The sequence below is a fragment of the Rhinolophus hipposideros genome, assembly GCF_964194185.1.
Source record: "Rhinolophus hipposideros genome assembly, chromosome: 4".
Classification (NCBI taxonomy): Eukaryota; Metazoa; Chordata; class Mammalia; order Chiroptera; family Rhinolophidae; genus Rhinolophus; species Rhinolophus hipposideros.
In genome coordinates, this window is record NC_138050.1 from 23,322,170 (window position 1) to 23,466,348 (window position 144,179).

At 36.6% G+C, this 144,179-nt stretch overlaps 1 protein-coding gene across 3 annotated transcripts; it reads left to right on the forward strand.

Moving 5' to 3' along the window:
- The first annotated feature begins 1,437 nt into the window (after window positions 1-1,437).
- SPCS3 (signal peptidase complex subunit 3) lies at window positions 1,438-88,053 on the forward strand. Of its 3 annotated transcripts, XR_013993255.1 has the most exons (8): window positions 1,438-1,760; window positions 3,325-3,398; window positions 5,319-5,395; window positions 8,616-8,731; window positions 9,661-11,033; window positions 85,534-85,598; window positions 85,709-85,818; window positions 87,544-88,053. XR_013993255.1 is itself a non-coding variant. In XM_081047063.1 (5 exons), the coding sequence occupies exons 1-5, from the start codon at window positions 1,618-1,620 to the stop codon at window positions 9,791-9,793; spliced, it is 543 nt and encodes a 180-aa protein (XP_080903189.1). In that variant the 5' UTR covers window positions 1,438-1,617; the 3' UTR covers window positions 9,794-13,301. The 3 variants fall into 3 exon arrangements, 1 of the variants encoding a protein (XP_080903189.1); XR_013993256.1 differs by lacking the exons at window positions 85,534-85,598; window positions 85,709-85,818; window positions 87,544-88,053 and adding an exon at window positions 16,765-17,611; XM_081047063.1 differs by lacking the exons at window positions 85,534-85,598; window positions 85,709-85,818; window positions 87,544-88,053 and having other exon boundaries at window positions 9,661-13,301.
- Window positions 88,054-144,179: the final 56,126 nt, after the last annotated feature.

The following is a 144,179-nucleotide window of genomic DNA, read 5'->3' on the forward strand; positions in this document are numbered from 1 at the left end:
AGGCATTGTGTTAAATACTATTTTACAGACACTACTTTACCCCACATCATCACAGATGTGAATTCTTGCTCCTTTGAAGTCCACAACACTCTCTAACTTCCTTGGTATTTATGTTTTATGCTTCAGATTTGTTTTTATTTTATTGACTCTACTAGATTATAAGATTCACGAGGTTATAAAGTGATTAGTATACATCTCTGTATTATTTGCAACACAGTAGGCATTCAATAAATAATTGCTTTATTGAATAAACTGTGGCTGCCTGGGAGATAAAAGTTTAGGTTTTGAACTCAACTGAGGATCTCTCCATTTTCATTAATTGGCTCTATTCCAATTTAGCAGGGACGTTCCCTTATTAGTGCTGTACTCTCAAAGCTGAAACTGGCGCACAGTAGGCACTCAGTAATAATCCTACTGTGTGACTGTACAAAAATTAATTGATGTTAATGAATAAAGCAAAGAAGAAAAAGCTCAACAATGGACAATATAAGCCAGCATCAGGGTCAGACCATCATTTCTGGTTTGCACCTATCATATTCTAGGGCAGGTGTAAACCTCTTTTGGTTTATGGATGCAAAATATAAAAAATATTTAATTTGAGCAGGTTATGCACCCTTTGAATCCCATGTTTATAATTACGAAATCTCTAGCTGTGAAAGGACAAAAGTGTTGGCAGATGGTATATTTAGTCAGGGACTGGCACAATCTGAACCCTAAAGCCCCTCAGGACCCTTATGTATTGATGGCTTGCTAATTTTAAATTCTTATACATTGTGTTGTATAGCAATTCCATAGCCATTTGTCGCCTTTGATCATAAGAACCCAAAAGGTCATCCTGTTGCTTATAGGAAATACCATGTTAAAATATTAGAACTGATAGCATCAACCCTTAACGTCTGAAACAGCTTTAGGACGCTGTTTTAGCTTTTTGCCTTTAGCTGTTTGCCTCCCCTGCTGTGGGAAGGCAAAGCATTAATAGGAAGTGGACTCAGGTTGGACGTGGAAAGTAAAGCGGAATGCTTTTTAGGGACGCGGGAGGCCTCTCCCCACAGCCTCCCCAAAAGCTTAAGTTCTAACTTTGACCAATCTGATAAAGGGGAAGACCCGGCGTTTTGCAAAGTGCTGCTTCCAAATGCGATACGTCAGAACACACTCCAAACTACCTTGCTTTGCTGCTGGTTTTAACTTCAAATTAATGAAACAAGCAATAACGGAGCTGCAGTCCAAGAAGGACCACCTAACGCGTAGACCGAGAAAGGAGGGTAAGCGAGCCAAGCAGCCTGAGGACGGGAAGAGAGGACAGAGGAGACCGGTCTTCCGTGGCGAAACTCCGCTCCTCCTCTGCTCGTCGCTGATTGGTGGTGGAAGGAGGGGCGGGCCCGCGAGCGACTCAGTCTTCGCCTTTCGGCGCGTTCCCGCCGCCTGGTGGGTGTGTCCGGGAGGCGGGTGCGCGCGCGCTCGCCCGCGTCGGAGGACCGGAAAGGAGGCGGGGCCGCGGCGGCGCGCGCCCCCCGGAACGCGCGCAGCGCAGGCGGCGCGGATCGCCAGGAGCGGGGCCGTGGCCGGAAAGGGGCTCTCGGTTTGCGTGTGGAACAGGGCTCGAGGGTCACGGCCGCGATGAACACGGTGTTGTCTCGGGCGAACTCGCTGTTCGCCTTCTCGTTGAGCGTGATGGCGGCGCTCACCTTCGGCTGCTTCATCACGACTGCCTTCAAAGACAGGAGCGTCCCGGTGCGGCTGCACGTCTCGCGGATCATGCTGTGAGTGTGGCCCAGGCCCGGCCGGTGGGGCAGGGCACATGGACCGCGCCGGGCCGGGCCGGGGTGGGGGCGGAGCGCGGGCCGCCGCGCCCGGCAGCTGCGCGCGGGTCTTCGGTCCCGGGCAGCTTCTGTGCTCCCGGGCAGACGTCCGGGTGAACCTCGTGGGTTTTCCGGGCTTCCCGTCCCACCGCCACCCCTCCGCCGCGAATTCCCGGGCTTGCTCTTAAATTTTAATTTTGAGTGTTCCCAGGTCGGTGCCTCTGCTTCCTTCCTGTTCCTCACTTCCCTCGGCCCACGCCCGGCCAATGAGGGAGCCACACAACAGCACGCCCGCGCCGCCGCCGCGCCTGGCCGGGCCCCCGGGTCCCCGGGTCCCAGCCCCCGGCCGCGCGGACGCCCCGCGCCGCGTCCTCCTCCTGGCGGAGGTGCCGCCGGTTTTCTCGGCCGCGCGGTGGGGCCGTTCGGAACCCGAGTTTGCCCTGCTTGCCCTCCCCGTTCTGTCTTTCCTCCTTCAATAGGCTGTCCGTGCAGTACTGGGAGCGGCTTTGAAGTTGGCGGAGCCGTTAGGATGCGCGGAGAGATTCGGCGTGGTTCTGTTTTTTTAAGAGCCAACCGCTGGAATCAAGCTGCGAAAATGCCCAAGATAGAATTTCCGAAGTGAACACGGGCAATTCGCTGTTGCCTATTTTTTTTTTTTTTTTTTGCCTTGATACTTTTTATTCCCTGGCACTTTTTTCTTTGATACATAGCGTTTTGTTTTTCTTGTTCTCCTATCTTGATTCTGTCCTCCCAACAAATTGCTCTTTTCTTCAACCTTAGTTTTATTCTTTGTCAGAATCTCAACAAGCCGGTCATAATAGCTCAGGCCCACCCCCACCCCCACCCTCCCCTCCTTTTTTTTTTTTTTTTGCTCTGTTGACGTTAGGTTAGGGTGTTTCAGATTAAAAAAAGAAAAACCATAGACCCGGAGTGGAAACGAGCACTGCCTCTGTCAACTCGGAGGGTTTAGCCGGGTTGGCGCGTAGTAAACACCAACCAGCTGTTAGCTTTTGTAAATTTTGAGCAAGCTTCTTACCATTCTGAGCCTGAATTTCCTTTTGTTTGAAATGGAAGTACCACCCAACTTGTAGGCTTGTTGTGAGGATTGAGAACATTGTGAAAAATATAGAGTGGACCTGACAGAGACACACAGTAAGCACTCAATAAATAGCTAGCAGTTGGCACTATTTTAGTGTTGCACACCACTTTGCAGTCATCTGTAACTTGCTTCTACCCATTCTACCAAATGGCTTGATACCAAATATTTAGCTATTGCAGTTTTTAATCTGCTGGTAGGTTTTGTTAGCGATTCTTTTAACGTATATGAGGATAGCTGCAGACCTACTTTTATATTAAAGTGTTTATTCTATTTACACACAGGTTTCTCTGATTTTCACTTGTTTGTGGGATTGCTGTTTCCCCGGTGCATACAACCAGATCCTGTCTTGCACTTCATCTAGGGAGTTATGTGAATTTTGTATGCTGTTATGTTTGCAGGATGGTAAAACCTTTATTTTACTTCTAGAAAAAATGTAGAAGACTTCACTGGACCTAGAGAAAGAAGTGATCTGGGATTCATTACATTTGATATAACTGCAGATATCCTTTAAGAAAATATTTTATTGCTTTTTCTATAGTTTCGTAATGATACACATGTTGATTATTGATTTAGGGGACAATGAATATGACTGTCAACCAAACCTTGGAAATTTCTAGACCTGTGTTTTCATCAGTAAAATTAATAACCCTCATTCACACTTGGAGAAAGCTTCCATGTAAATTCAGGAGCTATTGTGTGAACACACTCCAAAGTTCTTCGCAGAAACATTATATAGATCAAAAACTTCAAGATAGTTTGAATCTGTTTCAGTAAGAATTAGATTCTTTGGATTAAAGAAGGAAGAACATTGCCAGTGTTCAGCATACCTTGATAGAATATTTCATGTACTATCCCAAAGAATATGTTCATGTTTTATGATAGCAGACAGAAACATATGTTAAAAAGAATTTGCATCTGTTACGGTTTGGAAGGTCATTATCAAAATGATATTGGTAAGCCATATTAGCATTATAGTTCTTTTTATACGTACTTTTGTAGTAAGAGAAAATGTAACATTTAAGAGTTACTTTAAAATGGGAATTACTTAAATATTTTCTCTTTATCTTGAATTTCCAACTTTGACAACTTTTTGGCCAGTTTAATCATCATCATTTTGGTTAGTTTAATCTTTTAGAGTCTTAGACTAATATGTTCGCAGCATTGTTCCTTGCCATTTCTAGCCACATCTCACTGCCTTTTTAAAACCCCAGGATTAAAATTGGTTATGAAGATTGAACTTTCTGAACTTGTGTAAAGCAACTTTCTGAACACTTGAAGAAAATCATATACCTTGGGCATTTACCTGATATGTCTCTTTATTACCATGGAATTACTTCTAACTTGATTTTTTAGAAATAAATTACTGGGTTTAGAAGTCGATTAGTTTTATAGGCACTTTTTTAGGAAACAGAGTACACCATCAGAAAAGTTCTATGCTAAATTTTGTGCCTGCATTTAAGTCCTCAATGTCATTTTAAATTTTAATTTGAATCTAGTGTGAAAGTAATAACTTTGTCTGGAGAATTACAGTGAAAATTTCTGATACCTTAGCTACTGTATTTATGTATAATCAGTTTCATTTGTAGTTTAGTCAGGTTTTCTTAATGTTGCAGCTAAAACTTGAAATTGTACCTGTTTTTATAAAGAGCTATCCTAGACCTCTCAATCGTAAAGTGGTGATTCTTAGTAGATACACGTCTAAAAGTGGAATGTCTTGAATGTGTTTCTATTGTATGTGTAAACACATACAATAAAATGACTTAACCGTTTACATATAACTCTTAATAAAATCCAAATGTTAACTCAGTTCATTTCTCAGTGACACCAGTCTTGTAATTAATCCTGATTTTTTTTTCACTCTGGTAAACTGATGAAATCAAATTGGTGTTCAGCTGCATATTCGACCAAAGTATTTCATGGATCGAGATATTTTTGTCTCTACAGGCATGTGTTCAATAGCAACATGTACAATTTATTATACTTGGTTTGATACTTGAGCCTAGTTCACGTTTGCATGTCATTACATTAAATTGTGGTGATTGGTTATACTTTAAAACTCCAGTGGAATCATGTGCTTGAAATATTAAATCCTCTCGTAGATTTAGTGAGTTGATGTTACACAGAAAATGAAATTTTTGTATTTCTTTGTTCTTGTTAATCAAAGTATCTCAGCTGCAAGTACTTATATGATCGGGGAGGATGCTGATAATTCTGACAGGTATTTTTTGACTTTGGAATGAGCTAGATTTAAAAATATATTTATCTTACATGTTATTATTAAATTACTGTCTCAAAATGTTTTTGGGCCACCTCCTTTTTTTTTATTTGTTTTAGTATTGCTGTGTATAATTAAGAATGACTAAGATGTGTTTTAAAGTTGTGTACTGCTTTGTCATTTATATATTCCTTAATTTGTTTACATTTAGAGAATATATTTGATTGGAATGTTAAGCAGTTGTTTCTTTATTTATCAGCAGAATATTCAACAAAAAATAATGTAAGTATATACATATATAGGAATATTTCAGTAGATATGTAAAATGACATTCTTTGTGGAAAAAGAAATTTTATGTATTCAAAATATCTGACCTGAATAGTAAAAATCACAAGCCTGTGGAGTGGTGACTCTACTAAGAAAACATTATCTCCTTTCGTAGCCTCTGTCTTTCTTTTTTTTCTGTCTGTTTCTGTAACATTGTGGTCTCTTGAATGGGATATTCGAGGTAATACTCCATACTCCACCGCAAGGAGTATTCGAGGAGTATTACCCCATGCAAGGTAATCCATAGGTATATAAGGAAAACAGTTAAGAGCTACTATTTATTCTGTTATGGATCCAAGAAGAGTTGTACTTTTTGAGTTTGTTTAACTTTTTACTTGATGTTAGGATGGAGTGGCAACTTCCAAGCTCCTACCTGCTATACTGGAAACCATGAGTCTATTTGTATATTTCTCAATTTACAATAAAAAGGGAAAGAAGTTAACTTGACTAATACTTGCTATATGGACTGACATGAATATTCAGTCCGTAAGTCAATGGTCACATGCTTCCAAAACATACAGATACTCTGGAGGAAGAAGAGGAATTCTGTAGGACAAAAGGTTGGTCGTGCTGCTGCTATTACTACTACTACTACTACTACTACTACTACTACACACACACACACACACACACACACACACATTTATTCGTTTATTCACATTCAGCATTTTACAAAGCTTTGCAGTGTATGCCCAATTAAGTGGGTTATATTGTCTAGTTTTAATAAATTAATCCTCACAAGGTGGAAAAATGACTTTAGGAGATTCCTGCAAAGAAACAGATTGAAGATAATGCTAATGGTCCAAGTACATGTAAACAACAGGAAAGTGGAAGAGCTGATATGTTTGGTCCTCCTTTGAGCTGCTGAGCCACAGTAAAGAATTATAAAAACAGAGAACCTAGACAGATCTAGTAAGTTGGCTGAGAAAATTCAACATTAGTCAAGAAGACTGCTTGAAATGCCCGTTTACGTTCAGTATCGATTATATTACTGAATGATAATAGTATTGTGTATTATGTACATAATTTGTGAATAAAGGTACATATTTTGGGGCTTGTAATGAAAATAATTCGTGATTGAAAACCTTTGGAGACCACTTCCAGTGATAAAATCAGAAAGGATGTTGCTGAACTTCAAGTGTACCAGGAGATGGGAGATAGTATTGCTGCCCAACTGGTACACTTTAAGCTAAAATATTCTCTCTCTACAGCTGTAATTACAGAGATAGACAGCAAGACATTTGAATCAACAAAACTTGTGACCTGTGCTTGTAATTCTTGTTACTCAGATACGTAATCAAAAGCTGTAAAGATAACTTATTTTTGAATCATCTCTGAGATCATTTTAAAATCCATGTAAATATTTATATTTTAATGTATTATGAGCTTTTTTGATAGTCTTATTAAGCCATACATATAAATTAATATCTTATTGAGAAATATTTTGCTTTGTTTTGGAGTTGTATGGGAATCACCAATTTGAGTAGCCTTTTTAATTATAAATTAGAGTTTATTAGAAGTTTTATAATTAGAAGTTTTATATTAGATTAAAATGTTAAAACACCATTAGTTTGTGATAGAAATTTATTAGTCCAGTCTGATTTAGAGCTTTTGTTGCAGTTAAAGAGTTGGGATATTTGTATTAGATTATTGCTAAAACAGAAACCTTAAGTCCTAAAAGTGTAAAGTGAATGATTCTGAGATGTGAATTAAAATACAAAGGTGAAAACTGGAGTTAAAATGTGCTTCTGTGTTGTTTTACCTTAGTTACCCTTATGTTTGCTATCAGCATACACTGGAGGTAATTTATAGTTAGAGATTAATCAACTGTATTTTATTTGAACAGTATTCATTTTCAAGGGATGACAGATTAGTAATCAACTTTATCTGTTGATTGGCTTTTTTTCACTGGAATTTTTAGCACTTCAGTTCATTATATAGTACCTTTATTTTGAGCATGTCTTTTATGCCAGATACTTTGTTAGGCCCTGGAAATATTGGGTTGAATAAGTCTTGCTCCCTGCCCTCAAGAATGAAGTGTTAAGTGTAACAGTTAGAAAAAGCTGTGCTGAAGATAAGAGTAACAACTGTAAACACATACATTATTCTACGAGTCTCAACAAATCATCCAAATAAATATTTGTCACCTTGTTGACATATATCTAAATTATATTCATAATTCTGGTTTACCCCAGCATGACTAGTAAGTTAATACAGTTTGGAATGACAGACTATTTATTGCTTTGGTAGATGAATAAATATACATAAAAAGTCATTTCACTTTGGCATATCTTTGATTCTGTGTTGCTCTGTTGTGTTTCTGTTTGTTAGAAAGATTCTTTAAGGTGATGATTTGAACACTCTCTTAGAAATAACTGTTCCACATTTCTTTTTAGTCACTCCAGTCACCACATGCTGAGCAATTGACTTCACAATCTAATGGATGATAGCTTAATAAGAACATAGTTCTTGGGATTTATTAGTGATCACAAATGTGTTTTGTCTCCATTTCATGTCCCCAAATTTCCAAATAGAATTATGATATGTCAAAATAGTGGCTTAAAAGAGTTGTCTGGCTTGTAGAATTTTGCCATAATAAAACAATGATGTGCCTATGTTATATTTTAATGTAAAGAAAAAAATATTTAAAGGCTTCATTTCTTTAGTGATTCCTTGGTTATTTAAAAACGTTGGTGATATGTAAATTGTGACATAATTTGGCAGCAGTGACCTTCGTTAACAGTGTGCTGGCACTGTGTCCCTGGCTCCATACAGGGTCCTTACTGAGTTAAGAGGGTCTCAACTTTACAGGGAAAAGTGATTTAAAAGAATGCTTCCTTTCCAGGGATTCTAGTCCCTTGTGTTTCTCCAGGGACCTCATTCTGGAGAGCACATGGATCTAAACCTCCTATTAAGCTTTGAGAACTCTGAATAAACAGTTGCCATAGCAAAATGAATGGTTTCCTTTAGGGAAATGCCTTTAGTCCAAGAAAGGTTTGACCCCTTCTTATATTTATCCACTTGTTACGTTTTGTATGCTTGAAGATATTAGCAGTCCCTTCAAAGTTGGCTTCATTGATATAAATTAAACTATTTGCTTACCAATACTTCTAATTTGAAGTGACAAAGTTGCTATTTCTGATTAGTTAATCTGATTAATTTTTATTTTATGTAGGCTCTGAACCAAGTTGTCCTTTGGGACAAGATTGTTCTGAGAGGTGATAATCCGAAGCTGCTGTTGAAAGATATGAAAACAAAATATTTTTTCTTTGACGATGGAAATGGTCTCAAGTGAGCAATTCTTTGTTATTTTTTACATTTAATGAAATGTGAAGAGGAAAAAAAATATATTTTTAAAGAAAAATATTAGAGGGTAAAAAGGCAAGTTGAGAGAGAAGCAAAATGTATATATAGCGATCTGAACTGGGAAATGGGGTGGAAATACTGCCATACAAACTGGGATCTAAGATAAATGTTAAGTTCTTGTACTATGTGAAATGTAATAGCCAAACGCTTAAAGCCTCTGCTCTTAAGTACACAGGGAGTCTGGGCTTGCCCAGATGGAAGCAGGACTGTGATTTTTAAGGGCTCCCTTTGAGACGGAAGAGCAACTTGCCAGGGAAACCTTTATGAGGAAATAGTGCATTGACCTAGTTGATACTGAGGTTTCTAGATTCAGTTCTCTTAACTTCTCTGAACCTCAGTTTCCGTTTTATACAACATGAAGGAATTAGAGTACTTGATATTTTGGGTCATTTTTAGATGTTCTGCTCTGAGTAAGCATTGGGAAGGATTTTGGGGGAGAGTTATTTTAACCAAATCTCTGGTTTTACAGATGAAAAATTTCAGACCATGAGAAGTTTTGATTTGTCCAGGTTTGCTCATCTAGATAATTATAGAATTAGGGTTCAAATAATTGTCTTCTGATTTCCAGCTCAAATCTCTTTTTATATTCACCGTGTTTTACTCATTTAAGCTTTTGGATGATAGCTCTAATAACTGTGAGTGAGCTTAGGTATGTCATTAGGGGGTGCCTGCAGATACAATGCTGGTGTTTTCCAGCCTTGTTTTGGGTTTTAAAAGACTTGAGAAAACTTTTGTTTCTAAATTAGATTAGCTGATTATAAATAAAGTGTTTGACGACCCCAATGCTTTAATTAAAATGTTTTTATTGAACCACAAATGTTTCTGCTGACATCTGTTTTTATATCTTTTTATAGGGGAAACAGGAATGTCACTTTAACCCTATCTTGGAATGTTGTACCAAATGCTGGAATTCTACCTCTTGTGACAGGATCAGGACATGTATCTGTTCCATTTCCAGATACATATGAAATAACGAAGAGTTATTAAATTATTCTGAATTTGAAACAGCATATTTTTATACGTAATCATATCTCATCTCTTCCCTTGCGTCTTCATTTGTTTTTGGTTAACTTAATTTTTTTTTTTTTTGTATACAAACTAACATCCAAAGGCATATTTGAAGAGAAAGGTTAATGTGCTACTTCAGCTTAATTTTGCAATCAAACAAAAAAGGCCACCAGAGTGGAGTATTATAACAATAAGAAAACTACATAATAACGATTTGTAAAATATTTAAATTTAAAGTATTCCCTATATTTCCATTATTCTTAATGGAATATGAAGTGAGCATGAGGGGCATCTAACATGTTTAGGTGCCAGTGGAATTAAAAGAACTTTGTCGTATGCCTTGCATTCACGCAGGTTCTCAGTGGATGTGACTTACAGGTAGACATTCTCTTTTATCTCTTTTAGGGTGTGTCTGATTATTGGAAACATTACTGTAGTTATTTGTGAGAAAACTGGATTACACAACAGCCAAAAGTGATGGAATTTTATTCCATTTGTCTTAGGAATGCCCGTAATGCTTGTTTTTCTTACAGGTGACTAGCAGCTTTCTCCACTTAAAGACTAAATACCTCTTTATATGCTGTAAATCATTCTAACTCATTTTAAAGTTCTTAAGTCAACCAAATGTGTCTTTCAGTGCTTTCTCTAAAAACGTTCCTTTGTGTTACATATTTGTGTGATTTTTTTTTTTTTTTTTTTAGCATTGCCATTGATAGCTGAAATGTTGCATGGTTTCCCCTCTGAGTTGTTTGTTCTAGTGAGCATGCCTAGTGCCACTGAGTGGTAATTATTTAAAATTTTCAGTAGGTCCACATTTTAGTAATTGGGATAATAATCTATTTGTTGGTGTGCTTTTCCATTTACAAGCACTCATGTGTTTTACTGTACGTTATCTTCAATAATCTAATGAGGTAAGTAGTGCAAATGTTAGCTCTTTGCAGATGAAGAATGTTAGCTCTTTTTGATGAACAAACTGAAACCCAGAAGTTTACTGAATTGCTTGAAAGTTACATAGCTAGCAAGGAAGGGAGTCTGAACTCAGATCTGATTCTCTAAGCTTATCTTTTCTTCTATACCCCAGATTACAGACTAATCAAAATTCACATATAATTTTCATCATATTTTTTGTTACCTTGGACACTCTTTCTACCACTCCTAGAAGAGGATTCCATCCTGCACGGAAGTGACTAATTCCCAAGCTACCAATACCTTTATAGAGGTAATACCTCACTTCGTTCTCTGCATAAATTTTACTTAACGTTAAAAGTACAAGAATCTGATGGAAAAATAATTTAGAGATTAAATAGGTTGACCATATGGTAATATTTAACATGATCTTTTCCTAGATGGGCAAATAAACACTCTCAAAGTAAACAACAATGAATCAATTACCCTCAAAAGCAATACCAAACACTGTAGTTACACTATGAGCATAACAAAAGGGCTAATGTTTTCCAAGAACAGTTTAAATTAATAGCTAATAGTTATTTGTTACATTTATCTCATATGAAATACATCATCATTTAATTTCATTAGTTTTAACGGTTATTGTATGTAGGAACGTGTTCATAGAAAAGGTTAGAGGTGTCATGAATAGTAGACGGGTTTGGCTCCCAGCTTTTTCATTAAACTTTTCAGGGTCTCAGTTCCTTTATCTGTAAAAGGACAGAGTGGGACTAGTTAAATAGTGGTTCTTTGACACCACACAAGTCTATACAATTTGTTGTATTCAGCAGAGCGATTGAAGAGAAAAGCCCCTCAGTAATGACAGGAAGATGATTGAATGGCTAACATGTAATTCATATTGATCTGACTTTACTTCTGTTAGGTTTTATACCCAAAAATTACTTTATGTGGTTTGTACAAATAGATCTGCAAACTTAAAATTTGTAGGTGTGAAAGCTTAAAAACTGGGTGTGCTCTCATTAAGGAAGGCAGGCATGCACAGTAGTCCTGCAGTCTGAACTGGACCTGGTACTGGTTGAATAGTGCATTATACCTCTGTGATGAGGGGAGCTGTTGATTTGGTGGACATGAATATTGACATTTACTTAAATTACAGTTTATTTGACAAGCCCGCCCAGTTTTGGGGGGTTTGGTGAGGACATGGATTCTACTAGGCCCAACTAGCACAATGAATAGTTTTTTTGTTTCTCATTAACCAAGGCAGACTGCTCAGGACAAGAATGCTCCAGCATGGGAATAAGAAACCTGCATCACGGGAACTCATTTTTGGGTGTGCATAGCTTTGTTAGTTTTCCATGATCCTTCATTTAAAAAAAAAAAAAAAGGAGTTGTGTTCCGTTTGCTAACCATATCATCCACCTTAGCGTCACTATTTTAAAGAAGTCTTATAAAGTCTCTGCCAAGACCCAGGGCTTCAGAGTTATAAAAACCTAAGTATGATTAGAAACGTGTGAGCCCAGAGGTGATACTGGGAAAAGAGAACAATTGCAGGACACTTACCTAAAGTCATTATGGTTAAGAGAGGAGTTAATTTTGACATGTAATGCTTACATAACCCCCTTTACTCTAGCAGTTTTATCTAAACAAGTAGCTATATCAGTGTTTTTTATTCCCCCAGTTGATTACATTTGGTTTCTTTATGCTTAAAGGAAAATAATAGAAAACTTCAGAAATTCTTTGGGCTGTAAGACAAAAACGGGTTACTTTGAATTTCCTTTCTTGGAATTATTTTATGGTTCTTTGGTGGCTCTGGCCAGCCTAGTAATAGCATTAAGAGATGGGCTTTAAGATTATAATGAACTCTTTTTTTTTCCACTGTTCTATCTGAAGCTTAGCGCTCTAAAGCTTCGGATCTTTGGGGTATAGGTTAATGGAGGTATTATTTTATAATACTTTGAATTTGACATGAAAGGGGTTAATTATGGGGGAACCATAAGCTATGAACTTTGGTAGCAAAGAAACATCTGTCCATTTCAGAACGTTTCCTTGCTTTTAGCAGAGCCTGTGTATATTTATGTGACTGCCAGTGGTTTAAGGAGATCTGTTTCAAAAAGTGGTTGCATGTTTTGATGCAATTTGGAAAATTGTTTACTTGGAAATACAGATTCATGAGAAAAATTCATGAAAACACTGAAGATATGTTTGAAGATTTTCTTAATTGCAATAAATAGCATTTTTCTAAAGAAAATGAATTTTGTTCATGAGTAAAATTATGCATTTTTGAAGATTTCCAGATTTATGCTTTTTGTGTGAAGCTGCTGAACTAAAAGGGATGAAACCAAGTCTAGTAAACTTCAGTTTTTTTTCTTTTGTTCCTTTTACTTTTCTTTCTCTTTTTTTTCTGTGGGGTTGGTGGAGGGAGCTTAATTACATCTAAATTCTCTCTCCAGAGACGGTACGCTCCAATAGTAGACTGTAAGCTCTCTGAGGGCAGTCTTGTGGGATTTCTCTTTGTATCTTCCCCAGCGTCTAGATAGTGCCTTGCACACCTGGTTGGCGCCCAATAAATATTGATGATGAATGAAGTCATTGTCTTTCTAATGTGACCAAACCACGGGGTCAGTTACCATTCTCTTCATAATGCTGCCATTTTCATTCTTGAGCTCCTGGTGACATTAGATCTGACTCTTTCAAGCCTGATTGTTCTGCCCATCCAGGCAAGTGCTGTGCCCGCACTGCTCACTGTGTCCAGTGTTCTCCCAGTCCCATGCTTTTGGCAAGAGAGCCAAAAGGGATAGTGACTAGTTGGGAAGGAAGATTGATGTATAAATTGCTTTACTTGAACATAACATTAGAAAACCATTACATAGACCTGACTTAAAAAAATCTCAAGATGCCTGTGCAGTTTATGAAGAAATGGGTCAGATCATGCAGCTGGATTCCATGTAACGTCTGGTTGATTTGCTGGGCACATCCGCTGGTCTGGCTCAACTGCTGTCACATACCTGGCTCGCTGGCCTGCACTGAACTTAGAGTTACGGAAATTCTACTTTTGATTTTTACTTGGAAGAGATGGGAGTTTCGGTGAACTCAGACAAAACAACAGAAATAGTCCTTCAAAAGAACATAATCAGTTGAGTTTAGAGGGTAAGTTATTTTTTTAATCCTGACTGTGTTGTGTCTGGGACAATACAAAAGGTCAGCTAGATTATGCTTTGTTTTTATTTTCTCCAAATCTGGTTAACCCTGTCAGAACTTTAGTCCTTGGACGTTTGTGCCCGTGTCCCTTTATTCTCTCCAAATGATATGTTACAACAAGAATTCTGGGTTCACTAGGTCTACTGGTTAATGAGTTACCCCACAGAATGAACATGTATCACTTCAATCAGTGCTTTATCAGTTTAGGCTTCAAAGCTTGAAGTAGCTTCTCAGCTGGGCCTTTCCTTTGCACTTGAGAATAACAGAGAGGCATTTCCTTTTTGGAATACATATAATTTATACATATCCCACTGGTGTATCTGTTGAGTATAGTTGGCAATAGGCATCCAGGAATTGAAAAGTAAAGGTGCTGATTAGTAGTAGATAATGGGGCAAAAAAGCCTCTCTTCTGATGCTGCCTCTTTGGTGCCCCTGGCCCCACTCTTCTGCTGGTCAGGGGCTTGGAAGGGCTGGGACCTGCCTGATAAATGAGTGAGTACAGAGGGTGGAAAGAAGCAAATGGCTGTGAGTGGGGCGCAGGGGGGTTATGAGATGCTCTGAGGGATCTGACAGAGACATCCTGAACTTGAAATTGGATTCTGTTAGGAACTTCAAGTTGTGTGAGCATCTCCCAGATTTATTTTGGGAAGTCGGGCATGTCCTGTTGCTTAGCCTCTGCTGCTGCTTCTAAGACTCCACTACGAGTAATGCTCTGTGCATGCAGAGACAAGCAGGGACTACTACCACTCTGAGTCTCGTTCACTTGTTACTAAAAGTTTGCAAATGCCATTAGAGCCCTGCTTTAACATGCACCCCTGAGACTGCACATGTCTCGGGGGATTCATACCATCATCTTCACAACGTACTGCTGAGCGTCCCCAGGTAGTTTGTTTGCTACCTGACCATTGGCTGTCAGCTCAGCACTTGTTAGCCCAATTAAATACTCTGTGTATTAATTAAAGTAACAATAACTGCTGTAATAGATAACATCAAAATTTCAGGAGCTCAACAAAAGTAAGAGTTCATGTCTTGCTCTTGCAAGGAACCAGTGTGGTGTTCAGGCAGCTTTTTACGTGACTGAAGGACCCAGGTGCCTCCCATCTTAGGATTACTACCCCAGGGCTCACAGTCCTTCATGCTGGCTGACCAGGGGAGGGGTGGAAAGTGAAGTCAACCTGCTGAATTAGCTTGGCCCAGAGGTGTCACATGTCACCAAGTCAGAGTCCAGGGTGAGAACAAATTGCACTGCCCTGCATATATGCAGGGACATCTGGGAAATAGACTTCAGTTGGGTAGTCACTCTTCAAACAACTGTGACAGGTGAGAAGCATTTCTTGTGTAGCTCGTTACCTTTGTCACTACTTAATGCTGATCACCAGCTTTGCCTGACGAGCCCCATGCTGTATCCCGGTAGTGGACGACACTCAATTTTTGTGAACATTTTGCTTTTTTTTTTTTTTTTTTTTTTTTTTACTGTGTTGTGTAGTGTGCAGGCATTAAGGATTTTATGAAGGTGAGCATATTAGGTTTTAAGTTAGGTTTTTAAGCGCTTCTCAGACATTACTCAGGCATTAGAGTTACCTGACAAATTTCTAGCCTAGTAGTCCCTCCAGCACTTAGAGTAATTTTTTCTAAGTTTCACTGAAGGGACACCCAGTTTACCTCTTGATTTTCTTTTTTCCCCCTGGTTGCTGCTCTTAATGCAGCTCAGATATGCAAAAGTTCTTGGTGAATGCTGCTCAAAGCTGTTGTTGCCCAACTTTGATGTAGAGTTGTCTGTGCTGTTTGGGCTGGGAAGAGATACCTGGGTGTCAGTCATTATTAAGGGCAGGTAATTTTAAACACTTGAGGGCCCATCAAGACTGCTGGGACCCCATAGCTTCCATGTAAGGAGCATAAGCAATCAATATTTGTTTCACTAAAAGCACTCGTGTAAGACATACACAGCTGAGTCACACTGACTAGCTCCCTCATCCTCAAACTTGCCAAGCAACTTCATATTGCAGGATCAATGTGCCATTTATTTCCTCTTCCTGGAACATTATTTCCTCAGATATTCTCTCATTCTTTCTCATACATGAGCTCATCAGAGGGCTTCCCCAATGGCTTGAAAATCATGCTCCTGTCATTCTTTATCCTTTGACTTTGCAGCATTATTCTCCATAGCTCTTGTTACCAGATGAGACTTTTATATCTCATATATAGATTGTCAGTTCATGACGAGTGAGCTGTATTTTGTTTTACCCATACCTCTACATACAGGACACTTAGTATATATATATTTATTGAAGGAATTCATGAAAAAATAAGTGACTAAAATTTTAGTTATATTAGTTTACACAGGTATTTTGTCCAAGAGCATTTCAGTACATTCCATTGAAAAAATTTTTTCAAGGATAAACACTAAAAATTGGTCTCATCTTGATAATGTTTAATTTTAAATAATGGAAAAAGGATGGGAATATGGAATCATTCGAAATGAATTAGGCAAAGGAGAATGATCAATCATTTTAAGTTTATGTCCTCCCTTTTTTACATTTTTAATGGGGAAAAGGAAGCAGAAAAGTGCAAAAATATTTGTATGTAGCTTATTAAGTAATTATATAGCAGCCACCTCTGTAACCACTACGATCAACAGAACAGGCCCGGCAGCCCAAGCCTCCCTCCTCTTCCTCTTGTGGGTCACAGCCTCGTCCCTCTCCACTGTTTTCATTTTCGTGTTAGCTATTTTCTTGCTTTTCTTGGAAATTTTACCACCTATGCTGCCTCCTGTTCATTTTGCTGCCATTGTAAACAATAGCAACATCTCAGTGGCTTACAAAAACAAACGTATTTCTTGCATCCAGGAGGGCTTACGGTTGGCTCGGGATATGCTTCCCACATCTCTGCATTCCGGAATCCAAGTTGAAAGAACAGTTCCTTTTGGGACCTGGGAGAGCTGTACAGCAGGCACAAACTCTTGAGCCTCTTGGAACTTCTGATTGAACGTGACAGGAATCATGTCTGCTGCTTAATTGGCTCAAGCATGTCACATGGCAGAGACAAGTCAAAATTGTGGGGATACAGATTCAATAGGGAAGTAGTGGGAGGCGCGGGGCACTGCGTAATCCTCTTACAGGGGAGAGGGAGGGAATTCTTGGGAGTAATACGATTTGTCACGTATCCTAAAGCAGTATCCTTTAGTTTTGGTTGGTTATGGGGATAAGTGAATCTTAGCGTAGGAAGTTTTTGTATCTTGCTGCTTCACCTCAGCATTAAGTTTCAGAGATTCATTTAGGTTTTCATGTGAAGATACAGTTTATTCATTTTCATTTTTGTGTAGCAATCCATTGTTTTATAGTAATCCATAGCAATCCGTATTCTGCATAATTTATTTGCCTATTCTGTTGATGGACATAACTGAATATTCTGGCACAGGTCGCCTGGTGGATACAGTTTGTCTTTCTCTAGGAAAGAGATGTTCAAACATTTTTGCTTGCATAGCACATGTAAGATTTATGGAAAAAAGGAATCTCTAACATTATTAAACATCTAAAATTTTTCATATTATAAAGGATGTAATTTTTAACGTAAATATTGACATTTGAAAGTACAAACTTAATTTAAAAGTGTATCAATGTATCAGATGAATCTAAATATAATGATTTGATAGTCGCAACCGTTCTTTTTCTAATGAATAAATTCCTTAATGTTAAAAATATTATAATTTCTTTTTCTCGTTAAAATCATATTTACATTTCTTCTCTCCCCCCCCCCCCAGTTTTTCTAATGGGTAATAGTACAGATAGTTCTATTTTCAAAAGTCTTTTTTTGATAACTCTACCACACTTCTTTGCAATAAAAATATCTACATAACTTAGAATTGATCTTTAAACATTTTCTGCGACCCCAATGCTCTAAGTGTTTAAAAGTCATTCTGGAGTAAGTTAATTGTATAATTATGAATTGTTCAAAATTGATGGAAATATGTCTTAGAAATTTTGGTAAATGCTAAATAATTGTAACTTTATGAGATGGGATCAGACATGGAGGGATACTTGCTGGTGCTTTTATTAAAGGGATTGTCAAATTACCTGTGTCCAAGGTCTTACACCTTGCACACCCCAGTAAGACAGACAAGGTGGGCCTTTCCTCTTGTTGGGAAGATGAGAAGGAGGCCCTCAAGCTGGGACATATTGTTGCCTGATGGATTTAGAAGAGCTCAGAGCTGATTTCCATGGAGCAGTCTGTCTCCATGTACAGAGCTTCACGTTCCTTCTAAATGAAGACCCCTGCTCTAACATACACACCCGAGACTATCACATGTCTTGGGGAATTCACGCCATCATCTTCACTACGTACTGCCAAACTTCCCTAAAGTGTTTGTATTTTGCCAACATTTGGTTTTGCAGATTTTAGTTTCTGCCAGGTTGGTGGATATCCAATGGTGTCTTATCTTGCTTCAATTTAACATTTTCCTGGATTACTAAAATGTTCGACTTTTCAGATGTTTATCACTCTTGGATTTCTTTTGTAAATCGTGTGTTTAAATCTTGCCTCTTTTCTATGGTCTGTCTTAATTGTAGAGTTCTTTAGGTATTCTCAATTCAAGGCTTTTGTTAATTGCATACATTACACCCTGGCTTAGGTGCCCTTTCATGAATCGAAGTTCTAAATATAATCAAATTTATTCGTTTTTCTTTTCTTTTATTAGGGTTCTTTTAATGAGGTGCTATGTAAGAGAAAGGATCAGCTTTGAAGTCAGAAATATCTGGGTTGGGATTCTGGTTCTGTTACTTCCTAACTGTGTGAATTTGAGTTTCCTAACAGTAACTTGCACACATATAATGTCTGATACTGATTGAGTTGTGTGTGCCTGGCATTGTGTGCTTTGCCATACGTGACTTGGTAAATGAACTCACAACCACCCTATGAGGGAGATACTGTGTTATCATTCCCATTTGAAGGAGAAGAAAACATAAAAATAGGTGAGCAACTTGCCCAAGGTTAAGAAATCTCTTACCATTGATGCTCTGAGGGAGCTAACTTTAAGGGACCACCTCCCCACACATTCCCAGAACTCGGGGCTTGCCCCCTACCTCATGAGTCCCTGCTCATCTGCCTCTAAACAACCCCATTCTTCTGCAGAAATGAACATTCTCCCTATTGCAAAAGACAGAATACAATCATCTCATCTGGTGCATTTTATCTTCACACCAACTTCCAGCCCAAATTTTATTTCTTTTTTCCTGCCCAAGGTCACGAGAGTACTTAGTGGTGACACCGATATTCAGACCCACTTCTGTGCCAGAGCTCTGTTCCACACAGGCTGTGCATTTCCTCAGAAACATGGGAATTGACTGTAACTTTCTTTCAGGATTGCTGTGAGAAGTAAATGTGTGTGAGAAAAGGGCCTTCTAGCATTTCTGGCACGTAGCCGGTTTTTATTTATTTCTGTGAAATGTAGGGCATCTGGGGGAGGTGAGGAAACAGCTGAACAGTTCACAGGCTGTAAAGTCTCTTAGCAAAGACATAGTTTTTTTTCTTTTGCAAATAATTGTAGAATAAGTTATGTAGTTATGTCATTTCATGCAAAAACCGTTAGTGTCGCTCCAGTGTTTTTTCTAGTACAAATGAGAAGAAATCAGTCTGACCTCAATCATGTAGATTAAATTATTAACGGACTTGAAAAGTATGGAAAAACTTACCCTCGTTTTAACTATCTGGAATAAGAAGAGCCAGGAAAAAAGAAATAAAATTTGGGCTGGAAGTTGGTGTGAAGACAAAATGCACCAGATGAGATGATTGTATTCTGTCTTTTGCAATAGGGAGAATGTTCATTTCTGCAGAAGAATGGGGTTGTTTAGAGGCAGATGAGCAGGGACTCATGAGGTAGGGGGCAAGCCCCGAGTTCTGGGAATGTGTGGGGAGGTGGTCCCTTAAAGGTAGCTCCCTCAGAGCATCAGTGGTAAGAGATTTCTTACCCATTGCTTCTCTCTGGGACTACAGGACTCAGAAAAAATATTGTCGGTATTAGGAGAGCTAAGAGATGCAGAATCCTCTAGTGCAACGCCAGCGGTGGGTCAGTATCCAGGAAGTTGCAGTGCTCAAGGTAACATGTCAGAGACCTAGTGGGGAGACAAAGCCCTCCACAGAGAAGAGGAACTGGAAGCAGTTCTATCTCACAGGATTTAACACTTTTTAGAGATTGATAGTTCATGGATCACCGTCTCTTTACATTTGATTATACCACCACAATCAAGAAATTCAATTAAACAAGTATTTACTCAGTATCTTTTCTGCCGAGTTTTAATGTATATATATTTTTAAATCATTATTATTTATCTTCATTGGTCTTGTCTACTTAAGACTCCTTGAAAACCTTTCTGATAATGAAATATTTCTGTAAAACTTAACAGGTTCTACAAGTTTTCCTTTGCCCATTCCTACTAATTAGAAATACATTTCTAGTAAGTGAACTAACAGTAATTTCAGTTTTGAAAAGCATGGTGGGTGGGAAGGAAACAATATATTGTTTAAAGGTGTTTATTGATCCTTTAAAAAATCATTATACTTCACTGGAAGTTGCAAAAATCACACAGATGTCCTCTGTAAACTTCCCGTTTCCCCCCATGGTATCATCTCATAGATCTATAGTTTACTATCAAAATCTGGAAATTGACATTGGTACAATCCATAAACTTTATTCAGATTTCACCAGCTTTAGTTTACTCATTTGTGTGTGTTATTCAGCCATCTTTAATGGATCAGACATGGTACTTATACCCTGATGAGGTGGTGTGGGGACAGAGTCCCAGAGAGCAGTCCCACAGCACTTGTGTGCTGTGTTGGGCTTAGCCCAGCTGGTTGTAGTGGAATGCTATTGACCTTTGTGTGACCTGGGAATGGGCAAGTTGCTCAGACTCCAAGGGAAGACAGAGCTGTCTTCCCAGCTTTGCTGGGAAAGCTGGTGATCTCATCCAACAAAGGATCTTACCTGTCATTCTGCAACGTATGCTTTGAGCTGCATTAAGTGTTAAGCTGGGTGATTTCAGTGAAGGGCTTATAAAACAGGTGAGCTCTCTACATTGTGATTACTAAAGGGAAATTATCCTTACAAATCTCAGTCACCCTGAGTGGGTCAGTTCCCTTCCCACAAGGAAGATGCGTTTGGTGAGAGGTGAAAGGTCTCCAGGCTAACCAGTGAAAACTACTGGATCTGTACCAGTATTGATTGTACTTTTATGACATGCTCATACTGTACACATAAAACTGCAATTAAAGTTTCACAAAATAATTCACAAAGTTTTACAAAACTAGAAGGATATGCCCATTCACCATATCGTTAAAAAAAAATGGTGGCCATTACCTAGTAAATCAATTTCAAGGCCTCTTGTTTAGAGTCAGTTCATGTTGCAAGCCTGAGAGGCCAGCTGGCCCTTCCCATCCCACGGGCACTACAGGGGTCTGGACATCCCTGGCACCCCTGTGCATGCAGCACACTTCCTGCCAGTGCCACCCAAGTCCTTCCTTCCTGGCCATCAGCTTGTCCTGCCTGACCCCCAGCCTCACAAGGGCTGACCTTTTGAGACTCACCAGCCACAGCCTGATCTGGGGTCTCCTAGGGCTGCATCCTGCCCTGTTGTCACGCGGGGTGTCATGAGGGGTCTCTGGTCCCGTTCCCCACATAAGAATGCAGGACATGGTGAGGCCAAAAAGGAAAATCCACGGATTCATAGGTAGGGGAGTCATACCTCTATATTCTCGCTGGCGGCTGGGTTGGAGACATGAAGCAGGAACCACACGATCCATAGCCTGCCGTCTGCTTCTCTGCCAACCAACCCCACTTGCTAACTGCAATCCTCTGTGCTAACTGCAATCCGCGCTTTCTAGCTCAGTCATGGCAGTTAAATCAGTGGCTAATGGCTAACTGGTTATAGCTGATGGCCAACTAGTCACAGCTGATGGCCATCTACCACCCGAGCCAGCACCTTTCCTTATGAGGCCGAGAGCCTAGAAACTGCTCTCTGGGATTCTGTCCCCATACCTGTCCTTGGAGCACTAGCTGGGTACTGCCTCCCCTTCATCCTCTCTGACTTTCTGCTTGACCTGTGCCCTGACCCTGCTCTCAGCCCCTTGCCAGCTCCTCAGTCCTGTTCCCCAGTCCTGGACTGGCCAGATGCTCTCACTTGCTAGGCCCTCTCCCTGGTCAAAGCCCCTGAAACTCAGCTCCCCAGATCCCCTAGCCCACCACTCAGAGAACCTCCCTGATATGCCAGCAGCCTTGTCCTTTGTCCAAGCCTTTCCCCCAACCACCTGCTTCCAGCCTAACCCTCACTATGGGCCCAAGAACCTGGTTCTCCTTGGCTCCATGTGTGGTTCCCCTAATTCTACAGCTGCCAAGCTAAACTTGGTAGGCTGTCACTGGTAGGCTGTCCGCATGACCCTCACCCCACTGCATTCCCTTCCTGAGTCTCTCATGACACCTAATGGCATCTTTTGCACAAGACCCCTGACCACTGGCTCCCAGGCCCTTTGCACCCCAGTACCAGCACCCTTCTCCACACACCCTCAGTCCTGGTACTGCTTCAAAGCTGGAGGTTCTCCACTTGCAAGGCTGGATGCTTCATGGGTGCCCAGTGCCCCCTCCATGGTCCCTCCTGTGTTTCCCCTCCCCCCAATTAAAGCTCTGGCATGGAAAAAGTCAGTTCAAACCATGATAAGAATTAAGAAATTAAGAGTCTTAACAAAAATTCATTGTAACAGCTCCCATTTAGTACTATGTGCTAGGTGATTGATTTATAAACATTATGATCAGTCATAACATTCTTGGGATTCATTTATTGTTCCACAAGCATTTACTGTGCTCCTGTTTGCCAGGCACTGTTCTAGTTGCTAAAGACAGAAGAGTGACCAAAGCTAAAAAACAAAAACAAACACAATTTCTGCTTTCATGGAGCTTACTGTCCACTGGGGAGACTCTCTAAAAAGCACATGAGAAGGCAAGATATATTTTATGTCATAATGTTATAAGTACTAAGGAAAGGGGCATAAGGAGTTTTTGGGTGCACAGTGATACTCCAAGGAGGTAAGAGAGTGAGTTGAATGGATATCAAGGGGAAGAGAAATCCTGGCACAGGAAGTAGTAAGAGCCGGACCCTTAGACAAGGGAATAATTGGAGCATCCCAAGAACAGGACTGAAGTGTGATACAGATGAGGGCAACCAGGATCAGGAAGTTGAGTTCAGGGTCAAACTAGTGGCTCCAAAGTCAGTGCACTCTCCATTATGAGGACATATACTACTAGTCCTTGTAATAGTAATAGCTCACCTGCTATGTGTCATCTATCCTCTTACTCAATTTTAAATATGTGATAGCTGCCTAACATATTTCCTGGTGAACTAGAGGAGTCAAGGATCCCTGCCTAGAAATCATATAATAAAGGAACTTGTCAGGAGAAGAAAGACTCAGGTCTAACAAACTTTACAAGGATTGATAGGAGAAAGAGGCAAATATATCCAGAGCATTGTTGTTTCAATTAATTATTTAGTGAGAAGTCACAGGAGAATAACTTTCTATATAAGTGGAGTATTTTTAATTCACTGTAACCTGTAAAATCACTAGAGAGGGAAGAAATTTCACCAGTACAGAATTTTTAGTTTCTTGAGTATAACATTTATTTCATTACAATAAGAAGTTATAGTGCCAAACAAATTCACCAGAGCCTTCACTCTGGCCAGATGTGTTCTGGTAAATGTCTGTGGAAGAAACAAGATCATTATGGTGGTCTTTTTCTCAAATTCTTTATCTTTTTCTGATTACTAGTACTTTGGTGCCCTCTGGTGATACAATTGGGGAAAAACAAGTAATTGTATTTCACGCTATAGGGTATTGCTGTCTAATGTGTACAATTTAAAACGCTGAAAAGCATAAAGAAAAATTACCCGCAAGATGTGCTCTTATTGGTTCACTTACTTTTGCCTCATGTAAAAATTTATACAAACTTTGAGAGTGTTAAGAGCAAATGATACCTAATTTTATAAACTGAGAGTAGGCTCGAAATCATTATCATGGAAAAATGATCATAAATCTTTTAAGAATGAGACTAACAAAAACGTCAGTCTTATCATATCTGTGTGCACATCGCCAATAAACCCCTCTCACTGAAACACGATAAGTAAAATCTAAAAAGTCACTGAAAATCACATAAAAAACAAACCCATCAACACTATGAAAAAATGATATTTTCTGGGCAATCTGAACCACAAACTGACAACAGTAGATGGTATGGCTCTACAGTATGTAGTTTTCCATGATTTTATCCTATCTATGTCCTTATGTTTTATGAATCTCTTTTAAATAGCATAAAGCTAGATTTTAAAAATCCAATCTGATCTCTATCTTAATTGGTGGTGATCATGAATATCAATTTATTTAAACTTATTCTCTCTCTTTGTGTGTTACATACAATCTTCTATTTCTGTGCTTATTTTTCTTCTTTGCTTTATTTTGAATCGATTGATTCTTTTTATTTTTTGTTATTTTTAATTCATTGATTTAAAAATAATGTAAACCTTGAAATATTAACATGAATATATAACAAATTTTTTAAGTTAATCATTCTCAAATTAATTCTTAAGACTGTAAAGTGTTAAGAATGTAAGCTCTACGAGAGCTGGGATTTTTGTCTTTGTCTCCTGCTGAGTTTCCAGCATCTAGAAGACTTCCAGGCAATACATGGACCTTAGAATATGTTCACCATATACACCTGATTGGTGACCTACAGGCTACTGTTGTCCATTATTTGAGTTTTTTTAAAAAAATTAATAACAAATTTGACAGGTGGGTCATCATCATCACTACAAATATCTTTGTTTATATTTACTTATATATTTACCATTTACTTAGCTCACCATTACTTCTTGCTTTTCCCATCTTTCTGACGTCCATCTGTTAGATGTTCCTTTGATGACAGTAGTGAGCTCTTAGTTTTTGTTTATCCAAAAATATATAGTTTAGTTCCTGTTGCAAATTTCCTCTCAACACTTTGAAGATATTTGCTATAGGCTGAATGTTTCTGCTCCTGACCGCAATTCATATATTGGAATCCTAACGCCCAATGGGATGGCATTAGGAGGTGGGGCCGTTGGGAGGCAAATAGGTCATCAGGGCTACGTCCTGATATTAGTGTCCTTATAAGAGGCCTAAGTGAGAGCTCCCTTGCTCCTTCTGCTATGTGAGGACACAGGAGAAGTCTGCTACCTGGAAGAGGGCCCCACCTGACTAGCTGGCACACTCATCTCAGACTTCTGGCCTCCAGAACTGTGAGAAATAAATTTTTGTTCTAAGTTACCCAGTCTGTGGTATTCTGTTGTCACAGCCAGAGTGAACTAAGACATACTATTCCTCTATCTTCTGCCTGATCTTTTAGCTTTTGAGACTATATCTGACAGTTGAATCATTTTATCTTATTCTGCATTTTCTCTATGGCTGCTTATAAATTATATTCTTTCCTATTTGAAGTAAGTTATATTTTCTGTGTCTGTGATTTTTTTTTTTTATGGACTCTGGAAAACTCTAATTATCGCTTGAAATGTTACCTTTCTTCTTTCTCTTTGTAGAGTTCTGATTAAATATGTTACACCTCAGTCTGCCTTTCATGGCTCTTTTAATTTTTCCTTCATATTTGTTCTCTGTTCTCTCTTGATTTATTCTGAATATTTTCTTCAGATCTGTATTCCAGGCCACCAATTTTCTTTTCAGCTGTGTCTAATCTGCCCTTTAACCTACCTATGGAGTTATTAGTTTTTTATTTCTTAAAGTTCTATTTTGTTCTTGTATGATTTCTATGACCGCTTTTTAAAACTCATGGTCCTTGTTCATTTATTTAATTTTTTTATTTTTAAATATTTGATACATTGTCATTTAAAACAAATTTTTAGGCAAAAATACATTTTATTATTTTATTATTATTTTACTATATAACATATTAATGAATATACATGACTACATTTTTCTCAAATGGTAAATGAGACACAGGATAACATTTCTCTTTGATTACTGAAAACCTCAATATCATTAATCTTTTGGAGGATTCAGTTTCTTACACCATCTGTGATACTGTCCACAAGGATACTCATTGGTGCTTGGTAGTGAAGAACATTTTGCAAAGTTGTTCTATCATGGGTCCTTGCTGAAACTGTTCATCTTTTTCTTCCAATCTGGTTTTTAGCACTCGATTCTGTGTTTTTTCATGATTACAAGTATGCACAGGATCCAGCCGAGGGATAGGCTGGCAGAAGCAGAAAGATGGATGTTTTTACCTGGAGTTTTGTGTGTTCATAAGGAATGTCCACAGAAGGACGGTAACATACTATCATCCTGACATCAGATGTCAAAGCAAGCTCTACTTTGCAGTTATAGTTATCTATTTTCATCCCTTGATAGCTGCTCACTGAGAGCCTGCCATCTTGCTTTAGTCTAAGTCTACAAGACCATTTAAAATAAAATTTTGACTCTGAAAATTCTAGTATCTAAAGACTATTTTTTTTTTTTTTTTTTTTGCTGCTGACTCTCACTCATGGTAGCTTATTTCTTGTGTCTTGGTAGGTTTTTTTTCCCTTCTTTTTTTTCTCTTGAATTGTGAGCCCACATCTGGTAGGACTTACTCTTTAGAAATACTGAGTCCCTAAATCAGTGAAACTTTCCTCTAATGTGAACTTGCATTTGCTTCTGCATGGGCCAAGTTTATTGTTCTGACCAGTGACCTTATTAGGTATTTTCAAGGGCTGTGGCATAACATGGGAGTTTCAGGTTCTCTCCTATTCCCCTACCCCTTTCTGTGAGCCCAAGACTCAGTATCTTGATTATAGCTTGCTATGGACTTCAGCCTTCTGGAAAATCCTGTATTTTGGTTTTGCTTATTGCTCACATTTAGGTTTTAATTCACTGGTCTTGCATCCTCCCTTCTCTTAGAACTTTCTTATATTTTCTTAAGAGCTAGAAATGTATTCAACTTAATATTTGTTTATCTTTTTTCTAGGATCTAATTGTATTACATCAGGAGGGCTTCTTAAAGTATCTAGTTTAACATAATGCCAAACATAGATGAGTATGTGTTTCTTTGTTGGAGCAAAAACACAGCCTTGAATAACTTATATGGAGCTATCAATCTGGTAAATGCATTTCTCTCTCTTTTTCCCCCAATAAGCAGAGAATGCCAGAAGTTTGCTTTTACACTGAAGTAAGTATTTTGACCATCTTGCCTCAGGGAATCTATATTGTGTTTTCTGCTCTAATTTAGGCAGCAGGGAGCCTAATTACATCACCACCCCATAAGATCTAGTTCTGATTTAGGACTTTGGTGACATCGTGTTGATAGAATTCTGTGAGCTGGGTAGCCTATTAATGTACACATGTACCAGAGGGTGGGAGCTCTTTCCCACAAATTTCAGGGACCTGCCACTCCTGTGACATGTCTAGGGGTTCAGAACTCTGGGTCATGATAGTATCGCTTTTAAAGTGAAAGGCATGCGGCATCCCCTTGTGCCCGCTAGCACTGTGAAAGCGACCTTTCCCCTCAGCCCTCTTGGGTTTAGACGGCAATATATAACATATTTTGGTGCCCTGCTCCAATCTGAATACTGAATAACACAATAATTTAAAGGTGGATAGCTTTGAATGTGGCCCAGAATAAAACTTTGTCCAGTTTTCTATGCAAGCCATTCTACCCGTGTCCTGGGAGATCTGTGGTGCTTCAAGACTCTGTGCTTGTTGGGCTGCTGTGTGGAGCCTGTGTTGGGTTCTGACGGGTGAATCTGAGGGAACCCTCAGAGTTTAGAGCCAAGCCACACTCTTTTCAGAAAACATACTCGTATGTTGAGGATGATTCTTGGCTCACCATCGGCTCTTGAAATGCCAGGTAACCATGAAACGTGAGAGGCATATCATAAAATAAGTTTTGTCTGCTCCTGTAAGCCTCAAATCATTACAGTTATCTACTATTAAATTGAAGGGATTATATGGGATCAGACAAGCCCTGAATGAGCTAGTAAGCTCATTGCCATCCATTCCCTTTTCAGCCCACATCTGTGGCCTTCTATGGAGTTACCTGAGGAAGAAAACAATTCAAGTCTGATTTACAGATGGCTCTGCATGACATTCTCCATTAGAAGGAGTGACGTGCTCTAGTATTATAGTACTAGAGATGGCCTTTGAGATAGTCAAGAAGGAAGAGTCAGTGACCTGATATTTAACTTGTATGTCTCATGATCTACTTTACCTGGAAAGAGAGATTGGAAGAGGTGTGGATCTACACTAATTCTTTTTTTTTTTTAAAGGAGGGCACAGCTCACAGTGGCCTGGCAACCTTGGTGTTATTAGCACCACGCTCTAACCAACTGAGCTAAGCAGCCACCGCATATACTAATTTTTAAGGACTGGCTTCTAGTTTGGGTAGTTGGTCAGCACTTGGAGGAAGTAAAATTGGAGAATTGGTGACTAGTAGGCTCGGGAAACAGTATATGAAAGGATATCCAAGGATGGGCCCAGAATGTGAGGACATTAGTGGGTCAAGTAAATACTCACCAGTCACCGGCTGTCACTGAAGAGGAAGCTCTTAATAACCAAGTAGAAAGATGACTTGCCCGGCAGGTGTTCAATTCTGTCTTTACCTTCTCCAGTTCTTGTTCAATGGGCTCAGGACTAAGTGGCCATGTTAGCAGGGATGACAGTTTTTCACGGGCTCAACCACAAAGATCTCCTTGCTTGTGAAATTAGAGGTGGCTACTACCACTGCTGGGGACTCAGTCTGCCAGCAGCACTGATGGTTCCCAATATGGCATCTTATTTAGAATGGGACAGAAGGCCATCCTGTCATCTAGGGGTCCAGGGGTTATGTTGGATCACTCCTAATATGAAGAAAGCAGGCATTTCCATCATTGGAATGGATCTTTATTGTCAATATAAATTTGTGTTTCGATGCTATCTGTGAGCTTTCTGAATGCCTAATTCATGGTATTAGTATCCTTTACAACACTGTTTCTGAACAAGGAAATTGTTTGGGGGCAAAAGAAATACGGCCTATTTTTATGGAATCATTGCTTTTACCCCATTATCCAGAATAAGCTGGCCTTTTAGAATGATGGAATGGCTAATTTATAGCGCCACCTGCAATGTAACACCTTGCAAGTTGGTGGCACTTTCCAGTAGGTTGTAGTGGATACTTAGACCCAGCAAGCAATGCTGTTTTCTCATTGCCATCTGCATTTACACCTAATGATCCACTCCCAATTTTTGTCCCTCTCATTTGTGTTCTTATGACTCAGGCTAAGCTACCCTAAAGGTTTTACTTTCCAGGGGAGGAGTGCTATCCCCCAAGAGAAACAAAAAATGGTTCTGTTGAACTGAAAATTGAAACAGCAGCCTGGGCCCTTTGAGATCCTGTCATTGGACACACAAGCTTAGAGGAGGTCCGTATGGTTACAGATACTCGCTGAAGCAAGTGAGGAATCGAAGGTCAAAGAGGTTAAATGTCCATTGACTCTGGAACCTTTGTTCAATTCACAAGTCACATGTCACACACAATATGTACAGTATCTTCAAAAAAAATGGGAATTCCACAATGAGAGAGACTGGGTAATACCTTCCATACTTGCTTTCAGCATATTGAAATGTATTTGTATCTACTCAGTACTGTGTATTTATTTATTCTACATTTAACTAACCCTTTGTATCCATAACAATTGCCTGGATTATGCTACAAATACAAAGAATCCCAAAATATCAGTGGCTTAATTATACATTTATTTTTGTACTCATGATCCAAGAGGGTCTAAGAGGATGGGTTTTGAAATCAGAGTCCCTGACCTAGGCTGCTGCCAGCACATGCTGCCTAGGCAATGCCAGCACATGCTTCTAGGATCCCTGAGCTGGAAAATAAATTTAAAAAAAAGAAAAGAAAAGAAAAGAAAGAAAGAACATGGTTGAGTCATGTTATGCTGGTCTTTCAGACCATCTTGGAGTGTGAAAATTATTTGTAACCTATATGCAGAGAACAATACAAACTCATCAGCTATCTTTTGGTTCCGAAACCCCCATGGACTTTTTTCTCTGGACTGTGGTTGCTGTCGGGGATAAAGAACAAGTCTGTTTGCTCCTGGAGGAGAGAGACTGTTTGTTCCTTTCCTGTCTGTTCCTGTTTGTTCTTTCTGGTGGCGTTTATCAACAAGCCAGTTATTTACCTTCACTAAGTTGGCCTTAACCATTACTCAGGATTAGTTTAGAAGAGAATTTCAAAACTGCCCTGCATAAGAAGGGACATCTTTTTAATAATACAGCAGCAAGAATGGAACCATGTGGAAGTGAGTGCAGCATGAGCCAGGTAGCCTGGGTATTTCAGGAAGCCACAGTAATATCAATAGCAAGAAGGAGAAAGGGGTGTGTGTCATTGGGGTTCAGTTTAGTTCCAGTCCCAGAAGATTAAGCCGAGTACAAGAGTTTATGCAAGACTGCTGTGAATAAACACAGCAGCAGAAACAGAAAATAAATTATAAATTACGAATGGTTGGTAATGAGTGAGTGATTTATATTTATGTACATATATTTTGATATATACACACACATAAAATTTAACCCTTTACAATAACATTTATCAACATCTTCTATGATGAGAGACTGGTTGTTAAGAATAAGCCCATTTATAATTTTTTAAATAATATTCAATCGAGTTGTTCAGTAAGTTCCACAAATGAGTTTAAGTTATTCTCAAACAAATAGCATTTTTGTTGCAAAGAAATACTGAGGGAGGTTCTCACCAGTCTTTTGACCACGGAGTTGGTTATTGGAGTCACTGGGAGAAACCGCGAAAGAAAATTAGCATTTCCGGTTTTCCACTAGATGGCACTATTGAGTTCAAGAGTCAACGTGCTGTATATTTTAATGCAGGAATTGACTAACTGTAGAAAACATATATATTGTGTTACTTTCCCCCTTCTAATTTAATATTCAAAACAATATTCAGACCACTTTTGTTCATTTTGGAAGTAAAATGATCAAAATTTGTAATCTCTGCAAATTTGAAAACACTGTTAACTTCTTCAGGAGCTGGTATTACCTGATATTTTTTTTGTAATTCATAGAAATTTCTATGAAAATCTAAGAGATTTTTTTCTTCATAAAACAGGGTTTTTGCTTGTTTGTTTTTGCCATTTTAACATGGTTGTAAGTTTTGATCATAGCTATTTTCTTTTTCAGGTGAAATAAAGATTTCATTTTCAGACCACTGAAAGAATAGGGGCTACAAATTTTCAAATATTTTATCAGGCAAGAAAACATTTTAAGTGGCTATGTTTGTGTGTAAAAATAGGCCACCTTTCAGTACATAGTTTTACTTCAATTTCTATGAGACATTATTAGTAAAAACAAAGTTTCTAAAAAAAGAACAATTTCAATTACTGGATGAAGAGTACTGTCATGCAGGGTGTCATACAAGGTCTCAGCTCTTGCTCCCATGGAGACATAGATAGGGGAATCATACCACTATAGTCTCGCTGGTGGCTGGGTTGGAGACACAGGAAGCAGGAGTCACATGATCCTCAATCCACTGTCCACTTTTCTGCCAACCAATCCCTTGCTAACTGCAATCTGCCATGCTAGCTTGCAATCCATGCCTTTCTGCAATCTGCGCTTGCTAGCTTAGCCACGGCAATTATATCAGTGGCCAATGGCTAACTGGTTGCAGCTGATGGCCATCCAATCACAGCTGATGGCCATTTGCTACCGAGCCAGCATCTCTCCAGGTGAGGCCGAGAGCCTAGAAACTTCACTCCTGGCTCTGTCCCCACAGTACAATACATACTGATTCTGTGACTGTGTTATTGCCAAGTAACAACAAACCCAACGACTCAGTCCGTTTCTCTTTTCTGTGAATTCACAGCTGGAAGAGATTCTAAAATGACCTAATCTGTCTCCATCATTTTAAAAACAAAGAAACTGAGGACTGGACCACAGGGCAATTCCTATTATCTTTAATCAAAATTGTACAGTTAAAAAGCGGCAAGAAATGGTACCGGCACCAGAAGACACATGTCCTTAGTATCAGCTTGTATAGTGAAAAAGCACAGACTAGGAAGAGTGAATTGTGAAGTTCAGCTCCTTTACTTATAACCTGGGTACCTGGAGAAGCCATTGCATCTCTCTGGCATTCAGCTTATCTGTAAAACGGAGTTGAAAATACCTACCTCGTGGACATGAGGTCATGAAACCTAAATGAAATAACATGGTAGGCTCTCAATAAATAGTTATCCCTTTACCTCATTAAGAAATGGTTTAAAAAATAAAGTTAAAAAAGCCCAATTTAAGGAATGAATAAGCCATGTGTAATGTCATGGATTTGTCCATTTGGGGGCTAAGGTGTGTTTTGATCGATTGATCGATTCTGATGAATTTCTTGGTCCGAAATTTGCAAAGCTTATTTGACTGATGGCACAGACCTAGCCAGAGTTAAGCTGATGGTGACTCACAGATTACTGAAATCAACAATAAGATGCAGAAAATCACAGACCACAGCAGCACAGTATTTATAGAGATTATGTAACTGCTCTGTGGTTGAACCCACCTTGATTGGATGGACTGTAACCAACAGCTCACATTTACACATGTACCCCCTCCCTTTACACCCGATTACCTTTTATTCCCGAGGATTTAGACCAACATTGTTATGTTACCGATTATGGACATTGACGGGTTCTAGAATGGCTGTCAGCATTTATGCACTTGGTTTTTACTTTTCATTTCTCTTGTAATCCAGCAGATGTCAGTCATTCTCTTTAGTCTGTGTTTATTCTTACCTGCCAAGGACCAGCTGAGGAGAAATCACCTTTAGTTATTATGTCAAAGCGACATGTTTGTTGAACTGTAACAATAATAATCCTCCCCATTAGCCTACCAGGGTCTCGAGGCATTTTGTATTCAAGCAATGATGAAATTTTAGTTTCTCATTTAATTTTTTTTTTATTTTAAATCTCCATCTCAGTTTCCAAAATGTATAACTGGGAAATAAATGGGGAAACAGGGAAGACATGCAGGGAATTTCAATTTGCATTTGTGGTAAAATAATTTGTACTTTCATGAGAGAGAACACATCCCTCCTTGATGTCAATGTAAGGTTAGGATTCACTCTATAGTTTAGAGTAGAAATATGTCATGCAGCTTGTGGTGTATATTTGTGCAGATGTATGTGAAGCAATATGCTTTTTAATCTTTCCTACTACAATAGCAAACAGTCTTTCTATCCAACCATTGGTGCCGGCATAGGGCTTGTTAGCAAAGGGCAGATTTCATAAAACCAGCTTAATTTATACAAAGCAAATTTTCTTTTGTTTCTAAAAGTGAGGAAGTGCCTCTTTAAAAGAAAATATACTGCATGCAAAAGTCCATGTATCCTTAGATGTTTCTAAAACTCTCTTTGTGTGTTAAATCTACTTTCTCCTTTTAATGGGGTGTCGTGCAGGGTGGCCTGCAGGGTCTCTAGTTCCGCTCCCCACATAAGAACGCAGGATATGATGAGGCCAAAAAGGAACACCCACGGAGCCATAAGTAGGGGAGTCATATCACTATATTCTCACTGGCGGCATCCGCCTCTCTGCAATCCGCTCTTGATAGCTCAGCCACCATCTTCTTGCTAGCCTCCATTTTTTGCTAGCGAAGCCATGGCAGTTATATTAGTGGCCAATGGCTCACTGGTTACAGCTAACGGCCAACTAGCCACAGCTGATGGCCATTCAATCACAGTTGATGGCCATTTACTAGCCAAGTGAGCACCTTTCCACATGAGGCTGAAAGCCTGGAAATTGCACTCCTGGCTCTGTCCCCACATGGGGATTAGTAGTTTATCCTAAAGAGCGTGTTCATTAAAGGGAGCAATATAGCCCGTGTTTCTTTCTCAGCAAATCCTGAATTTATTACGGGAAAACTGATTGTTGTGCAGGGATTCACGTGGGGTCCCTGGTCCTGCTTCCCATATAAAAACGCAGGACATGGTGAGGCCAAAAAGGAACACTCATGGAGCCATAGATAGGGGAGTCATACCACTATGTTCTCGCTGGCGGCTGGGTTGGAGACACAGGAAGCAGGAGCCACACTGTCCTCAACCCGCCATCCTAACTGCAATCCGCACTTGCCAGCCACCATCTTCTTGCTAGCCCTCATTTTGCTGCTAGCATAGCCACGGCAGTTATATTAGTGGCCAATGGCTCACTGGTTGCAGCTGACAGCCAACTAGCCACAGCTGATAACCGTTTGATGGCCATTTACTACCTGAGCCAGCAACTTTCCACATGAGGCCAAAAGCCTGGAAACTGCACTCCTGGGCACTCTGTCCCCACACTGATAATCTCTGCAAGCCTCTTTATGACTCTTGTGCTTGTTGAAACAGTTGGACTGAGTGCTTCATTTCAATACAGGTGTTTCTGCTTCTACCTGATGGCTTTTCCTGATGGAGAGCACAAGCTGGGGACCTTCCAGGGTAGCTCAGCCTGCTTCTGCCCCTTCTTAGGTCCTTGTCACCTATAGGCCATTGGCAACCAGTAAAAAGAAAATAGGCTAATTTCTCTTCATGTTGCATATTGAGGATCTTTTGGCTTCTGTTATAATTTATGAAGGTTTTAAATACAAAAACCCAGTTTTAAAGTGTCTATATTAAACAGTAGTTATTCATCAGGAAATGATCAGTGATGAAAAAGATACCCAGCTAATAAAATTAGGGAAAGAAAAACAAAGTTTGACACTGAACAACTATGTAATAGCTTTATGAAAAATAGTAGAGTTTAATAGTTTGGGTAGGAACATATGCTATTATTAAAATTTGGAAATTGTATATACAAAGAGGTTTGTGACCTACCACTAGTATCTAGAGTAGATTTTAAACAACTTTCTTATGCTACACCTTTTCCTCAAGGACTCTGAATAACCTAAGTCAGGGGTGTCCAAACTTTTTTCAACGGTTTTCACCAAGGGCCATATGCGGTAAAATACACAAACAGCCGGGCCACTCACTCGAGGTGAAGTACGTATTGCCTCACCTGGTTTATTTAAGTAAACAAAATATATTTTTGGAATTTGCTGCGGGCCAATTAACAATGGATTGCGGGCCGCAGTTGGCCCGCGGGCTGCAGTTTGGTGACCCCTGCTGTAAATGTTGTATTATGAATGCACACATAGGAATTTACAAGATGAAAGAACAGACCAAAGACAAGACAATACTCTTGCCCTTCCTTTACTCATATTTTGTCCACTTTAGAAGTGACCGAGTACTCAGTTTTCTAAATGACCAGGTACTCAGTTTTCTAACCCTTAGGCCACGTGTGAAAGTGAGCAGATGACAACAAAGGGAGATATGTGCTCCTGGGAAGAGATTGTACTAATGAGCTGCCAGCATTTGAGAAATACTGATTGATGAGCTCCTTTGACAATTGCTATACAGCAATATTCCCATTAAAAAGTCACAACAGTTACCATAGAATCAATGCACTGCTTTTTGTGTAAACTTGAATATTCAATGCCAGAGATGGGTACAATGGAGGTACATAAACTTCTCATTTCCATTTTCCCACACTCCTCCTTTCAAAGAGCTGTCGGGTATCAATCAGGTATCACTCATTGTCCTGGTCGTCTGAGACTTTGGGCCCCATAAGTTAGTATTTTACAGCCACATTTTTGAAATGCAATAATTTAGAGATGTCTTGACTTATTCATGTACATTACAAATGCTAGTGACATGAAACTTTTGTTCAAATTAGTCCATACCATGAAATACGGGTTTTTAGTATATTGTATATAAATTTGAAATTTATATGTTATTTGAAATACAGCAGCAATTATTGTTTAAAAACATAAAATTAAAAAAAATAATTTTTATATTAATACGCTTCCTCCAAATATTTTGGAAATAGTTTATATTTTTGGTGACTGCAAATGTAGGAAATTTGCTCAAAACAAGAATGGCTATCAAAAGTAGGGCCTCTTCCAGCTTCCACGTTTGTTTCATTCCTTCTGTCACTCTCAAGAGCTGAGCTGCCAGGTGTTGGAGTAGTTGGTTAACACCAGAAGATAAATGAAAGTGACAGGCAAGCCTAGAACCACTGTCTGACGTAGTAGGGGAGAAAGCTCCAGGTTCCTCAGTGTCCCCCTTTCCGCACAGAAGAGCACTGGTCAGATAGATGTGTCGTCACAGATGGGAACAAAAGGCTCCTGCCTGTTTATGGACCCGGAGTGGGAAGGGCACGTGGAGAAGGAAGGTCTAGGGGTGGAAAGGTACTGAATACTGAGTCAGGGTGGGAAAAAAACATCTCCAGATTTTCTCCCACCAAGGTGCCAGAGGAGGGCTTCAATGGAAGGCCATGGACAAAGAGGTGTCTCAGTGCAGGCGCCTGGGCTAGCAGTGCAGATGTGCGGAGAGCAAGGCCAGCCATGGGCTGAATCCCTTCCAAGGCTTCAGTGCCCTGCTGTGCCCAGATTCTGGGGTGGGGAGGTTGATTTTTCCTTGTGAGGCCACCAGGTAAAGCCTTTGTCATCACCTGTGTTCGGGCCTGAGAGCATCACATTATCCCTTATACCATGATTGCCAGATGGCTTGTTCCTAAATCGCTAGTTTCACCTCACTAGTCCACAGCTTGGGAATCTAGTACACGTTGTATGTCTCGAGGAGACACCATTGAGGTTAGCACTCTGGGCCTTGACTTGGCTTCCATGTCTTTATGCAATTCCAGATGTTGCTGCTCTCCAGAATGTCTCCTCTGTTTTTCCGAGGCCTAGGATGCTTGTATATCTTTTGTACATGACTGTTCCTTCTCAGCTCCAGTCTTTCGTTCATGCTTAGAACATCTTTGCCTGTCAACTCCCCTAACCAACTTACTCCATTTCTTTTCAAACCCAGGTAAAGACATCTTCTCCACGAGGCTCTTGCTTCATTCTCACCTCATGGATTCTTCCTGTTGTTGCTGTTGCTCCATAAATTCTTCAATGCCTATTTGCAGCATTTTTTTCTACCACCCTACTAAAATATAAACCCTTGTGTTACACACAGTTTTGAATTTTTCTCTAATTATTCATTTATTTTTAAACGTTATATTATATCCCTATTTAAATGTCAGGTATTATATCCCCCTCCTTAGGTCTTATATGTGACTGTCTCTTAGATGGCAGGCAGAGTGCTTGGTATGTCCATGAATTTAAGTTTTAAAAAGATCTGCAAGTCATGTGATTTTTGACATGATTATAGATAGGATAAGATGGAATCTCGGAAAGTTTACATAATTTTGTCATGTGTAAACGACTGGTAAATTGACAGTAGTGAGATCTTTCTTGCTCCAAAGTCCATGCATTTTTTTCTTCTCCAGGATGCTGCCTCTATACTGGGAACCCAGTAGTTAAAAATGTATGAGATGTAATGCTAGTTTATGTTTATACATTCTCTGCCTTAATAAAAAGTTTCTATTCAGCATCAATAATGTTATTCATTTGAAAGTTTTATCATTAAAAAAATGGCTACTTAATGGAGATGTTAACATTAAAGACAGTGGGGCACAGAGGCATGGGCTTTGCATTTACCATCCAAAGTCTGAGGTTTCATCTTAGCCGTGACCTTTGGGTGCAATACTCGTAAAGTTGTTGAAACCTTTGGGCCTCGGTTTCCTCAGTTGTCACATGAGAAGATCAGATGAGTGATTTCTGAAGTCCATTCTGGGAGTAAGATTCTATACTAGTCTTTATTACTGTGTCTGACTTTGTCTTAAAAACGAGTACAATCCTCTCTCTCCAATATAACTTCGATATTTCTATATCCCATCAGGCTATTATCTGTTTGTTAAAGAGATTTTGATCTGGTAACTAGAATATGACATTCCCCCCCCCCTTTTTTCTATCATATGACTTAAAGTGCCATATCTTTGTCCCTGAATTTGTCTTAAAAGGTGCCATTAAAGTATTAGTATCTGTATTTTAAAAGTTAACTTAAGCATGATCGTTTGTTTATTGATCATTCTTAAAGTCATAGCTATCATAATTTGTGGAGTCAAATGAACAAGTTGGAAGGGTCTTCCCATCTCTTCAAGTTCTGGACATATTTTTAACTGTATCATGGTTATCATTGCCATTGTTATTCAAAATATATTAAAACACTATCTTCATAGCAAATATGCACGGAGACTCAAGGATCTACATTCAGTAGAAGCAGAAATTAAACCAAAAAAACAAAAATCTATAGCTCTCTTGCCCTGGTCCTACAAGGTGGGAAAAAGAAGCAGAAATTTACTATTGATGGTTACTTAATTATGTAATATAATTCTGTACTTGAACATGAGTTGTGTATGGATTTCAAAATACGTGCCAGGAGAAAGTCAAAGAAACATTAGTGAATTTATGTTAGTATATTTCCACTAGGTGTTCAGTGTATGTTTAAAAACATTGATTTTTCTCATTACTGTTTTTTATTTGTGAGAAAAGGGAAATGATGCAGGAGGAGATGGTGAGAAAAGTTAAAGGAAACAATAGTAATGAGTCACAATGTGAGTCTGGGTTTCATAGATTCCCATGTTTAGCAAAAGTGCTTGTTGAGGGAGATGTGAGGGGAAAAAAACAGCTGTTTTAAAAATATTATACTAGTCCAGAAGAAAGTTCAAATTTTAAAAAGCAAAATGAATGTCCACGTCATTACATACCGCCCCGTTTCCTTGAATTATGGCCGTGTGAACTTGATTTCTGTGTAGATTGGATTCACGGGCAGTTTCCTTTCCTACAAGGTCCCACAGTTCCTTTTCCTTTTTTTAAAGAGCCAAAGTACCCGTCTAATTTATTATAAATCATAATGTCCATCCTCATAACATGAACCGAACTGATATGGCCTGTGTTTTGCTGAACAGAGGTGCGCTTTGGTGACCTCCCACTTTCATTTTTAGCTTGTCCATTTCTGATAAGAGAGGCTGCCACTGCTTTGAAACAATATAGCCTGCGTTTACACTGGCAAGTGACTTTTCCTCACTGGTGTGGTTCTCCACCAGGAATCTCTGAAATTGCAACCTGGTTAACAAGCATTTCTACTGATGTAAAGGGAAAACGTCCCTGTGCTACAAAATGAAAACAGGCTTTCTCCTTGGGAACCTGGGCCTTGGCAAAATAGATTTCTGTTTTCTGAGGCTAAACTTCTTTCCTTTCTACAGATGGATCTCATTAGGAAAAAGCATAGCATTGGAGACATTTGTTTTCTAATAACTATGGTAGCCGTCATGCTAAAAAGTATAGTTTGAAAACATTATTTTTCTCATGTTAGTCATTTCACAGTGATTACAAAGATGAATGGGCAAGGCTGCCTATCTACATGGGTTAAATCTACCATCAAGAAGGATAAAGACAGGCCCAGCCATTTTCATAGTACTGCTTCATGTCTTTCTCTGTCTTACTAAACTCCTTAATTCTTGTAAGAAGAGAGACATGGCTTCCTCTTCTTTAGCTGTAGGCATATTATTGCTTGCCGGCCTGCCCTTGACATTAGCAGGGTAAATGTCTGGGGCAAAAGTACACAGGTAAGCCCACAATATTTGGCTAATTATCTAGAAACTTTAAATCAAATTAATGGCATGTAAATTCAAATATGTTCTATTTTCCTATCTTAGCAAATTTACCTTTCACTATGACTTGGACGTGCAGGTTTGAATTCAAATTTCTCGGACCACTCCAAGCTCTGGGACGGAAAGCGGTGGCAGGGTTTGCAGCTGGCCTCTGGCTTGTGACTTGGCTTTTTCCTATTCCCATTCTCAGATCTGTCTCCCCACGTGAGAGGCCTCCCATGAACAGGTGTGGACATTTCAGCCCAGATGCATTTCTAAGCTCCATCTATACCTTCCCCATCCACCAAGCAGATGCCTCTTGAGCAACCTCAAGGTCTAGGAATGTAGATACTAATGGCATATTAGTATCTTAGGTCCTCTTAATCCATATTAGCCCATATTAGTATATTAGGTCCTCTTGTGGGCAAGAGGACCAAACAAATCTGTGAAGCAGGCTTGCAGCCATTAGGACAGGGTTTTGGAAATGGCTTATCTGGAGCATTGTCTTGAAGGGTTAGCATGGGCTCAGTTGGAGGAGATCGGGTCCCCTGAGTCACATATACTCCTCAAGCCTTATTAGGGCATAGCCAGGGAAACCCAGGGTCCAGGACAAAGTACTGGTTACTGGAATCTTTGTTCAGCAAATTGTATTAAGAATAGTTGATGATATATGATGACCGGAAGATAAGGATACTGATTAAATTTATTTTGAATTTGGGGATCTAACTGGAATAGATAAGTAGCTATCCACATGATATTATATAAAAGCAAGATACCCTGTCCCAAATGACAATCCTATCTCTCTGACATATTCAGCTTTCTAATCAATACTATTTTTGAGGCTCTCGTATACAACGAAGAGAATCTTTTTAGATATTGCCTCTGTATCCATAATAACCATTTAGTCATTTGCTCAACACAATGATGGAACATCTATATTGTGCAGACATTGTGCTTGGGTGTGGGAGTGAAATCTAAGTACTACTGCCCACATGTCCATAATGAAACATGGACCCTGTTCTCAAGGGGCTCAGTATTTAAGTAGGATATTATGATGGCATGGGGTAAGGGCTAGTAAAGACATGTTTATGATACTTTGGTACCTATAGGGATTTCAATAATTCCTGGAGGCAGTGTAACACAATGGCTAAGTGGATAAGTTTTGGGTTTAGGGAGCCCTTTGTTTAATTCCCATCTCTACCACTTACCAGCTTGTTAAGTTACTTATTATAAGCCTTAATTTATCTGTGAAATTGTATGAGAAATCACACGCACACACAGTCACAGACACACCCACACTCCCTACTATGTTACTAAGCACTTAGTATGTATCACAACAACCTTACGAGGTAGATACTATTATTAGGTTCATTTTGTAGAAGAAGAAACTGAAGTATGGAGAGATTACTTAAGGTACCAAAGGTTACACAGCTAGTAAATACTGGAGCCATGATGACGACTCAAGTAGTTTGACTCCAGTCTCTAATTGTGATCCCGACCCTATTCTTCCTTCTAAGGAAAATATTTTCTGACACATGGTAAGAGCTTAGTCCATCAGATTATAATTATTGTTATTGACTATACTTAGACAAAGAGGAGGCAGGAAAGGTTTTTACATCAGAAGTAATGGGTAAACTGAACTTGAAGGAGGCTTGGATAGACCAAGCAATTTCAAACCGAGGAAACTAAATAAATGCAAAGGGTCAGAGGAAGGATCAAGTAGTACTGAAAGGATACTGGGACCAGAGTGAATGTTGGAGCAGCGGGAAATGGAGGCTGAACTGTGGAGGACCATATATACTAAACTAAAGAATTTGGTCTTTATTGTGTAGGAGATGGAGGAAGGGATAGATGGACAAACTTTAAACAGGGAAATGATATTATCAAGTGACTTCCTGACTAATATGATAATTTGTCATTAATAATAAAATATAATTTAAATGATCTGCAACTCGTGTATTGTGACCCATTTAATTCTAAAAGTTAAGTGTAGTGGTTGTAGTCCAGAAGCCAGCCTTCTACTAGCAGCAAAGCAAAAACTCTACCTAATGTGAAGGCTGCACCTCCTTTGATCAAGTGCCTATACAGGAAGTGTGCCATGTTTTTTCTGTCTGAGTAATTGCCTTCTGAATGCACTGCTTCTTTTTATAGGAGTCCCCCAATTCAAATGGTATCCTGAGGATGAATTTCCATGGTTAGGTCTCTTTGGATTTATATCTTTTTTTCATATTAAAATACATTAAAATAAATTCCACATAATTCTTACAGTGGATTTACTCTCAGTATACAAGAATGCAATTCTTGATATAACATCTTCCTCAAATATTTTTGAGGAGAGGTAAGTACAAGTTAGTGTGCTACATATTTTGGGGGGGAAAAACATAAAAACATAAATATATTTTAGTTAATATAAAAATTAACTAAATATTTCATGTAATTACACAATCTTTATAATTCAAATTGGTCCGGTATATTGTACTTTCTCTTTAACTCAGGCTATTTCTTGTCATAATAATTCTGAAAAATAATTTTCCAGTCTTTCCAAGTATCTATTACTTCCTCCATCTCCCATGTCGAATGTAAAGCTACGTTGTTTATTTAACAATTATGAGTGGATTCAATGGATTAGTTTAACTCTGTAAGGCTGGTCCAGCTAGTTCCCTAAGGATGTGTATCACAAAATGAACATTTTGGCAGAGTGAGCGTAGTGCTACTGTTTTTACGGACCACGTTTTGATTTTTAGAATATTATATTTCAGAAATCTTGGTATCATAGAACAATTTTTAAAGATTTCTACGTGTTAGATTTCTCACTGAAATGAACCTAATTAAAAGTCTAAATTTGTGTGCTGCAAATATTAAACATGTAATTCCAATACATACGTACACTATGCATGTACATGTGTGACTACAGTAGTACTGAGGTGGAAAAGTTGGTTTAACCATTTTGACTGAATTGTTCTGTTAAATAATTGGATTAGACTTCTTTGTAAAGTCTCTTATTCTTTTACTGAATCAATTGTACTGACTAATATTGTGGTGCTGTGAAAAACAGTTGCAGTATATTTTTGTATTTCATATTCAGAGTAGAAACCATGAAAGCCCTGTTACAACCATCTTAACATCTATGTGTTATTACCCTTTCATGACTTTCCATCTGCCAGACAGTCTTCTGAGTATCTTTATTCTTGTCAGTACCGATGTAGCGATGACCCTATTTGGTCATTAGAGGACATAATTTCTTAGTTCTTAGTAATCCCCTTAGTAATCATATCTCCTTACTGTACCGACAAGACCAACTTTGTAGGGTTTTGTTTTCAGGTACAGTTTACAAAGTCTTATGGGTATGTGACTTAACTAAGACCTAAGGAAGTCTTAACCAGTGTAGAGCTTAGAAATATCCAGTGGTTATAAAGTTAAAAGCATTTTATCATGCTGATGACTTCTTTCTGATGCTTTGATGATAACGATGATACTACTATTAACATTACTATTACTATTACTATTATTTACTGAGAATGCATTTTGCTTCAAGTACCGTGAGGAAAATGAGGCCTACAGAGATTAAATGTCACAGTCAAGGTCACATAGCCAGTAAATGGCAGAATCAACATTCAAATCGATGACTGTTTTACAGAAGGGCAATTGCTCCTAACAATGAAGCTCAAATCCCATGCTTGTAAAGTGATATATTTTTCTTGTGCCTCTGTCATTTGTTTTGGCTAACATTTATAAAGCATTTATAAAAGCATTTTCTATATGCCAGGTAGGATCTTAACACTTTACAATATATTAACTCAAATCCTCACAACAATTTATAATCTAGATACAATTTTACGTAAAAGGAAACTTAGACACAGAGGAGATAATTAATTTGACTGATGTCCACTTAGTCACATGAAAGATGCCCACATGCTATACTATCTCTGTTGTTTATAAGCCTCTGTGAAGGCAAATTGATTAATCATGACTCGAGAGATCTAATTTCACATTATTTCCACAGAGCAAAAATAAGCCATAGCTTCACCTTGGATGCTGTAACATTGTATAAAACCCAAAGATCAAATGCAGATTACCTTAAGCATACATAAAAGGCAATGCATGGCTTACAGGGAGTCACATCTGAATTTTGATGATTTAATTGAAGAAGAAAAAGTGATAGTTTGATAAAAACCATGCTGAAAACTGTTATTGCTGAGGCTTTAAAGGTTAGATTATATTTTGTTTTAAGCTGTTTATAAAATTCAGCAGTCTTGAGGTTTTATAATCCTCAAATCGGCTTTAATTAATTTATCAAATCCTTTTAGCAGAATTTGTTTTAGTGTTTTTGTGCACCTACCGAAAACACAGCCATATTAGTTTGCTGTAATCTTTAAATTAGGTTTGCTCATATGACCTAATACTCTATGAATAATCTAATTTACAGTACCCCTACCCAAAAGGGGAAATCCTCAAGCCTTTATTTTAATTTCCAATGTGATCTGTCCCTTCTGGAATAGTTATATTCATACACATTTTCTCCCATTGGAAAAACAAACAAACAAACAAACAAAAACAATGATGCCATAGATTTATATGAAAAACATAAGATATAACCTATAAATATGCCAAGATTAAGATTTGATTGCTATGCTTCACCTAAGGACATATTCAATAAACATTGATAAAAGCTGGCACTTTTGCTTTAAAATGGATTCCACTCAGTGTTTTAATTGTAATATCGCAGATTAGTTCACTCATCCAGGGGTGAGGTGTGAGGGGAGTAAGTTTCTTATCATGCCTTAAATATTTCTCTGATTTTAGTACTGTATTATTCTGGTCAACTTTTTCATTACAAGAATGGAGAATGCTAGACTACATTTACAATCAAATATATTACATTACTCTTAAAAAATTCTCAAAAAAGATTAAAAGAAAGAGTAAAGTAAAAAGGCAACATATATTTTATTTTAGCCTTTTCTTCTGACATATGAAATTTATTCACCAAATTTTAGTTAGAACTAAGCTTTTAAAAGCTTATAGTCACATAATACTTTTCATGACTTGGATAAACTTCAAAGATAAGTGGTGTTTGCCAAATGAAGAAGAAAGATATTTCATTCACATAAATAATATGATGACGTGTTTTTTGATCATGCCAAAGGACTATGGCTCATTCAAGAGCTATTTGTGTGTATACTTGAAATAATGGGCTATGGTTTCTAGACTGAATAAAGAATGTTGAGAGGACTAGAAATGATCATGTGAGGGAAGAGTGAAGTATGAAAGAGCTTAAGATCATGGGTGGTTCAAGAACAACTTTAATGGGAGCAAGGGGTGCAAAAACTGTATTCAGTGATTAATTCTAACAGATTATTTTTTGTGGAATATTTTTTTGTTTTTTACATGCAAGATCATATCGTCTGAAAACAGAGACACATTTACCTCTTCCTCTCCCATTTGAATGCCTTTTTATTTCTTTTTATTGCCTAATTGTTCTGGCTAGGACTTCCAACACTATGTTGAATAGAATTGGTGAGAGTGGGCATCTGTGTGTTGGTACTGACCTTAGAGGAAAAACTTTCGACTGTTCACAGTTGAGTGTGTTAGCTGTGGGTTTGTCATATATGGTCTTTATTATGTTGAGGTATATTTCTTCTATAACTTATTTGTTGAGAGTTTTTTTTTTAGTCATGAAAGAATGCTGAATTTTTTCAAATACATTTTCTGCTTTGATTGAAAATAATCGTAGGATTTTTGTATTTCATTTTGTCTATGTGGTGTATCATATTTATTGATTTGCATATCTTGAACCAATTTTGCATCCCAAGGATAAATCCCACTTGATCATGATGCATGATACACTTAATGTGCTGTTGAATTCAGTTTGCTAGTATTTTGTCGAGGTTTTGCATCGATGTTTACCAGGGATATTGACCTGTGATTTTCATTGCTTATAGTGTCCTTGCCTAGCTTTGATATCGGGGTAATTCTTGTTTTGTAAAATGAGTTTGGTAGTATTCCCTCCTCTTTAATTTTTGGAAGATTAATTCTTCTTTAAATGCTTTGGAGAATTCATCCATGAAGCCAACTCTTCCTGGGCTTTTCTTTGCTGGGAAGTTTATGATTACTGATTCAATCTCTTTACTCATCATTAGTCTGTTCAGATGTTCTATTGTCATGATCTAGTCTTGGTAGGTTGCATATTTCTAGGAATTTATCCATTTCTTCTAAGTTACCCAGTTATGTTGGCATGTGATTGTTTACAGTAGTGTCTTACGATCCTTTATATATTTCTGTGGTTGATATCAGTTGTAATGTCGCCTCTTTCATTTATAATTTTATTGATTTGGGTCCTCTCTCTTTTTATTCTTGATTAGTCTAGCTATAGGTTTGTCAATTTTGTTTATCTTTCCATAAAACCAACTTTAGTTTCATTGATTTTTCTATTGTTTTCTATTGTTTATTTGATTTATTTTTGCTCTAATTTTTATTATTTTCTTCCTTCTGCTAATTTTGGGTTTACTTTACTTTTCCTTTCTCTAGTTCCTGGTGGTAGAATTGAAACAATAGCTAAATAAAGTTTATGTATTACTTCATTTTATTTATTTTTTTAATCTAGAATGATTTTCCCACACTTTTAAATTCCTTTATAACATTGATTTTGGGGCTTATCAGGATTTTTTGGGGGTAAAATATCCTAAATGTGGAGTATATATGATTGGTTTTTCTAACTCTAGCATAATCTGTTAATTGGAAATTAGGTTTAAAAGTTTACTTATATTCAGATTAAACATTTTTGACATATAGTGAATCATAACAGACACATAATATAGGGATGTCCTACAATGCAAAGATTGACCTATTTGTTAAAGTGTGACCCCTAGATTTCTCCAATATAAAGGTTATTTCCCCTTTTATAGTTAGTAAGTAATCTTTAGGTGACACTTAGCAAATAAGTGTTCCCCAACATTCTTCAACCTAGTAGTTTTAACATGCATTGTTTGAATAAACTATTTATTTTTTACTAATTTTTTAATTTTTATAGTCTGAATATCATTTTAAAGTTGAGAGAACAACCCAATAAAATAAAAATCTAGCAGGTGTTTATGATTTCTTTCCATTAACCATTAACATTCCAATAGCCATCTCAAGTAGAATCTATCCCTACCTTTTTTTCTGTTAAACTTAGCATTCAATAGGATAAGCCTTTAACTGTGTTGAGGATTTCGCCTTCTTGATTTGCCCAAGCTGGAAGCTGACATTTGTCCTTGCCTATGTGCTTTATTCTCCTGCTGTTGTTCACATCTATTATGACCTTAATTTACTGAGAACAGCCTGTTGGAACTCATGTATTTTTTCATTTACTTGACACTTTTCTTCTTCAATGGAATAATTAGTTATGTCTAGATAATTACACCTTTAGAGTTTTCAAACTCTCTTAATCCATCTTAAGAAAGATCTAGAACATAGAATCAAATCCCTCTCCTGCCCTTAGTTTGTATTTGAGGTCTGCCTCAAGAATTATACATAAGAAGCTTTCTTCATTCCTGTGAAATGACTTACCTATTTTTTTCTCATGATAATTTTTCCATTGTAATGTATTTCTCCCTGTTGGTTGGAATTAATTCTGACAAGACAGTCTTCCCCTATGCTTCTTCTAACTTTAGAACGATGACAATATCAGCAAGGTCAGACCTTGACAGGTGTTCCACTTTGAGCTAATGAGTTACTATCAGCTCTCTGAATGGATGAAGTTTCCCATCATTGCTACATATTAATTCTGTGTCATCTTTATTGTTCGCTTCTCTCTTCTTTTTGCTTTACTCAAATATACTTGAATAATTTCTTTCTCCCCTAAGTTTATCACTTTCTAATGAGTATATAATTGTTCACATCATTTATCTTCACTTAATGCAACTTATCTTTTTGTTAAAAAAATATTTACTCTTAAAACCATTCCTTAATGTATAGAGTACAAGTTTTGCTCAGCAGTTCAGTTCCCATTTCTTTTTTATCCACATTTCACCCTAGCTCTGTTTGGAGTTTTGGAAATGAGGGCCTACAGAACTGAAGGAATAGTCAAACCCATTTTATTTTCTAAAGAGATCAAGGGAAGTGACCTATCAGGAAGTAGAAGAGACTGTTAACCCTCTTCTGACATTATTATGTGTTCTTAATGACTACAATGCATACCATAGTTCTTCCTTGAAAAAGACCACTAAATGAGTCAGAGTAGGTAAATTTTGGACCATCTTAGGAGTGCAAATTGCCATATAACTAGGATACAACACATTTTTCTGATTTTACTATAAATTTACTCCGACTATCAGAGTTTCCTGTAGGTTGCCACGGGATTCCGTGTTACTGAATATGACACTGACATGACAAAGAGGAAAACCCACAGAGTTATGCCTGCTCCCCTAACAACGTTCTCTGCAGGTCCTCACACAATTAGGACAGTCAAAGGATTCCACAGATTTCTCTTGATCTTGGTGTCATCTCCACCCTGCTAGCCTCAGCACTGCCCTACATATAAATAAAGAGAAATGGACTCTCATTACCTTGATTTCCAGCAATCTATTTCTCTATTTTTTCTCAATCACCCACTTTTATGATCATACTGGAGAATTTATTACCAACATCTCTGTCACCCTCCAGAATTTTAACTTCAAGTTTCTCATTCTCTGAAAACTACATCTTATCTTCCCCATTTATTTTCCAAACTTTCTAAGATACCAACAACTCACTGACCTCACAGGGAACTCATTGACCCTACACCTTCATAGTGTTTTCCCAGAAAACCCTCAGTCTTCCTTTAAATCTTACTCTGAATGTTCTGCTCTTGTAACTAGGAAGCTGACCAAGGCTGGAGAAAAGAACACAGTCATGACAACTTAAAAAAAATAATCAACGACCATTAATCTCAAGTGGACTCAGTGTTTGTCAGGAAATATATTTTCCTAATTCCTTCATTCTCCCATGATATTAGGCCATTATTTCATAACTTTTCCCAAACCTCCTCAATTTTTCTCAACTGATGACCTGGCTACCTATTTCCTTGAGGAATCTGAGGCAGTTAAAAGAGATCGTCCATATGTTCTCACCACCATATCTAGGAACCTACCTCTATCTGTACCATATTACCTTTCTTCTTATTACCATAACTGTACTGTCTATCATCTTGACTAAGGCAACCCTTCATCTTATGCACTGCACCCCATCCCTTACTATCTGCTCTAGGATCATTCTCTTGAAATCACCCCCCTTGCTCCTGCATGAACTTTTTTTTCTATACAACCATATTATAATAACTCCCATCTTGAAAGAACCTTTGCTTGATACCACAATCCTTCTACCTACTACTGTAATTCTCTGCTCTCTTTCCAACAAATCTCTTCAAAACTGTTAAACATATATATATATGTATGTATATATATGTATATATATATATGTATGTATATATATGTGTATATATATATATATATATATATATATATATATATATATATATATATATGGATTCTACTTCCTTTACTCTTCTCTCTTAAACTATCTCCAGTCAGGTTCTTGCCTTTTTAGTAGATTGAAACAGCTTGTATTAGGGTTATCAGAGACTTTTGAATTGCCAAACCAACAGTGAAATTTTTCTCATCCTACTCAAACTTTAAGCAGTATTCAAAATAGCTCACATCCTTTTTAAAATATCTTCTTCACCTGGCTCCCAGAACACTGCTTTCTCTCACTTCTTCTCCTGCCTCCTTGACTGCTTCTTTTCAAGTTTTTTTTCTTTTTTCCTGACCTCAATATCTGTGGACTCCACAGGAGTTAAATCATATCTTTTCTTTAGCTACCCCTTCTTTCTAGATGAACTCATTTTCCAGGGACCTCTGCTGAACTCAAATCTCACATAATCAACTGCCTGACATCTCCATCTGGATATGTAATAGATTTTCAAATTTTAACATGTCCAAAATTGAACTCTTGATTTGCACACTCCCCCACCCTACTAATCTAATACATTCGCATCTTCCCATCTTTTTGAAAGGCGTATCATCTTGTAGTTTCTTAGGCCAAAATTCTGAGTTATTTTTAACTCCCCTCACTCTGATAGTCAAACTGTCAGTAAATTCTGACAGCTCTTCCTTTGATATTTGACTAGAACAAGCTCACCACCACATATAACTTCAGCTAGTATGACCTTTTTTAAACTCACTATAAATTCCCTCTTGGAATTTTACAATTGTTTCTTGTTATCCCTGTATCTGACCTTGCCCGTTTGTAGTGTATACTTCACACATGATCAAAAGATCTTTTTTTGAAACATAAGTCAAACATAAGTTTGAAATTACTCTGCAAAGAGGGCTTTAAGGATCTCCATCACAAGCAGAGTGAACCTGTCCTCATTTCCTATCACTTGCTTCTGCTCTCTTTACTCCAGTATGTTGGGCGTCTTAGCTGTGCCTTGAACCAACTGAGCATACGAGGTCTGACAATTACATTCGTGAACTCATCCTAGAAAAAGCACTAAAGGCCTCATTGCTGAATATCACTACAGTCACCTTCGAAATACTCCCCTTGGGAAGTTATGCACCGATGCCAGCGCCTAGTCCACCCTTCAAATCAATTTTAGAACTCTTTTTCTGGAATGGCCATCAGAGCTGTCGTCATATTATTCTTGATGTCCCTGAATGTCATCAAAATGTCTTCCTTTCAATATTTCCTTTATCTTCAGGTAAAGAAAGAAGTCACTGGGGACCAGATCAACTGAGTAGAGAGGGTGTTCCAGTGCAGTTGTTTACTGCCTAAAAACTCCCTCACAGACAGTGCCTTGTGAGCTGGTGCATTGTCGTGATGCAAGAGCCATGAATTGTTGGCAGAAAGTTCAGGTCGTCTAACTTTTTCCCGCAGCCTTTTCAGCACTTCCAAATAGTAAACCTGGTTAGCTGTTTGTCCGGTTGTACAAATTCAAATGAATAATCTCTCTGATATCAAAAAAGGTTAGCAACATTGTCACAACACGTTAGCAACATTAAGTATCTGACCTCCTACCACACATTTATTTGTGCTGTTCTTTCTGCCTGGCCTCTCCGTTTTACATCCATTTATCAGTTTTTCCCTTCTTATCTTACTTTGTTTTCCCCATAGTCCTTGTTAACACCTAGAAAATCATATAGTCATTTGTTTATTTGTTTCTCTTCCTCTCCCAACAAAATATAAGCTTCCTGGGGAAGAAGTTGTGTTTTGTTCTTTGTTGAATCCCTGTGGCCTAGAACTATACTTGGCACATGATAGCACTTCAAAATAATTTCTGAATTAATGTATGTAATTCATACAAGTTAAATTACCCATGCTTCAGGTCAGAAAATTAAGACATTATTGACTAACTTTCCTTGAATTTATTCTAAATTCTCACCCCAAATAATTATAAACACTTTATAAATTTCTTTTTATTATAGGTTCTGGTGGCTAAACTAAGGCCCACAGAATATTTGTAACTTATTGAAGGTCAAGTAATTCATCAAAGATGGTGAAAAGCCTTAAAATAAAGACTTTTCTTTAGTCAACCCAGTACAAGATTCTTAGAGATTTGATATTTGTGTTTAGTGATGATACTATCTTTACATAGAGAATATAACTCATCATGTTGACAGGCAAAATGCAAATAGGCATTGCATTTACGAAGGTATAAAATTAAATGTAATGCTTATTACTTTGAAATGTAAGTGTCAGCTACTAGGGTCTCAATTTTACAAGCTATGTAGAAGATACACAGATGTTCTATTACCTATTCCAGTTAATTTCCCCTGTTTTTGTTTAGACATCATTAGCTGCTGCTCAGAATTATAGCTTGTATTTTAGGAAAGAGAAGTGTAATAATTTTGACTGAAGGCTTTTCAATTACTTTCCCAAGGTGATTAAAATATTGAAAACATGAGTGTTAAATAATTTAAAGAGTTATTTTTAAGGAAAATTTTCTCAAAGTATTAGAAATGTGAGGAGAACTTGACATCGTCTGATAAGATGGGTTCAAGATGAGAGTTTGTTATTGCTAGGTGTATGACCTTAGGAATATCTCTTAAACACTCAATTTCCTTATCTATGAAGTTTGTAAAATTATACCATCTCACAGGGAAATATGAGGATAAAATAGAATAAGATATAAATGCTCTTTGCAATCTACAAAACACCATTACATATTTTATCAGTAATAGCTATTAAAACATCAACTATGGGGTGATGATCTCACTAAAATCCTTAGATGTTAAATCTGAAAGGGACTTCTCAACTCTCTCATTTTATAAATGTGGAAGTCGAGGCCCAGTGAGATAATCTCAGTCAGAAACAGAGAGAAGAGCTCAAACTCAGAGGTGTGATTTGGTTTACTGAATGTTCTTTGCACTGTCCCAGGCCTGAAGCTTCTTTGTACATAATCTGTTAACTAAGAATAGCTATTACATTTTTAAATTAGAAAAAAATATAAAAAGAATAATATTTCATCATATGTGAAAATTGTTTGAAATTCAAATTTCAGTGTCCACAAGCAAAATTTATTGGAACACAGCTATACTCATTGGTTATGTATTACCTGTGGCAGCTTTTGGGTGACACTGGCAGAGGTGAGCCCTTGTGAGAGAGCGCATATGGTCTCACAAAACTGAAAGAGTTCCTGCATGTTCTTACATGGAAAACCTATGCTAACCTCTGTAGTACACCATTCAATCTTTACATTGACATCTGCTAACCACTCCCCATCACTACTCTATTAACCAAAAAGTTTAAAATAAGAAGATGACGCCAATAAGAAGTCTTGCACCAATCTTTTGAAATAAATTGTAATAATTAAATCTATTTCAGACCAAATCCTCAGTAGATTAAATTGTTTTGTTAGAATAAAAACTAAAACCAGAAAAAAAAAACTAAAACCAGAAATTATTAGTCTGAAGTTTCATTTACACTATTTCTTTCTTGCCCATTTATTTCCTTGCTTTTTTTCTGTGTTTTCTCTTATTTCCTTGCTTTCTCTCTCTCTCTCTCTCTCTCTCTCTCTCTCTCTCTCTCTCTCTCTCTCTCTCTCTCTCTCACACACACACACACACACACACACACACACACACACACACTCAGGAATCATAGTCTTAATTCTGACTACAATGTATCTAGCTCAGTCTCAGCAAAAAAACCAAACCAAACCAAACCAAACCAAACCAAACCAAACCAAACCAAACCAAACCAAAACAAAACAAAACAAAACAAAACAAAACAAAACAAAACTGGGACAAATATACAAAAAATGCTCTTTAACTTCAAAAGAAGAGAAAGGGAGAAACATCAGATTTTGTGCTGACATTGCCAGAAAATATTTGTTTCTGCCATAATTTTAGGAATGAATCAATCTAATGTTTCACAAGTTAAGTGTGATACTATAAAATTACTTTTAAAAAGTCTTTCCTCTATCTGGTTCCTATGCAAAGGAATTTTTGCATGGGACTACATTGCATATGAATGCAATTGATTTAGTGCATTGAAATTACTAATATTGTAAGGATGGTAAGGACATCATTTGTTTTTTTGAAGACAGTGTTTCCCATAAACTAATTATTTTTAACTTTCCATATGTGCCTAGGTTATAATATTAGGGTGATCAGACAGTTTTCTCTATGAAAATCTCCATTGTTAAATTTCTTTTTTAAAATTTTTTTTCTTACTTTCAGGTGCACAAAACAATATAATAGTTAGACATTTATCATTTATATCCCTCACACAGTGACAACCCCCACCCCCCTCCTCCATCCACTACCCCTCTGACATCACACACAGCCATTACATTTTCACTGTCTCTATTCCTAATGCTGTACTCCACTTCTTATAACTGTAACTATAACTATAACTAACTTACTATATATATATATATATGGCATATGTATATATGCCCCATATATAAAATTATAGCTGACATTCATTATTGTTCAGCTTCAGCTTCAGGTGCACAGTGCAGTGATCAGGCATCTACGTAATCCCTGAGGTGGCTCCCTATTGAGACAAGTGTCCATCGGATATTAAATTTCTTAATTTGCATTTCTCTAATGATTAGTGATGTTGAGCCTTTTTTCATGTCTGTTGGCCATCTGTATGTTCTTTTTAGAGAAATGTCTCTTCATGTCCTCTGCATATTTTGTAATTGGGTTGTTTATTTTTTTGGTGGCTATTACATTGTTTTGTACACGTGAAAGTAATAAAAAAATTTCATAGATCGTGGATGGAAATATGGAAGCATGTAATACTAACAAACACTGTTTGCTCTCTGATGGCCTATTATTGGAATTGAATGTAACTGGTATTTTTAAAGAACTGGTAAACAATTAATCCATGAAGTCTCTGACAGTTTTAAAGATTTGGAAATTAGAAATTGTGAGGCATTGCCCCCAAAAGAGCCAGCTCTAACACTTGTGAGCCTGCCATGTCGAGTTAGTGCTTGGAAGGGTCAGTCAGCACTCACAAGGCTACACAAAGAAACTCAATCCTTGAAATCCCAAATCAGCTTTTGAAATCCAAAAATGGATGTTTGCTGTTTGTGCAAGGGTTAAGTACAATAAAAGAATCTGTTTATCTGGTTAAATTTCCCATTTATGGTATGATTTATCACCTATTCTTAAATAATGACTGCTGCCATTGTGGCCATAATACACGAAGTTGGCAAAAAAAAGAGGAAAAAATTAAATTTACCTAAGACTTCTTTAGCAGTGCTCCAGGTCATAGTTTGTTTGCTTGTTTTTCCTGAAATGGCTCTGACATTATTTTATATTACTTAGTGTTTTCTTGTACCTAACAAAATTAAATGGTAACCCATTAATATTGAATAATATTTTCAGATATGAAGTCTCTTTCTTCTGCTATTGTTTATCAAATGGATATACTATAATATCTAAGAGTAACTAAGAAATTCACATTTAGCTAAACTTTGCTTTGTTTTGAAACTGTTTGTCTTGGTCTAACAATTAAAAGAGCTTGGTAAAGAGTGGCTTGTATACACATAACTGTTTTACTTGGTTTTTACTAAAAAAACAAAGACAGATTAATTCAAATATGTAGAAGATTTATGTACTAGATGACAAATAATTTGCTTGATTGGGTACTTGGATAGAAATCTACTTGGAATGAAATAATACCAGAGCTTTTCCAGCATATGTAAACGTTTATAAGAATTTTCTAGCAATTTAAAAGTACTGTGATTATTGGCAACCTTGAAGAGTATGTAGTTAAAGATATTTTAGATGAGGTCTGTGAACATGCTACAAAGGAGTGGCCCTAAGACCTTAATTTTTTTTTTTTTTTATAAATAATTTTTTTTAACTTGCAAAAGTGATTTTCCAAACAATTTAAAGTGATTGGCTTGTAGTGACATTTAATCTGAGAAATAAAGATGTGAAATTTAGCTATTCATCCATTTACGAAGAACTAGTTCTTCAAGATTTGAAGCCCTGCTGGTGTTTTTCTCCTACTGGTGAAGGTTACACTCTTCAGTTACGGCATTAGAGGTTGCATTCTATTTCCTCCAGAAGAAATTTTCTCTGGGACTGTATCAATAGTCATTAGCCATTTTTCCATTAGCCTGAAAAAAACTAAAAGAGTTAAAATAATCTATGTGGATAAAGGACAGGCAAACTGACAACCAAAAATTTAATGAATACTTCTGCTGATAGCCACTTCCTGCGGAAATTTCAGAAGGTCTTTCCAAGAAATCCTGTTCTTTTTAGCTGTAGAGTACGATTTCAGGGGAAGACAGTGAGTGTCAGCATATGATCTGTCAGTAAGACCAGTGGCATAAACAGGACCAGGTGTCTAATTACCACAGTTGATAAATATTTGTTGATTTAAGTGTCCTAAGAGTTTATTGAAAATTCCTTTTAATAGATAAGTTATAGTCAAAGCAAGCTCTGCTTTTTCATATCTTCCTGAAACAATCTTTTGAGGCTTTAAGTATTGAATTAAATATTTAAGTACTGATACAAATGGGCTGCTCCTTCTCCTGGAATATGTCAAACTTTTTCAAGAACAGAACTTTAATAGATTGTCCATAGTGTAGAAATTGTCACAATTTAATTGAAGGAAGATCCAGGAGGGAGGAATGTCTAAGTTAAGAAAGTGTTTTAGAATTTAGATTCGGAAAATTTAATAATTAAAAAAATCTTTTTCTTTTTAAGGTTTCTTCTCTTCTAAGTTGGGGAAGCTGAATAACTCAACTCTGTAATCTCTTTTAGGAAACATAGAAATTTCTAAATTACATTTAATTTAGATTGGCGAAGCAGATATCAGTGCCTTAGATTGGATCTTCTTTGGTCAAGATGGTACACATTCAGTATTTATGCTCAAAAGGAACAGCAAAATTTAAAATAATGAACTATTAAAAACAACTACTAAAAGTGAGGCAATACGTCGTAGTCAAAACCAAACCAAACCAAAGGTTGGAAGATAGAAGCTCTGTGTTCCAGTCCTGGTCTCGTGACTCACCTTCTGATGACTCATTTTCTCAACTGTAAAATGGGATAACACCAAGAGCTTCACATTCTTCACACTGTTAAGTCAAAGAGGATGATTATTCCCCCTTCCCAAGTCCATTCCAGCCTGTGGAATATGACAGGGTTTCCACGGTAAAATAATGAACTATTCTGTCTAGCTCAATTCCAACTTGTAAAATTTCTAGATGCCTCCCTCATACTTCTCCAAACTTGTCCAGGGAAATCTCCCAGGATTCTCACTCATCTTCCTATATGTCACCACTCTCCCATTCCTTCTTGTGATTGTGTGAGTCATTGATGACATCTACAGCTACTCCTGACAGATGCAGTGCCCAGGTGGGTGGCTGTAGAAACCTTCATAAACAAACTTGGAAAGAGATGCCAACACTACAGCAAAACATTACCTACTGCTTCGTTTCTCTCTTCAGCTCTCTTCCCATTATCAAAGATGACTTTTCAAGTCATCTTCCCTCTTTTGAAACCCTCTCTAACTCCTATTGTCTCATCAAATGGTCTCCTTTCATTCTTCCTTAGTATTAGAAAACAGAAAGTGTTAGAAAGAGAAACATTTAGAAAACAGAAACCATCAGGCAGCAACTCCCTCTTCTTTCCTGCCACCAAGTCTTCAACCCTTTCTGCGACAGAATCCTTCTTTTTCTTCCCTTCAATTAAAGGCATCAATCCCTCATATCAAAGACCAATCCTCCCACTTGTGTTCTACATTGTAGGCATTTCCACCTACCGGTGACCATGTTCTCTGTTCTTTCTCCTCACTGTATAATTAACTTGACTTTCTCTATTTGATCATTTCATCAATACAGATACATGCTTTCTTGGTTTCATATCCTTTTGTTTCCCCCATGCCCAGCCCTGCTCCAACTGCCACACTATTTGTCTGCTCCCCATTTATAACCACCTATCTTGAGATCTTCATCTTTACCCACTAGTTCTACTTCTGCACCACTCCTTCACTCTATTTAAATTTGAAGTTTAATAAATATAATCTGTGTGTGAAGTTTAAATAATTCTACAGAAGTGTAAGTTTTCTAATGAAAAACAGCAGTCCCCTGTTTCACTCCTAACCACTTCGAGTTCCACTCTCCAGAGAGAAGCACTTTAAAGTCTCTTGACCTATTTCTTACTGTATTCTGCAGCACATGTGGCGAGCTATAAATGAGTTCTGAAACCATTTGGTCCCAGTGCCTTTTTCAATGGTAGGTCTTTAATCATGCTCCAATCTCTTCTTTGGTAATTAGTATTAACAGAGTATACTAGTATTGGTATTAAAGCTTTGTATTTTTTGAAATCAATTCAGATGATTTACATTTTGCTAGCAATTCCCTCTGGGATTTTAAATTTGTGCCATATGCCTTCTATAAGTGACTCCCAAATTCCTATCTTTTTTTTTTTTTTTACAGGACTTTATTGGGGAACAGTGTGCACTTCCAGGACTTTTTTTTTTCCAAGTCGAGTTGTTGTCCTTTCGATCTTAGTTGTGGAGGGCGTAGCTCAACTCCAGGTCCAGTTGCCCATTGCTAGTTGCAGGGGGCGCCGCCCACCATCCCCTGCGGGAGTCGAGGAATTGAACTGGCAACCTTGTGGTTGAGAGCCCACTGGACCATGTGGGACTCGAACCGGCAACCTTTGGAGTTAGGAGCACGGAGCTCTAACCACCTGAGCCACTGGGCCGGCCCCCAAATTTCTATCTTTTATCTGTATAATTGACTACTTAACGTCTCCACTTCTTGGGTAGCAAGTCTTTCAAAATTAGCATGCTCAAAACCCAACCCCTGATATCTATACCCAAACCTGTTCCTCCCACAGTGTTCCTCAACTCAATAAATGGCAACTCTGTCTTTCAATTGCTCAAGCCAAAGTCTTGGAGCCCACCTTTATTCACTCTTCTCTTTCTTTCATATCCCGTATCCCATTCTTCTAAAAACCCTTTTGGCAGTCCATTAACAATACATGCAGACTATGAACACTTCTTATCACCTCTACTGCTATAACAGGATCTATGCAACAGTCATTTTTCATCTTCTCTTAGACCTTTAACCAAAAGCTGGAGCAGCCTTCCCCTTTTGCTGTTGCTTTGCGGTAGTTCATTCTCCCCATATAGCAGTGTTCGTTGAAAATAGAAGTCAGGTCCGCAAACTAATTTATTTAAAACCATTAATTGCTTTCCTATCTAACTGAGTTCTTATCGTGGCGTAAAAGGCCTTCGGATTTTGGCTACCTAGTACTCAACCTTCTCTCTTTGGATTCCTGCTGCACAAGCCCGTTTGCTTCTCGTTGAGCATGCCATGCACACTCTTGCACTGGAGCCTTTGCTGTCTGGAATGCTGTTCCTTTAGGATGTCCTGATCTTTTGCTTCCTTCGGACCTACTCAAATATCATGTTAAACAGTTACCTATTGCTACAATAATGCCGCATAGCAAATTACAAAACATCAGTGGCATTCTAATCATAAAGATTTATTATTATGAGTTTCAGTGAGTCTGGGCCAGACTTAGCTGATCATGCTTGGGTTCTCCTATGTATCTGCCATCAGCCGCAGGTCAGCAAGGCGCCTCTGGCTGATTTTGGAGGGGAAGGCTCATGTGTCTGGGGGTTAGCTGGTTATACTGGCTGACCTAGCATGGCCTCAACTAGGAGGACTGAGACTCCCATCTCTTTCATTCTCCAGCAGGCTAGCTCCGGCATATTCTCATAGTTGTGACCAAGGGACAAGGGGCATGTGAAAGGATTTTGTCACAGAATCTCCAGGAGATAGCTGCACTACCTTATTCATTGCAGCCTTATTCCCAATAACCACCAAGATACAGAAATAACCTCTGAGTGTTTGTCAATGGATGAATAGACAAGATGTAGTATATATATATGAAATATTATTCAACCATGAGAAAGAGGAAAATTCTGCCATTTGTGACAACATGGATGAAACTTGAGGGTGTTGTGGAAAGTGAGATGTCAGTCAGATGAATATAAATACCGTATGACACCATTTATATATGAAACCTAAAAATGCCAAAGTCGTAGAAACAAAAGGTAGAGTTATCAGGAGCAGGTATGAACTGGGGAGATATTGGTCAAAAGACACAAAGTTTTAGTTATGCAGGATGAAAAAGTTCTGGACATCTAATGCACAGCATGGTGATTATATTAATAACACTCAGATACTTGAAAGTTGTTATCTCAGTAAAGATAAGGGGAAAAAAGAACTTTCTCAAACTTCTGCTTTAGCCCTTCCTCTGTTACTATCTCAATTGTGGGGGAAAAAAAGTCATAAAAACAGTCCAAATTCAATGGTTATAAAAATAGTTCCTGTCTTTTAGTGAAAAATACTGCAAATTTCCATGGCAACAGCCTGCATAAGGGAGGGAAGAAGAATTTCCCCACTGATACAATCAGTCAACCATGTCATCTTACCAGTGAGCTTTTCCTGACCACTCTGTATAAAATATCAACATCTTCCCCTCACACACATTCTCTGTCATTCCTCTCCAGTTTTGTTTTTATCGGTATCTGGCATCCCATGTGTATCAGTTATGGGTCAATCAGAGAAAGAGAACCACTAGGAGATTTACATTAAGACATTTATTGCAAAAATTTGGCTTATGTGATTGTGGGGGCTGGCTAGGCAAGTCAGAAACCCATAGGATAAGCAAGCCAACAGGAGAGCAGCAGGTTGGAACTCTCAGACAGGAGCTAAGGTTCACAGGGAGAATGGTTTTCCCCTCAGGGACGCCTCAGTGTTGCTCCTAAGGCCTTTTACTGACTGAGTCAAGTCCATGCACATTACTTAGGTAACATCTCTTACCTAAAGTCAACTAACTATGTACTTGTATCCACCTACAAAACACCTTTAGAGCAATACGCAGATAATTGTTTGATTTAATAATTTAGGACGGTAGCTTAGCGAAGTTGACACTTGGCCATCACGCATTTAATTTTTGTTTATTTATTGCCTGTCTTCCCTTATAAGAAAGTTAACTCTATGTGGTCAGGGACTTTTCCTCTTTTATTTGCTATTCCAGAGTTTGGAATAGTGCTGACAGAAGTCGACCCTAAAGAAGTATATGTAAGAAAGTACTTAATTTAGTTCCTAAGTAATATGCTTAAACTACTGTTCCTTTTTAAAATCAATGCTAGACATCATGTTGGTTTTCTACTGTGGAAATGATATCGTCTCTTATACTTTCCCAACTCTCTGCCATGTATACATTTTCTACCTCCTTCCATATTCTTATTTTAGTTATGGCCCAGTTTATATTTAGTGAATATTCCATTTTTACATTATCATGACTCTGTAAATAGTATTCATAACAGATCGATAGAATATACTATGATCACATTTTTAATCATAATAGTATTTTCATATATATGTGTGTACACTATATATATATAAAAATACATATACACACACATATATATTTACAGTTTAAAATTTTTTCTTCTGGAATTAGTTGCCTATTTTATTCACATGTGAACTTTCCTAAGTATGTATCCCAAAATATTTTGAAATAAATTTCACTTAAATATGATCACATATATTGGGTTAGAGATCAGTTTCATGTTTTTTTTCCTCCACGGAGCCACACTTCTCATAGCCTTCTTACTCAGTCTTGTCTGCTTATCTAAATCTGTGGCACCTTTATCAGCTGGGACATTATTCCACCATCATCTGGGCAATCCCCTCCTTTTCTCTTCTGGATTTGATTCCCTATTTCTTGAATACCAAATTTTGTTTTTATTGGCTTATCCCCACATTTGATTATATTACTATTGGACATATAGCCTTTAACATTAAAATATGTACTTCCTCACTTGTTTAGTACTATATAACTTTTGTTTGCATTCACCTGATATATTTTTGACTCTCCTTTTATTCTTAACCTTTCTGAATCTGTTTTGAGGGCCTATTTGTAACAGCACAGGGCTGGGATTTGCATTGGTAGCTAATCTAAAATTCCTTTTCATGTAGTAGATGAGTGAAGACCATGCCATTATTTATATAGCTGGTCAGATGATTGGGAAAATGATCATATAATCACATTACTTATATGTGTGATCTTTGTTCTATACATTAGTTACAAAAACACACTTACATATAAAGTTTTTCACCATGAGGTTTGTTTTCTTTGGGCTTTCTCTTTTTTTGTATTTATTTTGGAGTTTATGAAGGTTTCTATTTTTTTTTCTAATGGTTACCTTAACACTAATACATTTATATAATATGCCTTAGTCACAGTTTTTTAAAAGATGCTCTTTATTTTTTTCCTATAATGATCAATAGTGAAGTTAGTTAATGACCTTTTATCCTTCATCTTTTTCCCTCTCCCAACATCTGATTTATACATGATTTTTAAACTTTATTTTTCATGTAGAACTCTCCTAGGTTTATTTTTGTTAGTTTTACCTTATGTACATTATTAAATCACATACAATTTGTAATAATTTGCCCTATTATTAATCTTTATATATATATATATATATATATATATATATATATATATATATATATATATATATCTAATATATATCTGTTCCCTTTGGGCTATCAGTCTTCATATGATGAATCTTTTGTAATTATTTATAACCTGTCTGAGGCTTGTTTTCTACAGATGTCTTCAGAAGACCATAAATAGCAATAATCCCTGAGTTCTTGTATATTTATAACTATTCGTATCTGTCATTTACATTTGAAGGTCAGTTAGATATATATGTAATCCTAGGCTCATATTTTTTTCCTTTGAGAATTTAAAAATGTTTACTGTCATTTGGCACAAAGTGTTGAAGTGAAGAATTCTGAGGCTATTCTGGTTTTCTTTCTTTTACAGGTTATACGCTGTTTTTGTTTGGATGGCCATAGAGTATTTTTATCTCTTTCTCTAAATTTCAATTGATTTACTTGGATATGTCTTGGTGTTGACTATCCTGAGTTGATCTCTCCAATACAGAGTCCCTTTCTTGTCTTATTGCACTGTTTTGTTTTTATTGTCCAAAGTTTCCATTTACACATATGTTGTATTTTTACGACCTGTCTTCAATTTTTACCCTTTTCTCACAAACACTTTTCTATATCTTTCCATATACTTTTGACTTTTTAAAAAAAATGTCCTCCTTTTTAACCTCCATTTTTCTTCCTGCATTCTCTGTAGTCTTTCTTTGTTTTTGTGTTTCTTCTACTTTAGTTTTTATTTCTAAGTTTTCCCCTTTCCTGGTCATTCTCTGCTGTACTTTAACATCTTCCTGTTGTTGTCCAGTCATATAATTTTTAGAATTTTCTTTTTGTGATTTACACTGCTTATTCATAATAATTTCTGTTATTTTCTTAATTCCCTTTAGCTAATTTTGAAATGTTGTTCATGTTTTCTGGTGTTAACTTGTTGAATTTTTTTTTTCTTTCAGTCTCTTTGAATAGCAATCAATCATAGCCCTTTCCTGTTGCTCATATTTAAATGAGACAGTTTACCTATGTTTTGGAAAAGAGGCTCCAGTGTGATGGCTATGAGTGGGGCAGGATGGCATTTTACTTTCAATGTTTGGGAGTTCCCTCATCTAGGGGTCCTGTGAAGTATAAAAAATAGTATCTGTCGTTGCTGTTACCTCAAAACAGAACTTTCTGATATCAGTTTCCTCAGCACCCCTCCTCACTAGTATGTGAACCTTCTCTCTTCCCTATCACCAGTGTTCTTGCCTGCTCAACTTGGATTCTATTTTCAGCAATAGTTCCTCCGAGTGGGTTCTGTCTTAATGAAAGGGCAACTTTTTTGGTGTGCGTTTTTAATTATTGAAAGTGTGGGCTGACTCATTATCTTCTGATTTCCTTGCAGCCTTTTAGAGTTTGTGCAAATTTCTACCTTTTCACCATGTGTCCTCAGAACCTGCTTGCTGACATTTCTACTCAGATTATGGTCCTCCTCTTTAAGAGAAGAATATTTTCATGCAATTTCTGAAATCTGGTTCATAGGATCATCAGAACTCCTCTTTCTTTTATTTTTCCTACCTTGGCACAACTGCTGATCCCTGTCTATGTCTATACCTATGTACATGCCTGTATCTAAACCAACATCTTTATCTACATTTATATCACACACAGGCCTGGGATCTGGTCCCATGTATTCAACTTCTGGTTTGGGAGCATATCTTGTCACATAGTTTTGTGGAAGATATTTTTTTTTCTATTTCATTTTCTCTCTCTATAAGGGAATTTTTTGTTTCTTAAGAACTATGAACTAAAGTGCTGCCACTGTTTTATTGATTTGACATTCTTTAAACATGGCTGTAGACCAAGAAGCTCATTTCTCCTGAACTCTGTACAATTCATTTATTTTCAGCTGAAGTTAAATATGTCCATTTGACTACTGTTCAAAAGCACTGGAAAATCCTCAAAACACTGTGCTTCTCTGTTCTTCTGCTGATCGGGCTTGCTTTCCTTACAGTCTGTTAGCTTTTCACATCTGGTCCTTACGTGGTTCCCATGGGTTAGAATGGTTCTCTGTATGGTCCTCTGTGTAATACCTGCTTACCACCTTGATTTTGAGCAATAACGGACTCCAACAATACAGAATGAGTGTGAGCAAAAGAGTCACTGAGTGGTATAAAAACATAGATGTATTTTTCCCCAAAGATATACAGATATCCAATTGCATAGTCATATTCACTTCACTGTCATCTGCAGAAGGTTCTGTGCAGGCACTATTAAGATTGAAGGCAATGTTATGGAGGCAGACTGGAGAACTTTTGGTACTTCATATTGTCTTCCAAATAGAAAATATCAGTGGTAACAAGATTAAAAGACTTGAGAAAAGAAATTAAGCAAGTGAAAGAAAGATAAGGAGAATATTCATGTACTCTTACATAGACAGAAAAAGAAAGGAAATAAAAATTATGATAACTTCGATTTTTAGACTTGTGTCTCAAAATTAAATAATCTATATATTTGGAAGTGATAAGGAAATGTTGATATCCTTAGAATATCTTTATTACACTCATTAAAAATCGATCTAAACACACTCCTCCAGGATATAGTGGACAGACAGCAATGAAACCCAGGAGCTTGCAGGGAATGACTTCCCAGTCAAGAATCAATATGTCCAGAGTCCAGGAGTCCACAAATGTTAAGTCCCAAGTTGAGATTGGTCCTTATTCATGGAAGAGAAAATATAGTCTTCTTAATGGTAAACTGTTTTTATCTTAAAACATAAGGTCGTATTTCATCCTTTGTGTTCTTTTGCTAGCTGTGGAAATGATAATAAACAAGCAATAATGAATTTTACACACATTGGAAAATATGCAGTGATCCCATCAATTTTACTTATTATCCTGTAATAAACTTTAAAATAGAACATTTTAAGCTTATTTCCTGAGATATATTTAACTTTTTTAGGCTAGTATTGAAACCTTTTCAAACATCTGTCAGGAAGTGAAGGGGAAGATGATTGTGTCTACAAAGGTTTCCTTGACCTACCCTTTTTCCCCAAAAATATGACCCAGTCAGACATTTAGCTCTAATGCATCTTTTGGAGCAAAAATTAATATAAGACCCAGTATCATATCATATCATATCATATCATATCATATCATATCATATCATATCATATCATACCTGGTCTTATACTATAGTAAAATAAGACTGGGTCTTATAATAATTTTTGTTCCAAAAGATGTATTAGAGCTGATTGTCCAAGTAGGTCTTATTTTCAGGGAAACCTGATAGCATAAGTTTCTGTGATGAGAGATTTCTAAGCATAAGTTATTGTTGCTGTAGTATTTATGATAAAATGGAAAAAACAGTGTACCCATAGTCAATTATTATTTTTTTTTATTGTTTTGGTTTGGAAATTAGGTTGTTTTGGTTTGGACAGAATGGGAAACTGTAATTTGCTATTGCTTAATTTAGCAATATTTTAAAACTAGTGTTAAGTGATAAAAGGTATAAAAAGTGCAGAGAATGTCTGCTTGATTGACAAAGTTACATGAAGATATACAACTGAACATGTAGTTCCTATTCAGTATTTTTTCAATGTAGTAACAATTAATTAAATTATAACTAAATTTTTTTTTTCATTAATAATTTTTAGTCTACAAACTAGGATTTTGTGTTCCAATTTTCCCACATTTGCTAAAACCAGATTGGTCACTATTTTTATGTGTTCATATTATATTGATAAAATACAACTTGCTATAAATAGTGAGTTGGTGGCAAATTATTTCTGAACAACGAATACTATATTAAAATCACAAATGATGATCTTTTAAAAAATTTTGGCCCAGATCAACTAAAAAAAAAATAAAATAAAGGTGAGTAATTTTCAAATTATTGAGTCCAAGCAGGCTAGTCTATAACACGTTGTTGAGATAGTATTTAATCATTATTTTAACTTCTGCTTTTAAATTATGCTCCCATTTAATACTTCCAAGTTTCACTTAAGCAATAATTTTCATTTTAATTGAAAAATGTCATATATATCCATGATTAAGCAGTATAAAATAAAACAAATTTAATTATATAGGACATTTTTCTTTGTTCTTAAAAGCTTGATGTCAGATGTATTATTTAAGCAAAAAATAGTGTATTTACAAAGGAAGTTTTAGGTACTAGGAATAAAGGAGAAGACTCTTGCTTCGAAGGCAATGAGATTATAGACAAAGGAAAGAATCTGCTGTATGACATAAATATATGAAATAACAAGAATGAGAAGAGGTATAAAAAGTCAGAGGTAGGCTGGGTAAAACACATAAACTGAATATATACATTTTTGCCTGCCTCTGTGTGTGTGTGTGTGTGTGTGTGTGTGTCTGTAAAGAGAGATAGCCTAAAGCCAAGAAAGTGCTGAAGATGAGATATTGTACACTCAATTAAAAATAGTTCTTAAGCACTTTATTGGTATATAATTTATTTAATACAAATTAACTAATTTATGTAGCTATGTGACCATCACCAAAATACAGTTGTATTCCCATCGTCACATAAAGTTTCCCAGTGCTCATTAAATTAATTCGATAAAAACCTCATCTTTAAATCCTTCCTCCCACACCCAAACTCAGGCAACTACTGAACAGCTTTCTGTGTCTATAAATATAAATTTGACCTTTCTAGACTCCTCACTAAAATGGAATCACATACAATATGTGGTCTTTTATGTCTTGCTTCTTTTACTTAGAATAATGTTTTTGAGGTTCTTACCAGTAGTATTGTAACAGTAGTTTGTTCCTTTCAGTCATTGAATGGTTTTACCTAGTGTGATGTACCACATTTCATTTATCCATTCACCAGTTAATCGTACATTTGGAATCTTTCCAGTTTTTTCTCTGTTATGAATAATGCTCCAATCAATATTCACATGTTCAGTATTTATGTAGACATATGTTAGCATTTTTGCTGGATAAATAGGAGTAGAATTTCTGAGTCACGTGGCATAGGTGTAACATTTTGGGCAACTGCCAAAACTCTTTTCCGAAGTGTCTGTACCTTTTTACATTCCTGACAGCAACACGTGAGGTTTCCAAATTCTCCACATACTTGCCAACACTTGTCCATCCTTTTGCATTCTAGAGAGAGTGTAGTGGCATGTAATTGTTGTTTTAATTTACATTTCTCTGACGACTAAAGCTGTTGAGCATTTTTGTGTGTGTGCTTATTGGCCACTTGTACATACTGTTTGATGGAATGTTCACATCTTTAGCCCATTAAAAAATTTTTTTTTGTCTTCTTATTATTGTTATATTTTTGTATATCTTACATACTGGTCCTTTATCAGATATATAACTTGCAAATATTTTCTCCCAGTCTGAGGCTTACCTTTCTTACCAGTGTCTTTGACACTATTTTGAGTGTCTTAAAAATTTTGATAAAGTCCAATTTATCAAGTTTTGTTTTAAAAAATGGTTGTGCTTTTGGTGTCTTGTCTAAGAACTCTTTGCTCAACCAAAGACCATAGAGATTTTCTCTTATGTTTTATTCTAGAAAATTTATATTTTAACGCTCACATTTAGGTGTATGATTCATTTAAAGGTAATTTTTGTGTATGGTGTGAGGGAAGAGCATAAGTCTTGTTTTTCTGCTGTTGTTGTTTATGTCACAAAGTTCTACTATTTTTCCTGACGTTCATGGGTTTTGCAAGCAAAAATGCTTCTCTGATGATTGGCCAATTTCCAGAATAGTGAAATACTTATTTTGTCAGTTTTGTCTAGCTTTATTGTTGCTTTTTTGAAGAAAGGATTTGCTTACCACTTTACTTGGCCATTTACTTGCATCTACTTTTAGTATGTGAGAAGAAAAAAGAAAAATTAATAGCCATTGAGATAATCCCATAAGCATTTAGTAGCATCTTCTTTCTTCAAGTCTTTCAAAAATTTTATGTGTGTGCATGTGTCTATTTTGTGTCTGTGTAACTAAAGAGTGACATTATTTTGAAGTAAGATATTTATTACTTTATTAAAATGAAATATCTGATGCTCCATCAGAATCTGCAATAGAATTCTGTTCTTACTTGGGTTCCTTAACACAAACCAACAAAAACATGGTCTGAATAAAAAATATGAGGTGGCCCTTATTGCTTTGCTTGTTCCTTATCAGATATGTTTCCCTCCCACCATATCATATACCTCATTCGTACACCTCAAATAATTGTTTATAAGATATATGTATACCCGCCCTCCACACACACCATATACAGATGAACATTTATTACTTTATAAATTAGGATTCTGAACCCAATTTTAATGTGAGTAGTATGTGTCTATCGAGGGTTTCTCCATACTACCAAAGAATTCTCCACTATACCAGCTGAGTGTCCTGCCATTCAATTCAATTCTAACACTAGAGATAGTGTCAGATTCCACAGGTTAAGGGCTCAATCCTACAATACTGCCCCTCTCCCCACCTTTACCCCAACTTCAGAGCCAATCAAAAGTCCAGCTTTTTTTCCGTGCTTCTGATTGATTGCCTTTAAACATGATGTTCCCACCACCACCTCCTCGGATTTGTTTAATTTTCTAGAGCAGTTCACAGAACTCAAAGAAACATTTTACTTATTGGATCACCAGTTTAGTATAAAAGTCTATAACCAAGGAACAGCCAGATGGAAGAGACTCATAGGACAAGGTATGAGCAAAGGACGAAGACCTTCCATGTCCTCTCCAGTGCGCCACTTTCCCTGAATTTACACATGTTCACCAACTCAGATGCTCTCAGAGCCTAATCCTTTTGAGTTCTTTTGAAGGCTTCAGTACAAAGGCATGACCGATAAAGTCACTTGCCATTGGCAATTGAACTCAATCTTTAGGCCCTCTCCCCTTCCTGGACACAGAGGTGGAGGAAGCTGGAAGTTTCAACCCTCTGATCACATGGTTGGCTCCACTGCCAGCCCCCATCCTTACCTGCTTTCTCAAAGTCATGCCATTAACACAACAAAAGACACCTTTATTACTCCCATCACCGGAAATTCCAAGGGTTTTAGGAGGTCTGTGCCAGAAACAGGATACAAAAACCTAACATATATATATTTTTTTATTACAAATTGTAATGTTTGACATATATGTGTGCTTGAATATACAACTGGTAGATTGTTTGCAAAGATGAATGTGACAATTTCTCTCATCCCTGGATGAATACCCCTTTGCAATGTAATATTGCCTCTCCTCGGGGTCAAGAAGTAAAATCTGTTTCCCCACCGTTTGAATCTGTGCTGGCGTGTGACTTGCTCTGATCAAGAGAATGAGGCAGATGTGGTTTTGTGTCACTTCCAAGTTTAGACTTCAGGAGACCTTGTAACTTGTATTCTTGCCCTCTTATAATCCTGAGAAAAACCATATGAAGAAGCCTAGATTAGTTTTCTTGAGAGTGAGATACCATGTGGAGTAATAGGCCCAGCTAACAGATACCATCAACCACCAGAAATAAAGGAGGCCATCTTAGACCCAGCTGAGCAGCCAGGTCACAGTAGCTATAAGTGTGAACCGAGCTGAGACCAGCAGAAAAACTGAAAAAAGATATAGTAATGACCAACAAGTACATGAAAAGATGCTCAATATCACAATTATTAGGGAAATAAAAATCAAAACTACAATGAGCTATCACCTCATGCTTGTTAGAATGGGTAGCATCAAAATTATAAGAGATAAGTGTTGGTGAGGATGTGGAAAAAAAGGAACACTTGTGCACTGTCAGTGAAACTGAAAATTGGTACAGCCACTGTAGAAAACAGTATGGAGTTTCCCTAAAAAATTAAAAATATGATTGAGCAATTCCACTTCTGGGAACATATCCAAAGGAAATGAAAACACTATGTTGAAGAGATAGCTATACCCCATGTTCTTAACAGCATTGTTTACAATAGCCAAGACATGAAAACATCTTAAGTGTCCATAGATGTGTAAATGGATAATGAAAATGTTAATACACAATGCAATATTATTTAGCTATAAATAAGGAGGAAGTTCTACCATTCATGACAACTTGAATGGTGGATTTTGAGGGCATTATGCTATATGAAATAAGTTAGAAAGAAAATTACTATATAATCTAAGAGTTCTTATTACAAGAAAAAAATATTTTTTCTTTCTTTTTTTTGTATCTATATGAAATAATGGATGTTAACTAAATGTATGGTGGTAATCATTTCATGATAGATGTAAGTGAAATCACTATGCTGAATACTTTAAATTTATACAATGCTAAATGTCAATTATATCCCAATAAGACTGTAAAAAAAAACCCTGCTTACTGAGCCAGCCCAAATTATTGACCCACATAATGCTGAGCAAATAAAGCAATTCTTGCTCTAAGTCACTTAATTTGTGTTGGTTTATTATGCAGCAATTAATAACTGAGACAATATATGATATGCATGTTCATTTTATATTTTCTTTCTATATAGTTATGTCTACACAGAACATCTTAAAAGAGACACTGGTAATTTTTAGTCAACTTTAAATTTTTTGGACATATCTGATATCAAAAGTATAGGCTTTTTGGTAAATATTTTGTATAGATATATATCTTTGTATATTTTTGTACAGATTTTTCAAATTTGTGCTTATCGAGTTTGACATTTAGTTCAAAGTTAATGGAAACAGTATTGTTTTTATGGGGTTGAATGTGATTTTTAAAGCTGTTGTCTGTAGATATATCAGATTCATGTCTCAAGTTAGTCTACCAGTGGCATTCTTTGCCCTTGTTGCCTACAGTATCTCTTTGCAATGAATGCTACTTTTTGAAAGGAGGGGGAAAATACTTTTTATTATGGATTTGTCAACCAACAGCAATCAACTATTAGCCTTTAATTACCACTTGCAAAAAAATGATTTTTAATTTCCCATTTCTAAAATGTCCTAATGTAATAGACTACTAATGACTTAATTGAAAAAGCAAATATCTTCTGATGTTTGCTCAGACATTAAGTTACATAGGAGTGATTACCAAATGTGTCTGGTTTCCTAGACACCAAATGCTAAATCTATTAGGATTTCCGGCTGTTCTTCTGAATTTTGAATATTGTTCAGTAAATTGAAAAGCCCAATATATAGAGACATTTATGATATTCACCATGTTAAAAATATAGACTTGATAATATAATGGAACAATAATAAAATTTTCATAAAATGTATGCACAGTTTAAATCCGTAATGTCTTTTTACACCAAAAATAATTTTTTTTGCTATAATTACTTAAATAAAAGTATTCCCATATAACTTTTAAATAAAAGTATTCCCATATAACTATTAACGGGAAAGTGTTCCCATTAATAGACGATCAGATTTTTATCTTGTTTGAGGAAATAGACATATTTTTTAAATCCAAAATTAAAGTATTTAACTTCTTGCTTTACTATATAGCCACTTAGATTCGAGAAACCCAACACTGGCAGATATAAGCTTGAAGAAGATTAGACAATTGATTTTATGAACACAGTTAAAGAATAACGTAGCCTAATAGATATTATTTTGTATTTAAAGTAACAAGAATCTGAAAATGCCATACAATGGAAAATGTTTGAATTAAATATTTCTTGGAAACAGCTATGGGGAAGGATCTGTTTAGTTATAACTATGTATTCTCTTAGCAAGTTCCATATGGGAGTAAATTTTTAATCTTGACAGATAATAGAATAGAAAAAATTCCTTTGTAGGTAATGCAAATATTAGACACTTAGGAAAGGGGATACAGGAGTGTTCAGGCTTGAACTTTCTTCATAATACTCCTCCCAACAGACTATTTATATAAATTTCAGGAGATTAAGTCTAAATCTGATGTGCAATCTTGCTTTTCCTTCTCAAAGTTTTGATGGTTATATTTAACAGGCAGATATATATATTTTTAATTTTTATTTTTCAATTACTGTTGCCATACAATATTATATTAGTTTCAGGTGTACAACATAGTAATTAGAAATCTATATAACTTACAAAGTAATCATGCCAGTAAATCTAGTACTTGTATAACACCATACATAGTTTTTACAATATTATTGACTATATTCTCTATGCTATACTTTACATCCCTACTTTGTAGCTACCAATTTGTACTTCTTAACCCCTTGCTGTTTTTCCCCTATCCCCCAACTCCCCTCCCATCTGGCAATCATCAAAATGTTCTCTGTATCTGAGTGTTTCCGTTTTGTTCATTTACTTTGTTATAAAGATTCCACATATAAGTGAAATCATATGGTATTTGTCTTTCTCTGTCAGACTTATGTCACTTAGCATAATAAGCTCTAGGTCCATCCATGTTGTTGCAGATGGCAAGATTTAATTCTTTTTTATGGCTGAATAATATTCCATCCTATATATATATGCTACCTTTTCTTTATCCAATCATCTATAGATGGGCACTTTGGTTCTTCTATAACTTGTATTGTAAATAATGCTGCAATAAACATATTAATGCACATATGTCCTTTTGAAGTAATGTTTTGAATTTCTTCAGATAAATACTCAGAAGTAGAATTACTGGGTTCTTTTTGTCTCTTCTTATAGCCTTTGTTTGAAGTCTATTTGTCTGGTATAAGTATTGCTACCTTGTTTATTTATTTATTTATTTGTAATTTCCATTTTCAGGAAATATCTTTATCCATCTTTTTATTTTCAGTCTCTGTGTGTCTTTTAATCTGAAGTGAATCTCTTGTAGGCAGCATATGTAAGGGTTGTGTTTTCTTATACATTCAGCCACCCTATGTCTTTTGATTGGAACATTTAATCTATTTACATTTAAAGTAATTGTTGATATGTAGTTTTTGCCATTGTATTATTTGTAATTTTGACCTTTTTTTAAAAAATCTTCTTCTTAAAGAAAACCCTTTAACATTTCTTGTAATGTTGGTTTAGTGGTAATGAACTCTTTTATCTTTTTCTTGTCTGGAAAGCTATTTATCTGTTCTTCGATTCCAAATGATAGCTTGGCAGTGTAGAGCAATCTTGGTTGTAAATGCTTACTTTTCATCACTTTGAATATTTCCTGTCACTCTCTGGAAAGGTTGACTATCACTTTATTTTAGTCCCAATTAGTGTGATTCTTCTTCTTCTTTTTTTATTAATAAACATTTATTCACCTTTTAACAATCCTTTTGAAGTCAATCTAATTCCTCTTTTCAACGGTTTTTCTGTGTTCAAGCTGTTATGAAGTTGTGCCTTTGTAACTTGCTTCCCTGAGGTAAGGGAACTGGAGATTTGAAGGAAACTTGTAAAAGAGGAGAGAATTTCTCTTTTATTTCACCTAGAACATGTTCCTTAAAGTGTGTTTCACAGATCTGGACATCTGCATGATTTGGGAGCAGTCCGTACCCCTGCCTTACTGAATTCTGCATAATGACTAGACCCCCCATGTGATTCTTAGACTTGGTCAAATTTGACATGAACTGTCCTATCAGAAAGCACTGTATAAAATATGCCAGCCTTTCATCCCCAGTGGCCCTCAGAATGTTCTCCCCCTCTCTGGGTTACTCTTACAGAAAAAAGAAACAGGCGAGAAGCTCTGAAGATTTGTTTCCAATAGGTATGGCTTTGGGGAAATAGTTTAATTTCCAGGTTTCTGTTTGCTGTTTGTCAAATGATGTTCTAATATTTTGTCACAAATCTCTTGTGGGTTATCATGTTGTCACTCATCTGTTGACATTGAACCCAAATCATTACATAGGAAGAGAAAGTTTCCTTCTTCACACCTGAGACATATTTTTACTTCCCTAGCACATACTTATCCCAGCCTAACACACCAACTAAATTAATTTAATGTATTTCAATTTAAGCTACCATAAACTAGATTGATATGAATACAGTTGCCACTGAAATATATTCTTAGGTAAAACAATCAATCATTAATATATTAGTTGATTTACATATATTTTTTTTCAAAGGAAAAGTTATAGTGAACTGGTATTCATTATAGTTAAAATATATTATGACTTTAATTAGCTTCTAGAATACCACTTGAAATTATAATACACTATAAATTTATTTCTGCTGCAGATATATAAAAGTATACACACAAATTTATTTTTAAAACTCAAAGAAGAATGTTAAAAATAACTAAAATATACTTTGATTTACAATTTATGGCGCTCTACACCCACATGATTTCATTAAAATATGAAGTCTATGAAACTTTCAATTTAAAAATGCTATGCATGATGAACTAGATTTATACATTTTTTTGGAAATCCTTATTTTTAAGCGTCATACAAGTAGTTTCGTTGTCATTTATTACACTGTAGATATGTCTATGTTAATTGTTTCATAATTGTTACTGTATTTTGGTGTTCTAAAGGTTTAGGTTCAGGAAATTGCTGTGTCTCCCTAGAATTCCTTCTTACCACATATGTTAAGTGTAATATGGTCAGCCTGAGTTGACAAAAGGTGTAGACAATGACGCACCATTTTCTGGGCCCAACAACACTTAAGCTGATACTCTTATTTGATATCTCATTTTCAAGCTATATGGAACCTTAGACTTTCACATGTGAGAGCCAGATTAGCACTCAGGTAACATGATTTTAAATATTTTAGTGGCCAAAGGTGATAAAGGATTGAGGCTAAGCATTGTAAAACCGTTAAAAATGGTCCCGGAAATAATGCAAAAGACATTTATTTACTATGAACTATGATTCTTTCAGAGTAAAATAAGAGAAAGCAGAATATCATTTGAACCCTTTTATTTGATTGTGAGACACGTCAGCATTATTTTTTTCATAATCTCTGAGCACACCCATTTTTTCCCCTTCAAATACATGTTGATAGCTAAGAACCTACTGCAAGCAAAAGCTTAGTTGGTCATTATTAAATGTTATTTTTAATGATTGAGTTTTTAATAATCAATAAACCACTGAAATTAAAAAAAAATATTTTTTTCTAATAATATGCCCGTATTAAATGAAGTACATAAAAAGCTTCCCAGGTTTCTTTCTTTTCTTGTCTTTCTAATAAATATTTTTTGCATACCTATTATATGTCACATATTGTGTCAAGCTTTGAAAAGATGAGGACAAATAAAATGCAGTATATGCCACTGAAGATCCTACAGTGCAAAACAATTGAAGGGGGAAAAAAACCTTAGGAACTATGAATTTGTTGTTCAGTTGAAAATAGAACTGGGTTATTAGTGAGAGTATCACATTATATTATAAGAAGTTGAAAGCATAGTGATGAATGTGGAATAATCATGATTCCACACGAAAGAATGTCAAATTTTTATTTTAACGTCAAAATCCAATGAGATTATTTTTTTTTACCCAAGAAATACATATGTTACTAAACACTACACTCTGTGCTAAGTTTCAGGGATATAGGAGGAACAAGACAGACTTGGTTTCTGTTCTTATTGATGTTATATTCTAGTAATAGAGTCAGATTAAAATCAAGAAAATAGAAAAATAAACACAGTAATTACAGTTGGCAATAAGGATGAATACCATCAACAAGGGGCCATAATATTGGAGTCAGTCTAGGAAAGATTCACTGAGGATTTGAAATTTTAGGTGGGTACTTTTTAAAAAATTTTTATTAGTTTCAGGTATACAAAAAACATAATAGTTAGACATTTACACCCCTCACAAAGCGATAATGTCCCTCCCCCAGGTGGTATTTACTCTTAAGTTTCCATTCCCCTCCTACCTGTGGACTAATTTTACATGAGATCAGAAATGTGGTTGGGTCTCACTATTACCAGCTGAACTGACTTTTTAATGAACATAGGAATAATGTTTCTTCTTTTCCTTATCTTACGCTTTGGAGGCAACTCTTTGTTCCTTACCAAACATTCTGTGCATAGATTAATTAATATATATATATAATTATATATAATTTCCTAATATATATATAATTTCCTACTATGAGTGTCAGGGTTCTCATAAAGAGATAGTTCCTTCCTCTCTCATTCCATAACATGTGCGTTATATATCACTATAATCTGTAGGCACTTAAAAATCTAACTTGCACTATATGTGTGTATGTATATGTGTATATATATATATATATGTGTGTGTGTGTGTGTGTATATATATACACACACATATACACACATATATATGTGTATATATATATACACACACATATACACACATATATATGTGTATATATATATACATATATATATATATATGACGTATATACAATTAAGTCTGACAAATAACTTCACAAACTTGTTGCAACTGAATAGTACTACAATCTATGTGGTAGCCCAGGAAATATTATGAAGTATTATCCTTGAATCTTTTTTCTTTATTACCCCTATGTACAGATAATCTAAAATTCTGTTGATTACATCTATCCTTAGCTTATTTTGAATGGGCCTATATAATATTAATATCTCCCTTTATCAATACCTTACTTTAATTGAATCGTTCTCTCTCTCCTAGCTGTTTCCTAAAGGGCTTCTCAGCCAAGACAAATCATTCCTTATACTTCCTCGAGAAATATCTTTCTAAACGTAGATGTGGATATCCTTTACTATATTCATTCTTTCAGTAAGCTCATTGTTTTAAATACATAGTTCAGACTCTCCGTTGGTAACATCCAAGGCTCTCAGCGATATGGGTTCTTGATTTCCACTCCAGCATTGTCACCGTCCCTTCTCCAGCTTTGGTTCCCTCCCCTTACTCTACCTAAAGTTATAGCACACTTTCAACTCTATCGTTCTTACCTTTAAGCCTTCTCTAATCCTGTTACTTTCCTGTGGAATGCTCCACTCCCTGCTCCCATTTACCCATCCTTTTCCCTAGAACTGGAACTAGATAACTTGTTTATCGGAACTACCTATTTGCTGTTAAGTTTACATCCCACTTCTCGGAGGCTTACTTCATCCACACATGGCCTGTCTGAAGATAGGGCTCTGCCTTGTTCATCATTATATCCACAACACTTATTAGAAGGCTTGTTTGGTGAATGATTAGTTAATACTAGAAACCTCACTGCAGATGGATTTAGAATTCCTCCAATACACGTAATCCTGTGAAAACCAAGCAAAGTGTGTGTGTGGGGGGGAGGAGGGAGGCACGGTTGTTGCTGGGGAGGTAAAGTATATACATTCGCAGTGAGGTAAGTGTCCTGACTTTCACACAGTCTGCTTTGCATCGAGATTGCTTGAGGACCTGGGTTGTTCTTGTTATTCTAGCTAACAGCAGTTATTATGTTTGAAGTTCTGTCTCATATTGTTGCACTTTTGTTGATATTTAATAAAAACTCAGAGAACAGCCTGCAAAAGGCAATACTCACTCCTGCTGAGAAAAAAACAAAAAAGAGAAACAAGTGAATCTTCTGCTAAGCAATTTCAAATGTTTCTGCTGGAAACTTAATAGAATAATTTTAACTTCTTGGCACTAGGTTAGGTCAACATTGGTGTGCTTTGTACTAAAGCATTATACTGGAAAATTGGATCCAGAGGTAAAGAGGAGTTTCCTTTTCTCAAAAGTTGTCTAGCCAAGATACACAATCCATGAACAAGAGTAATTTGGTGAGAACACTAGTGAAGTGTATACCTGGATAATGACTTACTTTCCCATGTTCTAAACTACCAAAACTTACTTCCTTTAGGTTCCCATTTATACTTACTATTATTTTTATTTCACATTATTTTCATGTAATTTTAACTGCAAACTGGGCTAATTCATTTTACTGGAAAAAAAATAATCTCATTGGATTTTGACATTAAAATAAAGTTTTGCTATTGTTTTATGTGGAATCATGATCATTCCACATTCATCACTACGTTTTCAATTTCTTATAAATAAATGTGATATTCTCACTAATAAGGCAGTTCCATATTAGAATATTTAAGAATCTAGGAAGCACTATAGGAAGCACTATGAACTTGAATAACCTTTTTCAAAAATGACATTTGATTGTGATGAAATATGGGTGCATTTAAAGCTTCTAGCATCTGAAAAAACATGCTTAATGTCTAGCTTTAAGAAAGTCATGACAAGTGTTTCTTTTTCATACTTACAGATTTCATTCAAGTCAATTGTTTGGTAATAATTGCACAGGCATTATGATAACTTGAGGTATAACTAAGGATAAACATATTCAATATAGATTACTAATTATACTATTAGCAAATTAGGCAAATTGGTATAACGATAATCACTTTCAGATCATTCGATAAGAACTAATTTTCAATAAAGACAAGGATACATTTAAAGAAAAAAAAACGGTACTAAAGAATGAAAGATCGAGGACTTACAGCAAATAGCTTTCAACTGAAATCCAAATATTAGCAACAGACAATTTGAAAGGGATTCATTTGGGTAAACCCCTATAATTTAACATTATTTTTCTTTTGAATATTACCCAACACATGTTAATTTGTGGGGTAGGTAGCCTGGGTTAGAAATCTCTCAGGAATGAGTTTCTTCATGATATTTGTAGTATTTCCTGTTTGAGTCAGAATGGAAATATCCCTACAGGCTCTGCTCTGTTTTAGGGGATTTAGCCCTGTGCTTTCACAACTAAGAGAACAAAGGGATAAAAGAAGCTGAAACAAGGGAAAAGCAGTCAAACCATGATTTTGATATTTCAGAACCTCCTGTTCCATTTAAGCTGAAAGATTTATGGATTATGGTCCTCAACCTGACATTATGTGTAAAACTGTACTTAGATACTTTCTTTGCCTACTAAGGTAACGCATCACTGACTGTATATTCCATTACAAAGTCAAGGTTTACAAGATTTCGATAGAAGCAAATCTGGAGCTTCCTTAGCAGAACAAAGGTGACATAGTGTCACAATTACATGGGCTATAAACCTGTGAAGAGAAGACGAAGGTCAGCGGAGTGTGCCATGAAGAACTGCCGATCAGGAGGTTGGGATCTAGGTATCCACCATAACGTCTTGTACCCCTTGGGTAGGATATTTCACCCCTCAGGGTGTTTCAAATTTTTTTATTTTCTCTTCTCTTCCTTTTTTCCTTTTAATCAGTGGTCCTTTATATTTGTGATCTTAAGCAGAATTTCATTTTCAACAAATATCAATTTATTCTGCTATTCAACAAATATTTATTGAGTACCAGCTATGTGCTGGGCACTGTCCAAAGGGTTGGTGCATGCCACATAAAACAGATCGAAGTAGAGATGGTGTGGTGAAGATTGCTGAGGACTGGGGACGTGTCTACTTGGACTAACCCTGAGCCCAGCACTGACCGAGAACGTTCTCCTCACGGTCCTGGTCTTACTAGAGCACAGCTAGAGATCTCCTTATCTCTTCAACAATCTATCATTCCACAAACAGAGGGTGCACGTTAATTATCCATTGTAGTTACCATCACAAATGTACCCGGAATTGTCACAGTCAGAACCTTGGTGTATAGGATCATCCTATTACAACAGACACTTATTTGCTTTCTACATGGTACCCCACTTTACAAAGAAAGAGTCAAATGAATCACGTTTTTATTTTAAAGAGATTTTTGCCTTTCTTGGTCTCAATATGTTTTTCTTGGTATTGAGGTATTCTTATTTCCCTGGAGAAGGCATCGATGGCCCAAGAGCCACCTTTATTTTGCACAACTGTTAAAAGAACTCAACCATTCATTGCAATTTTATTTGATAAGTAATGGTGCTGTGTCGAGGAGATATTATACATTCTATTTGATAGCTGAGCAAGTTAAGCTGGAACTGAAATATATCCTAATTTCTCACCTTGGCATAAAGAGAAGGAAGGAGAGAGAGGGAGAGAGAGAGAGAGAGAGAGAGAGAGAGAGAGAGAGAGAGAGAGAGAGAGAGACAGAGAGAGACAGAGAGAGAAGACAGGAAGAAAAGAGCAGTTGCCATTCAGGCTTTACATGGAATACTTTTGACAGTTAAAACATACAACTATTTATCCCTGCTGTTAGTCAAAGATAGTTTCCTCTGGTTCTTATTATTTGAATCTACCAAATAATGTACCAGGTATTTTCCTTTCTCTTAAGAAAAAAAAAAAAAGAGAGTCTCTGAAATTACATGAAGTTTAAATGATTTAAGTCCTGGTTAAAAAATTTAGCTTGAAATCTAATGGTTAGCATCACCTTACATTTCAATAATATTTCATTTCCCACACCTGCCTTCTAGTGCCATTTCAATCATGAATAACAATGGGGGAGAAACACGATAAACATTCTGTGTGCAGCAAAGTTCTGAGTAGTTATGAGCCTAGTTGGAAAGGAGAATAATTGTTACTATAGAGCTGAGCCTGGCAGGGAGTCTGGAGTTCAGCCTTGACAATACCCAGCTCCACAATTTGTTTTTCTTTGGGGCTGTCAAGACTTGATCTTTCTAATATTACATTCTGAAAGGCAACTTAATAGGTACTCTATATTTCTGGAGAGCTTTGTAGCCAGAATTATAAAAAATTCTGTGGTTGAAATGGGTTTTCATGAAGGAACAAAATGCAACATAAATTTGGCTGATTTGCATGAAATCTGAATATATACTGACAGTGATTCCTGGATGGAACCTTCTTTATGCTGTAGGAGAAGAAAAGTGCTATTTCTAACAGCTGGAAGGTGGCTCAGGGATTTAAGATACTACTTGGGATTTTGCCACTATGCTTGGCATGAACGTGGGAAAGTGCCGAGTTTTGGTGAATGAGGTAGTCAGAACGAGCACTTTATCGTTGAAGCAGGTGTTGGCTTATGTGATATGAAGTGAGAAGTATAGCGGGACGTCACATCCCTCATTTCCATTATCCTTCACATTATAATCATTCCTCTGAGATAAGATCTTTCATGTGCTCTTATTAAAATGAAAATAGGTTACTTGGGAGGCATATTAATCATCGCTGCCTTGGCAATAATCAGTTCATCAGATAAACCAGGAGAAACTGGGATCTTGGATGAATGATACTCACAGAGGTCAGTTTGGGTTGAGAGAACAAGATGGACCCAGGATGCAGACTAAGTTGGGAAGATCCAGTAGAAATAAGGATGTGAGCCCGGGTGAGGGCCAGCTGGAGGATAGGAGGATGGATTCAGCTCTGATTCAGTCCCTGCTCCCACTGCAATGGTGAGTGTCTAAAACCATCTTACCACCTGAGTGTTTCCATCTCACTAAAAACTCCCCGAATATTAAACACATTCTGTTATCCTTGATTCTTCTTCAAATCACTACTTATATGCGATGTTTATCATAGAGTTGGGGGTGGCAAGTCTTCTTTCGTTACATCCCCAACATTCCTCGCCCCCACCTAATTCTCATTTTATTTTGCAGAAAAAAACAAATCCCTCTCCCCGCCCTTGATTCCAGTGCTACCTTTGCACAGCTGAGGGCTCATGAACAATCTGCTGCCCAAAGGGCTGTCAACCATGGGTTTTGCCTTTAGAGGCACAGAAGGTGGAGGATTTGAAAGTTAATTCTGTTTTCTTTCTCCACACATTTCAGGTAGTTGCTGAGAGGGGTCTAGCAACTTGTACCCCTAAAGGAATATTTCTTCCTCAGCAACCCCAACCAAAGCAGGCAGCAGCTATGGTCAGCTGGGCCCTAAATAATCTCCTCAACCTCTTTGTTACAGAAGAGTGTTCTTTAACATGATTCAGTGCATCAAAAATGAACCACCATGTGTTGTGGAGTGGCTGTGACAAGGGTCTGTGCTAGTAAGTGTTCTCTCAGGTCGAGCCCCTGCCTCTCATGAGCTTCCAGCCAACCCAGAAAGGTGAGGGAGACCTATCAAAACAAGGACACATACTCGTGTTAGCCACAGAAAGTAATGAAGTGTTGAATGCTAAGTGATGAATTATTGACAGACTATGGAGCTATGCTTTCCTAATATCCTGCACTTCTTCATATTCTGTATCACAGTTGTCATCAAAGTAGTTATTTGTGTATTATTTGTTTAATGTCTTGATTTCACCTTATTTTCTTTTGCGTTTCCCTTTGCATGCCCTTGGTGCAAGCTCTTTGCTTGATTTTGTTTACTGGTATGTTCCCAGGGGAGCAGCATGGACCCAGAGAATCAGACAAGAGAGCACTTGCTGTCAGTTATACCAATCACGAGCCATGGCCATTAAGAGAAGGCTTCGCAGAGAAGCTTCAAATTAACAGAAGGAAAGTCCGAAGATGGTTATGGATTAGTCATTCATCCTAATCCTCTGTGTATACCACAAGACTATAAAGACATATTTCTTTATCTGGGAATCCCCAAGCTGTTAGTATCAGGAAGTAGTGGATGCCTCACATCCCGTGTGGGTTGGACAGACTGCCAATATAGCCGGCTTGACCCATTCCTATGTGTGGCCAAGATTGATTTACCACAGAAGCATATCCAGTGTCCATGGGTTTGGCATGATGGCGGCCTGGACTGTCAGGCAGCCCCCAAACCCTGGTTGTCATTGTTATTTCTGTTTTGAAATAACAATGAAGCTCGGTGCAGCACCGTTCCTCCCTGACACCCCTTACTGTCTTCAATGTAATAGTTCTCTGTCTTCCATTCTTGTTTCCAACTCTCCTACGAGTCAAAAGAATTAAAAAAAAGGAAACTGCAGCCAAACTTTCTATGGGATTCAAAACTACATGTGGGATGCAGTATGAGTAGGAAGAGATCTTTCAACTAGAAACAGATTTTTTAAAACTTCTCTGCTGCTTCTGGTGAGGAAAGGCAGGCAGCTGGTAGAAAATTACTGTGCTGTTCTCGATTAACTTTCCCTTGTTCCCCTCAGTGAGAAGAGAATGAGCCATCTCCATCCAACTGTGCTGTGACTAGAGTGCATTAAGATGCACAAATAACAGCCTCGCCTTGGAGTCATTCTTTTCATATGTTTTTGTTCAGACGGCTTCAGTCCAAATAAGACTCTTATTCCTCCTGAGATAATTCCTAACGTCTCTAAATGGGTTTCAAGTATCACACCAAGTCCAACATCAGTAACGAGCACCACATTCCACAAATGGGCCACTTGGTTCTGCCGACACATGTTTTATAACTGTATTTGGTTTCATTTGTAATATTTTTAGGAACGATGGAAAAGGAATGGTTTATTTAGAAGTTGGGGCGGGGGATAAAAACAACCTTAAAATTATGATGTATGGGGGATTAAGATAAACTAAAATAAACACATCACTACTAACAGCACTCTAGAGTTATTTCACCATCCTCCCCATCTTGACGTAGTATGTATATTGCTCCACTCAGATGATTTTGTGCTCCATTTTAAAAATCACTGTTAGAGTCTTTTGAATATTTTCTGTGATGATAGAAATTTATTCTTTGAGGATAGGCTATAATTTACAGAGGGAACTGCCCCAAACACAGAACTAGCCCAATGAATAAGGTGGATGATCATGGCAGGTGGGACCAATTTAGTTTAAAAAATAAAAGGAAATGGAAAAGATTTTCGCCGTATAATTTTTTTACACTATAGCTTCTGTGGGCTAGTATTGTAGCCTTACCAAATGCCTCTTTTAAGAGGTTGACTCTAGATTGGTATATTTTTTCTCTTCTCATACAGATTTTATGGATTGTGGTTTCAGTTCTGCTCCAGTTTGCATGAAATTATGGACCCAAACAATGCAGCTGGAGCTGGGTCTTAAAAGCTTCCTGGAATTCCGGTCCACTTCAAACAAATATTTAATATATCAAGTGAAGATAATTAAATTGTGCTTTTGTTTTGCAGAATACTAAAAGCAAAATAGCCCCTATGTTAATAATAATAATAAAACACATTTAAAATGCTTTTGGAAATGTTAAATTATCTGTAGATGTGCAAACTAGATTCTAAATTCAAACCCAGGTAGTACCTTACATTTTTGGGGTCTCTCCTAGAACATGGGTTCAGTTAAAGTTGCCTTTAAAATCATGGATGGAAAAATAAACACATTGCAAATACTTAGGCAAAGTTTTCCTCTGCAGGACAGAAGAATTGCTCTGCCTCTTGGCCTTAGTCATTGCTTTGTTTTCACTTTTTTTTTTTCCAGGTTCACACTTAAGGCACATTTTAATACTTGTGTGACCACCACCTATTTCCTGTTATTGTGTTTCTTATTATAGTCTGCCCTCCTTAGAACTCTTATCTTTTCATCATCTCCTAGACCTTTTCTTTGAGATGAATTTGCCAGGGGCAGGGAAAGACTGAATGGACTCTGTTCATATCTGAAAGAGAACCACACCATAATCTATTAAAATAAAGGATGAATGTCCAATGTGCTTACCACTTGTTTTGTGGTTTTATTATTGTTTGAACTGCAGGCCAGAATGGAACTTTTTAAAATTTCAAATACTTTCTTTTCTCCAAGTCTTTTTTTTTTTTAAATCTAAGTTTGGACCTTAATGTGTTGACAGGTCTCTTTTACATTATTTTTGGCTAAAGCCAGACACAAAGTGTGTTGAAAAATATTATGAAAGCACCTCTCCTTCTAAGATTTCTAGCCCAATATAGTAGACTCCAGAGGTTTGGATTATTCAGATAAGCCTTAGAAAAACATCCACTGTTTCAGATTATCTGCTTAACCAAATCCCAAAGCTGAACTGCTTGAGGTATTCTTATCTAGAATGAACTAACTGTATATTACTGAGTGACCTGAGAGCATAGCCAAATGAGCTACTACTTATATACGAAGGGAATCTAAACCCCATGATTATGCTTTTAATAACATGGCTAAGGAAAAGTCATGTTCATGTACATTTCTAAGGCCCATATATATTTGGCAAGATGCCTATCTTTGACATAATTAAATATGAAATACTAGAGTGAATTAATTTGGTTATTCCATAATAAAAAGCAAAAGAAAAAGATTTTTATCGAACTCAAGTCATTTTGAGATTAATTATAAAAAAAATTATTTAACTAGTGAAAACTTGGATTCCTATGTTTGGAGGAACAAACAAATTTTAAAGTTTCTCAGTTGATGAATGATGGTAGCAACTAATTCAATAAACACTTTCTGAGAATCTGCTCTGTACGTGGGGCTATGACTGGTACTGATGATAATGGGACAACAAGACAATATTCTGCCCTCCAAGAATCTTGTCTGATCAGAGAGACAGTCAAAGTAAACACACACTGTCAGTGTAACTGTGCTGTGAGCTTTAGCATAATTATGTAGAGGGCTCTGTGGGAACAGAGAGATTGGCACATCTAATGCTGCAGGTGACACCTTAGATAAACCAAACAGCGTTTGCAAGGTGTGCACTAAATCCTGAAGGTAAAGTATGAATTTCCTCCGTGGTGGGAGGTTTGAAGACGTAGCGGCAATGAATTTTAGTAACTATATCATATGCCAGACGGTCAGTCAGAGGACCAGATGTTATCCTTTTATGTATTTTAACATTATCTTTTACCTATCTTCTACTCTTTGTTATCCTAAACATGATAAACTCTCAGGGCCTTGGTTTTTCATGTGCAAAGTTGGGATGATGATAGGCTTTTCTAAAGATTAAGTATATTAATATACATAAAGCACTTAGAACACTGCCCAGAATATTGTACTCTAATATATGTTAACTATTATTAGCTATTATTTTCGTGTTTGTCCATCCTTACTGATAATGCCACATAGCAAAAGGCAGAGTGATTGATCAATTCATTCATTTATGCCCAAATATTTATTAAGCACTTACTATGTGACAAGCATTGTCAATTCAAAAGTGAAAAGATTAAGTACCTGCTCTCATGCTCATGGATCTTCAACGTCCAGTGTTGAGATAAAACAAGTCAATCACCAAACAAATAAAAAAATAATATCAATTCAGAGATCAATAAGCATTGAAAGTGCATGCCAATGCTTGATAGTGTAGCGACATCTCACATATTGTCATCGTAACTTAAATGTTAAAATGAAGTTGGTCCTGTAAAGACCCGAGGAAGGAATAAGCTTGGGACATTCCAGAAATAGTCAGAAGACCACTGGATTTGGAACACAGGAAATGAGATGAAGAAAAATAGGTGAGCCTACAGAGACAGGGAGGGTAAGAATCTCAAATTTCATTCCAAGTGTTATGAGAAACCTTTTTAGAATAAGGCACAATCTGTCAGTCTTTCAAAAACTCCTCCTTCACTTCACTCTCCCACCAAACGTTCTGCTAAGCCTGACTCGCCTGAACTGTCGATGGGTCTTACATGCTCTTTCATTCCTCTTCAAGGACAAAGCCATCCTGTTATCCAGAAACCATGGGGGATTTGGTTCTTACTCTTTCTTCTGAACCTGGTATGCCTTTCTACTTTGGTAATATCATTTAAGTGCATTTCTTCTCATTTATCTTTAATATCACAGCCTTTCCCCACAATAACATATGTAAAATTTGTCTTATGTTCTAGGCACTGAATCAGGATCCATGGTAAAAATGATGAAAAAACAAGATTCTTGCTCAAGAAGCTCATGGCCAAGAGGGGCAAACACATATTAAGGGACATCAAGACATGGAGTGGTGAGGGCAGAGATTGGGATAAGCACAGAGTGCTGAGGCGCTCGTGATGATGTAGGTGACGTTGGATCTGCCAGCAGTTTCTGAGTACGGGCTGGGATTGTGCCTCGTGAAGCTGAAGAATGGAAACACGGACCAGGGAGAGGCAAAAAGTTTTAAAAAGAGGATAGTTTATTAGAGGCAGGAGAAGAGGTTGCAGCTCCTGAGCGGGAAGGGGTCCCAAAGGGGGGTGCCCCATGACTGAGGCAAAAGCTCTTAACTTTTATACCTTCCCTTGCCTGCTTGGGGAAGGGGAGCTGTTTGAAGAAGGGAACTTGTTTGAAGAAGGGAATTGGCAATATATTGACTATGGATATTGGTCTCCTCATATGTAAAATGGGGTAAAAATTCTTATGTCATGGTGAGGTTGTGAGAATTAAATCCGTCCCTCATGGAGTGGATTCATAATTAATCAGTAGCTCATGGGGATGGATATGGTAAGCAGAGCAACTGGCTTATAGAAAGTGACCAACAAATATTAGTCAAGTTCCATCCTTCAGTTGTTTTCAAAATAACGTACTGATTGCTCAGATTCCTCAAAACACTAATATTGCTTCCTATTGTATTACTTACTAAAGAGCCTCTCATTCATTCCTTAAGATCTCTGTACTATATTAACACTCTTGTCCACATTTTGTGTAACCCCCTCAACCAAAATCTACACTTTGACTCCCATCTGAAAGCACCTATACCTTGTATGTCAGCCTTCTCTCAGACTTACAAAGTCTTATTCACCATGTTTGTAAAGTCTTTTTCTTTTTTCAGTATCCTTTATAGGCAGTTTTCTATGATATATGATGAGAAGAGAAATTGTGACTTCTCCCAAAATATAGCTTCTTTAAATCTGACACTTCATAAATCAACTCTGATAAATCTTCTCTTCTCTGAAAAACGAGATTGAGATATATTCATAATTTTTTCTGTTATCAAATTTTGAAGATTAAAATGAATAATACCCCCTAGAGATATTTTTTCTATTTTCGTTTTTCCCATCAAATCTTTGAGGAAATAAAAAATAAAATGCAATAACCTTGAGCCCAAATTTACTGAACACATACCTGTGAAGTGATTGTCACGTTCCCATCCTACATGAAGCTTTGTGGTTGAGAGCTTGGTGTTGAATTTCTTGGTTTTCCAGAAAGCCAGAGGCAGTTAAGGTACAGCTGTAAGTCAGGACCATTCAAGGACCTATAGACTTGCAAACCTGCTAAAATAAGCTAGCTGGCTCTCATATCATAGATTGAAACTAAGATATCAATAAAGTTAATAACACATCCCAAGCTAGGTATTCAATGCTTATTACCTCATTTCACCAGCTGTTTTTCCCTACCCTATTTAGCGTGAGGATTTTTAAAAACACATTTTGTTCCAGACCTTAAAGGATAACTGCTGGCAATAAGTCTCTCATTATAGAGCTCTTTTGTCTCCTGAAGTAGGTGATCCATAAACTAAATCCAGTTTAGTTTTTTTAACTGCAAATGTGAATGGGAGATATTGGAATTTGGATATAAATGCCACACAATCTTTTCCTCTACTTTACTCTCAGAAGGTGAGCTCATATTATACAAGAGGAGAAAACTAAAATTCTGCCAAAGAAACTAGTGAGCTGCGTTTAGCAGTAGCACACATCATATTTTACCCCTCCTTTGGTTCTTTGAGATCTAAAATTTCATTTTTACCTCATTTTAGGGAGCTGTTTTGGATTGAAGTCACATACAAAATGAACTGTCTCTAACATCTACATCAGGAAGTAACTCTAGCTCAAGATAGAGGTCATTGGTGGGGCAACAGACTTTTATTGCCTATTCTGGCTTCTCTTGACTGTCCTGGAGATCATTTGGAAGAGCTACCAGTGGCTTATCCTTTACTAGCTTTAAATATTGAAATAAAAGTTATTGCATATTGATTAGTACTTCCCTTGATGAAGTACACAAGTGTCATGTAAAACATAGTGGACTCTGCTTGTGATAGAATGGATGGGTATTACACTGGGGTGTCTTTGAGCCAAGACCACAATGCTTTGGATTCTAGTTGCTCATGGAAATTTCTAATTGATTACTTTATACCACTTGCCAATTATGGCACTAAGGGACCATCCCTTGGACTAGAACTTAGATTGGCTTATGCATTTCTGATGCTAAAATTTATTTAAACTGTATCATAGCTAAGATTTTACCCATTAAATTTATTTGGAAACCTCATGGGCTATTTTATGGGCAATTATATTAGCATAACATATGAAAATCTAATTCACCATCTTTAAAAATGATCATTTAACTACACCACTTGTAAGGTATTGGAACACAATATTTCAAAAAGGTGTATTTTCCAGGTTTAGAATGCTTAAATATCTTAAGTAAAATTTAAAAAAATATCTGTTGATAGTTATAGTGATTTTAATATTAGTAAAATCTGTAAAGTAGTGCAGTTTATGTAGTTATCAAAATCCTTATTAAAATTATATTTATATCTTACATGGTAATATGTTTAATTCTTCATATTTTGAACGAAAAAATGGACAAATGAGCTTACATTGGCCAAAGATATTAGAAATAAATAATAATATTTGATCTATTTTATTTTGCAAAAGGTTTGATCTACTGGCCATATCTGCCTGAAATTTCAAAGAAATGAATTCAAAACATTTGTATAAAATTAAAAATGCCAATAGAAAAAATTGTACTAAATTAAGATACTAATGTAATTTCTTCTAGAGTTTAACTGAACAAAGAATTTAAAAAAACATGAAATTCTACAAAATATTTTAAAATATCAGATAAGTAGTAATATTATGTATATTTATCAGATTTATGTATAAACTATGATTATGTAAATTGCTGAAATAAATATTGTAGATATTTCAGTACTCAGAGTATTCTGAATATGTTTGTGAACATAGACTATAAGAAAATGTATTTTGTCTGTTTCTGTATTTATTCACTGATTAAATAAAATTTTAAAATATGAATGACACTGAAGAAATACATAGATGTTTAAACCAATGGATTACACACAATTGTTTAAGCTGGGGTCTTTTTTTCACTTTAAAACTAATTTAAAGATTTCCAGTCAAGATAGTGCAGTTGAGAAATGCTGTGTTGCATTCTCTCATGACCACATTAAAATTACAACTGAATTATAGGAAAACCATCATTGAGAATCATCTCAAGTCAAGCTAAACAGAAGTCCTACAACTAGTGCTACACAGAAGATGCCACATTGAAACTGATAGGAGGGTTGGAGATGTGAAACAGGCTACTCCCACACCACTGTGTGGTGGTTAAAAATCAGGAGGGATATCTCAGCTGTGGAGGTACTGCCTGAGGAGCGAGGAGCCCAAGCTCCACACTAAATTCCCCAGCCCAGAGTTCCAGTGCCAAGGAGAGAAGTCTCCACAACTTCTGGCTGTGAAAACCAACAGAGATTGTGGCTGAGTTAGATGAAGGGCTGCTGGACTCCTAGGTGCTCCTCTTAAAGCTCCCACACAGGACTTACTCACTGATGGATTCATTCACTCTGAACTCCAGCATGGGGGCAGCAACTCCAAAGATGCCAGGGACATGTGGGGAGGAACTGAATTGCCTGGCTTCCAGGTGAGGGCTGGAGGGGCAGCTTTCTCCTAGAAAGAAGTGTTTAAAGAAGCCATTTTTCCTTTGTTAAGCCCACCCTGCTCCCAGCATGCAGAAATAGGGGGGCACCATATCTGAGTCTCCATCAACCTGGCTAACACCATTTTCCCTGCCTTGGTGATTCCCTGAGACCATGTCCCTCCCAACATGGGGGCCCACCCAAGCCACTTCCAGTGGCTATTTTATACAAATGGCCTGTCTTTGCTCATGCTACAGACTTTCCTAAAATATCTCAAAAGTTCACAAACCCCAAACAAGCAGCACCTGACTCAGTGTGCCCTGTACCTCTTGCTGAGCAGTTCCAAGTCTGGCACTAGTGGTAGCCAGCCTCAGTTAGAGACTTAGTCTCTCCAGGCACCTCCAAACCCAACGTGGGTGGAAAATATCTGTGTATCAATTTGTGGCTCATGCCAAGTGTGCATTGGCTGGGCACAGGCGGCAGCTGAACTTGGCCAGCAGTGGGTCTCCTCCCAGGAGGCCCTAGGGCCAGAGCCTGCATGCTAGATGGCCAGTTTTGGACCATGCCTGAGCACTACCTGGCCACCTCCACAGACAATACACCCAAAGGGCAGAATGAGCAGGTATCAGAGCCTTGCTGAAGCAAATACTGCTTTGAAGGGTCAGCCCTGCATAACAGAGCCTCTAATGTAGTCACAGCCAGTCCTCACAACCAAGCAGCCTGAGGAACAATCCCTCCCATGGACATGAAAACGAAAATCAAGACTCAACTAAAATGGGAAGGTACACACAAACCACATAAGGGACACACCTGGAGTACCTGGTTCAGGTGACCAGGGAGACTGTGCCACTGGATCCCAAAGGACACCTGCTACATAAAGCCTCTCTTTCAGGGATGGGGAGACATAGCAGCTCTATCCAATACATAAAAACAAACACAGGGATATATACCCAGGAGAGGGATTACTGGGTCATATGGTAATTCTATTCGTAATTTTTTGAGGAACCTCCACATTGCTTTCCACAGCAGCTGCACCAGTCTGCATTTCCACCAACAGTGTTTGAGGGTTCCTTTTTCTCCACAGCCTCTCCAACACTTGTTATTTATCTTGTTCATGATAGCCATTCTAACTGGTGTGAGGTAATATTTTATTGTGTTTTTTATTTGCATTTATCTGATGATTAGTGATGTTGAGCATCTTTTCATATGTCTATTGGCCATCTATATGTCCTCTTTGGAGAAATAAACTTTAAAAACAAACAACAAACAAACAAAAAATACAGGGAGGCAGCTAAAATGGGGAGAAAAAAAACGTGCCGCAAATGAAGGAATAGACTAAAGCTCCAGAAAAAGAACTCAATAAAATGGAGATAAGCAATCTGCCAGATGCAGAGATCAAATCACTGGTAATAAACATGCTCAATGATCTCAGTGAGAACTTCAACAAAGAGAAAAGAAATATAAAAATTGAGATAGAAAACATAAAAAGAGAACCAGTCAGAATCAAGGAATACAATAACTGAAATGAAGAATACATTAGAGAGAATCAACAGTAGATTAGATGAAACAGAGGTTCAAGTCAGTGATTTAGAAGATAAGGTAGCAGAAAACACCAAATCAGAACAGCAGAAAAAAAAAAAAATAGTAAAAGATGATTGTTTAAGAGGTCTCTGGGACAAGATCAAGTGTACCAACACATGCATCATAGGGGTACCAGAAGGAGAATAGAGAGCAAGGAATTGAAATCCTATTTGAAGAAATAATGACCGAAAACTTCCCTAACCTGTCGAAGTAAATAGACATAAAAGCCCAGGAAGTTCAGAGTCCCAAATAAGATGAACCCGAAGAGGTCCACACCAACACACAAAATTAAAATGCCAAAGGTTAAAGACAAACAGAGAATCTTAAAAGCAGCAAGAGAAAAGCAGTTAGTTACCTACAAGGGAGCTTCCATAAGACTTTCAGCTGATTTCTGAACAGAAACTTTGCAGGCCAGAAGGGATTGGCACAAAAATTCAAAGTGATGAAAAGCAAGGACATGCAACCAAGATTATTCTACCCAGCAAAACTATCATTTAGAATCGAAGGACAGATAGATCTTCCCAGATAAGAAAAAGGTAAAGGAGTTCATCACAACAAGAAATGTTAAAAGGACTTCTTCAAGAATGAGAATGAGAATGAGAATGAGAATGAGAATGAGAATGAGAATGGGGGGGGGAGAAGGAGAAGGAGAAGGAAGAGAAGAAGAAGAAGAAGCAGAAGAAGAAGACGAAGAAGAAGAAGGAGAAGGAGAAGGAGAAGGAGAAGGAGAAGGAGAAGGAGAAGGAGAAGAAAGCTCAAAATTATGAATAATAAAATGGCAATAACTACATATCCACCAACAATTACTTTCATTGTAAATGGATTAAATGCTCTAGTCAAAAGATATAGGGTGGCTGAATGGGTAAGAAAACAAGACTCTTATATATGCTGCCTATAAGAGACTCACTTCAGATCTGAAGACAGACTAAAAGTAAAGGGATGGAAAAATATATTTCATAAAAATAGATACAAAAAAAAAACCACCCTGGTGTAGCAATACTTACATCACACAAAATAGAATTTAAGGCAAAGGCTATAACAAGATATAAAGAAGTTCCCAGTAATCCCACTTCTAGGTATTAATCCAAAAAAACCCAAAACACTAATTCAAAGGGACATGTACATCCATATGTTCATTGCAGCATTATTTATAATAGCCAAGATATGGATGCAACCTGGGTGTCCATTAATGGATAAATGGATAAAGAAGAGGTGGTACATATATACAATGCAATATTACTCAGCCATAAAAAAAATAACAACGAAATCTTGCTATTTGCAACAACATGGATGAACCTTGAGGGTATTGTGCTGAGTGGAGTAAGTCAGAGAAAAACAAATGACATATGATTTTACTTATATGTGGAATCTAAAAAATAAAATAAATGAACAAACAAACTGGAAAGAAACTCATACATACAGAGAACATTTTGATGGTTGCCGGATGGGAGGGTGGTTGGGAGGATGGGTGTAAAAGGGAAAAGGATTAAGAAGTATAAATTGGTAGTTACAAAATAGTCATGAGGATGTAAAATATAGCATAAGTCAATGGTGTTGTAATAACTATGTATAGTGTCAGATGTGTACTAGATTTACCAGTGTGATCACTTCATAAGTTATATAAATGTCTAATCACTAAGTTGTACACCTGAAATAAATATGATATTGTATGTCAACTGTAATTGAAAAATAAAAAAAAGATATTTAAGAAACTAATTTATTTTTTTCTTAGAAATTTTTGTTGTGTATCATAGAAATTTAAAAGTAATATATGTAGAGTAAAGAAGAAAACCATAACAGTACCTTTCACTACTCTCAACATTATGGTAAATAGATTTTCAGTCTTTTTAGATGTGTGCATCTGTCTTTATTGTTCTTTATTATAACTTAAAGATTACTTCTCAGAGAGCTGGTTTCTTTGTCTAATTAGGTCTGACCTGTTATAGTAAACTGATTATGCATTACATTCCACAATTTTATATATTTGTGTACTTTTTAACTTTTTGTCACTATAAAAAAAATGCCACAAGAGTTAAAACTGTGTTTTTCTGTTCATTATTTTATTCCCAGTATCTTGCATAATAATTCACATAAATATATGTTCATTTATATCATCCATACGAATTATCAAATTATTTTAATTGTAATAAAAATGAAAACAACACCCCCCAAAAAAAAAACAACACCCACAAGTTGATATTTGATTAATACTGTATTACAATTCTAGAGTCATGGGGCCACCCTTACACTGTTGAATCTTCCCAAGCATACACACGATCTGTCATTTTATTTACTTCATACATTTTTTGGTCCCTCCATAAAGTTAATTTTTTTAACTTAGATCCTACACACTTCTACTTAAGTATTTCATGTCTCTTGTTCATACTTTTATTGTAACTTTCTTATTTTTAAAACAATTTTTCTATAAATTAGTTTTAAATTATTCGTCTGTGTAAGGTTGCTGTTGGGCACTAATCTCTAGTTTATTCTGAAAGTTTAAGATTTTGTTGATGATTTAAAGAAAATTTGATTATTTTATTGAAATATCTTTTCATTCCTGTAATACATTCTCCTCTTTCATTATTATGATTAAAAACTATTTTAGTACATTCTATAGGCTGACATTTTGTATACACTTTTTGTATGTATTTTCTTAAGGCTAACTGTCATGGAGTTATCTCTATGAGGATTCTCACAAGCATTATGCTGAGGCAGTAGACAACTTGCGATAAGAAGGAAACTTCTTAGCTGGTTTTCAGCATAGAAAACTCATTGAGGCACTCATAGTTCTGCTGAATATTAAGGAATAAAAGAGAATTTGGAAATGCAGATTATTTGAATCAGAGGATGCCATGATTCTCACTTCTAAAATATTAGCTGTACTCTGCTAATCTTCTCTGATCTTCTCAAATATTCAGTTAAATTGTATCACACACAGTGGTTTTGGATATTGCTTGGGGAAGAAAAGAGAAAATAATTTTGTCCCTTCTTTGGGTCAGTTCAGTGGAAAAGATAATATAGATGGCAAGATGTGAGTTTGATCCAGAGTTCACCAAGAATAGAAAATTGGAACTAGAGGTGACTATAACAGCATGAAATCATTCTATGCTTCAACCCCCTGTACTATGAAAAGCGAGAAAGAATCATGCACTCAAGACAGATGCTATTTCTTTGTTGCCATTTAGTTCACTCTCAACCCAAGTATTATACACTTCCATTTCTTTAAATTTCAGCTCCCAGATACTTGACAACCTCTTTTAAAAAACTCTCCCTTGCTGCCTTTTGATCTTAATGAATTAAAAAACAACTTTCATATTTAGTTTAGCCTAAATCAATTACATTTAGTGTAGCCTAAATCAAATTTATAGAAACTTCTTTATCAATAAAGTAATAGACTCATATTAATAAAATAAAGAATACAACAAGGATCTAAGAACATTGAATAATTTTGTCTGAATGTGTTAAGTATAATCAAGATTGGATTCATGTCTTTGTCATTTATTAGCTCTGAGACTTTGGACAAATTACTTAACCTCTCTGTGCCTTAGTTTGCTTATTTGGAAAATAATACAAACAGTGCCTAGAGATAGATGTGCTATGACGTTTAAGTGAGATAAAGTATATAAAGCAGATAATAGAATACATGGTAATTACTCAAAAATTAGTTCTTGTTACTATATATCCAGACTAAATATAGTTGCCTTTTTTTTTTTTTTAATGTATCAGTAGGAAGTAAAATGGGACTGGTAGAGACAGAAATATATATACTGTGAAATTCAAAGTTATGAAGCCTAATATTTAATTAAGAGCAAACTGTGGGCAGAAAATGGATAAATAGAACATTAAGATATAAGCTCAAATTATTTACATTTAAATAATCAAGGTCAAATTTCCCACTCAAATGTATCATGCATATAATATTGCATGTTGAAATATAAATTTGGCATTTCTGAGAAGTTTTGTTCTCATTTTTTTAGTTAAAGGAAACGAGGCACGCAGATCACAGCTACATTTAACAATTCAAATTCTCATCCCCCATCCCTGTCTTCTGCTGGAGCAGTTAATGCCAGTACCATACATTCTATATTACTCTCTTTTACTTCGCCATTGCTATTTCAAAGGTTATAAACAAGCTTCTTTCTCCATAAGTCTTCAATATCTGCAAAGCATTTTAAAGTCTCTGTTTTTAATTTTTAAACTTAAGATTTTCATAAATATAAGTCACTCTCAAGTTGTATTATTTGTATTTTATTAAATGTAAATGTTAGTCTTGACACAAATTTTTAGGCTTTCCTGCCTACTGAATGTATTGGCATCAATCAATGCTAATATTTTCCTTATAATTATCTTTGAAGTTATAACTTCAACCAATAATATGGTCATGCTTATTCTTGATAAGTTAATGACATTAGGGAGTCAATATTGATATCACAGCCAGATACCAATATGTTCTATTTAGATAAATGATACGCAAGGTCTTAGAAAAGAAAATTTTCATAACTTTCATTTGGACAAATAGATTTAAAAACTTAAAATTACTAAAATACTTCTTTACTAAAGTGAAAACAATCATAAATTTCCAGAATTAAAACCAATAGCTATTTGCTCACATGCTTATAATAATACAGATCAATATATTTTTATATTTAATTTGGAACTTTCTCCCCAAGGCTCTATGTTTCTCAATTTTTATTTTGCTTGAAATATTTTTGATGTTAAAGAGGTTTCATATACAGCAAAATGAACCAAGGCTTTTAAAACGATTACTAAGATGAAAGACTAAGGTGCTTAATTCTCTTTGCAGAGCCATTTGCCAATTAATTCCTGTTCCCTAACTGCATATATTTGAAAAATCTGGCCCAACAAAAACCCTGTGTCCACTACCTCTCCATTGGTAATAATGATTCTTATAAATGAAGTAACTTTTTCCAAATGGGTGGTTGTTCGTTCTTTCCTTCATTGAGTGTTATTTAATATTTGTAAGGCCTGGGACTTATGACCTTTCTCTGGCCACTTTTCATTTTCAAAAGTTTGGAATTGAGTGAGGCTTCATAGAAAACTGAATACAAAGGCTCTCCTATTATCTTCTGATCAAAGCGTCATCCGAAAGTTAACCACCATTGAATTGCAAACAAAAATATAGAAAAAAGAAATAGATCTGCTATTATCATTATTGTCTAAAAGTGGAAAGCCTTTACAACTGACACAAACCAGACAATTGAAAACTAAATTCTTTTTCTGTACTGCCTACTACTTGCTCTCTTTTGGAAACATACCTTGTACTCTTTATTTTGCCACATGAGGTTTACTTTCGAAAGTTCCTTTTTCTTCATTAATCGCTCACATGGATTACATTCCCCAGCTGCTTCCCCCTCCCACCCTGGTGTCTTTCTGTACCACAGAGTAATGAACTTGGATAATTTATAAATAGCAACATAGGAAAAAAGATGCATCAAATGTAAACTTTTTACTTTAGCTCCACACTTTATCTACATAGCTTATTCCCATAGGTGACTCACATTATTTTGACCCAATTCCACGGCTTTAGGGTAGATTCTTTAGACTGTTTTAACAAAGATTATTTCTGTTTCGGGTACACCTGCACAAATGTGTGCAAAATCCACAGTTGATCAATGTTCTGATTCATTTAGCTAAAATTTTAATTCACATGAAATATTTCTAAGTAAGCAGTTCCAACGTGTTGATTTTGATTTGGTGGTTCTGCCCAATTCAACAGAAAGAGAGAGGACAGAATAGTAAATCCTACTGAATCTGTCAGCAGTAGAGAGGACAGTAGGCTCTCCGTTTCATTTATGCTGTCAGCTTGATGGATTAGCTTATATTATATGTGGGTTATGTGCCAAATGATGTCTTTAGATTTTAATTCCAAGGAAAACAGTAGGAATGTCTTTCTATCAAAGAGCCAGAGTTATTGTTTCTGGCTCTTTGATAGAAATAAGGGGAGACTCATAGCTAAAGACCATTTAAATGTCAAAATCAGCTACACATGTAGTTTACTCATCTGAAGAGACATCATGTGAAGACTTACAGCTGTTCGTGACTCAGTGGAGTTTGACCAGGTTTCTCTGTGTTCCATTAGCCAAATGTCTCCCTTCTCTGGGTCTCAGGTTCTGGGAATGTCTCTGCCATCAGGTCTGAGGTCAGCCTCACAGAGTCTCAGGCACCTTCACATAGGGTGGGAAAGCAGACGAGCAATCCTGAACACCCAAGAAGTACACAGAGATAGCTGATGTAGGGACAGAGTCCCAGAGAGCAGTTTCCAGGCTCTTGTCCCCAAGTGGAAAGGTGCTGGTTCAGGTAGCAGACGGCCATTAGCTGTTACCGGTTAGTCATCAGCCACTAGTATAACTGCTGTGGCTACCCTAGTGAGGTTGGTTGATTGGCAGAGAAGCTGATGGCGGATTGTGGATCTTGTGGCTCCTGCTTTCTGTGTCTCCAACCCAGCTGCCAGCGAGACTATAGTGGTATGACTCCCCTATCTGTGGCTCCGTGGGTGTTCCTTTTTGGCTTCACCATGTCCTGCGTTCTTAAGCACTCAGCACACTGCATGATAGCTGAGCAGACTGCGGGGCTGGCCTAGAGGCCGAGGAGCACACTGAACATGGACCTAACAACTGGATGCCATGTAGGGAGGTCAGTATCAGCAGGAGAAGCAGCAAGGGGGTCAGTGCTGAAAGCCATAGGGACAGTCTGCAGGGGCCAGTGAGTGCATGATGAGACAACTCAGGGCCCCAGATCACGCCCAGGGAAAAGAGAATTAGAGGTGTGAGGAGGGAAGTTTTCTGAATTGACAGAGATACTCCAGAGTGATTAATCCAATTTAATAGAATGATCTGAATATGTAAGATTAAGGTATTTCACTACCAAGCAGCCTTGGAGTCTCATGAGCTAAGTTTAATTACAAAGAAATAAAGTTACATTTTTGTACACTTGGGTGTGTGACAATGTAAAATGTCAATACCATACTTCACAATATGCTATACATGCAGAAGGTAATTTTTTCATTTCATAGTAAATGACAGAAATCATTAACCTAATTGTACTCATATACCAGTCTGTAAGTTTATAATGAGAAAGGCTTCTGTTATTTATTATTATTATTTTTTAACATAATATTATAACACAAATCTTTTTCTGTTTGTGTTTTCATTCCACTGTTATTTAGCAAGATTTGAATGAAAGGAAGGTATCAAGTAAATACATTAACTACATTTTTGAATATATTCTTTCATGGTATAATCCTAACTTTCCTTGGTGATATTGATATGAAGGTCAGATTTACTGAGGGGTAACATTTAATCTTTGAAACATCACCCAAAAGTGTAAGTAAGGTCTTTGTCCACTAATGCACGTTCTTTCGTGTGACTGGTTTTGTAAAGCCTTGGGTTGTGAATGGAACGTCAATCAACTCGCAGCTGCACGGAGGCCTTCAGATGACTGTATCCATGGCGACATGCCAAAAATGGCGACACAAATTAATCCATTTGTGTGAAATTCTCAGTGAGACTCCACTTTCTTCTTCCAGAGACTACTGTTAGGAAGCCTGATGTAATGTAAAATACTGAGCAAAAGCGAAATAGTGATGGACTAGCCACAGGACCTTCTTCTTGTGAACAGTGGGGCTTCTTTTCCTTTTTATCTGCTAGAGGTGATAGAGAACAGTTGGGGATTTGATACTGCCACCGTAATGTTCTTTTAATAAAAGTTACATTAATTTAATGCTCACATGTAGCTTCCTTTTTCACCTTCTCTTACCAACACCATTTACTCAGCCTTGAAAATAAGTACAGTGATTTACACAGTGGTACAAAATTAAAAAGTAATCTTTTATCTTGCTGTTTTATTGCTAATGGTATTCATATAACAGCACATAAGAGATACCTCCAACTTCAGATCTGATGGTTAGCTTACTCTGCTGTGAATAGATGAATATAAGTCTTTTTTTAATTTTTTTTAAGTAAAGCTAAAAAGAAAATCACTGAGTTTCTTCTCTGCCTTGTTAGAACCTTATATTAGTCCAGACTCTAGAAAAGACTGTTCCTCAATTACATCTTTAAAAAAAAGATATTATTTTGTCTGGTGTTGAGATGAATTTGTAGAAAGTCAAATTAAAATTATATTGTCAACATTATTTGGTGAACTATTAAAGCAAGGTAACCTTTTCCAAACTGAACAGATATGAAAAATACTGTCTTTTAATTTGGAATTTATATTCACTGTCCAAAGATAGTCAAATGAAAGCAGAAAATGATGCATTTTGTGTTTTCTAGTTACTCCTAGCTTGGGGGAACTGAGTTGTATTTTTACATAAAGAAATAAAAGGAATTATTTTCTGTTCTGTAGTCCTTAGGTTTTTTTTCAAGTCATAGCAACTCTTTGAGCATCTAATAAAAGCTTTAGACCCCTATGAAAAGTACACATATGTATGCTGCACAAATTCGCAGCATTTTTAGGTGATTCACAGACCACAGGTTAAGATGTTGGTCAAATCAGTTATTTAAAATTTCCTTTTAAGCATTCCATGGAGATCCCCTGTTTCAGTTCCAACGTCAGGAGAGCTTGGAAATGATTATTTCCATACTTACAAGAAAACAGTGAACAAATTGAAAAGCAGTGCGGACAGTCACAGCTGACATCACTTACCTCAAGCAGAAGCAACTAGAGCTGTACACTGACCAGAACACTTAAATGGTACTTCTGATGAGTTGCTGGAGGCTAAAACAACAGGAGTTTGAGTCTGAAAAACTCAATTGAGTTTTTTGAGACTGCAATCTCAGTATGTTCCCAAACTTTCCTAGGTTTATTTCAGAGACGTCATCAGGTTCTGGCGGTCAAGATCCAAAAAAGTTGCCCTCTTGGCTTTTGCAAGGGGAGGGGAAAACTAATCATTGTGAAATCCCCCCAAAGGGTTCTCCACAACAAATGCCTACTCTACAGGGGAAAAGATTTTACCAGAGCCATTTTCCAGCCAAAAAAAGACACTTTTCCTACTCTGTTTTCAAGGCTGCGTAGATGGTATAGGTAAGAGAAGGTGAAGAAGAAGGCTACACGTGAGCATTAAATTAATATAACTTTTATTAAAAGAACACTATTGTGGCAATATCAAATCCCCAACTGTTATTTATCATCTCTAGCAAATAAAAAGGAAAAGAAGCCCCACTGTTTATAGAAAGAAGATTCTGTTGCTAGTCCATCACTGTATCTTCTAAGATTTGCCCAAATAATTTGAAAACTTATGTACTCATAAAAATCTGTATGCAAATATTTATGGCAGTTTAATTCAGAATTGGCAAAATTTGGAAACCAAGATGTGTCTTAAAAGACCAATGGATAAACAAATTGTGGTACACCCATACAATGGACTATTATTCAGCAATAACAAGAAATGAGCTATTAATCCATGAAAAGACATGGATAAACCTTAAATGTGTATTGAAAAAAGTGAGTCTGAAAAGGCACAAGATTGTATGATTCTAATTATATGACATTCTGTAAAAGGAAAAACTATACAGATAATACAAAGATCAGTCATGGCCAGAAGTTAGTGGGGAAGTGGGTAAGGGTTCAATAGGTGAAGCACAGGAGTTGGGTTTTTTTGTTTGTTTTGTGTTGTTTTTTTCTGTTTTGTATGGTAACGTTCTGTATGATTCTTTAATGGGTATATGACACTGTGCATTTGGCAAAACTCATAGAACTTTATAGTACAGAGAGTGAACCATAATATATGCAAATTTTACAAGGTCCTATTGGAAGGCGGGGAATCTCAGGCTGAGATGCAGAATGTGACAAAATAATCTAACTGTATTAAAAATGTATGGAACCACCATAATGAAGAGGCGGGTCAAAAGGTGCTGACCTGTTACTTGGGAAATGAATGGAGTCTGTAAGACTGAAGGCAAAAGTAACAGCACATAGGCACTTGGGTTGATAAGTTGGTTCCCATGGTGGTTGGGGCTTACCAATTCAGATATTGTTACACATGTATACTGGAAATGAACAATTAAGTAAATGGGTGGAGAATTACGTGTTGTCATCACCTTCGGCCAAATGATCATCATTCTCACCCAGATTCCTACATTGTTCTCCAACATATCTTTTCCTGAGTCATTATATATATATATATATATATATATATATATATATATATATATATATATATATATATATATATATATATAATTTCCTGAGTCATTCATAAAATTAAATGCTTAATTTTAGAGTCCCAAATTCTCACCATATCAACCATGTTAAAATACGCCTCCCACATTAAAAACAATATTTTGCTTTGGAAATAGTTTTTAAAAGATATTAATGAAATTGTTTGGTGATAAGATTTTATTTAACATATAGTCAATGAAGATTTTTGAGAAATTATCATATCCGTAGTTCTTAGAAATTACCATATCCATAGGACTTCTTAAAAGTGCGAAGAATCTAGATCTCAAATGGCTTTTAATTTAACATATTTATGAATTTTATATTTGAAAATAAACAATTATAGCATTTTTTATAGGCATTCAACTAAACACTTTTCACATTTGTTGTAGCGTTCTTTTTCAATAGCCTTATGAGATTAGCATTTTCAAATGAGAAAAACAAAACACGTAATTCTCTTAAGGTAGTACAGCTACGATACATCAGAGCCAGAATTTAAAACCAGGGAATCTGGTTCCATAACTCTATTGTTAGCCATTCATTACCCTCCTCTGAATACTCCAGAAATATTGTCCTCTTGGTGTTGGGATAATTGTCGTGGTTCATGCCCCTTATGAATATAGGTTTGTTAACCTGGTGATTCAGCCCAATGATATTACATGGAAGATCAAAGAACTCAGCCAATACACACAGCATCTTAGCTACATGATATCTCATGTAACCTTTAGGTAGATAAAATAGACAGTATTACTATTAATTAATGGCAGCCTATTTTTTATTTCTAGTTTTTTATTAATTTCAGGTACACAAGACAAAGTAATACTTAGACATTTATCATTTATATCCCTCACACTGTGTGAACCCCCCTCCCCCCATTCACTATCCCTCTGACATCGCACTGAGCCATTACATTTCCCCTGTCTCTATTCCTAATGCTGTACTCCGCTTCTTGTAAGTGTATACATACATGTATACACACACACACACACACACACACACAGACACAGACACACACACACACACACACATATATATATATATAATTATAGTTGGCATTCATTATTGTTCAGCTTCAGGTGTACAGTGCAGTGATCAGGCATCTACACCATCCCTGAGGTGGTCTCCCAAATGGGACACGTGTCCATCGGATACCCTACAAAATCTTTACAACATTATTGATTACATTCCCCAAATTAATTTTCAAAACCCCGTGGCCATCTTGTGGTTACCGACACAAGATGTTTTCTCATCCCCTCACCTTCCCCCCTATCCCCACCCCCCTGCCCATCTAGCAACCCTCAGTTTTCCTCTATGTCTCTGAGACTGTTTCTGATTAGTTCATTCATTTATTCTTTTCTTTAGATTCCACATATAAGTGAGATCATATGGTATTTGTCTTTCTCTGTGTGACTTATTTCACTTAACATAATGTTCTCTAGGTCCATCCATGTTGTTGCGAATGGTAAGATGTCTTTCTTCTTTATGGCTGCATAATACTCCATTGTATAAATGTACCACAGTTTCTTAATCCAGTCATCTACCAATGGGCATTTCAGTTGTTTCCATGTCTTGGCTATTGTGTATAGTGCTGCAATAAACATCGTGTGCATAAAGATTTTTGAGTTAGAGTTTTGGATTTCTCTGGATAGATACCTAGGAGTGGAATTACTGGATCATAGGGTAGTTCCATTTTCAGATTTTTGAGATACCTCCATACTGTTTTCCACAGTGGCTGCACCAATCTGCAATCCCACCCACAGTGCACAAGCGTTCCCTTTTCTCCACATCCATGAATGGCAGCCTATTTTGATATAAGGAGAATTGATTCTGGGTGGCGAACTCACAACATGATATAGAGAGGATGTATTACAGAGCTGCACACCTGAAACCTATGTAACTTTTCTAACAATTGTCTCCCTCACAAACTTTAATTTTAAAAAAAGACATTTAAGAATTACTATACTTGCAAAATTAGTTTCTAAATTGCGAATCAGCATAATCTGTGTACCAGACATGTTCTTTAAAAGTCATTTTTCCCCCTCACCATTATTGGTACATAACATGATATGGCAGATGAGAAGATGCTTGAGTGTAAGCCATTCATCAGTGCTGTTACTGTATTTGGTGAAATGTGTTTTTTTTCTTCTTTAATAACAAGTGCTCCAGGTTTTGTGTTACTTTATGTTTTGATTCTGGTCACGGTGGAAAATTTTACCCTGGGATGAATGCCAGTGACCATACACTGTTTCGTACAACATAAATGCTATTTTCACTACTGCTGGCCCACACAGTGATAATCTTTGGCTTTTGAGGTCATGCATGGCATTCTTCTTGCCTGTTATATTTTTAACATCCCCCTTTCAAGAAAGAATGTTCATTAACAAGGCATCGGTCATGTTCCGATAAGGCTGCTTTACAATGAATTCCTGAGAGCTGCAAAATGTGGCCAAAGTATTTTCATGCAGTCAGGTAGTCAGTGAGAATTAATAAGGCTCTTATATACTTATTTTTCCTAATTGTTATATTATTGTCAAATTTAAAGCAGCAGTTCTGAAACTTTCCTAAATTTGCTAAATTCTAAATATTTTAAGTAATTTAAATACAAAGGTAGATTATATGTCTATGAAGCCTCTGGTAACATGGACAGGAAAGAAAAATACCATGATTTTTGTGAAGTCAAATATAAAACTGTAGTTCTTAACTAGCTTTTACCCATTCTTCTATCCCTTGTTGTTCTCATTGCTAAAGAGATAAATTCTCAGTCAAATATGTCTTAAGTAACTGAAGACATGTTTACTAGAGAATTTTAACCCAGTTTTCACAGAAAATTAAAATAGCACTTTTTAATTTTCATGAAGGGTGGTCAGGAGAAATGGTTTGATGGCAGAAATATGTACAGAAATCAATCCTTTAAGTTACATCCAAAAGTGATTTGGTAAAAACTATAGCTGTTGGAATATGTATTGCTGTATGTTTTGCTTGGGGAGTAGTCTTAAAACTCACTGAATATGGAGGGTAAGAAGTCACCTAATTCTTACTCAATAATATGTCCAACTTATCTTTATAAATTCATAACTTAATGAGAATTTGGAGAAACTAGAACAAATAACCCTTTTAGATTAAAACTGTAATAATATAATGAAATAAATTTTAATTATCTGCAAATCACAGAGTATTTTTATACTGGCACTTCACGATGATTTTACTTTTTTACATTTCCTATAGTCATATAAGAAACAAATGCATGTTATAGTTTAATCAAGAAAGCAACTTCCATGACATATCGTAGGAAGGAAAGTATAGATTAAACTTAGTTGCCTACATCTCCTAAATGTAGTGTATTCTATAATAAAGAAAAATACATTGCATTTCATTTGATGGTTTTGAATGTCTACTATTTTCCAGACAAGTTCTTTCTAAACTAGAAAGGAAGTGATGGGTGAGATTTGTCTTCCCTCTGCACAGTGACACACAAATAGGTGATGTACTTACCCAATATTATGTGCAACCAGAGACAAAAGGAATTGCTGGCCACGTGAGCAAAGATTGTAGAAAAATTCTATTATCGGAGGAAATCAGGGAAAGCATTACAGAGGACTTAGATTTGAACTTATGAGCAAGAGCTTTGAAAGATGAGTAAGAAATATAGAAATAGGAATGATTTTGTTTGTTTGTTTGTTTAAAGGAAGGCCTTGGGAAAAAAAAAAAAAAAAAAACCCTAGATCTTAAAAGGTTCAATGTGCTTAGGAACTGTGACAGGAGCTGAAAGTGGAGAAAGCTGGAGCAGAAAATCATCCTAGAAGTTAAGTTCTGTGCTTTTATGACCTGAAGTAATAATATGAAAGAAAAGGCCTTTTTTTTTTTTTTTTTTTGGTTTGGTTGTTTTCACAGTTTTACACAGTGCTTTTAACATTTTTAACATTTGAAAATGGGCTCCAATAACCCCAATACAGCAGAGAAAAATATTTTATTTCTTTGCAGTCCTTGTTTGATGATTTATTTTTTCTTTTCCTTTTAAAGTAGGAGTTACAAACTGAGATGCCTATGAGGCGCAGACAGGTAATGAAAGCAAATGAAGTGGGCCAGGTGAAATATTTAGCTTTTCTCTTTGGTATAAGAAAAAAGGACAAGTGTGATAGGTGGTGACAACTGGCCCTCTGCAGAGGTTTCAGAGTGGGCAATGCTGTGGGCAGTTACTGGGCTGCTCCCCAGTTTGAAGAAGCCAGCAGCCACTCAGCTCCACTATTCATCTTGCCCTGAAGCCAGAAATCAGAATTTTTTTTTGGTGATATCTCCCAATTTTTAAATGTTGGCAAATCCTTCACATATTTTTATACACTCTGTGAGCCAACTTTATGGCACAGCCAAGCAAAACAGGGTGAAGCCCTTATCAGCTTGTGGACTGCCAATTTTCCATTACTGGTTTATGTTGTTACGTTTAAGTTGCTCAAGAGTTTTCACTAGAAGTGGGACTTCTTCGTCAGAGGGGGATGTGTGTCTTCAAATTTATTGTCTGCAGATTTTAAAGTTGTAATTAAGAATATTAAAAATTGACTTCCCAAAGTAGTTGCAGCAAATCACACTCACCAGATGCCTGTCAGTTGCTTTCTTCCCTTTCTTTGCCAGGTGTTAGTGTTTTCTAAAGTTTTTTCATCAATTTGATGACTGAAAAGTAAAGTATTAATGTGATTTTACTTTAAATTTATCCAAAGACTAGTGAGTTTGATCATCTTTTATATGTTTATGGGCCATTTGAGTTTCCTCTTTTATGACTTTGGCTGTTTCTTTTCTTTTGGATTGATATTTTAAAACTGGACTCTAGAATTCTTCACAATCCTAGCTATAAAGCTGTTGTCAGCTACACATATTGCAATTAACAGACATTTATCAGTTCTCTTTTTTGTTTAGGCTGTTGTATCTTTTTTAATCAATCTTTACCTGAGAGCAGGACAATATTCTCCTATATTTTATTTTGAAGATTTAAAGTTTTGTTATCCACATTTAAGTTTTTAATCTCCCTGGAATTTATTTTGTGTATGGTGTCATATTGGGATTTGAGTTGTTTTCCCTCACTAATATTTAACTGTTTCAGCCCTATTTTTTGCCTAATCCCATCTCTCATCCTGCCAGTGGCTCCCTTTCTAGAATATTTATTGTCTCTCTTTTCAATCTACCTTCCATGCGAAGAATACAAACTTAAAAGGCAGACAATGCTCAACATATAGATTTTAAAGGAGTCCCGTTCAGGGCATTTGCTAATGTTAGCTCATGGATACCTGGAATTCTGACAAGTGGTCACTAAAGTACCACAATATGAAAAGGAAAAAAAGAAAAACCTTCAGTGGGACAATCCTTAAGACATAATAGAGGGACAGCAGTTAAATGTTTTAGCCAATTAAATGTTTGTTTCAGCTATTTGATCCTAGGTACTAAAATCTAAAATTTATTAGGTTGGTGCAAAAGTAAGTGCGGTTTTTATCTGTTTATTCTATGCAGAGAGCTCCACATTATGTCAAATCTGTGCTATGAAAAAAACTCAGGTAAAATAATTTTATTGATTACAATTGCTGTATTCATTGCCTCTTCTACAATAGCTTTGTGGAACAATGAAAAACGTTCATGCTTATAGTTCTTGCCTCAGACCATGTAAGACTGCCCCATACAAAGCTACACATAAATGTAGGAAAGCCCTTCATTAAACACAGTTTCCAATTGGTTTAAAATCAGTGAAGAAGCAAAAACATTATCTATCTTTAGAGCTCTTAACTGAGGAAGTCTCTCAATTATGAAATACTGCAATGCAGTTATATCTCTTTCCCCAAATCCTGAAAATGTCAGTATTCCTTATTCCATTTCAGGCATGTTTCACCTTCACTGACTTGTGAATCCATCTGCTGTGATCCACGACATCTGATGACCACTGTTGTCTTTAATCATCTCAGAGAAATGATCGATTTCAGACCAGTCTTCAAGTAGATTATTTTCCCATTCTTTCCAGTTATTGAAGCCCATATAAAGCCAACTGAACTCTGCTCAGCTGAACTCAGATTCTCTCTTTTCAGTCAACGTGAGATCTGATATGTCCATTCTTTTGTGCTTTGACTGATTTGATCAATAAAGTGAGAAGTGTTTAAATATCTTAATTAACATATCCTCCAAGGAAGCTTAATGTCAGTCTGCATGAAGACTATTAATATAAGTCAAAACTTACATTAAAAACTTTACTTTGGTCTTAACAAAATATGTCTTCAAGATGCAGTCCCTTCAGTGTGGGTGGGTGTGTTTTCTCTCCTTAAATTTAACTTCTCACAACAGCCTAGGGGTATTTTTCAGAAATGATTTTCCACTTGAGGTCACTGAAAATTTCTGCATCCTTTCTTTCTAGGTCCTGCTCAGCTTCTCTAAGCTGTGAACTTCACAGTGATAAATACTTGAGGTTATCTTACAGTTCTTTGAGGGGTATATTCAATTCAGGAAACTGATGGGATGGCCTGCATTGTGGGCAGGAGACCTTGAGATGTAGCTGGGAGGAAATCAGAGAGCAAAGTGCCCGTGGTATTCGCCAAACTCGCGTGTGGCCCATGGGTTTTCAGCATGGCTCTGTTAGCAGCGCCTTTAGTGCAATGTAACTTCCTTGCTGCCTCTAGTCCTGCCAAGGGTCATTATGACCTCAGCCTGGGTAAATGGTTTGAAATCTTAGGCTGGGTGAGATTTTGACCTTGGCAAGCAACAGCAGCTTATGACAGCTTTGTCCACAGGAAAGTTGCTGTTTTTATAAAGACAGGAGATCAGAAATCAAACCTTCATGGAACAGAGACTTAGTGTTTAGTTTAAATTACTAGTGCCATGCTTAGATGAGCAGGGCAGATCAGCTATAACAAAATCTATCGTGCATGTGGGGTTAAGGAGGGAGCTGTGAAGAAGAAAACCCTGGCTTCGAGTGGCTATAGAGTGACTCTAGAGGCAGGCCCACAATTTGCTCTCAAACTGAATATAAACAATGAATTGCACACAAGGGAAGAGTCATCCCTCAGACAGGTGTCTTAGCCTGAGCCAAAACAACAAGAGGCAGGGCAAACAGCCATGTGGTACAAGTCGGAAACATACTGAGACCAGAGTGGGGATGCTGACATCACTGGGGTGTCAGAAACACTGGCCTCAGAGGGAAATGGAAATTAAGCAATTTTCAACGTAATGGCTAGAAAAGAAAGTCTCCTAGAATAAAATTGGCGACTGCCTCTATTGTAAATTACTAAACTTCTCAAGAAGGCAGCAATGGCTTCCTTTCCTCTGAGAGAGAAGGCAGTCAACCCATGTAGATTTTAACCCCAAAAATGGTAAGGGTAGAGGGTCAAAATGCACTTTTTGCTCAGAGATTCCTTCCAATAAAGTTAAAGTTCACAGACCATGGATTCTGGGTGGCTGACCTAGAAGGACTGACCTCCTGGAAGAGCTAAAGCTGAGGCTTTCTCCATCTCCCTCCTTTATACAGATCCAAGGGCGGTTTTGACTATAAGCCTTGCCCATATTATTAAGTGTGGGATTCTGCTATGCTGTTGATCAACAAAACCTCCTGGGTTCTGGGAGTATGATTTTTCCTTGGATAATTGTTTTTGAGACTGATGATTATTTTATGTCCTAAATTTATTGAGTCTGAAGCAATGGCTATGATAATCTTATGGATAATCGTGTGAGTCCAATAACATCTGGAGTCTTTACAAGTGGGTCTCAAGAGAGTCTTGGAACTGAATTAATATGACAATTTCTGAAGCCCACAAGGAATACCCTTCATTCTGGTCAGAGGCACCTTAGGCTGTATTTACTGAAGAAATGCTGGATTCGTTGAGAATCCCTCTGGCTGAGACAGAACAGAATGAAATGTTGGGAGTGATACATTTTTTATTTTAATTTTCTTGAACTTTGACTCATGAGGTTAAAAAATTGATTTCAGGTCTTTTTTTCCCTATGTACTTCCTGTGTATCTTGAAAACTAATTTTATTTTTTGATTTAAATTTTTCCTTAGAATTTGATGGTTGGGAGGGAGTTTATATTCAAATTCCAGGCACATCCATGTGACTGTCATTAATTACATTGCAGAAGGTAACCAACATTCACTTTATCTGACTTTCAATTGTATGTATAATTCTGCATAATAACTTTTTATAATTAAAAATATCTGTTATATATCTTATTTATTTCATTATATTTTTCCTTTTCTTTCCTTTTTTGTTTATGTATCTTGCTAAAGATTTATCATAATCTTTTTAAAGATCAAGACTTTTGTTTTGCCAATATTTTGTAGCTATTTGTATTTCATTCCTTGTTGCTTTCTCTTCCTACTCCTTTCCTTCAATCTCTTCCTTCTTTCTTGAACCTCAGATGCAAAAAATAAGTTAATCATATTTCTGGGGTCAATGTACTTATGAGCATTGAGCCACAAGAGTCTGCTTTGCTTATCTGCCTGTCTGAGCCAAGCTCTCCAGAAAAAGCCTTGAGGAAAAGGCATTTGCTCTAAAACGTTGTTAGGATATGCAATCTGAGGGGACAGAAGTGAGGATAAAGGCGAATGAGGTGGGGGTGGGGGGTTAGGAGGAGGCAGAGCCAATATGAGGCATGAAAGAAGTTGATCTTATGGAATATATCTTCCAAGAGTCTGTAAAAATGATTGTTTCTCAGAACATTCCATGTGGAGAAGAATGGAAAGAACAGATCTTCTGGCTTACATTTCCTACCAGTCAAAGCAAGTGGTGTAAACCCTTTCTTGGGTGCTGGAACATTTTGTACAGCTATGTGTTAATAGGGCAGCTCTCCACCAGGAGCGGAAGGTGTGCATAGTAGACATGACATGAAGTGCCACCAGGCTGTGTCTGTGTGAGGTTGGTCAGTTTCACACAGTTGGACTCCAGTAGCACCTGGGGCACAGCAAGTGGCCCAAAGCCTCTAACAGGTATGTCGGAGAGAACCTGAAGTGGACTGAAGAGGTGACCGAAACCATCTTTCTCTCTCATCTACTATTTGTTTCTATACTTGTGCAGTCACAGTCTCCACCCGACTCATTCACTTTATCTTGTTTGCTATATGCTACTGAATATATGTGTTATAATGAAATTGTGTTTGTGCATGTGTATGTGTGGATTTTAATTTATAAAGGTGGCTACAAGCCTTTCTCTATTTTTCACTTTTAAAATATTTACTTTTTTCCATTTAGCACTATGTTTTTTTTTAATGTTGCATAGTATACATCTAATTCTATAACAGACCAAGTCTATTATCCCTCCAGTAATTATTATGTTTGCTGAAGTCTTTGGTTTATTGCTGTATCATTTATGGTTCTCTGTGGCAGACCATAGATTCTATTCTAGCCAATTTAAGCAGAAAAGGGTTCAGTAGAACCTATTACCTACCTGACAGTTAGGTACCTGAACCACAGCATTGTTCCAGGGCAAACACACCATTGATGCTGCCTGCCACGCGGCACCCAGGTCTTTGGGGACCAGATGCTCTGACATCTGCCTTGGCTTCCCCAGAAGAACCAGACCTCCACCCCACAAGCCAGTCCCTTGACCACTTTACCTCAGGTCTTATGTAAATAGGTCTGTTCGGCAAAACCAGGTCCTACCCAGAACTGTAATAAAAGTACAGAAAATGCAGTTGTTAGCTTTCTGACCTTATTTCAATGGATGTTCAGTGAATTTACAGTATTTACCACAAGTTCAGAACTGTAGATATCAGCAAATGTATTCCATTCTTAATTTGGTAAAGAGTTTAAAAAAAATTTTTAATGTCTATAGAGATTTATCAAATGCTTTTGATATACTACAGCCTTCAGGTTTACTTTGACTTTGTTATTTCCTGAGCCTTTGTGCAAGAAAGAATAAGTATGGGTGCAAAAAGCAGAGCTTGCATTAGACCCTACTTTAGCTCCTCAATTGCCTTACTAAGCATGTAGTTTAGGTCCCAAAGAGAGGGGAAGCGCTAGACAATCCATTTTTTTGTAGGCACATTAAGTCATGAGGCAAGTTAACCAGAATGAAATATTTAAACATTTTGAAATATTCTGTCAAAGTAATGTGGTTATTCTCCAAAATGGTGAGTTACACTGAGAGGATTTCTGATATTGAGGCGTTTCTGGGCAAACTCTATTCAATCATTTTGTGTGTGTGTGTGTGTGTGTGTGTGTGTGTGTGTGTGTGTGTGTGTGGTGTTTTCTAACAGTTTTCATTGTTTTCTTTTTAAGTAATAGTTAATGTCTACTGTTTTTTCCATGTGTTTATGATGTATTCATATACATCATTGTAAATTGTTACATTTCAATTATTTCTATTTTTTTACTTTTTAAAATTAAATTTATTGGTTTGACAATGATTAGTAAAATTACATTCTGAGTTTCAAATGTACAATTCTATAATACATTGTCTATATATCACATTGTGTGCTTACCACCCTAGAGTCAGTTCTCCTTCCATATATTTGATTCTCCATCACCATATATTTGATTCCCTTTACACTGTTCTAATTTTAACATTTGTTTTTATAGATAACACTTGAATATATATATAATATGTATGCATATATGTTATATGTTATATATGTATTTATTATGTATGTAACCAAAAGTAACCTATTGAATGCCAAATGTTTTATGAAAGAGTTGTACTAAACTACTCCCACCAGCAGTGTGAGAGTGTGACTATTTTGCTGCACTCTTTATATCATTGGGTATTTCATTAAAAATATGAACAATAAATCCTTACAATTTAAAGGCAAAAATAGTTGCTTGCATTTTCACTTTGTTTATTAACGAGATTAGAGATTTTTCCACATGTTGGAAAGCCAGTATTATTTCTTTTTTCCTTTTTTAAACAGAATTTTATTAAAATCTCACATACATACAGAGAAATGCTCAAACTTATTATATAGCTATATATAGAACACTACGCTTAATGACAACAGAATGCACATTCTTCTCAAGTACACATGAAACGTTTTCCAGGATAAGTAATATGTTATGTCATAAAACAAGTCTCAAAAGTTTAGAGTATTATACTTGGAAATCACATTTATATTATTTATTCTTTAAAATTGATATATTTATCCACTGTGCACTTAGTCGAATTATAGAAATGAGTTCCTTTCTACTGCAAAAATACCTTCTATCTTATTTTAAAGCCAAAATGCTGGTTTAATGACAATGTCACCTAGCTGAGGATGATAACATTTACTTTGTTTTCTTGGGACTGATTTTATTAGCTGATTTTTGTTAACAGCAGTCAGGGGCCATTTTAAATGTTATTTCCTCTTTAACACACAACTGTTCACTAAGTGAGACCAAATGTAGATTCTGAAATCTATATTATCTTAATATTTAGTTCTTAGTATTTAGGAACTGTTTAGGGAAAGTCCTTGTCTTGTATTCTGAGTATCTGTGAATGCCATCCCATTTAGAAGGCACACCTACAACCAAAAACAATCAAATGACTGCTTTCCCTCAAACTCACTGTGACTAACAGGGGGTGTTTTCATCTTCACAATAAGAGGAAGTCTCATTTCTTTGGAAAAGATTCTCAGTGTTATCTCTACTCACATTGCTTAACGAGAAATTATGATAGGAAATTTTATTTTGAAATTAGGGATGATTTGATGTTATAAAGAATTATCTTTTTTTTAAATTCCTCTTATATAATGTTAAGAGCAGATTTACTTTAAACAGCCGTGTGACCAGCAAAGCTTGAAAAGTTCTCAGCAATGTGTCCAAGGAGTGTTTATAAAGTCAATTTCAAGTCTCAGCTTCAGGCCCCAGTGCAGTTATCATTTGAGCCTAATTACTTTCACTGTCTGAAATAATTGACATGGTTTTCCTTTCCTTTTCTTTTTTCAGATTCAAAACAGTGATTACTTTTTCCTTTTTCAAGATTCAAAAGATAAAGTATGCTCAGATGCTGGATGCTCTCTAAATAAGATATTTTCTTGTAATGAACTAAATTAAAAGTTTTATGAAATTATGATAACAGAGAAGAAATTTCTCACTTTTATGCCAAAATGATAATACCTAACAATTTCCTCTAAATAATGTGGTTTTCTTTTCAAAATGGTTCACAATAGGTCACAATTATTGACATATTCATACATATATAAATATTTTTGTTTGATTTTGCCATAGTGAAATTTGTCAAATAAGAAAAATTCTATTTTATAAATAAAGTTATAATAATAACCTTATTATTATAGAAATTTAAACAGAAAGAGAGAAATTATGCAGACAAGCAAAGTATAGTCTACCCCAGAAAGAGTATATAATGAAAGAAGTAATTCAACATTTTACAATAATGATAGATTATTATGTATACGATAAACTAGAGAGAAATACATGGAGAACACAAGTAAACTCAGTGGTTAGTTTGAGTAGAAAGAAGACATTTGTTTGTGTTATATGAATAACAATTGAAATATTTACTTTGAAGAAGTTGTGCTAATATTGCTAAAACAGACTACCTCTTGCACTTAAGCTTGATTTAAAAAGATATTGGGCCCAGATAAACCTACACGTCATGCTTTGTTTTCTCCGTCTTTTTAAAGCCTTTTCCTTCCTTTTAGTTTCTTTATTTTATGAATATTACAAAAAAGGGAAAAACCTAAATGGGTATACCTTAGAACCTTAGAAAAAAGACGAGGAGAGAGTAGAATATCTTTTAAAGAATTTCCTATAGTACTAAATTTCTATCTTCAAATTTTCTTACAAACTTTTTTGTTCCTCTATTCTTCTACAACTTCCAAACTCAAAGAAGAGGCAAAACAGTTGAGACCTCTTTGCTAGTTTCTCCTAAACAGGTTTAGTAATGCCCCACATAGCAGTACAGTGATGCTTTGGTGGCCCATGGAATTGTTTTCCCCAATTAAAAAGCCTGCTGAAAACAATATATCTTTCTGTCTTATCTGGAAATGTTCAGAAGCTTATTTAATTTTTATTTTCCAGATAGTTATTTATGCAAACATTTTATAAAAGGCAGCACAGTTTTAATGGGGAGTCTGGGAGTGAGGACATCTGAATACTGACGCCAGTTCTCCTCCTGGGCATCTGCTAGACTTAGGTGAGTCCAGATGCCTACCAGGAAACATTCCATCTGAATGGAGGTAAGACAGTCAGGCCTGCTGACCTCACAGGATTTTGATGAGAACAAATTCAGTAATATCTGTTTGAGCGTATGCTTGGAAAACTGAAAGACACTATGAAACGTTGTTTTCTAAATCGTTCTTTTTTGTTTTACATTTACCTTGAAGATTTCCCAAGATCAATATTGCTATGAAGTTTAGTGGTTGCATGTGTAAATCATTAACTTTGTCAAATCCAGTGAGATAAAGACTTAATTTTTTTAAAAAAGGCACGATAATCTCAATATCCACCCATGTTGGCACAAATGGAAGTATTTCATTTCTTCTTATGGCTGAGTAATATTCCATTGTATACATGTACATGCTAAGCAAAATAAATTAGACAGAAAAAGTTGAGAACTATATGACTTTACTCATCTGTGGGATATAAAACTGAAAATAACACAGGAACAAGACAAACAAACAAAAAATTGTAGACACAGACAACAGTTTAGTGGTTACCAGAGGGTAAAGGGTGAGGGGGTGGTACAAGAGGGTATAAAGGATCAAATATATGGTGATGGAAGGAGAACTGACTCTGGGTGGTGAACACACAATGTGATACATAGATGATATATTACAGAATTGTACACTTGAAACCTATGTAATTTTATTAACCAATGTTACCCAAATAAATTTAATAAAAAAGTTAAAAAAAAAAAAAGAAAAAAGCTTACTGCATAAAAGCAACAGTAAATTGTAACTCTCCAGCAGACCAATCTATCTCTTTTAACCTTCCTTGTGGTTGTTTAACTGAAGGTATCTATCGTAAATTCTTAGAAATAACAAGAAACAAAAATGATTATTATCTTTATCATTTATTCAATGATTTTTTTGTGCAAGGTATTTTCTATGTGCTTTACATGCATTATCTCATTTAATTTTCACAATAGTCCCATGAAGTAGTTACTCTGTTATCACCTCCAGTTCCTAGAAGGTAATGAGCTTCTAACTATGCAGAAGTACTTGTCACTGCCTCAAATTAACAAGCATAAAACTTGAAAATTTTAGACACTATAAGAGATTATTCATTGTTTTTTATTTATTTCCTCTATTTTTTTCCTTTTTAAATTTTCCATGTGTTCTCTTCATGAATGGGAGGGTTATACATCAGCCCTTGATCTCCAACACAAAACCCTGCTTCTGTGGCATGATCCAACTCAAACTTACGAAACAACTCATATGGTGGTTACTTATACTCATTAACAATTAAGGAATAATATTCAGTTACCTAATAGAGCTAGTTTAGCTAAAAATAATTTTCCTTACAGAAAATAACTGGTAAGTATAGGAATTAAAAAATGTAACCTTGATTTATCTTGTGTACAAATTTATTTATTAATGGCAATCCTACAATACAACTAATACAGATATAACTAGGGTAAAGTAAAATAAAATAAAATACTACCAACATTTTTAGAGTTTATGAGTAGATATACTTGCAACACTTTTTTCCTGCAAGAAGTATCAGAAAATTTTACTCACTTCATGTAAGGTCTAATAACACTGAAATAAAAAATCTTTAAACCTAAACATAGATGTTCTCCAAGAATATTGATGGCACAATAATTTTAAAGCTTGACATTTTACAAGTGCATAGATTGAAATGACATACATTCTGGAGTAACTATATCAGAAATATTAGGAAAAATGTTTTTCAGGGTCATTAGTGTTCAAAAGTGAAAATTAAAAATTTTAAACAATTTTAATAGCAATGTTTGCACCATGAAGCATTTTTACAGAACACTCTATTTACATTATTACAAATTTTTGTTCCTGAACTAAAATAGTTTTAAGTATGTATCTCTAACTTTACTATATTGAAATCTTTGTAATATTTTTTTCCTTTGAAAGTTTAAAATGTTTTTCACTCTTCTCCAAAGTAGGAAGGAAAGAGAAATCTTTTGATTTTTTTTTTTTTTTACTTTGTTTTCCAGCCAATATTCTTTGGAATTGCTCCTGGAATATTTAGCATAAATTAAGCATTTGTCACATGAGAAATATGGCTATTATGCAAAATTATCCTATTTTTTTCCTAGAGAAAATCTTATTTATGGTACTAAATATAGATAAATCACACCATAACATAATTAGTAACCTTCATCAGTGCTTGAAGGACCAGAAAATGAAGCAACTCAGTGCAGGTTGGGTTTGGGCTTTAGGATATTATTAATGTTGGAGAGCAAGGTTCTTGTATTCGGTTGGAAAGAGATGAGACCCCAGGCTCTGCTCCTTCTCATTTGTTATAGTAACATTATGCAATTCCTTCCTCCTATCATTCTATTAGATTGCTGGGGAGGACTCTGAATTCGAGGTGCAAAGGAGGAATCAGCACTTTCATTGCCATCTGCAGGTGAACCTGAGGTAGGGAGTCATGTATTGTGCATTGCGTGAGAACAGTTATTCTGCAAGACATCAGACTCAAGGTTCTAAGATTTGGAATGAAGGGAATGGGTGCAGCATGCGTCACTCCAAGCAGAAATAAGCCTTTTAAAACTCTCATTGTGTAAGACTGGCTGCTTACCTGACTGTTGTCTATTCTGGGCTTTAGAAGTTTGATCATAATTTTCAGTTGAGATCCAAATATCTATCTTTAAATATATCAGGAAAGGCTCTTTAATTCAGCCCCCTATAAGGATAGCAAGAATTAATAGGCTTGGATTCTAGTCCTAGCTCTGCTACAAATTACCTTTTTACTCTGTGCACATCCCTTGGCCATTCTCTTTCTCTATTTCCCATTTCACGAGACCTTATTCTAATGAACAGCAGCTACACGCTCATCATTACCTGCCATCAGATTGAACCCACTGTAAGCTTCCTTCAGAGTTCATTAAAGTATAGGGCTGTGGACAGACTGTGGGGCTAGCAATCACTCTTATGTGGACAGCTGTGGAAACTTAGACTTCATTTCTCTAGGTCTTAATTTCTTAATCTGTAAGATGAAGTGATCACATGGGTTGGTATTTCTCCTCTTTCTAAAATGCCAGTGCTAGTTATATAATCCATCAATTGATGCACACATAATACTCATTAGAACAATTGTAGGATCTTTAAATCTATTTTTTTAAAGATGCCAGGAAATCAGACATTTACTTATTTTTGGAGTAGAAACAGGGTTGGAATGTTCTATTCTTAGCATTTGAAAATCATCCCCCTTACCCTTCCTGGAGAACAGCCAAAGCTCTAATAGCCTTTAGTTAAGGCAGGACCCCTTGTGGGAGGTCATGGAGACCTCAGGGTGGAGGCTGGGGCAAAGGGAGCTAGTTTTGAATGGGAGGGTGGATTACATTGTTTTGAGATTAACTAGATCCCCTGGCTCAGTAGACTTACATCTCTTAGACCTTGGAATGGAGATAAAAGTATGGGGATCACAGACCTTGATAAAACGAATGGTATAAAATTTTCTCAGTCACAGCCCTTGAGGAGTAATCCCACCATGGCCAGAGATACTGAAACAATAAAGGATATAGTGTGGGCTGTGGACCAACGACTCTTTTGTCTTTGGTTCCTTGGACCACAGACATTCAATAAACAAGTCCCTTATTTCTGACCTTTGTGAAATAAGTAGTAAGATAAAGAAGTTATCTTTTGAAAACACTACTTCTGACAGTGTAGAGTGTAGCATTTGCTACCTTAATTCCATAATTTCAAATTCTAGTTATGAATTGGAGGCAGCCAAAAAATCCCAAATTTTCAGTCCCTCATTGGGATTTTGATGTACTGATTGTTTAATGAGGCATTTCAGTATGGGTGGGTTGGCCCAGTTGGGAAGGACATGGTGCTAATGAGACCCAGTTGGTGCCTCCATGTGATGCAGTGGATGGTGCTTTTAGTTCCAGAGCCACAGGCTGCAGATCAGCTCAGTGGTTGTTTCCCAGGTGCGTTGGCCCACAAAGGAATGAGGTGAGAAAGTGTGGACTAATCGTGAAACCCCATCATCACTCCTGGGAAAGTAGTCAGAATTCCTAGTATGGATCAAGGCATGTATATGACCAACAATGCGTTTGAAATTCCAGAGCTGGGGGTACTTTAAGTTCACTGTATTCAAAGTTGCTGATGGAGTCCAGAGTCTGTTAACACATAAAAAGCATGTGGTTTGTATTTTAAAGACAGAAGACAGTGTACTCAGCCTGCATAGTTGATTTTTTTTCCCCTTAGAGATTTTCCTGTTAAATGGGACTTTTGCAATGGTAGAACAGCATGTGCAGGCAAGGTACATAAGGAACTTCATTTTTCTGAATTAGCTGTAACAAAGCATGCAAATCTTTCAAGGTCTTCCAGCGTGGTTCCTTCCAAGTTTTAGGTCTAAAAAAGGATAAATTACACATGAAGGTTATCATCATATTATCTAATTTAGTTCAGTAAAAAATTCAGTAACTTTGGTGTTCTGTATACTGAGTAGACACTGTGGAAAACGGGAAGACAAATAAGACACAACTCATGATTTCCAGAGGTTTCCATTGTAGTGAGGAAGGTGGACATGGATGAATTAAAGATAGTAGAAAGCAGACCCTGATAACCATGGAATAGAGCTACAGGGAGATGAGCTTTCAGGGGAAGACATAATCAATTCCAATTGGGAAACCATAGAGGGCTTCCTAGAGAAGGTATACAACTTTTAAGGAATGGGTGAATTTAAATATTTTTCTTTTCTTTTCTCTTCTTTCCTCTCTTCTTGCTTCCTTCCTTTCTCCCTTCCTTCGTATTTCTTTCCTTCCTTCTTTCCTTCCTTCCTTCCTTCCTTCCTTCCTTCCTTCCTTCCTTCCTTCCTTCCTTCCTTCCTTCCTTCCTTCCTTTTTGCCTCTATTAATTTATTCAACAAATATTTCAGAATTCTTACTATGCATCAGTTATGGTGCCACCCTAATGCATCATATGATCTTGTGGTAGAGACAGATTTTAAGCAAATTGTCACATTACTTAATAAGAATTGATATAAGAGTTCTGAGAAAAATAATTGGACATGTGAACTGTAATGAAGGAAACAGACTTAGACTAGGGTTTCAGGGAGTGCTTGAGCTGAAATGTACAAAATGGGTATGTGTTGACTAGTGATAAAGGCAAGTGAGGGACACATTTCAGATGTAGGAAATAGCATAACTATTGATGAGTCTATGTTGCAAACCAGTGAGAATACTAATTCTTTAAGAGACAATTTGGTATGTAGAGAGATAGAATATAGTTGTTAAAAGTACATACTCTGGAGCCAGCTGGCCTATATTCGCATTACAGCTCCACTATCTCCCAACTATGTGATCTTAGGTATTTTGCTTATTATGTCTGGTCCTCATTTCCCTCTCTGTAAACAAGGACAATCGTAGCACTTACCTTACTATAAGGATTAAATATATATATATATAAAAACATAGTACATATTATAAATGAATTAAATAAATATATTAATATGTAATGTTCATCTAATAATATTATGGATTAATATATATTATTTTAATCCATAAAATTACCATAGAAGGTAAGTCCTATTATACATATGCATAATATAAATATATTAGAATATAATGGATATTATAAATGTATCGTAGAATACATATATCAGAATCTAATATATACAAAAGAATAATATGTGGTACATTTATTATTATTATTATTATTATTATTATTATAACCTTGAGTCCAAATTGAAAATCTAAATTCTCTAATTTAATAAATCTGCATTTGGTTATATATTCCAGTCCCTTATATGACGTCTTTTCAATTCTCAGAATGATTAGAATCTCTGAGTTTTCTTTCAGCTTCTTTTCCTGAAAGAAATCATTTATGGGATAAATCTCATCTCCATTATTCAAACTAAATTGCTGAAATATGATATTCTTACTCAGTGGAAACAATGGGGTTTTTTTTAGAGAAGCAACATCCTTTCAGTGTGCTTATGAGAGTGGGTTATAGGAGAGTTAAAATAATGCAGCCCTCCATGTTTCTTTTCTTCAATTAATTTTGAGCTGAATCTTTAAGCTCTTATCTTCTATTTTTTTCAAATTTGTCCTTCTCAAGATCAATAACATATGATTTTGCTCTACCCATAATTTTACTCTTACCTGTTGATATATGAAAATTTATTTTTTTGTCATGTTCTTGATTCCAGGAACTGCTGTTCTATTTGTTTTGATCTAGGTATGTTATTTCTTATAATTTTGAACAATAGAACATCTGATTTAATGCTTCGTAGTTTCAGTACTCATAACTCACTTTTCTTCTATTAAGATTTCCTGCAGATTTAAATTAACTCCTGTCTATTGAACCTCTGTTCAAGTCCACCATTAACATTAATTTATGTTACAACACCACACATGGTCCTGAAAACATAAACATGTAAAGAACAGAATCCTGCAAAATATATATGCCGTCTTTTCAATTAGATAATAAACCTTTGAGGGCAGAGGCATAACATAACGTTTTTGTATCCTTCCAGAGTATACAGCTCTGGGCTCGCAACAAAGCAGTTGCTCAGGAAATCCTAGTTGAATCGAACCGAGATACATCTGTAGCAAAAGTTTGCAGAACTTATTTTGGGCCAGCTTTCTCAGCTTGTAAGTATAAATGGGAGCATAAATGACTGTGAAAGACATTGTCCTAAATTTTGTTCAATGGTTTTTAAGGAAAAAAATTAAACTTGCCCATCCTCAACTTCTGTCATACAAAAATATATATGAATAAAATAATGAGATTTCTTGGTATTATATTGTATATTTTGAATGAAATCCAGTTACTTGAGTTTTGAGAATGGTATAAATGGGCAAGAAATATATAAAATGGTGAGCTGCTGACCTTTTATAGCCACTAAGTTGAGTTCATGACTATGGTTATAAAAATATGCCCTGTGAAAGTATCAATCTGCCACATCATTCTCCTAATAGAATTTGTGCAATAGTCTTCCCACCTAAAGCCACTATTCAATGATAAAAGATTGAGACTGAAAACTCTCAGGTCAGTGATATGAACTTCAGATACCTCAGTTTAGCAGTTTACTGAAAATTACTACCGGAAAAGCCCAATTATCTCCTATGAGTGACATTATTTATACTTAACTTGGCACACTGATTTGTGATATTATGGTGTGAATTTAATTATCTACCTACATTTCCAATTGGTAAAAAGACTAAAGTTTTATACATGAAACAAAATCACTTGGTTTATATACTTCCAGCAACCAAATTCTTCTGATTAATTAAAACCATCTGGAAAAAAATGTGCTCACATCAAATTAAATCCCTTTAAGTTTTCCTGTTTGGTTTCTAACTTAAGTACTTGCTAATCCTTTCACCACATGCATTTCTACTTCCTAATTAGTTGTCCTTTTACTCCACTCTTTTTTTTTCATTCAGGAAAGACATCTTGGTGGAATTCACTCAGATTTTGAGTGGGGGCGGTAGAAGCCAGTCCCATCATGGAAGGAAAATGACACACTATGGAGGGTTCAGAGTGTTCTGTATGTCTGGGGTGGGGCAAACATATTGAGAAGTGTTGGTGAGAAGAAACACAGGCTGATATGCTATGATAAGGAGAACAGACTTCATCTTGTAGAAAACTGGGAACCAAAGAAGTAGGAATAACTTTTCATTAACTTGAAAATTATTTGCTAATGTGTACATCATTAAATGTACACATTCTGGCTATGTGTTTGATATTTTCAATTTGAGTCTAATAAAACAGTAATTTAAAAATTACGTTTCAGTCTGCATTTCTCCCTTCTTCTAGTTTTTGTAAAAGCAAAGAGTGTAAATCTTTTTTTCCTGCAATTTATAGGTATTTTCCAAAATATGATTTGTTGGAATATGACATAATATAATATAAAAGAAACAACTTTCTGTCTAAATAACATAAAGAACTCAAACTGCGGTCTTCCTAAAGCCTAGAACAGCACAGAAAATTAGTATCAAATGAAGCTTAATGAGTAAAAACGACCGTTCGTTCCATCTTGCTGCAGTAATTTGTTTTGCCAGGTGCTGTGGTAGGTAAATGAATATACCTTTCCTTGATTGTGCCTGCAAAACAAATGACACAAAGATTTCTCACCAGATTTTATCTCAAAATGAGATAATAAATTGTTGAAGGAAAGCCAGAAAGTCAATCAGGCTAATCTTAATACCAGGCCTGAAATAATTAAATCTCTCTATTGTAGAGGAGCTCATATTTGGCTGATGAATTGATTTTAATCTTTTGCATACTTTATTTATATTATGCCCTTGATTATGGCTATCTGGGAAATAATAAATGGCTTCGTTAAACAAGTAGCTAATTAAATAACTACCTAGATACCAATAAACAGGTGAACATAGAAACCAAAGATGTTTAACACAATTTAAATAAAGGCACAGTTGAGCATCATTGTTTCCAGTTTCTTGCCAAACATTAATTACCTCTTTTATATAAACAACTGTGATTATAATACAGCTATTTTAAAACTGGGGAAAATTTAACAGAAGTGTTGAATGGTCAATTTATTGTGGCAAAGCTTTCGGAGGTGACTGGCATTTACAGAGACTATCCTTTTAATTTCTTCTTTAACTTGAATGATATCTCACTTTTTGGAATTAACCCATAAATACTCAATTGCATCCTCTGGGCTACTGTTACTAACATATTACTTACTATGTTCTAAACAGACACTTACAAGATCTGTAATCTATTGATTCTATCAGCTTTTCATTGTCCCTCACCTCACCAATCTTTTCACTTCTCTCCTTGCCCAGTTTTCATTATATAATATAGCCATCCCCTCCCATCTCCTGCGTCTGTAATAATTCCAAACCTGCTTAGAACCCACCTCTCCATTGCTGTTGAAAACCATGCAGATTTGCTGGCTAGTCTCCTTTTATATCAATGATCCTTTAATGCTGCCTGGCAATTCTATTTTCCTTACTTTTCCTTTTACTGCAAAAATAAAACCAATTAGAAAAGAAATTTCATGAATTCACCCACATATACCAACCTACTTGCCTCTGCAGCCATCTACCTTCACTCTTGTTTTGATGGGTACGTTGTCTCCCTAGATCTAAGCCCATTCCCTTTCTTGTGCACTGCATTCCAGCACTTTCTTCAAAATCGGTCCTTGCTCCAGAAATTCCGTCCCACCCTATTCACATAATTAGGTTTTTCCTCTGCAGGATCATTTGCATCAGCACACAAACATCTTACACTATTCTTCATGGTAAAAAACAAAATAATAATAACTTCGTTGATCTTGACTTTCGCTGTCTTTTCAATTTCTGTTTTCCTTTTACTGAAAGATTATCCCCCAAAGTTGTCTGCAGTTGCTGTCTCCTTTTTCTCTCCTCCCATTCTCCCTTGAATTCATTCCAATTAATATTTTATCACCCTCTGATGCCATTAAAAGAGCTCTTATCTGGACCTCTAGATTGTTTGGCCCAATGATCACATCTTCACCCTCACCTACTCAGATCATGCTCCTCCTTTAGGGTCACACCTTCTCTTTTGAAACAGGTAAGTTATTAGAGAGGTTGGGTAGGGGATGGAGGAGGTGAGGGGAATAGTTTTGCTTTAAATCTGTTTGCTAGGTAAAAATACCATAGATGCAATATTTTGTTATTTTCTAAAGTCACCTAGCGACTATAGGATGTATTCTTGACTAATCAAAAGAACATACAAGTTTTGACTTGTATGTTCACCCCTTCTGTGGACAAGGTAAAGACCTGTGGTATCTTTGATTTCGTTTAACTCTTTCCAAATTATACACTTTTATTTTTTACTGTATTTTAATGGTGTATTGTTTAAAACCCTATAACACATTACATTGATTATTTTATACAATTAATATTCAGTTGGATTTACCACATAATTATACTCTGCAGTGTTCTGTATTTCTTCTTGAATGTCCTTGTTTGCAACTGTGGACTATTTCTTTGGATTAATACCCTTTAGTATTTTTTTAGTGTACTCTGCTTGTGATAAATTTTCTGTTTTTATTTATCCAAATGTGTCTTTATTGAAGGATATCTTCACTGACAAAATTATAGATTGACATAATGTATTTTCAGCACTACCTTTTCCTCCGGCTTCCATTGTGTCTTCTGAGAAATCAGCTCTTAGTTCAACTCTTGCTCCTTTGAAGGTAAATTGCCTTTTTCTTTGTAGATGCTTTTAATGTTTTATCTTTATATTTGCTTTTCAAAAATGTTAGTATGATATTCCTATGTGTACATTTAAATTTATTTATCCTACATGGCTAAACTGCTTCAATTTACTTTTATGTTTCAACAGTTTTGGAATTCTTAGCCATTTTATTTTCAAATTTTCTGCTGTGTTATTCTCTCTCTTTTCCCAATAGAATTATCATATCTGTTTGTTAGACTTAATCACTGTATTCTCTATGTCTACTACCTTCTCTTCCATATTTCCAACCTTTCCTGTTTTGGTATTACCTTCTGAATTGTTTCATGTAACTTGTCCTTTACTCCACTAATTCTACCTCTGAGTAATCTGCTATTAAAACCAGTTATTGGTTTCTTAGTTTTGCTATTATTAGTCTCTGTGGGGACAAAACCCCAAAAAACAGTTTCCAGGCTCTCGGCCTCACATAGAAAGGTGCTGGCTCGGGTAGTAAATGGCCATCAACTGTGATCAGATGCCAGCAGCTGTGGCTAGTTGGCCGTCAGCTGTAACCCGTAGGCCATTGGCCACTAATATAACGGCTGTGGCTACGCTAGCAGAGAGGGAATGGGGGCTAGCAAGAAGATGGTGGCTGGCAAGCGCGGACTGCTGTTAGGCAGATTATGTAGATCCTGCTTCCTGTGTCTCCAGCCCAGATGCCAGCGAGAATATATTGGTTTGACTCCCCTACTTATGGCTCCATGGGTGTTCCTTTTTGGCCTTACCGTGTCCTGCGTTCTTGGGCGGGGAGTGGGAGCTGAGACCCTGCCTACCACCCTGCACGACGAATGGTGCAGCGAGCAGGGTACCCCTGCGCGACAGTCTCTTTTCAACTCTATCTTATTTTTACATTTTCCACGTATCTGTCCATTTTCTCAATCCTGTCTTTTATTTACCCACACATAAGAACAATTATTTTAATTTCAATGTCACAGCCCCTGTGAATGTTTCTAGTGTCATTTACTTATGCTCTTGAAAAAAAGGTGTTGTCCTCTCATGTGCCAGGGTATTTTTTATTATGTGCCTAATAGGGTTTTAAATAAGTATAGCAATAAATTGAGAACACTCCTAGAAATTGAAAAGATTCCCTGTGGGAGATTCATCATAATTCTTGGAATATAACTCATTGGCGCACAAAAGCAAAAACATAAGGTTCACATGCACCCCTCTGCCAAATGAAGGGCCGGGACACCAGTGTGTGTCTCATTAGGCTTTTAAAGCCTCTGAGAGTTTTAGTTGGCTTCCCAACCTCTCAGCTACCTTCTCAGCAAATCTCCATGGTAAAAGATCTCAGATCCTAGGCACATCATTTGGAGTTTTGTTTTCCCAGATCATGGTTCAGTAATTTTGGGGGAAAAAATAATCCAAAAATTCAAATTAGAGAGAGGAGTACAATGAGACTGCAAGTATCTGTGCAGATTAAACAATCACCATTTTTTTTTTTAGCTCTATGCTCCTTTCAGAAGATAGTAGTTACCTCTTGTTTAGCTTTTAGAGTTTTTTCTCGAAGGCTGGGTTGGCCTAATTGACCTACTTAGACTGACATCACTGAAATTGGAGGCTCCTTATGCTTTGGAACACTTACTTCTATGTGAATCCAGAATAACATTTGCATTTTTTAAAGCCTCTTCCTTAGGCTCCGTTCTTTCCCTCTCCTTTGCTACTTCTCCTTATATTTCTAGCCTATAAATGATTAAGTGTCCCATGTTCCTTCCCCAGCCTCCTTCTCTATACACACTTACTCCTTAAAGGTATTAGCATTCAGTCTCATGGATGCAAAGAGCTTCTGTGTACTGGCAACTTCCAAATGTGCATGCCCAGTTTGGTTTTCTCTCCTGATCTTCCGATTTATGAACCAATTGACTACTCAGCATATTTATTTGGCTGTCAAATAAACATTTCATATTTAATATGCCCCCAAGTGATTAATAGTTCTCCACACCAAACTAGTTACTTCCCTAATCATTCCTACCTGGGTAACTGGCAACTCCATTCTTCTAGTTGATTGAGTTAAAAAACATGGTTAAATAGCATGAGTTAAAGAAATGACTGATCATTTCCCCTTAAATTCTACATCCAAACCATCAGTAATTATTTTGGTATTACCTTCAAACCATATCCAGAATACTCAGGCCATTTCTGCAAACGTCTGTTATAACATTCTGAATTATTGTAACAAACTCTTAACTATTTTCTTTGTTTCCACATCACACTCTCCCCACTCCCCCAACCTATTCCACACTCAGCAGCCAGAATGATCATTTCAAAAGTCAATAATATAACTGGTAACTTTCTTTAGCACTTATAGGCACTATTCTAAGTACTCTAAACATGTTGACTTTATAAACCTTTACAAAACCCTATCAAGAGGTATCATTAAATCTCCTCATGTTAAAGATGAGGAAATTTAAGTACAGAGATTAAGGAACTTTCCCATGTTTTACACCTGGTAGTAGCAGAGCTGGGATTTGAACCTGGCAATCTACCTTCCCATCTCAGAGTAAATCAATATCCCCACCCTATCTCTGTGGTCTGTATTTTTTGCCTCTGGCCCCTCTCCAGTGCCATCTCCTACCACCCCCTTCTTGAGTCACTGTGTTCCAGCCATTATCAGCTCTGTACTAGTTCTTAGCGAAGCTCAGCACACTCGCATCTCAGGCAATTTACTTGCTGTTTCCTATGCCTGGAATGCTTTTCTCTCAGATATCAAGATGGATTACACAGCCTCACAACCCCTTCATGACTCCCAGCCTCCTTTTTTGGATTTAAATTTCTCTACAGCACTGATTGCCACCTGAGCTACTTTATATGTCCTCAACAATGGCAGAGATGTAGTCTGGTTTGCTCATTACTGTATCTCCTGAAGCTACAACAAAGATGCTGTTCAAATATTGCTGAATGTATCAATGAGTGGATACCACTTTATTTAGCTACTTAATGGTGGGTTTCTTGAGTAGCACAGAGCAGAAGGTTGAGCACATCTTTACTGACTACTTTCTGTGGTGGAGCGAGTGGGAGCAGGGACAGGTCAGAAGCAGCATTGCAGTGAAATGAGGTCTAGCCCAGGCTTTGTCATCAGTGAGCTATATCATCTTGGCTGATTGAATTCATCACTTTGGATGTCCATTTCCTTATCTTTAAAATGATCTATTGAAAGAAAAGCTTATTTAGGGTCAAAATAAAATATAAAATATATCAGAATTTATGTGATTTCTACCACTGGTAGAAATCAACTTAATATATAGCATTAAGTTCTCAACTAGGGGTAATTTTGCACCCTACACCACCACGGGAACTTTGGCATATCTGGAGACATTTTTGGTTGCACAACTGGACGTTGGGGATGAGCTACTGGCATTTAGTGGGTAGAGGCCAGGGATCCTGGTAAAGATCTTAAAATGCACAGCACATCCACCACTATCCCCAACAAAGAATCCAGCTCAAAATGTCAAAACTGCCACAGTTGAGGAACTCTAGGATAGAGCAAATGGAGCTGCTTAGGTGGTAGGGAGAAAAGCAGAGATAAAGCAGAATGTGAAGAATGTGAATTGGTAGGGGCTACCAATATAAAGGAGAAGTATGTCTTACTCCCATACTGGAGCAAGATTATCTTCAGGAATACTAACAGGAATATCAACACAGAGGAGGGTGGCATCAAGTGTGAACTTTGAAGACAATGACCACAGATGGGCACAGTTTATCTGAGTGTGTCTCACACTAGTTTCCCTAGGGCGTTTAGTGATTACGCACATCCCGGCCCATTTGTTTCTAATTGCAGTAATGACCAGCCTCTGTTATATCGCTAAGATGAATGTCATCAAGTTTTAGAGGAAATAAATTCACAAGATGCTCCATAAAAGTAATCTCTACTTTTTGGCATCCAAGTCTATCAAGCATTGATGAGGCAAGCAGGAAACCTAATGAAAATAATACAAGGAAATCTTTTCATCAACACCCATCCCTAATGTCTCTGGTATCAGGTCATTGTTTTTACTTCTCTAGGTGGAAGCTGCATCCGCAGCCAACATAGGAAGCTCTGATTTTAAACAAGGCTAAGTAGTAATTTTGACCACATGACCAACCCACTTAAATGGTGCCAACCCCGCCTCAATTAAGAGGTAGTTGTTTTTAAGTGTGTTTATAATATAGCTTCTCTCTCTCTCATGCATAAGCGCACACAAAAATACAAATTTAGAGACACCAGAATAAGGTTTTCAGTGTTTGTTGGCCATCTATGTTATTTTCCAAAGTAACATACAGAAAAAAAAATATTTTAAATATCTGTGCTTTGTTGGCAATGATAGCAAAGAATTAATTTAATGTTTTGTAATGACTGCTCCTTAACTTGGGTAAAAATGATCATTTTACAACATTGTAATTGTCTTATTTTATCTGCAAAGAGAGTTAAAGATGAGACTGACTTTCTACTATGCCCTCTAAAATGTCTTGGTGAAGAAGTTAATAAACCCCTATGGTAAAGGATGAGTCTCAGGGACCTGAATTTCATCAGGGTGTGTTTAGTGAGGTAAACAGGGTGTGGTGTGTGATAGGCGTGTGAAGGCAGGGATGGGGGACAGGGAGGGGACAGGATATCCTCTTCATTAAGCATACATTGCTTTCCTCATCATTATCGTAGCACAGTTAACACAAATTGTCCTGGCTCAAACACTTAGAGGACCAGAAACTGAACCCACCCTTCCATTAGCTTCAAAGTGAATTGATCACCCAAGGAAACTTGTAATGTCCTGTCTGGTGAATGTGGCCCGATAATGAGGATTTTTAAAGTGGCCTGGTGGCACTGTGAGTAAATACTTTTGCAAGGTGCAAAGGAAACATAAAAAATCCAAATGCTGGAAGAAAACAAAGCTTATTAGCAGGATTGTTTGTATTAGAATAGGCTCCTTCCTTTCTAACACTCAGGTGACATTTCCATCTTGAAAAGCAAGAATAAGCAGAGATAACCTCAGTATATGAGCGAGCATTTTATTGGTGCTATGGTGTGTGGTAGGAGTTCAATAAATAATCATTCTTAAAAATCACTGAGTAAGCGCCTATTTTATTCCAGGCACTGTTTAGGAGACATAAATAAGGACATGGTTTCTGAACTCCAGGAATTTTAAGTGGAGTTGTAGGTGAGAGATCCACTAACATAGTTTACAGTGGGTTGGAAAATCATGGCCCATGGGCCAAATCTGACCCACTGCTTATTTTTGTAAATAAAGTTTTATTGGAAAACAGCTATGCCCATTCACTTACATATTATTTACGGCTGCTTTCACACTACAACAACAGGATTAAATAGTGCAACAGAGACCATATGGTTGTCAAAGTCTAAAATATATACTCTGCTCCTATATGTAACACGTGTGCTGAACCCCGGCTTACCCCAGCTTATGAGACCATATACATGAAAATAAACACTTTATAAACATTATCACTGTTAATTCCCACTATTGTCTATTGAGGTAACTACCATATTATCCACATTTTGTAGATAATAAGACTATAGCTGAGAAGATTAAATATTTTAAGGTCTCAGTGTTACACAAGCAGTAAGTTACTGATCTCGGATTTGAAACCAGGCATCTGATCATATAGCTTGTGTTCTTAACTTATGTACAATGGACAAAGCAACACACATTCAACAGGAACAGGCATATCTTTCTCAATATTCATGTCAAAGTGTTTAAGAAATTAATTTTCTTTAATTTTTTCTATTATTGAATTAAATTTCTCACTTGTATTTCCTTTTTCTTCTTGGCAAGGTTTTATTCAATTTTAGGCAATTCAGACTTTGCCTAAATTTTGATGGTTTGATCTTGGTTATGATAGATTGATAGCAATATGGTTCTAATTCCTCACCTTTGCTCTATCCCTGACATTTATCATAGAACTTTGCAGTATGTTCCCAAATATGATGGGATGTCATCCTCCCCCTGTCTCAGTCATGTGACTTGTTTTGATCGATGGGGTGTTAGCAGAGTAACAGACAGAGATCAATAGAGGCTCCTCAAGTGTCTGGGCCTACTTTCTCATGTGCCTCTGCTGTTGCTATGAGAATCTGACTGAGCTGGCATACTTGAGGATGAGAGATCTGTGAAACAGAGCCATGTTGTCACGCAGGGGACCCTGCTCGCTGCGCCATTTGTCGTGCAGGGTCTCAGCTCCCACTCCCCGCCCAAGAACGCAGGACACGGTAAGGCCAAACAGGAACACCCACGGAGCCATAGATAGGGGAGTCAAACCAATATATTCTCGCTGGAGGCTTGGCTGGAGACACAGGAAGCAGGATCTACATAATCTGCCTAACAGCAGTCCGCGCTTGCCAGCCACCATCTTCTTGCTAGCCCCCATTCCTTTTCTGCTAGCGTAGCCACAGCCGTTATATTAGTGGCCAATGGCCTACGGGTTACAGCTGACGGCCAACTAGCCACAGCTGCTGGCATCTGATCACAGTTGATGGCCATTTACTACCCGAGCCAGCACCTTTCTATGTGAGGCCGAGAGCCTGGAAACTGTTTTTTTGGGGTTTTGTCCCCACACTCCACCCCTACAGGGTCTCGCCTCACAATCTACGCGACAAGCGTCTTCTGCGAGGGGCCCTATGCAAGGAGCCTGGAGGTGAATGCACTATCCTGAACACAGCCAGGCTCTCTGGGCACAGCCAGGGTTTCTCAGGGCACCACCAGTACTTCTGGGCACAGCCAGACATCCTGGGCTTCTTAGGGTACCACCTGTTTCCCTGGGCACAGCCAGGTTTTCTCAGGGGACCACCACAGTACTTCTGGTCAAAGCCAGACTTCCTGGACACAGCCAGGGCCTCTCAGGGCACTGCCACTCTCTCTGGACACAGCCAGACTTCCTGGACACAGCCAGGGCCTCTCAGGGCACTGCCACTCTCTCTCTGGGCCTCTCGGGGTACCATGCTGGAACAACAGCGGCTCACATCAAGGTGCTTACATATTATCAATGGCGGCCAGTCAAGACACAAAAGCAAACATCCACCAGTCCCACTACATGATGGTATGTTCCCAAACAGTCAAGCGTCCATTAAATCAGGCATAGAAGGCAATTCCCCATAGTCCATAGTCATTCGCCAGGGCTGTCCTGGGGGTGAGGGATGACCTTAACCTCACCCTCATCTCCCACGGAGGACTCAGCAAGCGTTTCCTCCTGGGACTAAAAGTCCTGCATCCGGGCTGCCTCAGCAAGCAGTACCCAGCCCACAGGGCAGCAACAACCTTCGCTTTCTCCGCTTTCTCCGGCCTCTGCTGGTTGGGGAACCATCCACTTCTTTCCACCCCTCCATGGGAATCGAGCTCTCCGGCAGCTGCTCCTCCTGGTCTTCCTCAGACTGAGCTTTCATACGCACAAACTGCTCCACTGCCCTTCGGAAAGCTTTGGCCAGCACCGTATCCTGCCGACTACGCCAAGTGTCACGCAGGGGACCCTGCTCGCTGCGCCATTTGTCGTGCAGGGTCTCAGCTCCCACTCCCCGCCCAAGAACGCAGGACACGGTAAGGCCAAACAGGAACACCCACGGAGCCATAGATAGGGGAGTCAAACCAATATATTCTCGCTGGAGGCTTGGCTGGAGACACAGGAAGCAGGATCTACATAATCTGCCTAACAGCAGTCCGCGCTTGCCAGCCACCATCTTCTTGCTAGCCCCCATTCCTTTTCTGCTAGCGTAGCCACAGCCGTTATATTAGTGGCCAATGGCCTACGGGTTACAGCTGACGGCCAACTAGCCACAGCTGCTGGCATCTGATCACAGTTGATGGCCATTTACTACCCGAGCCAGCACCTTTCTATGTGAGGCCGAGAGCCTGGAAACTGTTTTTTTGGGGTTTTGTCCCCACACATGTCACCCCAGGTGCCTCAACAGACAATCAGCTGATTTCAAGACAAGTGAGAAAGTCCAGGAAAAAGTAAACACTAAATGTTTGTTGTATTCCACTGACAGCTTATGGTTATGCACTTTGCAACATTATTTGGCAACGGGACTATGTAACATAAAAACAATGAACAGAGAGCAAAACACTATGTGAATCTGGTCCTCTGTTATCATTGTGTTTCTAATCTTCTGAGAAGTATATCATCTGATCTGGGCCTTAGTCATCCACTATCCTTCCACACTAAAATTCAGAAATATGTGAGTGGGGAGTCATATTATGCAAAAATACCAAAGAAAGATCATGAAGATAAAATTTTAACTTTAGAGCTGGATGTGCAAAATAGATATGACTGAGGTATGAGTTAATGAGCTAGAAGATTAAGCCTAGGTAGGTTTTTAGAAAACAAATTACATAAAAATAATTTATCACTTGTGACAACATGGATGGATCTTGAGATTATAACGCTAAGTGAAATAAGTCAGAAAAAGCAGAGAACCATATGATTTCACTGATATGTGGTATACAAACCAAAAACAAGAAAAGAATAAGACAAGCAAATGAGAAACAAAAACTCATAGACACACACAATAGTTTAGTGGTTACCAGAGGGTAAGGGGGCTAGAAGATGAGGGTAAGGGGGATCAAATATATGGTGATGGAAGGAGAACTGACTCTGGGTGGTGAACACACAATGTGATTTATAGATAATATAATACAGAATTGTACACCTGAAATCTATGTAATTTTACTAACAACTATCACCCCAATAAATTTTAATAAAAATAAATAAATAAATAAACAAACAAAAATAATTTAAAAAGAGATACAGAAAATAAGACAGAGGATAATGAGATTTGAAAACAGGTACAAAAGTTATAAGACATAATTATCAGGACTACCAGAAGAAGAGAAAAAAGACAAATCCATTTCACAATTGAAGTAAGAAAGAAATTTTCAAATGGAAAGGACTCACATAGTGCCAAAAAACATGAATACTTTTAAGAAACTAAATAATCTCAAATATGATAAGCAGATAAAACAACATCAAGTCACATCATAATAAAAAAGTGTTAAACTAGGAAGATGAGAAAATCTTGAAGAAGTCAGAAAAAAAATAGACAGACATGTTATCTACGGGGAAGTAAAGATAAAAATGACCACAGAGTGTTAAGAAATAGTGGAAGCCAGAATCCAATGAAGTAATCATTTTAAGTTCTGAAATGAAAAGACTCAAATCTAGAGTTCTATATCTGATGAAAATCTTTTAGAAATGAAGGAGAAATAAGTGATTTTTATACAAAAAGTTGAGAGCATTTGCTGTCTGTAGATGTGTAATGCAAGAAATATTGAAGGATTTCTCTCATGTGAAGGGAAAATGATAACAAATGGAAACTTGGAAGACCACCATAAAAAGTAAATATGTGGGTAAATATTTAAATGTCTTTAAAAAAATCACCGATTGTTTGAATTTTTTAAAATTATATTGAATTTTATAACATGTGTAGAAGCAAAAGCATGACAATACTAGAACAAAGGCTAGAATATGGAAATGGGAAGTATATTATTATAAAGCTTTTTATTATACATAAAGTGGTGTGATGTTATTTGAATGTAGGCAGTTGTATGTTAAAAATAGTTATTGTACACTCTGGAGCAACCACTAAAAAAGTTGGAACAGCTAATAAATAATTCTACCAGTGGAGAAAAAGTGTAATATCCAAAAATAATGAATCAAAAAAAAATTAAGGCAGAAGAGGAGAAATAAATGAAAAGAATGACAAATAAAAATTAATTGGCAATATGGTGGACTTCAGTCTAACCACATTGATAATTAATTAAATTTAAATGACCAAAATGGTACAATCAGAAGGCAGGTATGGAGTTGCCTCAGGCTTTTATCTCCTAGAGCATCCAAGAGTCATATTCACTTTGTTGTCCTCACTTCTTACTTATGTCATTGAAGTGCTATAGTTTAATCTAGATTGAATTTATTTGGAGGAGATAGAGCTGCAGTTGGAGGAACAAGCAAGAAGCAATCTGGCTTGAGAGAACTGTAGAAACGATGAGAAAAAAGTGCCTCTGTGAAAAGTCCACTGCGAGGAGGCCGGCAAGGCCCACCAGCTCTCCCTGGCACCACCAGCACCACAGAGACAGGACACAAAAGGATGAAGGACAATGACACTGGCAAGGAGGACCTACAGGACGTTGCACGTTTACAGGATATGGATGGGATGAATAACGCTAACGAGTTTCTATGATGGAGAAGGCATGAAGTGGACACGGGAGACTACAAACCAGATCAGGATCAGGGAATAATATAGGCCACGGGTCAGCAAAGTGGGTTCCATGGGCTAGATCCAGCCCATAAAATCTAAAATATTTACTACCTGACCCTTTACATAAAATGTGTGGCTTCCTGGTCTAGGGCGATCAGGCAGAAGATGTGTCAGGGAGACCCCTGACCAGCTCTACACTTCCCTGCACCCCCTGCAGAACTGTTGGTGGCCCTGTGTCCCAAGTCACACACTGAGCTCCTCCTGAGCTGTTGCAAAGTGCTGACCTTGACCCTTCTCACACCATCACCCCTGGAGCCTGACCCACCTTCCTGGACAGTAGTTTGCCCCTTGTTTACCAGGTCTGGCCCCTTCCTATTCCTCTTTAATAAAGACATGGTACTGACTGAAATAAAATGCAGAAGTTGTCACACTGGAGGAAAAAAACAACAACAACTTCATGTTAATACATTTGACAACTTCAAAGACATGGACAAATTCTTTGAAAGATAAAAAGCACCAAAGTTGTGGCAGGAAGAAATGAAAAAATCAGAAGAGGACTGTAAGTTGAATTCATAAATAAAAACATTTCTGCAATGAAGCCTTAGGTCATGGTGGTTTCATTGGTGAATTCTATCAACATGTTAGGAAAAAACACTATCCATCTGACATAAGCTCTTAGACAAAATAGAGGAAAAGAGAATGTTTCCTAATTTATTTAATGAAGCCAGCGTAACTTTGATATCAAAACCTGACTAAGACATTACAAGAAAAAGACCAATATTCTTCATAAATATAGGTGCAAACATCCTAAACAACAACAAAAAAATGAATCCTAGTCTATGTATTGATATTGATTATATAACATACATTAAAAAAATCTCATCTGGATACGTATACTATCAAAACCTATTTTTCTTTTAATTCTACACTGCTTGGAAATACAATGGATATCTGACACACAGAGATTCTATCCATGGAGCATAATGATACACACCATCTCACCAGTGAAATAAGTTTAACCCATGAGCTTATATGAGGACAGCAGGTAAACTTTTGACCAATTATTCAGTATTTTCCACCACATATTTGATAAACTCTTCTCTGCTTCTCTTCTTCTCTGTCTAGTGCTTGAGTTGAAATAATGTGTCTTTATGTAATGATAAATTACATCTACATAACATAGTGCTAAAGTTTCAATCACAGTGTATATTATATCTGCAAAACAATTTCCCTAAATAAACTTTTGAAGAAAAAGGACTGACAGTAAATGCAATTGAAATGAAGACTAAAATTAGGAAATATTGAATATGAATAGTAAGAAGACGTGGCTTTCTGCAGGATTAAATTTATGTCAGTTGATTATTAAATTAATTCAAAAGGTACATGATTGAGCTAGGAGCCGGAGTTGTCCTAACTCTGGGTTCTCGTCATAATGGAGATTAAAAATATTCTTTTGTTAGCCTGAGAGTGATAACGGAGGGCTGCCCTCTGTATCCCAAGAGAAATAGTCATTATCATCTAATATTCACGCCTATTACAGTTTAAAACATAAATATTTTTAAACATGTTGGAAGGGAGTTGAGATTACCTAAATTTTTCACTTAGTCTATTTTATCCATTTTTTCAAGGGATGATAATATTAGTTAGTAACCACTTTAATAGTTGCTTAACTGTTGCTTTTTATTTTCAATAAAAGCAAGTTGTTTTAATTGCCCGATCCCTATACGACCATAAGCTGATGGGTTGACCACACATAGGCAGAAGGGGTGAAAAGTGAAATGTACTCCTTCCTGCCATCCTGTCACCTATCAGCCTGACACAGAGCTGTAATCCTTCCATTAGCCTAGCCTTAGAGGCCCACAGCATTGTCTTCAGAAGACCAGATAAAAAGCAAATGTAGAACTTGAGAGATGTGACATATTAAGCCACAATCGTCTAAAGTTCTGTGAACACAGAGTTATAATTTTCTCAGAGGAGAAAAGAGGAAAATGACTGCACCTTCCTTGTGATCCCTGAACAGCTGGGTGGGTTTGTGCTGGCATATGTGGGGTTTAGGAAAAGTCTGGAGTGGAGAAAGAGATGGTGAAAGGTGGGGACACACTGATTTCAGAGCTTTCCTGCACTCAAAAGTTTCCTACCACCAGAAATTGTGTACAATACGTTTTTGCCATTCTTGTCTGGAGCCATGTGATGTTTACCTTTTCCAAAAAGTGTTCTTTGATTCAAGATTTCTGACCCTGTTTTGTTTTCAATGATGCTTATGGACTTGGTTCTCTGTGATTTGATCTCTGTAGAAGGAATTGCTTCCTTCTACAGCTTGCCTCTAGATTCGGAATTTCCTGAGTGCATGAATCACGTTACATTTTTTATTGAGTTCCAAATACCATCAATCATGAATTCTATATACAAATATAAAATGCTAAATATAATACCTAGATTAATCAAAACACCAGACATTTTCCTTTATCATTCTTTCTTCCTTTTTCTTTACATATATTTATATTCCTTTTATCTGTATTCCTCAGAAGGGAATATTTGAGGAAATGTGTCCTGCATCCTGCTTCTCCTTTTTTCCTGGTCTGTCCCAGTTTGAGGGGCTGAGGCCACACTGACTATTATTCTTAGTTTTCCTCCATGCAAGACACAGAGCAGGAAGAGACAGAAAGCCTAGGCTTAGTATAGGCAACAAAAGGACATAAGCTGGGAAAAGCAAATGTTCTATCATCAAAAATAGGGGTGGTTGATGGGGGAGTCACATCAGAAGTAAGTGGAATTTTCATTGAGAGTCTCCGTGTGTGTGTATATGTACTTGTACATGCTATAAATTAGCTTTAGAGTTTGTCTATAGCACACTGTTAATTCCAGAGAGCTTTCTATAAATTCCAGTGATAAATTCTCCCTCACAGTCATAAGGAACTGGTTTAGCATCCCCAACGAGCCTCCTTATAGGTGTAGATTAAAAGGCTGGCAACTACAAAACCTATGTGGACACCCACTTTTTACATCCTTGCTGCCTTAGGCAGGGTAAGCATTTAAAATGAAAATAGAGTAAGTGCGACTACTTGGGGATCAATTCTTTCATTCTAGTCTTTGGGAAAAAAAGAAGGAAAAGCCAAGATGAAGTACATGGAAAGATGTTCAACATTGTTATGTTCAAGGAGATACAAATCAAAATCGTAGGTACCATTTCACACTCACTGGGATGGCTGTAATCAAAAAGTTAGATAATCACCAGTGTTGGTGAGGATGTGGAGAAATCAGAATCCTCATACACTGCTGGTGGCAGTATAACATGCTGTAGCCTCTTTGGAAAACACTTAGGCAATTCCTCAAAAAGTTAAACAGAACGATCATATTATCCAGCAATTACACTCTTAGGTGTATACTCAGAAGAACTGAAAACAGGTACTCAAAAGGATGCTTGTATATAAGTGCTCATTGCAGCAATATGCACAATAGTCAAAAGATAGAAATAACTCATTGGTCATCCACAGATGAGTGGATAAACAAAACATGCCATATCCTTACAATGGTATATTATTTTAACCTTAAAAAGAAATGAAGTGCTGACACATGCTACAATGGGGATCAACCATGAAAACCTAAGTGAAATAAACAGTCACAAAAAAAACATGATTTCATTTATATGGAAGTCTACAATAGGCAAAGATATAGAGATAAAAAGTAGATGAGTGGCTGCTTAGGGCTGGGATGTGGGACTTGGGGATATGACAGATAAAGGGTACAAGGTTTCTTTTAGAGATGATAGAATGTTCTAAAGTTGATTGGGGTGATGATTGCATATGTCTGTAAATACTTGTATATTGAAAACCATTGAATTGTTCACTTTAAATAGGGGGAAAAAACTCCCAGCACTTTGCTTCTGTAACAGCACAAACCCTACTTGCTAGTTTTTGCTGGTCAGCCAGTGTTCACTCATGGAGGTGTGATGTCATACAAACCCACTGTCTCTGAATAAGTCTGTTAAAGTTTCCCTTATATGGAAAAGGGAGGCAAACATGCAGCATTTCCACTACTCATCTGGTAATTCTCTTCCTCACTTCAGATCCAATTCTTATACAGAGACTGGAAGTAGGTAATGATACCTGCCCTACACGTAGGTCATTGAGTATGTAACTTTTGACTCTTTTTAAGAAAACCTAAAGATATGTCTAGCAGAGTGTAAGATTATGTATAAACTTGATGCCTGTGTTCTTCAGCTTCAATTCTAAGACAGGAAAATTCTCATTTAATACCCAATTACATTATTTCTTTGTAGGGCATCTTTTCTCAGCTTGTTTGCATTAAAAGCTGGCCTTCTTCAAAAAATAATCAGGATATTGGTAGAAATTGGTTGATTCTATCTGTTGGCAAAAGAATGTTTACAGCTTAATTTGAGCTTTTTGTCATTCCCTCTTTTACTCTGAAAACTACATAATGTATGAACCCCATGGGCTCAACATAAATTCTGCACATGTTTTAATATCTCTACAAGAATCGTGATTGAGAAGAGGAATTCCCGTAACGATCTGAAAACAGGTTTTATGTTAAAAAAAGAGAACATTTCTGGTTTCTCCACTCATGATCTTATATTAATTATTAGAAACTTTGCTTGGATTTTTGGCATATATGTTCTTGCCACAGAGAACAGGCAGTTATGTTGTCCATTATTTTAGCATCACAAACCCAGACAGATCATAAAATAAAATTGATACCAGTATTTAAATATTATCAAAGAAAAATATTTGAGTATTATTTTATAACTTTAAAACCTTCTCTCTCAACCATTCTCCAAAATTGAATTGGTTTATATCATGTCATTTTTCAACAGCTACCTTTGGTAATAGCAATAAAGAAAATAGTGGTGAACAAAATAAATATTATTGTCTTTACAGATCTTTCAATTCAGAAAGAAAAGGATAAGATATAAAAATAGAGTATTACCACGATATGGATATAAATAGAATAGATATTAATGTGTTGATGTTAAAGTACATAATAGAAAACTTAAATTAGGTTAGTGGAAGGGAGTGCATAATGACATAACCGGAAAGATGTTACTAGAAGATATTTAATTTGGAGGTTTTAAAATTACTAATTTATTATGGCACTTTCATTTGAATTCTCTATTACTGAAAATCACTGTTTAATCATTTTGTAGCTCAAAATAATTTTGACTATCTTGTGTGTTGGAGAATTTAGCATCCCCCCTATAACATCCCCCCTTTTTTTTCATGCATTGTTGTGTTCTTGTATTATTTCCTGGGGAAATTTCTGAATTTGCTTTTAGACATCCATGTGCCTATGTTCATATGGAAGATTGTTCTTTCCACTTTGCCATGCAGAAAGTTGGGAAGCTATAAAGTTTATAGTTGAGCCTACCAATTTTTCTTTCTGTATGGGCCTAAACATCACAGTAATTTAGACATCCCAATAGCTAAAATGTATTGAGCACTTACTATGTTCTAAGAGCAACTGCTTTAAATATTGGCTCATTTAATTGTCACAACAAACATATGAGGTAAGCACTGGCATTATTTTTATTTTTACAAATGAGGAAACTGAGGTACCAAGATGTTATATAACTCGCTATAGGTCACTCAAATTGTGATTGGAATCACACCCTTGTGACTTGACACTCTTAACTTCTCCCTTGCACTGATTTACAGAACTAAGCTAGGAATTGAATTTAATTACCTTGCTTTTTTCCACAGCTCCTCAGCTTAAAGAGTCTATTGCCATTTTAACAAGAATATATTGTCTTAAATGATAATCATATAACATTAAAAATCAAGGGAGCCAGAAATTAAATCAAAAGATTTATTCTTAGAGAGCACCAAACATGGAACCATCAGCAGCATTTAGATTCATGTTATTTTATTTGAAATTCTATTTTATGTGGTAGGGAGTAAAAATGAAATATGATGATGAAATGGATCTACTAAAAATCTGTCCTAACATCACCAAAATTTCCCCTAAAAACATTCTCTCAGTCTAGATTTTATTACCTCAGAGAAACCATAGTTTGACTTCCCAGTTGTTGCTGTGAGGAGAATAATAAAGAATCTTAATACAATATAGCTTTTTAACATCTGTGTTGTCGTAATTATTATTTAATGCTTATTACATCTCCAGGCTGTTCAGCCTGCTTTGGATGATTCATCCTTCATAGGGTTTATTTTCCCATAAGGAAAGTCATGGAGAGTCTTGGTTACTTTTCTGTACTTGGTTCACTTTTTCTACTTTTCTCATGTGGGATAGGAGCTCTGAAGCTTGACATGAAATGTCTGCCTTGCATTCTGAAATAGTTCTACTAGCTTTGTGTAGATCATCTGAGGGATACATTTCAAATCCCATGGATTATATGTGAGTTGTCATTTTATCTCTAAAATAAATTGGTTAGAACTGGCAAAAAATTAACAGAAAATGAGGTATGCACAGCGGATAACAACATTATTTGTAACAGCAAAATACAAAAACCAAACCAAACATCCATCATTATGAGATTATGAGGATGGTTGAATATATTATGATACAGCCACACAGTGGTGTGTATGTTGCTGTAAAACGGAATAAAGAGTATCCTTATACACTGCTATGTGTAATCCCAGGATGTATTATTAACTGAAAAAGCAGGATTCAGAATAGTGTGTATAATACAATCAATATGTGTGTGTGTGTGTGTGTGTATGTGTGTGTCAGAGAGAGAGAGAGAGAGAGAGAGAGAGAGAGAGAGAGAGAGAGTAGTTGCTTATATTTCCAGGGAGAAATAATGGAAAGTTAATCCAAAAAGTAATAAAAACATTCACCTATATGGAGAGGGAGGATACAGAGAGGCAGAAGCAGGGATGGAAGCTGAACGTCTCAGAACATTTTTATTTTTTACTTCAACTTTGGAACTGTGCAACATCCCACACAATAATAAATCAAAAAAAAAAAAAAAGAAAGAAAGAAAGAAAAAGAAAGAAAATGAACTGATCTCCCATCCTAAGAAAATCTAAAACTAACAAAAAATATTGTTTGGTTGAAAATAATTCTTAACAGTAAAATGACAACAAAATGCTAAACAATGCAAACACTTAGATAGATGAGTCAATTTATTTTTATTGAGAAGAATTACCAAGAGAACAAAGTTAGCCTTTCTCTATACATCATTAGATTCTAAATAAATTACTGAGGTTTTGATATTTGCCATGAACAAGATATAATATTGCAAAATGTCTTCTTGTCCTCTGGGTATAGAAAGAAACTAAACAAAATATGAAAATTAGACCAAAATATTCACAGGATGATCAAAGTGGAGAAGGGAGGGAATTTTGTTCCTGTTTGCCTCCCTTCTACTGCCTTCTCAGGTTCCTTGCTTGTAAGGGTTATAAAATCTGTTATGTCATCAGATTTCATGGGCTTGTAACAAGGCTGACCCCAGAGGCTTTCTCCTTTGTCTGATGGCCCATCCATTTGTTCACAGCTGTCACAAACTAGTAGGTGGAGGTTTTTCCTGTTCACTCCCAGATATACTGACAAGTATTCCTTGGCTTCTCGGTCCTCCTGGGATTTGGAGGATCATTCCCAATTCTCCAAAGTTTTCTTATAGACTTTGCCAGCCTTGTAGAAATAATTATCAGCACAAATATTTTTCAATGGTTTTGTCATTTTATATAGTACTACAAATTGTTCAACTGAGTGGCAAAATAAAAAAATAGTGAAATAATTTAGTAGAAAAAGGACAAAGGACAATTGTGATGTTATAAATTATATGGATTAGATAATTGGTGAACAACTGAAGAATTGTGGGTAATCTAATGGACGTGAACTACACTGAAGAAAGTTGTCTGAAACAAACATTGTATGTAAACTGATATGCCAGGAGTTTGCAACTTAGAGAATCACTCACCTTCCTGTATAAACATAGGCTTCTTTTACTTGTTTAATCAATATGGAATAAAGTGCCAGAAAGTTTCTTGGAAGATTTCTGAATGAAATTGACTAGGAATTGGACTGTTCATTATGAAAATAAAGCTGCTGCCATGTTTTAAGCATTTTTACTTGATTTTTCCCCAAGACAAACAGCAACTGTTTTTTGACACATTATCTTCTCTATAATGAAGGAACTTTGATCCTAGCTATACTTAGAAAATGGCCATAAACGTTGAAATACCATACTGCTGCTCTTTTCCATAACCATGGAAACTTTTACAGTTTTGTTTTAAAAACTCAAAAGTAAAAGAATTGCCAAGTTTTAACAAGTTTATTTGGTCTTGGAACAGTGGAAATAAAAAAAAACATTTGGAACCAAAAGACTACTGATAGTGTTTGTTATTTTAAAATGCTTCAAGACACCCCTGAAAAAAGGTTTGATATTTGAAACCCCTGGTCCCTCCCAAAATGTTTACCCGTTTTGTCGTCAGTGGATAGAATCACATACACTTCAAATCAAATTTGATTCCTCAAACATCCAATATCCAACTCCACTTTTTAATATTATATAACTAATCAAGGAAAAAAATAATAAATTTTATGAAATACAATAAGCATCTGATTCCTTATGTACTTTATCGGTGATACACTGTTTTTCATGTGCAATAATTCAAAAACTTTTTGTATCATGTTATTACTTCTAGTATTAATTATCTTCCTTTGAATGTGGGAATTCAGAATACTTCCCATTTCCCACAAATCTCTTAATCCATTTCTAATCCCAGAGATTTATCCATAAGGACTAAATAGCATTTTGGTAAATGTTCCATCCCTCTTATCATCCAAATGAAGTGGACAAAGATAGCAGCACTTGCATTCTAAGAGCACTTAATACAGTGAGAGAGGACTCTCTAATCCTTTTGTTAATTTTTTATTATTGCAGAACAGGAAGACCTAATATGTAACACATTAAAAAACAAACAAACAAAAAACCCAAAAAAACCACAACCCCCCCAAAACAAAACAAAAAACCCAACACTGAAAAACAACCAGAATCAGTTCAAAGAGAGTAGATGTTGAAGACCATTGCAAATACAAACAGAAGACAGATCCTTAGGACCAAGTGGGAGGTCCCAGACTATACATCAAGCTGCACAAATGCAATATTTGACAGGGCTGACTTCAGTCACAGAGAAAGATGCAGGTCTCTGTGACCCTCATGCACGGAAAGGCTAACTTGCAGCACTGGAGCTCACAAAAATGTAAGAATCATACTGGAATGTTTGCGACGAAGAATAAATAGAAAACACAATCTGTTGAGCTTTACTTCTATTGGCAGTGTAGTCCAGAGACGAGGATCACAGCCAGGCTCTGAAGCCAGTCCTCCTGAGTGGGGGGTTTCTTCTCACCTGCTTTATGACCTATAGCAAGTGAACTTGCCCCTCAGTTCCTTCTTTTCCTTGCCTGTACACTGGGCACAATAATAACACTTCTTTCCCAGGTGTATTGCGAGGATTTAGCAACTTAATCATGGGTGGTGCACTTAAAACAATGCCTGGGATTTTGTAAGCTTTCAAAAATTAGTATTTAGTACTTCTTTTTCTAAATACT

Excerpts from the sequence above, each read along its gene's own strand:
- SPCS3 (XM_081047063.1), top strand. The coding sequence starts at position 1,618 with ATGAACACGGTGTTGTCTCGGGCGAACTCGCTGTTCGCCTTCTCGTTG. Across the intron at positions 1,761-3,324 it reads CACGTCTCGCGGATCATGCT|AAAAAATGTAGAAGACTTCA; the intron begins GTGAGTGTGGCC and ends TTTTACTTCTAG. Across the intron at positions 8,732-9,660 it reads GACGATGGAAATGGTCTCAA|GGGAAACAGGAATGTCACTT; the intron begins GTGAGCAATTCT and ends ATCTTTTTATAG.